Source organism: Oncorhynchus nerka, linkage group LG5 (assembly GCF_034236695.1).
Source record: "Oncorhynchus nerka isolate Pitt River linkage group LG5, Oner_Uvic_2.0, whole genome shotgun sequence".
Taxonomy (NCBI): domain Eukaryota; kingdom Metazoa; phylum Chordata; class Actinopteri; order Salmoniformes; family Salmonidae; genus Oncorhynchus; species Oncorhynchus nerka.
In genome coordinates this window covers 56,970,497-57,076,075 of record NC_088400.1, presented here as the reverse complement: position 1 = coordinate 57,076,075, position 105,579 = coordinate 56,970,497, and the positions used below count along the sequence as shown (strand labels likewise).

The 105,579-nt window shown below is 44.1% G+C and overlaps 6 protein-coding genes and 1 pseudogene across 22 annotated transcripts; 6 read left to right on the top strand and 1 right to left on the bottom strand.

Annotated features, from left to right (window-relative positions):
• The first annotated feature begins 10,795 nt into the window (after nucleotides 1–10,795).
• On the top strand, nucleotides 10,796–21,272 carry LOC115129699 (MAGUK p55 subfamily member 4-like; annotated as a pseudogene).
• Nucleotides 21,273–21,388: 116 nt separating this feature from the next.
• LOC115129698 (transmembrane protein 237A-like) lies at nucleotides 21,389–31,380 on the top strand. Of its 2 annotated transcripts, none has more exons than XM_029660344.2 (14): nucleotides 21,389–21,564; nucleotides 21,780–21,821; nucleotides 23,142–23,173; nucleotides 23,288–23,298; nucleotides 23,410–23,481; nucleotides 23,737–23,871; nucleotides 27,656–27,755; nucleotides 28,261–28,418; nucleotides 28,684–28,807; nucleotides 28,897–29,088; nucleotides 29,394–29,467; nucleotides 29,602–29,689; nucleotides 29,840–29,961; nucleotides 30,480–31,380. In XM_029660344.2, the coding sequence occupies exons 1-14, from the start codon at nucleotides 21,544–21,546 to the stop codon at nucleotides 30,542–30,544; spliced, it is 1,236 nt and encodes a 411-aa protein (XP_029516204.1). In that variant the 5' UTR covers nucleotides 21,389–21,543; the 3' UTR covers nucleotides 30,545–31,380. The 2 variants fall into 2 exon arrangements, with proteins under 2 accessions (XP_029516204.1, XP_029516202.1); XM_029660342.2 differs by having other exon boundaries at nucleotides 23,734–23,871.
• A 13,816-nt stretch (nucleotides 31,381–45,196) lies between these two features.
• Nucleotides 45,197–50,172, top strand: LOC115129695 (cytochrome P450 20A1). The gene is made up of 13 exons (XM_029660337.2): nucleotides 45,197–45,375; nucleotides 45,722–45,771; nucleotides 46,034–46,200; nucleotides 46,642–46,787; nucleotides 47,213–47,380; nucleotides 47,482–47,560; nucleotides 47,705–47,817; nucleotides 47,971–48,025; nucleotides 48,204–48,324; nucleotides 48,600–48,711; nucleotides 48,857–48,921; nucleotides 49,026–49,115; nucleotides 49,334–50,172. Exons 1-13 carry the CDS (start codon nucleotides 45,304–45,306, stop codon nucleotides 49,482–49,484), a joined length of 1,389 nt encoding a protein of 462 aa, XP_029516197.1. The 5' UTR covers nucleotides 45,197–45,303; the 3' UTR covers nucleotides 49,485–50,172.
• A 148-nt stretch (nucleotides 50,173–50,320) lies between these two features.
• Nucleotides 50,321–65,076, top strand: LOC115129694 (abl interactor 2-like). Of its 13 annotated transcripts, none has more exons than XM_065018776.1 (11): nucleotides 50,322–50,525; nucleotides 56,588–56,755; nucleotides 56,949–57,125; nucleotides 57,533–57,550; nucleotides 57,704–57,807; nucleotides 58,864–59,016; nucleotides 60,145–60,275; nucleotides 61,195–61,365; nucleotides 61,973–62,059; nucleotides 62,378–62,563; nucleotides 62,719–65,076. In XM_065018776.1, the coding sequence occupies exons 1-11, from the start codon at nucleotides 50,409–50,411 to the stop codon at nucleotides 62,892–62,894; spliced, it is 1,488 nt and encodes a 495-aa protein (XP_064874848.1). In that variant the 5' UTR covers nucleotides 50,322–50,408; the 3' UTR covers nucleotides 62,895–65,076. The 13 variants fall into 13 exon arrangements, with proteins under 13 accessions (XP_064874852.1, XP_064874851.1, XP_064874848.1 ...); XM_029660330.2 differs by having other exon boundaries at nucleotides 50,323–50,525; nucleotides 61,970–62,059; XM_065018778.1 differs by lacking the exon at nucleotides 50,322–50,525 and adding an exon at nucleotides 50,642–50,922 and having other exon boundaries at nucleotides 61,970–62,059.
• LOC115129697 (integral membrane protein 2B-like) lies at nucleotides 65,058–77,619 on the bottom strand. Of its 2 annotated transcripts, none has more exons than XM_029660340.2 (6): nucleotides 77,527–77,619; nucleotides 68,547–68,675; nucleotides 67,328–67,522; nucleotides 66,176–66,286; nucleotides 65,902–66,052; nucleotides 65,058–65,698 (listed from the first exon to the last, which is right to left on the bottom strand). In XM_029660340.2, the coding sequence occupies exons 1-6, from the start codon at nucleotides 77,527–77,529 to the stop codon at nucleotides 65,610–65,612; spliced, it is 678 nt and encodes a 225-aa protein (XP_029516200.1). In that variant the 5' UTR covers nucleotides 77,530–77,619; the 3' UTR covers nucleotides 65,058–65,609. The 2 variants fall into 2 exon arrangements, with proteins under 2 accessions (XP_029516200.1, XP_029516199.1); XM_029660339.2 differs by lacking the exon at nucleotides 77,527–77,619 and adding an exon at nucleotides 76,781–76,960.
• Nucleotides 77,620–77,924: 305 nt separating this feature from the next.
• Nucleotides 77,925–100,085, top strand: shroom2b (shroom family member 2b). 3 transcript variants are annotated; one of them, XM_029660321.2, is made up of 11 exons: nucleotides 85,410–85,572; nucleotides 89,496–89,606; nucleotides 89,988–90,005; nucleotides 90,098–90,229; nucleotides 90,546–93,144; nucleotides 93,369–93,454; nucleotides 93,973–94,698; nucleotides 95,458–96,048; nucleotides 96,895–97,075; nucleotides 97,817–98,089; nucleotides 98,386–100,085. In XM_029660321.2, the coding sequence occupies exons 2-11, from the start codon at nucleotides 89,500–89,502 to the stop codon at nucleotides 98,656–98,658; spliced, it is 4,986 nt and encodes a 1,661-aa protein (XP_029516181.1). In that variant the 5' UTR covers nucleotides 85,410–85,572; nucleotides 89,496–89,499; the 3' UTR covers nucleotides 98,659–100,085. The 3 variants fall into 3 exon arrangements, with proteins under 3 accessions (XP_029516180.1, XP_029516179.1, XP_029516181.1); XM_029660320.2 differs by lacking the exons at nucleotides 85,410–85,572; nucleotides 89,496–89,606; nucleotides 89,988–90,005 and adding exons at nucleotides 77,925–78,430; nucleotides 79,875–80,023 and having other exon boundaries at nucleotides 93,372–93,454; XM_029660319.2 differs by lacking the exons at nucleotides 85,410–85,572; nucleotides 89,496–89,606; nucleotides 89,988–90,005 and adding exons at nucleotides 77,925–78,430; nucleotides 79,875–80,023.
• Nucleotides 100,086–100,278: 193 nt separating this feature from the next.
• Nucleotides 100,279–103,250, top strand: LOC115129696 (claudin-34-like). The gene is made up of 2 exons (XM_029660338.2): nucleotides 100,279–100,417; nucleotides 101,134–103,250. The coding sequence occupies exon 2, from the start codon at nucleotides 101,442–101,444 to the stop codon at nucleotides 102,219–102,221; it is 780 nt and encodes a 259-aa protein (XP_029516198.1). The 5' UTR covers nucleotides 100,279–100,417; nucleotides 101,134–101,441; the 3' UTR covers nucleotides 102,222–103,250.
• The last annotated feature ends 2,329 nt before the right edge of the window (nucleotides 103,251–105,579 follow it).

Sequence of the window (105,579 nt, the reverse complement as noted above, 5' to 3'; positions counted from 1 at the left end):
TCTGAGATGGCCGCCTCGCTTCGCGTTCCTAGGAAACTATGCAGTTTTTTGTTTTTTTACGTGTTATTTCTTACATTAGTACCCCAGGTCATCTTAGGTTTCATTACATACAGTCGAGAAGAACTACTGAATATAAGATCAGCGCCAACTCACCATCAGTACGACCAAGAATATGTTTTCCGCGACGCGGATCCGGTGTTCTGCCTTACAAACAGGACAACGGAATGGATCGCATGCAGCGACCCAAGGAAACGACTCCGAAAAAGAGGGAAACGAGGCGGTGTTCTGGTCAGACTCCGAAAAAGGGCACATCGCGCACCACTCCCCAGCATTCTTCTTGCCAATGTCCAGTCTCTTGACAACAAGGTTGACGAAATCCGAGCAAGAGTAGCATTCCAGAGGGACATCAGAGACTGCAACGTTCTCTGCTTCACAGAAACATGGCTTACTGGGAAGACGCTATCCGAGGCGGTGCAGCCAACGGGTTTCTCCACGCATCGCGCCGACAGAAACAAACATCTTTCTGGTAAGAAGAGTGGCGGGGGCGTATGCCTCATGACTAACGAGACATGGTGTGATGAAGGAAACATACAGGAACTCAAATCCTTCTGTTCACCTGATTTAGAATTCCTCACAATCAAATGTAGACCGCATTATCTTCCAAGAGAATTCTCCTCGATTATAATCACAGCCGTATATATCCCCCCCAAGCAGACACATCGATGGCCCTGAACGAACTTTATTTAACTCTTTGCAAACTGGAAACCATTTATCCGGAGGCTGCATTCATTGTAGCTGGGGATTTTAACAAAGCTAATCTGAAAACAAGACTCCCTAAATTTTACCAGCATATCGATTGCGCAACCAGGGGTGGTAAAACCTTGGATCATTGTTACTCTAACTTCCGCGACGCATATAAGGCCCTGCCCCGCCCCCTTTCGGAAAAGCTGACCACGACTCCATTTTGCTGATCCCTGCCTACAGGCAGAAACTAAAACAAGAGGCTCCCACGCTGAGGTCTGTCCAACGCTGGTCAGACCAAGCTGACTCCACACTCCAAGACTGCTTCCATCACGTGGACTGGGACATGTTTCGTATTGCGTCAGATGGAAATATTGACGAATACGCTGATTCGGTGTGCGAGTTCATTAGAACGTGAGTCGAAGATGTCGTTCCCATAGCAACGATAAAAACATTCCCAAACCAGAAACCGTGGATTGATGGCAGCATTCGCGTGAAACTGAAAGCGCGAACCACTGCTTTTAATCAGGGCAAGGTGTCTGGTAATATGTCCGAATATAAACAATGCAGCTATTCCCTCCGCAAGGCTATTAAACAAGCTAAGCGTCAGTACAGAGACAAAGTGGAATCTCAATTCAATGGCTCAGACACAAGAGGCATGTGGCAGGGTCTACAGTCAATCACGGACTACAAGAAGAAACCCAGCCCAGTCACGGACCAGGATGTCTTGCTCCCAGGCAGACTAAATCACTTTTTGCCCGCTTTGAGGACAATACAGTGCCACTGACACGGCCTGCAACGAAAACATGCGGTCTCTCCTTCACTGCAGCCGAGGTGAGTAAGACATTTAAACGTGTTAACCCTCGCAAGGCTGCAGGCCCAGACGGCATCCCCAGCCGCGCCCTCAGAGCATGCGCAGACCAGCTGGCCGGTGTGTTTACGGACATATTCAATCAATCCCTATACCAGTCTGCTGTTCCCACATGCTTCAAGAGGGCCACCATTGTTCCTGTTCCCAAGAAAGCTAAGGTAACTGAGCTAAACGACTACCGCCCCGTAGCACTCACTTCCGTCATCATGAAGTGCTTTGAGAGACTAGTCAAGGACCATATCACCTCCACCCTACCTGACACCCTAGACCCACTCCAATTTGCTTACCGCCCAAATAGGTCCACAGACGATGCAATCTCAACCACACTGCACACTGCCCTAACCCACCTGGACAAGAGGAATACCTATGTGAGAATGCTGTTCATCGACTACAGCTCGGCATTCAATACCATAGTACCCTCCAAGCTCGTCATCAAGCTCGAGACCCTGGGTCTCGACCCCGCCCTGTGCAACTGGGTACTGGACTTCCTGACGGGCCGCCCACAGGTGGTGAGGGTAGGCAACAACATCTCCTCCCGCTGATCCTCAACACGGGGGCCCCACAAGGGTGCGTTCTGAGCCCTCTCCTGTACTCCCTGTTCACCCACGACTGCGTGGCCATGCACGCCTCCAACTCAATCATCAAGTTTGCGGACGACACAACAGTGGTAGGCTTGATTACCAACAACGACGAGACGGCCTACAGGGAGGAGGTGAGGGCCCTCGGAGTGTGGTGTCAGGAAAATAACCTCACACTCAACGTCAACAAAACTAAGGAGATGATTGTGGACTTCAGGAAACAGCAGAGGGAACACCCCCTATCCACATCGATGGATCAGTAGTGGAGAGGGTAGCAAGTTTTAAGTTCCTCGGCATACACATCACAGACAAACTGAATTGGTCCACTCACACTGACAGCGTCGTGAAGAAGGCGCAGCAGCGCCTCTTCAACCTCAGGAGGCTGAAGAAATTCGGCTTGTCACCAAAAGCACTCACAAACTTCTACAGATGCACAATCGAGAGCATCCTGGCGGGCTGTATCACCGCCTGGTACGGCAACTGCTCCGCCCTCAACCGTAAGGCTCTCCAGAGGGTAGTGAGGTCTGCACAACGCATCACCGGGGGCAAACTACCTGCCCTCCAGGACACCTACACCACCCGATGTTACAGGAAGGCCATAAAGATCATCAAGGACATCAACCACCCGAACCACTGCCTGTTCACCCCGCTATCATCCAGAAGGCGAGGTCAGTACAGGTGCATCAATGCTGGGACCGAGAGACTGAAAAACAGCTTCTATCTCAAGGCCATCAGACTGTTAAACAGCAATCACTAACATTGAGTGGCTGCTGCCAACACACTGTCATTGACACTGACCCAACTCCAGCCACTTTAATAATGGGAATTGATGGGAAATGATGTAAATATATCACTAGCCACTTTAAACAATGCTACCTTATATAATGTTACTTACCCTACACTATTCATCTCATATGCATATGTATATACTGTACTCTAGATCATCGACTGCATTCTTATGTCACTAGCCACTTTAACTATGCCACTTTGTTTACTTTGTCTACATACTCATCTCATATGTATATACTGTACTCGATACCATCTACTGTATGCTGCTCTGTACCATCACTCATTCATATATCCTTATGTACATATTCCTTATCCCCTTACACTGTGTATAAGACAGTAGTTTTGGAATTGTTAGTTAGATTACTTGTTGGTTATCACTGCATTGTCGGAACTAGAAGCACAAGCATTTCGCTACACTCGCATTAACATCTGCTAACCATGTGTATGTGACAAATAAAATTTGATTTGATTTAATCCTCTGTAGCAGAGGTAACTCTGGGTCTTCCTTCAATGTGGCGGTCCTCGTGAGAGCCGGTTTCATCATAGCGCTTGATGGTTTTTGCGACTGCGCTTGTAGATATTTGAAAGTTATTGACATTTTCTGGATTGATATCCCTTCATGTCTTAAAGTAGTAATGTACTGTTGTTTCTCTTTGCTTATTTGAGCAGTTCTTCCCATGATATGGACTTGGTATTGTACCAAATAGCCCCTATCTTGTGTATACCACCCCTACCTTGTCACAACACAACTGATTGGCTCAAACACATTAAGAAGGAAAGAAATTCCACAAAATAACTTTTAACAAGGCACACCTGTTAATTGAAATTAATTCCAGGTGACTACCAAAATAAGCTGGTTGAGAGAATGCCATGAGTTTTCAAAGCTGTCGTCAAAGCAAAGGGTGGCTACTTTGAAGAATCTCAAATGTAAAATAATTTTTGATTTTTTTAAACAATTTGTTGTAAACTACATGATTACAAATGTGTTATTTCATCCTTTTGATGTCTTCACTATTATTCTACAAAGTAGAAAATAGTAAAAATAAAGAAAAACCCTGGAATGAGTAGGTGTGTCCTAACTTTTGACTGGTACTGTATATATATTATTTCTCATTTTTAAAGGGTTTTATATGGTGTCAAAGTTCAGGGACAGCATTACCACCATAATTCGGGAACGATCGACTAACTATTAGGGAATGGAACCAGAGAGGAAGCTTGTGTAACCTTTCTCACACCACTACAGTATTAATTTCAACAGACCCTGTTGAAATGCCCAGTTGATTATGCTAGTAGTCTTGTAGAACTAGTATTGACGGTCAATTTGAGGTTGACTCATTGATATGCATGCTCAGAGTGAAAGAGCTGTGAACTCACCTGTGGTGACTCATGTCTACCACAGCCTTTCCTAGTGTGTTAGTACGCACCACAGCATTTAAGGCAGCCATTGTTCAAAATGTGTTCATACGTACAGTACAAAGCGACATGCACAGAAGTAGACCAGGAGGTTGATCTCAGAATCTATTAATGACTAGGATCCTTCCACACAGAGTCCAAACCTAAAGTCACTGTGTCCTGATTGTGACAGTGGAGTGCAGTTTGCACCGTAGGAACCAGTGATGGCATCAGTGAAGCTGGAAGAACGCAGTCAAACACTGGAGCTGAATGTCAACATTAAAGATGAAGAAGAGGAGGGGGAGATTGGGAAATCTGTTTAACATGGTAAGAGCAGGTTCTATCTGTATATACGTTATCTTCACAAGTTAGACCTCCATAAGTTATGACCCAGTCTATTGCTAGGTTGAAATCTGTAGTTCTGACATTACATGTCCTTGATGAACTCCAGACTGCACAGCAAAGCTTGTTGTTCATTGCAACTTCCCACTGTGCATGAAAAGTTCCAATATAATTGTTTTATGATGAACTGTTTCAATGACAAGTTAGATGTTATTTCATTCTACTAAGACTAACTTGGTTTGACACTAGTATTGCCAGCATGTTTTATTCACTGGGCTGTCTGGAGTGATCAGAGAGTAGACTAAAGGAATGAAGTAGACAAACCGCCATTGTTTAGTTCTATGAAATGAGACCTATAAGAAATTAGACCTACAACGGCTGTGGGCTACACTAGTTCATTTAGCAGACAAGATTTGCTTAGAATTCCATGACATTATTTTATATTATTTTACAGTATGAGGAATACAATTGGACATAGCTGAATAAAATAGAAAGGATATTTTCTCCAAACAAGTTCAAAGGAAGTGTGCACGTGGCTATTTTGTGTTGAGCGGTTAACAAAGAAACAGGTCCTCCTATATGCTTAATTTAGAGTTAGTTATGCAACTTTAGTCGTGATACAAATGTTGGGCTATATGTTTTGATTTTCAATACATTAGCCAATGCCTGTCATGTGATTGGGTCCTTCTCACAGGAATATCAGCTAAGAGGTAGGCTACGGTAGGCTAAGTGAAGACAGACACATCGGGGACGCAACTGCACCCGTCCCTCTTATCGAATTCCAAGGCCCATATTGGCTTTTCGTCAGCCAACAAGATAAGTAGGCCTAATGAACAGCAAAAGTGCTAGCTTATGTCAATCTACTATCCCCCATAATACAAAAGTTAATACAGTTGAAGTCGGAAGTTTACATACACCTTAGCCAAATATATTTAAACTTCATTTTTTACAATTCCTGACATTTAATCCTTGAACAAATTCCCTGTCTTAAGTCAGTTAGGATCCCCACTTGATTTTAAGAATGTGAAATGTCAGAATAATAGTAGAAAGAATTATTTATTTCAGCTTTTATTTCTTTCATCACATTCCCAGTGGGTCAGAAGTTTACATACACTCAATTAGTATTTGGTAGCATTGCCTTTAATTGTTTAACTTGGATCAAACGTTTTTGTAGCCTTCCACAAGCTTCCCACAATAAGTTGGGTGAATTTTGGCCCATTCCTCCTGACGGAGCTGGTGTAACTGAGTCAGGTTTGTAGGCCTCCTTGCTTACACACGCTTTTTCAGTTCTGCCTACACATTTTCTAGGGGATTGAGGTCAGGGCTTTGTGATGGCCACTCCAATACCTTCACTTTGTTGTCCTTAAGCCTGTTGAGGCGATGGGTTCCACCCAGGGAACCCCACCCCCCCCGTTCAGCTGAAAAGGTGGCACAGGGAATGCAAAAATATTCTTTAGAAATATTTAACCTCCACACATTAACAAGTCCAATACCTCAAATGAAAGATAAACACCTTGTTCATCTACCCAGCATGTCAGATTTTTAAAATGTTTTACGGCGAAAACACAACATATATTTATGTTAGACCACCACCAAACCAAAGAAAAAACATAGTCATTTTTTCCAGCAAAAGATAAAATGACAAAAGCAGGATAAAAAACAAAACAATCACTAACCTCTTGAAAATCTTCATCAGATGACAGTCATATGACATGTTACACAGTACATTTATGTTTTGTTCGATATTATGCATTTTATATCCATAAATCTCGGTTTACATTGACGCCATGTTCAGAAAATCCTCCAAAACATCCGGAGGAATTATAGAAAGCTACACCAGATAACAGAAATACTCATCATAAACTTTGACTAAAGATACATGTTCTACATATAATTAAAGATACAATGGTTCTTAATGCAACCGCTGTGTCACATTTTTTTTTTTACGTTACGGAAAAAGCCTAACATTGCAATAATCTGAGACGGCGCTCAGACATAACAATATTTCTCCGCCATGTTGGAGTCAACAGAAATACAAAATATAAATATTCCCTTACCTTTGATCTTTCATCAGAATGTAGTGCAAGTAGTCCTAGTACAACAATACATCGTTTTGTTCCATAATGCTCAATTCTAGTGTCCAAGTAGCAGCATTTGCTATCACTTTCAACTCACATTCCCAAAAAATGACTTCTGGTCCAGGATAACTTTGCATGAAAACTTCCAAAAGACATATTACAGTTTGAAGAAACTGGTCAAACTAAATGCAGAATCAATCTTCAGGATGTTATAATCATATATATCCAATAACATTCCAACCGGATCCTTTGTTTTCATCTGGGGCTGATTGGAACAGCCGTAGCACTCAAAGAGAGATGCGTCACAACAACATGGCATTCTCTTGTGACACCCACTACTTTCCTTCCCATTAGGTCAAAGTTCACAGCAAATGCTCCATTACACTTTCTACTGAATGAGGACATCTAGTGGAAGACGTAGGAAGTGTTTCCAGATCCATAACTTGTTGGGAAGGGAGGGGGCGATGACGTCAAAGTTGCCCCAACTTTCAGGATTTCAAAACTTGCTTGGAAGATTGCCTGCCCTGTGAGTTCTGTTATACTCACAGACATAATTCAAACGGTTTTAGAAACTAAAGAGTGTTTTCTATCCAATATTAATAATAATATGTATATATTAGAAATTTAGGACAGATTTTGATGCAGTTCACTATGGGCACGCAATTCATCCAAAGTGGAAATACTGCCCCCTATCTGTAAGTGGTTGTTAAGCCAACTTTGGAAGTATGCTTGGGGTCATTGTCCATTTGGAAGACCCATTTACGACCAAGCTGTAACTTTCTGACTGATGTCTTGAGAGGTTGCTTCAATATATCCACATCATTTCTTTCCTCATGATGCCATCTATTTTGTTAAGTGCACCAGTCCCTCCTGCAGCAAAGCACCCCCACAACATGATGTTGCCACCCGCGTGCTTCACGGTTGGGATGGTGTTCTTCGGCTTGCAAGCATCCCCCTTTTTCCTCCAAACATAACGATGGTCATTATGGCCAAACAGAGCTATTTTATTTCATCAGACCAGAGGACATTTCTCCAAAAAGTACAATCTTTGTCCCCATGTGCAGTTGCAAACCGTTGTCTGGCTTTTTTATGGCGGTTTTGGAGCAGTGGCTTCTTCCTTGCTGAGTGGCCTTTCAGGTTATGTCGATATAGGACTTGTTTTACTGTGGATATAGATACTTTTGTACATGTTCCCGCCAGCATCTTCACAAGGTCCTTTGCTGTAGTTCTGGGAATGATTTGCACTTTTCGCACGTTCATCTTTAGGAGACAGAACGCATCTCCTTTCTGAGCCGTATGACGGCCGCGTGGTCCCATGGTGTTTATACTTGCGTACTATTGTTTGTACAGATGAACGTGGTACCTTCAGGCGTTTGGAAATTGTGGAGGTCTACAGTTTATTTTCTGAGGTCTTGGCTGATTTCTTTTGATTTTCCCATGATGTCAAGCAAAGAGCCACCGAGTTTGAAGCTAGGCCTTGAAATACATGCATAGGTACATCTCCAATTGAATCAAATGATGTCAATTAGCCCATCAGAAGCTTCTAAAGCCATGACATAATTTTCTGACATTTTCCATGTTTCATGAGCTGAAATAAAAGATCCCAGAAATTTTCCATTTGCACTAAAAGCATATTTCTCTCAAATGTTGTGCACAAATTTGTTTACATCCCTGGTTTCTCCTTTGCCAAGATAATCCATCCACCTGACAGGTGTGGCATATCAAGAAGCTGATTAAACAGCATGATCATAAAACAGGTGCACTTTGTACTGGAGACAATAAAAGGCCACTCTAAAATGTGCAGTTTTGTCACACAACACAATCCAACAGATATGTTGTGTGACAAGGTGGAAGGTGATGCGGTGGTCTTTTGTGGGCAAATTTTGTCATCAAACTTTGTCATCAAAGTCTGGCATTCTCTGGATTTCTGGTGTTTTCAAGACAACTGGGAACTCTGAAGAAACAATGTTGAATCGTGTGATCTTCAGGTCAGAGCTCTAGAATGAGGCCAGAGTTCCCGACTTGGAATTCAGAGTTGGATGACCATTCAAAACATATTTTCCCAGTCAGAGCAAAAAGAAATTCTGAGTTCCCAGTTGTCTTGAGCTCACTAAAGTCTGAGATTTCCCAGTTTCCAGTTGTTTTGAAAGCGGCAGAAGTCATGCTGGATTGACAGCATGGCCAATGTTGAATGTTTATCCTTAAAAGAGACGGCTTAGTTGGGTTGTGTATCGGAGGACTCATGACTTTCAACCTTCGTCTCTCCCGAGCTCGTACGGGAGTTGTAGCGATGAGACAAGATAGTAGCTACTAAACAATTGGATACCACGAAATTGGGGAGAAAAAGGGGTAAAAATTCAAAAACATCCAAGGGGCTTGAATTTTCGAGCTCTTCCCGTAGATTTTGCGGTGACGTAGTGTCCCCATGAGTGACAGAACACTGAGCCAATCATGGCACAACTAGAGAACATTACCAACTCATACACGCCATATTTTCCTCTGGCTGCCCCACCACCACAGAAAACACTGAGCTAGGCTGAAACACCTGCATTCTGGAACTGCCTTACTCAAGAAGCAAAAAAGAGACCATGTTTGTATGCAGCTTTGTTAACTTAATGTTGTAGTTTTTTTACAAACTGATATGTGACATGTATTAATGCCAAAATAACATGCAAAACAGGCTTTTTTTTATATAATTACAATTTTTTTTAAAGTATATACAGTACCAGTCAAAAGTTTGGACTCAAACACAAACACACCTCCAGGCTGTGTAAAGGCTATTTGACCAAGAAGGAGAGTGATGGAGTGCTGCATCAGATGACCTGTCCACCACAATCACCCAACCTCACCCCAATTGAGATGGTTTGGGATGAGTTGGACTGCAGAGTGAAGGAAAAGCAGCTAACAAGTGCTCAGCATATATGCAAACTCCTTCAAGACAGTTGGAAAAGCATTCCAGGTGAAGCTGGTTGAGAGAATGCCAAGAGTGTACAAAGCTGTCATCAAGGCAAGGGCGGCTATTTGAAGAATCTCAAATATTAAATATATTTTAATTTGTTTAACACTTTTTTTGGTTACTAGATGATTCCATATGTGTTATTTCATATTTTTGATGTCTTCACTATTATTCTACAATGTAGAAAATAGCAAACATAAAGAAAAACCCTGGAATGAGTTGGTGTGTCCAAACTTTTGACTGGTAGTGTGTGTGTGTGTGTGTGTGTGTGTGTATATATATATATATATATATTTATAGTGTGTTATACTGTAGCATTGTATTGATGTATTAATGTTGATTGTTTTCTGCCCAAGGACTACAGATGAAAATTAGCTATCTAGCTAAATCTGGTGCAATGGAATGTTGTACACGATCCCTTACAAATAAACGTGATAATAATAATGCTTTGGTTTTAACAGTCACATTAGAGGTCAAAGATGACTATTTCGTAAATATCTCTAGTGCTGCTGATAATCCTCTAGCTTTGACCTATTTCTCTTCCTAAAAAGCTACCCAGACGGAGGGTAAATTAATGACAATACAAAAATAAGAATTTTAAAGCCAAAGCTTTTTACAGTGCAGCAAGATAATCTTAGGTTAAAGTTCATCTCTAAAATCAATTCTGGATTGTCCTCAACATGAAATCATATTTTTTCCCTGGCAGATTACTTCAAAAATCACCATCGGCCACCAGTTTCTGATCAAATAAGTCTAATAAATCCACAGCAAGGAGACAAGTGTGTGACAGACTTCCATGATCATTTGTATGGTTAGAGAAGCAAAAGTAGTTGTAGGGTACTAAAGTATATAATGACATCATCATGTTCTGTCCCCATTTCCTCCAGCTGTTGGGAGCTCAGTACAGTGATGTGTTTAATTACACGCTGTGGGATATCCCCTCTTTTCAACACAGGATAGCTGTGTGACCATGGATGCGTCCCAAATGCACCCTATTCCCTATATAGGGCACAACTGTTGATGGGCTCTGGTCAAAAGTAGTGCACTGTATAGGGAAAAGGGTGCCATTTAGGACATAAACTTTATCGGGCCACGGTCTGGCGGGTTTTATAAGCAGAAAGAGTTGAAGCTTTGGAAGCAGAGCTGTAGCATAGCCTTGGACAGGCCAGCAGCAGGTTGGACACGCTTCTGTCAATTCCGGAGAGCGAGAGACAACGGCTCGCCCAGGATTAACTGGGATAGAGAGAGGATTACGCTCTTCTCTCCTTTCTTTCCGGCTCGCTACGTAGTAAAAGCACAGACCTGTTACCAGCAGATCCCCTGGGGATTCTCACTCTGCGGCAAAAATCGGTGAACTGTATTATACAGATGACAAATCCTCCTCTGGAGCTAAATATTAAGGGTTGAGGAAGCGGGTCAAAGGGACTGCAAGAAAGGAGACAACAGGGGTAAGTAGTGCGCACGCAGGAATGTGTGTTAAGTCTTTTATAGTTGGCACCGAGCCCAGATACAGTAGACTCTCACTCTGACAGTTTTCAGGATTTTCATTGTTTTCCGATCAAGGGGATCCACTGTTTTTAATCCAAGTATTACTACATATTAGAGTCAATTGACGCACCCATCCCTCAATCTATCCGCACCCATCCATCAAGGAACATGATGAAAAATCCTCATACTTCGGTTTAAGATGTAACACGACATCACCAGTATTGTTTTTTCTTTCTGTTGAATGGGTGACATTGACCCACACAGGGACATGGTGGTAGCACGTAGAATACGGAATTAGAAGAGACAGTGCTTAAGTGTGCCATTGACCTTTGAACCCTGAGTTTATTTCACACTCAGGGCATTTAAATTACCCCTAGGGCTTTGAACGTGTGACAGTGGAGGCTGTTTTTACCTGGGAAGTTATTAACACCCCGTTGACATCCATCATAGCAGAACTGATGACTATGTACTATACATGGAGTCTTTTTATTCAGGATAAATTATATGTTATTGTTATCTAAAATGTGTACGAAGATTAGATGTTATCATTCACATTTTAGATGAACTACTAAACAAGATTATTTAAAAAAATAAAATACAATTATTACATTTTTCTTTGTTCATTTCTCTCTTTCCAATGTCTGGGTTGGGGTGAATTTCCAGCAGTCAGTGCTGGGTGATCACCATGAGGCAGGCTGTGGAAGCCGAGAGGGTGATGTCGTCCCCTAGACCGAGTGACCATGGTCAGTAATAGGAAACAGCCTCTCTCTCAATCTCTAGCTGATGGCAATGCACTTCTCTCCTGTATGTTGTGATAATCCTATGGTTGTTCATCTTTACGATTTACGTTTTTGTTGCTGTTGTCCTCCAGGCCTAAGGCAGATCCTGTCTGACGTGGTAGAGGAGGTGAAACATTCCATCAATAAGGAAATCAACGGGGCAAAGCTCCTAAACAGCCTCCTCAACGCCCCAAGGCTTAAGTCTCTGCTCCAAGTTAGTCTGGGAGTCTAGTTTGTGATATACTCTCATCTGGGGTTTAGGAAAGCTGTATTTCACCATATCTCTACGTTCTCTCAGTCTCTGCTCCACCCAGTGAGTGGAGGGTGTCTCTGACTTGTGTTTGTCCATACTCTTGTCTTGTTCTGGGTGTAGGTTTGAACCTTTTCTCAGTCTCTGCTCCACCCAGTGAGTGGAGGGTGCCCCTGACTTGTGTTTGTCCATACTCTTGTCTTGTTCTGGGTGTAGGTTTAACCTTTTCTCTGTCTCTGCACCACCCAGGTGTATGAGTGTCTGCGGCAACACCAGAGAGAGCCAGCTGCTCCCTTCCTACCCTACACAACACAGCTCATCCAACAGGTAGGACCTTTCCCTCTACTGCTTTGCCTGCCTCCTTCCCTCTTTGGCTTGTCAGTGGTGTCAGTCCTGTCCTGTGTCCACTCTGCTGCTGTCAGTGTTCCAACCCGTCTTTCCGCTTCTCTCCTAGATTCTGGCTGACCTGAGAACAGTTCGGAACACTTCTGCTGAGGCCAGGGAGCTTTACAGTCTCCTCAGGGGACCACATTTCCAGGTGAGAGATCCTGAGGCAACAAGGGCTCCTATGATCCTAACCTTTGTATCTGTTGTTGCAGTAACTAAGGTCTTGTGTGAGTTATTTATGTGTGTTGAGTCCGCCTGAATGAATGAATGTACTTAATAGTTGTGCTCTGTCCTAGGCTCTGACATCAGCCCATGATACGGTGGCCCAGAAGGACTATGACCCTGTGCTGCCTCCTATCCCTGACAACCTCGCTGACGATGAGGAGGCCATGAGGATAGTCTGTCTGGTGAAGAACAAGCAGCAGCTGGTGAGTCGTGGATTGGATACAACTGAATGTTTTTATTGCAAGGTTACAGAACTGTTGTACTTTCTGCACACCGCATGCAAAGCATCAACTCCTGAGGACCTGACGGAAGCTGTAAGAAAGAGCAGATGAGGCTTTCATAACATGTCCTTCGTTTGATTGTTAAATTGTGTGACAGATGACTTCAATCAGAGTAATAGTAGTAGAGATGGTTTTAATACTTCAACATTTCAGGATGGCTTATGATTAGTGGATGGGTCAGTTTTGGACACCAAAATATACAATTTCCAGTCACTCAATTTGAACACAAAATGTTTTCCTATAGTTATTAAGCTGTATATACTTGGAAGCTCCTACCCATCCACATCTGACATTGCGACCTCTTTTGGAACCCATTTGGAACCCATTTGGAACAAATCTAAATCCAATCCTGGTGGCAGACAGTTTTAGCAGTACCCTGTGTACCCAGATCCCTATTTCAGGGCTATAGAGGTATCTGTGGTCTCACACAGGGGTAATCTTGTCTCGCCCTGTCTCTCCCCCTGAAAGAGGAGCTCGGGAGAGGGGATCCGCAGTCGCTGGGATACCCTGAGGAAGATGACCCGCCGAAGGTTGATCCACGGTGGGGCCAGGGCTGTGGAGGGCCCCTGGCACGGTGTGGGGGCTCTGGGGGACGTAGTGCCCGGGGAGCGACCAGTCATGCCCAGCACAAGGAGAGTCAGCTACCCACCAGCTGAATTGCTATCTTCTGCGGGTCCACCACCCCTGGCCAAGCCCCGCGCTCTGCCACATTTTAAGCCAATGAGTAACTGCAGAACGTACCAGACTGATGAACTCTGGAAAGAAGGTCTTAATCGCTCTGCCCCCTCGGTCTGTAGCTCTGTCCTGATTGGTAAGAACTACAGTTGAAAAGACCCTGAAAACAATATGATGCAATACTGTATCTACTGCCATGAGTTGTACAGTGCTGTACACTGCAATACATATCAGTTCAGTACATTGTAATACAACACAATGGAACTTCTACTCTAATTCAGGCTAATAGATGACCTTTTTCCAACCTCTCTCTCCTCCCTGCTTCTGGAGATAATGTGATCGAGGAGCTAGACAGCGACGAAGACAGAGAGTCAGCCAACACCCTGTCCCCTCTCCCACACCACGATCCACCCCTCCAGCCCCGGACTCTCACCCCTCCCTGCATGGCTGCATACCATCTCTCCATGGGTGACTACCACCATTCCCATGGAACTCCTCCGCGGTTCCGGAGCTACAGCGTCAGTCCCCGGGTGTGCACGGCTCCTCCCAGCCCCATGCAGCATCGGCGGGTAGATGAGATGCCTCTCAACCCCCCTGTGGAGCTGGCTAAGCAGAAGAGCCTGGATGAGTTGAGGTCCACGGTGCAGCAGGCTGCCAGCTCTATGGAGCGCAGCACCAATGATGTCCGGCTGCTGGGGCAGAAGATGGCCGCCGCCACAGAGCGCATGTCTGAGAGTGTCCAGGAGAATGCCCAGGCCCTGACGCTGCTGGCCCAGGTTGTGAGCAGACTGCAGACACTCATCGCTGCCAGGAGGGCGGTAGCAGATACACCGGAACCACACAGAGGAACCAGCAGCAGTAGCCTGCCAGTCAACATATCAGCCAGAGTACAAGAACACACAGCCAGCAGCTTGAAGACTCAGACATCCCTTTCACACCAGTCCAGAGTATGCTCCCTGTACACCTCTTCCTCCTCCTCCAGCTCCTTCACTGGCTCTATGGATGGCATATCCACATCCCAGGGGAAGATCTCTCAGCCTCGGTCCCCAGCCTGTAATGGGTCACCCAAAGCAGGGTTGAAGACCAGGGTTCCGCCTATGTCTCCCAAAAAGCATGTTGGTGCTTCCCCCACATCTCAAAAGAAGCATGTGGAACCCCAGCCCCAGCAACCCTACCTCTCCAACAGCCTCTCAACACCTCCACCACCTGCCCCACCCGCCCCCAACCACAACAAGACTGGCTGCTGCTCCAGCTCCAGCCAGGGGAAGAAGAAGAAGAAGAAGAAGAGGAAGTGAACCAGCCAGGAGGACAGTGGTGCTCTGGTATCTTCAGGAGATCTTATATTCCTCTGCTTCAGGGAATGGTCCTCTCCTCAAGATTCCCTCAGAGATCTCGGCTTCAAAAGGCATTTAACCTTTCTTCTGTTATCTTCATCACCATCATGTCGCCCCCATTCATCCCGCAATTGTTATGTGTTGGCTATTTTCATTGTTGCGTTTCCATCCTCAAGCCGTCCGCCTGTGTTTCATGCTACTCTGTTTCCCGAATGTCATCTGTTATTTTCACATTATTTCATTTTGTAATTGTAAATAAAGCATGTCCATTATTCCTTGATGACTCATGATGTTTTCATCTCATATCACATGACACCCTCCATAACCTGTAATTGGCCAAATGTGTCATTGTTGCTGTTCCACCCCAGCGATAATTCTCCGTTTGCAGTGAGCTCCAAAAGTATTTGGACAGTGACACAATGTTTGTTGTTTTGACTTTGTACTCCAGCACTTTGGATTTGAAATGATACAATGAGGTTGAAGTGCAGACTGTCAGCTTTAATTTGAGGTTATTTTCATCCATATCGGGTGATTCGTTTAGAAATTACAGCAGTTTTTGCACATTCACTTTTGTGTATTAAAGTAGTAAAAAGTGAAGTATTTGGTCCCAAATTCATAGCACGCTATGACTACATCAAGCTTGTGAGTCTAAACATTTGTTGGATGCATTTCCTGTTTGTAATGTTTGTGTTTCATATTATTTTGTGCCCAATAGAAGAATGGTAAATAATGTATTGTGTCATTTTGGAGTCACTATTATTGTAAATAAGAATATAATGTTTTTAAACACTTGTACATTAATGTGGATGCTACCATGATTAACGATAATCCTGAATGAATCATGAATAATGATGAGTGAGAAAGTTAGATGCACAACTATGGTATTTGTGCATCTGCAAATTTAAGCTGATAGTCTGCACTTTAACCTCATAATCATTGCATCATTTAAAAACAAAAGTGCTGGAGTACAGAGCCAAAGCAACTAAACATTTGCCAAAGTTCCAATACTTTTGGAGCTCACTCTACGTGTGAGAGCTACAGGAAAAGGTTTTAACCCTGGATTCATGTCCCCTCTCTGTCTCTCTCTTAGGGAGCCACGATAAAGCGAAATGGGATAACAGGGGAGATCTTTAGCACGGATGATCCATGGAGGACTGGCGGACCGTGGCGGTGAGACCACCTCTCTCTCTCTCTCTCTCTCTCTCTCACTCTGCCTTTAATCTGTTTCTTCTTTCTCATTTGTGCCCTCCCCCCTCTCCCTCTAGGTCTGCTGCATGCAGGGGATAGGATCACAGAGGTGAATGGCTACTCTGTAGATGGCCTGGAGCCTGAGCAGGTCATTGAGACACTGGTGAGTAGCAGAACACTGCCTGGCTGCCCAAACATGCACACATTTCACACAGTCAACACAGATAGTGTCTGTAGTACGTCTTTATCCACCAGTGATGTACATCGTGTGTTTATCTTTCTTCGGACCCACAGGCCCGGTCTCAAGGCACTCTCGTGTTCAAAGTGGTTCCCATCACAGATAAACCAGTCAGCAACCAGACGATAGTGAGTAATGGCATGTTTACCGACCTACCCTTCCCTGGTAACAGTATCAGACAAGTCATGTAAGCTGATTGAACCATAATGGCACCAAAACCAAAGTCTTTCTCTTGAGGTTACTATTACCAAGAAAACCTATGGCTCAGTTCCTGTCTTCAGTGTTGTAGTAAAGATATTTTCATTGCATTGTCCTTGTGTCTTGTTATCTGTTGTATTGTGTCCCAGCTGTATGTGCTTGTCATGGCAGACTACAGTCCCCAGCAGGACCCCGCCATCCCCTGCGCCGAGGCAGGTATGGACTTCAGGAAGGGAGACCTGCTGGAGATCGTGGACCAGTCAGACACCCTCTGGTGGCAGGCCAAGAAACTACCCAGCACCTCGGCCTGCGCTGGACTTATCCCCTCCACCAACCTGCTCAGGAGGAAACAGAAAGAGTTCTGGTGGTCTCAGCCCTACCAGCCTGCATCAAACCCTGTGAGTAGAGTTCCCTACTCATCTTTACATCTGGCTTTTCAGCTCTTGTAGACCAAATTATAAGCAGCTGGTAACAATTATTACTGTATATCCATAACAGTAATACACATGCCCAATGATCTTATTCCTCTTGCTTACCTGAATTAAGCACTGTGAATGAAGGTAAGAACTATGATCCTTTTTTATGGTGCCAGTTCTCAATTTGAGGAAGTTATTGTTACACTACATGACCAAAAGTACAGTATGTGTACACCTGCTTGTCGAACATCTCATTCCAAAATCATGGACATTATATGGAGTTGGTCTCCCCTTTGCAGCTATAACATCCTCCACTCTTCTGGGAAGGCTTTCCACTAGATGTTGGAACATTACTGCAGGGACTTGCTTCCATTCAGCCACAAGAGCATTAGTGAGGTCGGGCACTGATGTTGGGCTCGCAGTCGGCGTTCCAATTCATCCCAAAGGTGTTCAATAGGATTGAGGTCATGTCTTTGTGCAGGCCAGTCAAGTTCTTCCACACTGATCTTGAACAACCATTTCTGTATGGACCTGACTTTCTGCAAGGGGGTATTGTCATGGTGAAACAGGAAAGGGCAGTTCTCCAAACTGTTGTCACAAAGTTGGAAGCACAGAACCATCTAGAATGTCATTGTATGCTGTAGCGTTAAGATTTCCCTTCACTGGAACTAAGGGGCATAGCCCGAACAATGAAAAACAGCCCCAGACCAATATTCCTTATCCACCAGTTGACACTATGCATTGGAGCAGGTAGCGTTCTCCTGGCATCTGCCAAACCCAGATTTGTCTGTCAGAGTCCAATAGCGGCGAGCTTTACAGCTGACGCGTTGCATTGCGCATGGTGATCTTAGGCTTGTGTGCAGCTACTCAGCCTTGGAAACGAATTTCCTGAAGCTCCCGACAAACAATTCTTCTGCTGACATTTCTTGCAGAGGCAGTTTGGAACTTGGTAGTGTGTGTTGCAACAGAGGACAGGCGATTTTTATGAGCTACGCTCTTCAGCACTAGGGGATCCCGTTCTATGAGCTTGTGTGGTCTAACACTTTGCGGCACGTTGTTGCACCTAGACGTTTCCACTTCACAGTAACAGCACTTACAGTTGACTGGGGCAGCTCTAGCAGGGCAGACATTTGATGAGCTGACTTGTTGGAAAGGTGGCATCCTATGAAGGTGCCACGTTGAAAGTAACGGAGCTCTTCAGTAAGGCCATTCTACTGCTAATGTTTGTCTATGGAGATTGCATGGCTGTGTGCTCCATTTTATATATCTGTCAGCAACAGGTGTGACTGAAATAGACGAATCCACTAATTTGAAAGGGTGTCCACGTACTTAAGTATATCTAGTGCATTTCATTATTGACTTTGCACTGACCGGTCATACTTGGCTCTTTCAGATAAAGACCTGATGGCCATTGATGAAAAGTGTGATGAAGCTGGTAAGATTTCCCGAATTTCCTCTACAATGGATTTTTTTGTATGTTTTTCTTCTATTTTCTAAGAGATGAGGAAGATTTTGAATCTTTTAGGTAAGTCTTTGTTGAAGTAAGTTATTCATGTAGCCTGTGGTATACAAAATACAGTATCACTCAACTATAACACTGTTTACTTTATCTCAATCATTTCTGAATTACAATTTGGAATGTGAGAGGAGCTAAGAGAAGGTGAACATAACTTGCTCTCCTTTGATCTCAATTAGAATCAACTCCAACACCATGTCTAGTGACATACACATTCATCCCATTATCATGCTCTCCCCCTCCCTTTTCCACCCGCTCCTAGAGGAGGGTGAGTTCAGCACTAACATCGAGGGGATCTATCTAACTGGGTTCAGACGTAGCCTGCGTCTGTGCCGGCGCCAGTCCCTAAGCACAGGTTCCAGTCAGCAGTCCTGCTACACCCGCTGCTCCGGCAGCTGCTACAGTGCTCTCAACAACCCATACGAAGAGGTGGTACGATACCAGTGCAACCCGCAGGACAAGCACCGCCTGGTCACCCTGGTGGGTAATTCACCAGTCTGGCACTAACCAGCTACACAAATAGATTGGCACAAGATTCAAATATGTATTGACTGCCATGAGTACATGCTAACGCGTAAATGGTTCTGTGGACAATAATGCAGTATGATTCATGTTGTGTCACTGTTTTTGTACATGGGCAGTGTGCCTCTACTTGTATTGGCGCAGAATATGTGTGACGACATGACAGAGACCTCACAAGTGTGTTCTTCTCTCTCAGGTCCCTCTGGCATTGGAGTGAGCGAACTTCGCAGGCGGTTAATCGAAATCAATCCAGTGACCTTTCAAGGGGCCGTGCCTCGTAAGTAAACCACCTAACCTCTGTGAACCTGCCAGTCTATTTGACTTTCTTCCATTGTTGACATGGATACAATCAATGTCTTGTTTGATGTTGTCCTATGATGTCTTGATATGATGATATGACGTCTTGTCTTCCTATGATGTCATCTGAAATATTTGTCCTTCCTGTTCCAGACACAACACGAGCCGCTAAGAGCCATGAGGAGTCTGATAAAGAGTATCACTTCATCAACAGAGAACTGTTTGAGAACATGGTTTACAACAACAAGTAGGTACTCACTGAATAACAGCTTATCACTTTCCTCTCACAAACGCATGAATGGGGACAAAGAGGATTAAGTAAGTTAATAACATTAATGTGGACCACCTGATATTAAGCCAGGGGTTTTGTGTTGCATTTGTTTTAAACCATGTTTCTGGAAAATGGGGAGTACAAAGGTCATTTCTACAGCACAAGCTTTGACGCTGTGAAGGATGTGTTGAACAGTGGAAGGATCTGTGTCATCGAAATCGAGCCTCATGTGAGTCCTGCTGGGGTTCTTCCAGCAGAATCAAGCCGCCCACCGCAGAACAAATGAAGGAGACCAGAAAGGACACTCCGATCGCCACAAATGACTACGTCAACATCCCTTTCAAAGTAAGCCCTCTTATGGTTTTATTATCATTTCTCCTTTTTTTTTATTGACCAGGAAGTCGCTCACGGTTTGAACCTCTTTTTTTCCAAAGATACCTGGTAATAATATGCCATCCCCATGGTGATCAAATGTTTGAAATACTGACCATCATGCCGTAGTTAAGATAGTGACCAACTGTCATGTTATTCTGTTCCAAACAGGAGGAAGACTTCCAGGAGATTGAGGAGACAGCCAGAAAGATGGAGTTTCACTCCTGCTAGTTCTTCGAAAATGTGATGGGGAACGACAGGCTGCAAGACTCCTGTGTTCAGTTACTGAGGGCTGTGAGGAGGGCTCAGGACGAGACACAAGTGGGTTCCTGCCAACTAGATACGACCCACAGAGGAGTTTTGATGAGAAATGAGGAGAAGAGAGGAGAGAACATAAAATGATCACAAACAGGGCATCGTAAAAGAGGGAATGGAGAACAACATGGATGTGGAGTGGCTGTAACCTTTGGCTGCTACTTCTGAAGATGCCCTCTGCTCTTCAGTGGAATTTGTTTTAGACTGGATTTCTTGTTTTGTTTTGTTTAGTGTGAGTTTGAGAGACTCATATAGATACTGTCCTTGTGTCTGCTTGAATCTGTTGTTGACTAATTTGCCTATTCAAGGCTATGATGGCGCTGGATTAAACCAAAAATCATGTGTCTGTTTTTCTCTGAAATTGTGTGCATAGTTGGAGATAATGTATTGATGTGCTACATAGGTACGCTATGAGAGGTTGTAGGTTAACTTCTCATCTTTCGTTTACAATCAGAGCAAATAATTGTCCGTGCTGAATTTCTGTACTTTCTTAATGTTTTTATTTGATTTAATAAAATGAATGTTAATGCCAAAGAACGTATATTCAAGTGCTCTAGATTGGTACGATGCTTCAGTAGGAAGGTGAGCAAGTTAGTGGAGTTGTGTGCTCACCATTTAACACAATGTTTTCATAGTACTGAAGGATACTTTCAGCACAGGCTGTAATCCCAGGCTATTATTATACATAATATTTGTTTGTGTAACATAATGGGATATGGAATAATGGTAAAATATGTGATGTATACTGTTACCAATTTTAAAAATACAATTTTATGTGTGAACGCGTGTTATTTAATATATGTTTGTGTGACTTTTTGTGTCAACATGTGTAGAAGACAGGCTTTTATTTTGAAAACCGGAAGTTCCTTTTTGTTTTCTCAGCTAAAAATCACTGTAATGGCAAGGCAACGAGTGTAAACAAAGTGGTCTGGTTAACACCGTGGCTACCAACATGCGGACGTTACAAGCCCAAAACGTTTTAACAGCTAGGTAGCTAACTAGCTATCTCTTCTCGGGGTTGTTTTAATAGGGTATCCCGCAGAAATGGACATAGGAGGATTCCAGGTATGTAGCTTGCTAATCTTGTAAAGGTCGGAACACAAGGTTGCTCTAGCCTAAATGTGCTAGCTAGCTAATTTAGCTGACCAGCTAGTTATAATTTTGCTCTGTCTTTGTTAGCTATTACTATTTATCCATAAATTCGTTATAACTAGTGATTTTTGTCCTATTCCAGTTGCCCAGTGTGTGCAGTTTGTTTTTTAATCCAAATATTTATTTAGGCACAAAGTATGCGACGGAGGGACCTCCCGCCTCTTCCACAGGTACCATTAGCCGCGCATGCGCCACTACACCTACACGACCATCTATATCATAAGAGTATTTCGACTTGTAACTAGCTAGTATGCAGCACATTGGTAGCCTATGAGCACAAACCCAGTCAAAAGACTGCTCTCAGACGGCCAGTTCTCATAGGTCTCTGGTTTCTGCACCCTGCAGAGGGCCAAACAACAACAAATCAGAGAGGGTGTAACAGGGACCTTGCTGCAGAACCATACAGCATTAGGGGTTAAGGTCAACAACACCATGAAGAGGTGTAGCTTATGTCACTTCAAAACTTTGGCCCAATATGAGAGGGAAATTAAATACGGCCTTAATAATCATCAACATTGTTCTTACACCAAATTATTGCATAAATAAAGGTGTTGTAGTTTACTCTAGGCTATTTTTGTTGAGGGTCTTCACTTTCACCTCAAGGGGTCAAATCCCTGAAGTCTGAATAGTCTGATCTGATCTATGCCTGGATTGGTTGGTATTCCAGTACCTTGGCAGATGCATACTGCAGATTTAGCCCAGGATTAGGCAGTGCCACCAAGGCTGTGGCACAGGAATATCCTCAGAGCCCTTTCTGATTCTTGGGTGGAATGGTGAGAAAACAAATCACGGTAAGTTCTCTCTCATACACAGTCCTGGGCCTAGTTTTGGGAAACCGGGCCCTGGTGCTGCTGGATCTTCTCTCTGTACGAGAAGGACTCTGTTTTCTGAGTCCAGGTTGTTGAGTTTTGGAGGATTTTATTGTTGAGATTAGAGGTCGAACGATTAATCGGAATGGTCGATTAATTTTTCATCTGCGTTGAAAAATCATAATCGATCGACCTCTAGTTGAGATCAATTGGAGAAATGTACTGTTTGTGACTGGGAGTGTTATCTACTTTGAAAGCAAGTTTTGGAGAGCGCTTTGTACAACCACTTGCTTGGTTCCATTGTTCCTTGGTTCCCCTCTGATCCTATCTCTTGGCATGTATGGATTGAGGGCCTCCCAAGAGCGCAGCAGTCTAAGGCACTGCATTGCAGTGTTAGAGGCGTCACTACAGACCCTGGTTTGTTCTCAGGCTGTGTCATAACCGGCCGTGATTGGGAGTCCCATAGGGCAGCTCACAATTGGCCCAGCGTTGTCTGGGTTAGGGGAGTGTTCAGCCGGGGGGGTTGGCCGTCAATGTAAATAAGAATTTGTTCTTAAACTGACTTGCCTAGTTAAATAAAGGTTAAATAAGTGAAAGTAATGAAGTATATTAAGGAATCATTAAGGTGTGTTATGTAAGATGTTGGCCAAGCCTCATTCTCTTCTTCCTTGTCCTCTTTAGCGTGGACAGCGTGCCCTGCCCCCCATGTCAAGGTGAGTCTCGCCTCCTTATGCTGTTGCGATACTGTTTCAACTCATTTATCCCAGCAGAACATCTCTCTCTCTCTTTCCCTTTTATATGTATGGCATTTGAACAACTGCATGAAGTCAAGATACAGGTGATGAGTTGCCTTCAGAAGGATGTTGTAATAGATCATTTAACTATTGAATATTGGTTGGCGCTGCTGGCTTGGATATAGTTTTCTTTACCTGATTTGTCTCCTATGTAGACGAGATGCCGGTCCCTAAAAGAAACAGGAAGAAGTCGAAGAGTCAGGTGGATGGTGTTGAAAGCCCAGAGGGTGGGTGGAAAAGGAATATTTCCAAGGAATAGTTCTCGGGAGCTCCTTCTGTTGAACTGCTGGTGAACAGCGTTGTTCCAGATTTTGGAGGCACTTTGCCTTTAAGTTTCAGGCTATGGGTTAACTATAAAGCTTGCATTCCACTGTCAAATAATCATGTATATATAGTTAAAGTACTAGTAATGACTTGAACCACATGGTAAGTACACCTCAAGTATATAATAAGAGAGTTGTGTTGTTTTGTATGTGCAGCAGACTCAGGGATGGAGATGGCCCAGGTGGGGGGTCTGAGCAGTCGCAGGTCATCTGAGGTCATCCAGGCCTTGACCCCCGATTCGCCGGAAGCTGCACCACAGAGAAGGAGGAAGAAGAAAAAGGCAGCGACCGTAGGTAAACAACAAATATCACTATAGCCACACAACATGTCTGGCTATAGGTAAACAGCATGCCTAACTATAGGTAAACAACATGCCTGACTATAGGTAAACAACATGCCTGACTATAGGTAAACAACATGCCTGACTATAGGTAAACAACATGCCTGACTATAGGTAAACAACATGCCTGATTATAGGTAAACAGCATGCCTGACTATAGGTAAACAGCATGCCTGACTATTGGTAAACAACAGACTTGATTATAGGTAAACAACATGCCTAACTATAGGTAAACAACATGCCTAACTATAGGTAAACAACATGCCTGACTATAGGTAAACAACATGCCTGACTATAGGTAAACAACATGCCTGACTATAGGTAAACAACATGCCTGACTATAGGTAAACAACATGCCTGACTATAGGTAAACAACATGCCTGACTATAGGTAAACAACATGCCTGACTATAGGTAAACAACATGCCTGATTATAGGTAAACAGCATGCCTGACTATAGGTAAACAGCATGCCTGACTATTGGTAAACAACAGACTTGATTATAGGTAAACAACATGCCTAACTATAGGTAAACAACATGCCTAACTATAGGTAAACAACATGCCTGACTATAGGTAAACAACATGCCTGACTATAGGTAAACAACATGCCTGACTATAGGTAAACAACATGCCTGACTATAGGTAAACAACATGCCTGACTATAGGTAAACAACATGCCTGACTATAGGTAAACAACATGCCTGACTATAGGTAAACAACATGCCTGATTATAGGTAAACAGCATGCCTGACTATAGGTAAACAGCATGCCTCACTATAGGTAAACAGCATGCCTGACTATTGGTAAACAACAGACTTGATTATAGGTAAACAACATGCCTGACTATAGGTAAACAACATGCCTGACTAGGTAAACAACATGCCTGACTAGGTAAACAGCATGCCTGACTATAGGTAAACAACATGCCTGACTATAGGTAAACAACATGCCTGACTATAGGTAAACAGCATGCCTGACTATAGGTAAACAACATGCCTGACTATAGGTAAACAGCATGCCTGACTATAGGTAAACAGCATGCCTGACTATAGGTAAACAGCATGCCTGACTATAGGTAAACAACAGGCTTGATTATAGGTAAACAGCATGCCTGACTATAGGTAAACAACATGCCTGACTATAGGTAAACAACATGCCTGACTATAGGTAAACAACATGCCTGACTATAGGTAAACAATATGCCTGACTATAGGTAAACAACATGCCTGACTATAGGTAAACAGCATGTCTGACTATAGGTAAACAACATGCCTGACTATAGGTAAACAACATGCCTGACTATAGGTAAACAGCATGCCTGACTATAGGTAAACAACACCCCTGACTATAGGTAAACAGCATGCCTGACTATAGGTAAACAGCATGCCTGACTATAGGTAAACAACACCCCTGACTATAGGTAAACAGCAGGCTTGACTATTGGTAAACAGCATGCCTGACTATTGGTAAACAGCATGCCTGACTATAGGTAAACAACATGCCTGACTATAGGTAAACAACATGCCTGACTATAGGTAAACAACATGCCTGACTATAGGTAACCAAATGGCTGGCTATAGGTAAACAACATGCCTGACTATAGGTAACCAAATGGCTGGCTATAGGTAAACAACATGCCTGACTATAGGTAAACAGCATGCCTGACTATTGGTAAACAAATGGCTGGCTATAGGTAAACAACATGCCTGACTATAGGTAAACAGCATGCCTGACTATAGGTAACCAAATGGCTGGCTATAGGTAAACAACATGCCTGACTATAGGTAAACAGCATGCCTGACTATTGGTAAACAAATGGCTGGCTATAGGTAAACAGCATGCCTGACTATAGGTAAACAACATGCTTGACTATACAGTTGAAGTCGGAAGTTTACATCCACCTTAGCCAAATACATTTAAACTCAGTTTTTCACAATTCCTGACATTTAATCCTAGTAAAAAATTCCCTGTCATAGGTCAGTTAGGATCACCACTTTTTATTTTAGTGTGAAATGTTAGAATAATAGTAGAGAAAATGATTTATTTCAGCTTTTTTTCTTTCATCACATTCCCAGTGGGTCAGAAGTTTACATACACTCAATTAGTATTTGGTAGCATTGCCTTTAAATTGTTTAACTTGGGTCAAATGTTCCGGGTAGCCTTCCACAAGCTTTCCACAATAAGTCCTCCTGACAGAGCTGGTGTAACTGAGTCATGTTTGTAGGCCTCCTTGCTCGCACACGCATTTTCAGTTCTGCCCACACATTTTCTATGGGATTGAGGTCAGTGCTTTGTGATGGCCACTCCAATACCTTGACTTTGTTGTCCTTAAGCCATTTTGCCACAACTTTATAAGTAGGCTTGGGGTCATTGTTCATTTGGAAGCTTGCGACCAAGCTTTAACTTCCTGACTGATGTCTTGAGATGTTGCTTCAATATATCCACGTAATTTTCCTCCTCATGATGTCATCTATTTTGTGGAGTGCACCAGTCACTCCTGCTGCAAAGCACCCCCACAACATGATGCTGCCACCCCCGTGCTTCACAGTTGGGGTGGTGTTCTTCGGCTTGCAAGCATCCCCCTTTTTCCTCCAAACATAACAATGGTCATTATGGCCAAATAGATCTGTTTTGTTTCATCAGACCAGAGGACATTTCTCCAAAAAGTACAATCTTTGTCCCCATGTGCAGTTGCAAACCGTAGTCTGGCTTTTTTATGGCGGTTTTGGAGCAGTGGCTTCTTCCTTGCTGAGTGGCCTTTTAGGTTCTGTCGATATAGGACTCTTTTTACTGTGGATATAGATACTTTTGTACCTGTTTCCTCCAGCATCTTCACATGCTCCTTTGCTGTAGTTCTGGGAATGATTTTCATTTTTCGCACCAAAGTACGTTCATCTCTAGGAGACAGAACGCATCTCCTTCCTGAGCGGTATGACGGCTGCATGGTCCCATGGTGTTTATACTTGCGTACTATTGTTTGTACAGATGAACGTGGTACCTTCAGGCGTTTGGAAATTGCTCCCAAGGATGAACTACACTTGTGGAGGTCTACAGTTTTATTCTCTGATGTCTTGGCTGATTTCTTTAGATTTTCCCATGATGTTAAGCAAAGAGGCACTGAGTTTGAAGGTAGGCCTTGAAATACATGCACAGGCAAGTCTCCAATGGACTCAAATGATGTCAATTAGCCTATCAGAAGCTTCTAAAGCCATTACATTTTCTGAAATTTTCCAAGCTGTTTACAGGCACAGTCAACTTAACGTATGTAAACTTCTGACCCACTGGAATTGTGATACAGTGAATTATAAGTGAAATAATCTGTCTGTAAACAATTGTTGGCAAAATTACTTGTCATTCACAAAGTAGATAGCCTAACTGACTTTCCAAAATTATAGTTTGTTATCAAGAAATTTGTGGAGTGGTTGAAAAATGTGTTTTAATGACTCCAACCTAAGTGTATGTAAACTTCTGACTTGACTATAGGTAAACAACATGCCTCAGGGGAACCATATACCTACTCTTCCTACTTTTAACTCAAACATGATCTTGATTGTGTATTATTTTTTCTATCACTTCTGCATGGTTAAGATTATATTACACTTATATTCAATACATTCCGTTCTGTTTTACCAAAACCATTTATAGGCCATATATATGTCATAGTTTTACTTACTGTATTTGTGAAATGTATTAAGTTACATGTGGAGCGTTGTTCGTTGGCTTGTTTGTGTCTCAGACCTGGAGGATGACCAGGCTGACCTGGTGAACGGGGATGGACTGGTCCAGAACACAGCAGAGGCAGGGGAAGAAGTGACCAAAAAAAACAAGAGAAAGAAGTAAGAGACACTGTAATATGGCCTATCTATTCTACGGTATCTTAGTCACTTAATGTTTACATATCTGGCATTACTCATCTCATGTGTATATACTGTTTTCTATACTATTCTACGGTATCTCGTTCACTTAATGTTTACATATCTTGTATTACTCATTTCATATGTATATACTGTTTTCTATATTATTCTACGGTATCTTAGTCCGTCCCACTCTGACATTGCTCGTCCATATGATGTATATAATTCATTCCAACTTAGATTTGTGTCTATTGGGTATATGTTGTGTAATTTGTTAGATATTACTGCATATTACTGCATTTCGCTACACCCACAATAACATCTACTAATCACATGTATGTGACAAATCAAATTTGATTGATTTATGGTGTAGAGTAAAATGTGTGGTATGTTTTCACTTATATGGTTCTATTATGATGTGCTTTATTAATGAGCTCAGTTTCCCTCTCTTTTGTTCTTTCTTTCTTTTTTCGTGATAACTCCCTAGGAAGTCGAAAGTGTCAGAGACACAGTACGTCAACGAGCTTCATGTAGAGGACGATGACATCATCACAGACTCTCAGCCACCCGTCCCCCGGCATTCCCTGTTCTCTGCTCCCCTGGGACAGAGCCAGCCTGTGGGGAAGGTGTTTGTCGAGAGGAGCAGTGAGTGTCCCCCTTCCTTCTGTTATTTTATGTTAGCTGGACATGGTAGAGTTTAAGAGTATAGGTTGATTTCCAGGACACAGAATAATTAACCTAGTCCTGGACTATGAAGCAATTTCAATGGAAAACCTCCATTGGAAGCTTTACTTGGTCGAGGACTAGTCTTGTTTCTGTGTCTGGAAAAATTGGCCTTGTATGAATTATTTGGACATCCTTGTGTGTCCTGTGTTCTATGTTGGGTAATGATGTGTTGTTTTACTTTCAGAGAGGTTTCAAGCGGCCGATCGGTCAGACAGACCGAAGTCCAGCGATCAGGTGGACAACTTCGTGGACATCCAGCAGATGTGGACCACCAAGGATGTGTCTGTTAGGGTACATGGTGGCTTCAGGTGTGTGTGTGTGCAGGTGTCTGTTTGGAAGACTGTGTGTGTGTGTGTGCTCCCTCTATCTCACGTCTCTTTATCTCTCTAATGTACAGGGGGGTTGGGCTGTTCTGCCACGGCTTCCTAGCAGGCTATGCAGTGTGGAACATCATAGTGATCTATGCCCTGGCAGGAAAACATCTCACTACTCTGCCTAACCTACTGCAGCAGTACCACAGCCTGGCCTACCCTGCACAGTCTCTCTTCTACCTGCTACTGGCAATAAGCACCGTGTCAGCCTTTGACAGGTAAGGAGGGTAGAGCGAGTGGGAGTCTGTGTGTGGCACACTGGGGTCAGGCCCAAAATAAATGTGGCCATTGTTGTGAAAATATGGGAAGCCTGTGGCTAGAGCTAGGAGGTGTTTGTGTGTGTATGTATACAACACACTGCCATTCTATTCCATCAATGGACCCCCCCACAAACACACACACACATACACACATCTACTTTCTCTAGCTACAGGCTTGCACATTTTACAACAAACCCCAATGTGCCCCGTCCCTCCCCAGTGTGTGTGTGTGTGGAGAGAGACTCATTCTCTTTCCATTTCAGGGTGAATCTGGCCAAAGGCGCCATGGCTATGAGAGAGTTTGTCACCCTGGACCCAGTTGCTCTAGCCTCTTTTTGTGAGTGAACACATCTTTACAGTATGTTACTCAATTCATTCAGGACAGACGGAGCCAACCTGTATATGATGCAGCCTATGATGCAAGCACTTTGACTCTCTGGCCTTGAGGTAACTTTCCCTCTCCTCCTGCAGTGTACTTCTCATCTCTGGTCCTCTCTCTCAGCCAGCAGATGACCAGTGACCGCATCAACCTGTACCCCAGTGCTAACGAGACCTTATGGTGTGTTAACTTACTGTTCTTATTGTCTTGATATTAACATGTAGTTCTAAGTTGGTTCTTGTATATTAATTATCTTACTCAGCAATATCACTTTTCCAGCCAAACAAACAAACAAAGCATTGGGACTTTTACAACCCCTCTCCTCCCCAGGCCTCCTGGGTCAGAGCACCAGATCCTGAATCCGTGGATCATAGTGAACCTGGTGGTGGCTGTGCTGGTAGGAATGGCCTGGATCTTCATCTCCACTAGGCCTGAGATGGACTACACCGAAGGTGCGGCTGAAGTAGTTTTTTAAATTTAGGTTTTGTAGATTTAATTGAACAAACAGCAACTTAACATTTCCACAGACATAGTTCCACATGACATTGACCAAGACTTACTGCACAACAGTCACAATAAACAGAGACGACAGAAAAAGGTCTACTGAAAACAACACCACCTACTCAGGCGTAGATAAATTGCGGCAGACATTGTTGACGTGCTCGGTCCTATATGTTACCGCGGTCTCAATACGTATCTATATAAATTGTTTAATATGTTTTGGATACACCATACTGAAATTGTATACACCATAGAAATATAATTACTAGAAGGGACAAAGCACCTCAGACAGACCACAGCAATTTGACTGGATTGTACACACACTCAGCAACCTTCCCGAATGACGCACATGTTAAAGTCCCTTCAGAGATGTGTTTTCATTTTTCATGTGTATAAAAGCTTTGTATGTCAGTTGCCTTTAGAAGTGACATGGGCTGCCAATCTCTCTCTCCACTTACCTCCAAACCAGGATTCCTAATGGCTATGGAGATCGAGTCCTTGAGACCAGAGGAGAAATCAGAAATGTCTACTTGAGGAATAGTATTTCCATGTTTTTCTTGCACATCTTTTTTTGTGCTGTATTTTATCAGCTAACACAAAATGTATACCTTGTTTGAGGTAATAAGCAGTTTATTTTTGTATGACCCAAATGTGTGCTTGTTTTGTCAAATGTATTGATTACCATTGGAAATAATAAAAATGTTATCCCACTGATATGTCATTTTATGGACTTTAAACCAAACATACCATTTGCAGTGTATTGACCTGAAACAGCATGTGTCTTGTTATATACCACACCATTAAATACAGTGCCTTCAGAAAGTATTCATGAGTCAAAACTGTAACTCAGCCACTCAGGAACATTCAGGGTCTTCTTGGTAAGCAACTCCAGTGTAGATTTGGCCTTGTGTTTTAGGTTATTGTCCTGCTGAAAGGTGAATTAATCTCCCAGTGTGGAAGAAAGCAGACTGAAACCAGGTTTTTCTCTAGAATTCTGCCTGTACCCATTCCGTACATTTTTTTACCTGGAAAAACTCCCCAGTCTTTAATGATTACATGCATACCCATAACATGCTGCAGCCACCACTATGTTTGACAATATGGAGAATGGTACTCAGTAATATGTTATTGGATTTGCCCCAAACGTAACACTTTGTATTCAGGACCAAAAGTTAATTGCTTTGCAACATTTTTTGCAGTATTACTTTAGTGCCTTGTTGCAAACAGGATGCATGTTTTGAAATATTTGTATTCTGTACAGGTTTCCTTTTTACTGTCAATTAGGTTAGTATTGTGGAGTGACTACAATGTTGTTGATCCATTCTCAGTTTTCTGTCACAGCCATTAAACTCTTAACTGTTTTAAACTCACTATTGGCCTCATGGTGAAATCCCTGAGAGGTTTTCTTCCTCTCTGGCAACTGAGTTAGTAAGGTCGCATGTATCTTTGTAGAGACTGGGTGTATTGATACACCATCCAAAGTATAATTAATAACTTCACCGTGTGCAAACGGATATTCAATATCTGCTTTTTATTTATACCTCTCATCTACCAATAGGTGTCCTTCTTTGCGAGGCATTGGAAAACCTCCCTGGTCATTGTGATTGAATCTGTGTTTGAAATTCACTGCTCGACTGAGGGACCTTACAATTATCTGTATATGTGGGATACAGAGACAAGGTAGCCGTTCAAAAATCACGTTAAAAACTTATTGCATACTGAGTCCATGCCACTTATGTGACTTAAGCACATTTTTACTCCTGAACTTTAGGCTTGGGGGTTGAACACTTATTGGGGTTGAACACTTATTGACTCAAGACATTTCAGCTTTTCATTTTATATTAATTAGTAAACATTTTTTTTTTTAAAGAATTCCACTTTGACATTATAGGCTATTGTGTGTAGCCCAGGGACACAAAAACATCTACATTTAATCCATTTAAATTCAGACTGTAACACAATTTATTTGGGAAAAAAATCGAGGGGAGTGAATTCATTCGGAAGGCTCTGTATAAAACACCATTAAACCAGATCATTACCACACCACTAAATCGAATCCTATAAAATGTGTTGCACTGGAACTAGGGCTGGAACAATAGTCGTGTAACCAACAATGATGGACAATAACTGATATTTGAAAAAAATTGTCATAATCGTCTTAACATTCATTGTAGGATGGGGGATTCAACTTTATTCACTTGTATTTGTTTTATTTCACCTTTATTTAACCAGGTAGGCCAGTTGAGAACAAGTTCTCATTTACAACTGCGTCCTGGCCAAGATAAAGCAAAGCAGTGCGACAACAACACAGAGTTACACATGGGATAAACAAACGTACAGTCAATAACACAATAGAAACAATTCTGTATATAGTGTGTGCAAATGAAATAAGGAGGTATGGCAATAAATAGGCCAATAGTGGCGAAGTAATTACAATTTAGGAATTTACACTGGAGTGATATATGTGCAGATGAGGATGTGCAAGTAGAAATACTGGTGTGCTCTGACTGAAGCTGGGAGGGCCTGCTGCGCGAGGACTGGGCCGCCTGTGAGTGTTTTGCGACGGGGGTCCAATAACAATAAAAGTCCAATAACACCAGAAGAAGTCGCTAGTCACTTTTTTGAAAATGTGTCGCTAGAGGGGTCTGAATACTCGCTAAATATAGAGACAAAGTCGCTAAATTGGCAACACTGTGTGTCTGGCAGCGAAACAGTTCATTCAGCCACATTTACTGCCTTAAAAAAAACATAGCTGATATAGCTGACTTGCTTTAAACAAATGTGGTTTCTACTGACAATTGAGATGTACAAATTATGGCATAAGGGACAGCAAGCAGATAAGATGCAATCCGTAATTTCGATTAATACATTAATGAGTGAGCCAGGACTGATTTAGACAATATAACTATTTATTAAGCACTTTTGAAATGTACAGCGACAAAATTCAGAACATGGGCCATTCTTACAGTGTTTTCCCTGTACACCAAGTCAGAATCTTAGGATAAATAAAGGGGGCATATTAGCCGACAATGAAAGCGCTTACAATATTCGATTATTACATTTCTCAAAAACAGGTTACAGGCTACATGTGCACCACCGAGTCAGAACAGTAATTTTAGGCGAAATTAAAAGGTGAAAATAGACCAAATTATTAGGGTGAGGCACATGGGCTACTAAAAGCTTACTTCACAACATACCCGTAGTATTACTTTCTTAGCTACAGTATACATATCTTCCTGGCATATTACATCATTTATGCAGCAGCATATAAGACATTTTTGGACTCACCTTGTTGTGATGTGCTCACTTGAACAGGGAGGTGGCGCGACGGTCCTTCGTGGGCAACTTTTGTCATCAAAGGAAGACAAAGAGGCCGGATTTACAATTCCGAGTTGGATTTGGATGAACATTCAAAATGCATTTTCCCAGTCTGAGCTCGTTTATTCTCAACTTTCCAGTTGCAATGCTTGCAGTTAGCCACTGTCACCGATTCCTTCCAAACCACTTATTGTTTAATTTGCGATTTCCAACTTGTTGTGTAATGTTTATGTCCAATGGCCGAAGAGCACCGATACGTTTTGTCTATCATTTCTCTTCATATGACAAGGATTAAAAATAATTTTCCAGTAGATTGTCAACTTCATTCATGATGATTACTGCTAGCTAAGATTTTGAAAGTAAGATGTTGACATGATCAGTCCAATCAAAGCTACTGTACATATAACGTGATTTGACGTCTTTTTATCTGTGGCCAATGACCTTGAGCCTTCTTGGAAGGGCACTACTAATGTAATTCTATGGCAGGAGCCGAAGGGGCTTGAATTCAATGTCTACCGGCAGCAGGTAGCCTAATGTTTAGAGTGTTGGGCCAGTAACCGAAAGGATGTCTATTAAGGCAGCCCCCTGCACCTCTCTGATTCAGAGGGGTTGGGTTAAATGCAGAAGACATGTTTCAGTTGAAGGCAGTCAGTTGTACAACTGACTAGGTATTCCCCTTTCCACTTACTCCTTGGTCGTGATGTAGTGTCCCCATGAGTGACAGAACACTGAGCCAATCACGGTGCAATGCTCCTATTTTCTGATGCCTTGCCCCACCACCACAGAAAGCACTGAGCTAGGCTGAAACACCTGCATTTTGGAGCTGCCTTACTCAAGAAAACAAGAAAGAGATGTTTGTATGTGGCTTTATTAACTCAATAATATGTATATTTTTTTACATTGTGTGCAAACTGATTTGTGATTCATACTAATGGTCAAAATAACATGCAAAACAGATTACAAACAACAACGAGACAGACTACATGGAGGAGGTGAGGGCACTCAGAGTGTGGTGTCAGGAAAACAACCTCTCACTCAACGTCAACAAAACAAAGAAGATGATCGTCAACTTCAGGAACGAGGGAGCATTCCCCTATTCACATCGAACAAAGACGGTGTGGTGAAGAAGGCGCAACAGTGCCTCTTCAACCTCAGGAGGCTGAAGAAATTTGGCTTGTCACCTAAAACCCTGACAAACTTTTAGATGCACAATTGAGAGCATCCTGTCGGGCTGTATCACCACCTGGTACGGCAACTGCACCGCCCTCAACCGCAAGGCAACGCATCACCAGGGTCAAACTACTTGCCCTCCAAGACACCTACAGCACCGTCACAGGAAGGCCAAAAATATCAAGGACAACAACCACCTGAGCCACTGCCTGTTCACCCCGCTACCATCCAGAAGGTGAGGTCAGTACAGGTGCATCATAGCTGGGACCGAGAGACTGAAAAACAGCTGTCAAGGCCATCAGACTGTTAAACAGCAATCACTAACTCGGAGAGGCTGCTGCCTACATAGAGACTCGTATCACTGGCCACTTTAATAAATTGATCACTAGTCACTTTAAACAACATATCTTACATTACTCATCTCATATGTATATACTGTACCTTCTACCATCTATTGCACCTTGCCTATTCCGCTCGGCCATCGCTCATCCATATATGTATATGTACGTATTCTTATTCCATCTCTTTAGATTTGTATGTATTAGGTAGTTCTTGGGGAATTGTTAGATTACTTGTTAGATATTACTGCACTTTCGGAACTAGAAGCACAAGCATTTCACTACACTGGCATTAACATCTGCTAACCATGTGTATGTGACCAATACAATTTGATTTGATTTACAGTTTCAGTAACCACCCAGATTAGCGCTATGGCCAGATGCAGGCGCCTGGAAGTCATGATGACCAGGTAGCAGAGGCCGAATCTCCATAGCCATGAGGGCCAGAGTGAACAGAAAGCTCAGGACACCCATATTACTGACTCTGAACTGGACCAAGTGCCAGCCACCAAACACCAGGGTGTGCCTGATCAGCAGGCAGCGCAGCACAGTGGATGACAGAGCGATAGACACCAACAGGTCACTAACAATCAGATTCTTCAGCAGAGTACAGCCAGGAGAGGCTATCCGAGCTCTTCAGTCCTAACAGCAGGTAGCTGTTCAACTTCACAGAGGGGAAGAGCTATGAACAACAAGACCAGGAGGACCAGTGATGTCTCAGTCTGTACAATCTGCCCAAAGAGACACGTCATGGCGAGATGGAGTTGCCTTGGTGAAATTGATGTGCTCTGGTTGTGAGGAGAAAGGACCATGTGAGAGCAGTATTAAGATTTACAACTGAGCTGTAGAACTGACAGACTCATTTGGACAGAATCAGTCACTTTGACCAGACCCTCTCATAGATAAAGGAGAGTTTACGGGAGGAGTTGAAAGATGAATAATGTAAGTGTAACGTAGACGCAGGAAGCAGGTGAAGTTAGTGAGTTTAATAACAACAACCGCTACAGAACAAGAGGAGTATCTGACATAGAAACAAGACTACCTGATGAATGATAACAAAAGAGTGCTATATAAAGAGTAAGTAATCAAGGGAGTAATGAAGTCCATGTGTGACTGATGATGAGACGCAGGTGTGCAGTAATGATGGTTGGCTGGTCTGCATAAAGATGGGTTGCCCTTGCCAGGACCGGTGATGTCGAGCACCAAAGTGGGGGGGAGCAGGAGTGGACATGCCTTGAGCCACAGGATTTGGGAGACTCCTTAAAACAAATGTATTTTCACCCCGTAGCAGTGTAGTTTAATATTCATAATTACAACCTACCCTATTTGAAACGCCTGCTCAAATTCAAAAGGAATTATGTGGCTCAGAATTCAGGGAATTAAAGGTGGCAAAACCAACACAATCAAGATAGTGATCAGTATTCAGATAGTGGCTGTGCTCTGGACATCCAGACTGTTTTGCAAAGTTAAAGTGGATGGCAATATCTTCAGCACAGGATCCTTTATTTGAGTGAACTACTCCTAACTCTTCATTCTTAATTCCCTAACTACAGCCTGCTGATAGACAGCAACAGGTCATTAACGAGCAGGTTCTTCAGCAGAGTATAGTGAGGCTGCCAGGAGAGGCTATCCGAAGTTCTTCGGTCAGAACAGCAGATCGCTGTTCAGCTTCACTGAGGAGAAGAGCTGTGGTGAAATTGATGTACTCTGGTTGAGAGGAGAAAATAACTGTCACTCTGGGTAAGAGCGTCTACAAAATCGGTGTTCTGTTGGGGGTACTGGAGGACCAGATTTAGCAGAACACATTTTTATTGTAGCGCTGGACAAACACACCTCATTCAACTCATTGAGGGCTTGATGATTAGTTGACAAGTTGAATCCGGTGTGCTTGTCCAGGGCGACACTGAACATTTTGACTTTTGGGGACCAGGGTTGGGAAACACTGTGTTAAATGACCGGGGCGGCAGGGTAGCCTAGTGGTTAGAGCGTTGGTCTAGTAACCGGAAGGTTGCAAGTTCAAACCCCCGAGCTGACAAGGTACAAATCTGTCGTTCTGCCCCTGAACAGGCAGTTAACCCACTGTTCCTAGGCCGTCATTGAAAATAAGAATTTGTTCTTAACTGACTTGCCTGGTTAAATAAAGGTAAAAAAAAAATGTCATGTATCACTTTTGCAACACGGTAAATAGCCTATTAACAAATGATCTGTTGGATTCATGTCTCTATCTCAACAAAAATAAAAGTTAAAGAATAGGATTAATCCAGTGGCTCAGATGGAACTATCCAAGGAGTAGATGCATCTCCTTTAAGTGTTAATATTTGGTTGCGTTTTCTTCCGAACAATTCAATATTACTTTAAAAAAAAAACATTAAATAGCCTATCTTACAAACTAATGTAAGAGTATTTATTCAACCTTAAAATGAGTCACACAGCGATGGCCGCATTGAGGTTACTGTAACATCAAATGTCTTATGTAATCATAGAAAGCATGCAGGTTCAGGGTCACAGGACTGTGTAAATCTTCACAATTGCAATAATCTGCACAGAATATCAAACTGCGTTGATCACTTGCACCATGTACTTTAATGTCATCTCAACGGCAATGCAGGTCATTTTTGTGGTTGTGGTATTGGATGAAGCACAGTAACACACTAAGGGCTCTAATTCAATCAGATGGGCTTTAGCTGACATTCTTAACAGTTGTTTTGGCAATGTCAGAGGTGGAACTGTGTTAGTGCTGTCAAATCCACAAGTGGCTCCTGGCATTATACCTAAAGCGGACTTTGCCATTGGCTGCACAGAGTCTCATTAAGAGAAATCCCATGCAACTTTTTTCACAAGTTCGAACACTTGAATGGGAGGAAACAATGGTGCATTTCAAAAGAATTTGAACAACACCGTTTTTGGGGGGCAATGACAAAAGTGGAAAACAAAAACTTGTAGTGTATTTAAGGTTCAAAAAGGCTTCTGAAGTTTGTCATTTCCACTTTGACATATCAGACAAGCTTTTCCCTTATGAAAAACGTGTCAACCCCTACAAAAATATCCATTATAATCCACATAATTCACATTTCCTGTTGCTGCATGATTATTTTCCTTCTGTAACAAACTGTAAAAATGGGTTTCCATGGCTGAGCAGCTGCACACAAGCCTAAGATCACCATGTGCAATGCCAAACGTCGGCTGGAGTGGTGAAAAGCTCGCCACCATTGGACTCTAGAGCAGTGGAAACGCATTCTCTGGTGTGATGAATCACGTTTCACCATCTGGCAGTCCAACGAATCTGGGTTTGGCGAATGCCAGGAGAATGCCACTTGCCCCAATGAATAGTGCCAACTGAACAGTTTGGTGGAGGAGGGATAATGGTCTGGGGCTGTTTTTCATGGTTTGTGCTTGGCCCCCTTCCAGTGAAGGGAAATATTAACCCTACAGCATACAATGACATTCTAGATGACATTTTTTGCTTCCATTATGTACAGATCCTTGCGACATGGGGCCGTACATTATAATGCTGAAACATGAGGTGATGGCGTAAGATGAACATCAAGACAATGGGCCTCAGGATCTTGTCACATCTCTGTGCATTCAAATTGCCATCGATAAAATGTAATGGTGTTCGTTGTCCATAGTTTATGCATGTCCATACCATAACCCCAAGCGCCACAATGGGGCACACTGTTTACAACGTTGACATCAGCTAACCGCCCCCCAACCTGACACCATACACAAGGTCTGTGGTTGGACATACTGCCAAATTCTCTAAAACATTCAATTCTCTGGCAACAGCTCTGGTGGATATTATTGCAGTCAGCATGCCAATTGCACTCTCCTTCAAGACTTCAAACATCTGTGGCATTGTGTTGTGTGAAAAAACTGCTCATTTTAGAGTGGCCTTTTATTTTTCCCCAGCGCAAGTTTTTTTGTTGTTGTTGTTTTTTTCACCTTTATTTAACCAGGTAGGCTGGTTGAGAACAAGTTCTCATTTACAACTGTGACCTGGCCAGGATTAAGCAAAGCAGTTTGACACATACAACAACACAGAGTTACACATGGAATAAACAAACATACAGTCAATAATACAGTAGAAAAAATGATATATACAGTGTGTGCAAATGAGGTAAGATAAGGGAGGTAAGGCAATAAATAGGCCATGGTGTCGAAGTAATTACAATATACCAATAAAACACTGGAGTGATAGATGTGCAGATGATGAATGTGCAAGTAGAGATACTGGGGTGCAAAGGAGCAAGATAAAGAAATAAATACAGTATGGGGAGGAGGTAGTTGGACGGGCTATTTACAGATGGGCTGTGTACAGGTGCAGTGATCTGTGAGCTGCTCAGACAGCTGGTGCTTAAAGCTAGTGAGGGAGATATGAGTCTCCAGCTTCAGTGATTTTTGCAGTTCGCTACAGCCATTGGCAGCAGAGAACTGGAAGGAAAGGCGGCTAAAGGAGGAATTGGCTTTGGGGGTGACCAGTGAGATATACCTGCTGGAGCGTGTGCTATGGGTGGGTGCTGCTAGGGTGAGCTGAGATAAGGCTTTACCGAGCAAAGGCTTGTAGATGACCTTGAGCCAGTGGGTTTGGCGACGAGTATGAAGCGAGGGCCAGCCAACGAGAGCGTACAGGTCGCAGTGGTGGGTAGTATATGGGGCTTTGGTGACAAAACGGATGGCACTGTGATAGACTGCATCCAATTTGTTGAGTAGAGTGTTGGAGGCTATTTTGTAGATGACTTCGCCGAAGTTGAGGATCGGTAGGATGGTCAGTTTTACGAGGGTATGTTTGGCAGCATGAGTGAAGGATGCTTTGTTGCGAAATAGGAAGCCGATTCTACATTTAATTTTGGATTGGAGATGCTTAATGTGAGTCTGGAAGGAGAGTTTACACTCTAGCCAGACACCTAGGTATTTGTAGTTGTCCACATATTCTAAGTCAGAACCGTCCAGAGTAGTGATGCTGGACGGGCAGGCAGGTGTGGGCAGCGATCGGTTGAAGAGCATGCATTTAGTTTTACTTGCATTTAAGAGCAGTTGGAGGCCACGGAAGGAGAGTTGAAAGGCATTGAAGGTCGTCTGGAGGTTACTTAACACAGTGTCCAAAGAAGGGCCAGAAGTATACAGAATGGTGTCGTCTGCTTAGAAGTGGATCAGAGAATCACCAGCAGCAAGAGCGACATCATTGATGTATACAGAGAAGAGAGTCTGCCCGAGAATTGAACCCTGTGGCACCCCCATAGAGACTGCCAGAGGTCCGGACAACAGGCCCTCCGATTTGACACACTGAACTGTATCAGAAAAGTAGTTGGTGAACCAGGCGAGGCAGTCATTTGAGAAACCAAGGCTGTTGAGTCTGCCGATAAGAATGTGGTGATTGACAGAGTCGAAAGCCTTGGCCAGGTCAATGAATACGGCTGCACAGTAATGTATCTTATCGATGGCGGTTAGGATATCGTTTAGGACCTTGAGCGTGGCTGAGGTGCATGCATGACCAGCTCTGAAACCAGATTGCATAATGGAGAAGGTATGGTGGGATTCGAAATGGTCAGTAATCTGTTTATTAACTTGGCTTTCGAAGACCTTAGAAAGGTAGGGTAGGATAGATATAGGTCTGTAGCAGTTTGGGTCTAGAGTGTCTCCCCCTTTGAAGAGGGGGATGATCGCGGCAGCTTTCCAATCTTTGGTAATTTCAGACGATATGAAAGAGAGGTTGAACAGGCTAGTAATAGGGGTTGCAACAATTATGGCAGATCATTTTAGAAAGAGAGGGTCCAGATTGTCTAGCCCGGGTGATTTGTAGGGGTCCAGATTTTGCGACTCTTTCAGAACATCAGCTATCTGGATTTGGGTGAAGGAGAAATGGGGAGGCTTGGGCGAGTTGCTGTGGGGGGTGCAGGGCAGTTGACCGGGGTAGGGGTAGCCAGGTGGAAAGCATGGCCAGCCATAGAAAAATGCTTATTGAAATTCTCAATTATAGTGGATTTATCGGTGGTGACAGTTTCCTAGCCTCAGAGCAGTGGGCAGCTGGGAGGAGGTGCTCTTATTCTCCAGGGACTTTACAGCGTCCTATAACTTTTTGAAAAAGCTAGTCTTAGCTTTCCTAAATGCCTGTGTATATTGGTTCCTAACTTCCCTGAAAAGTTGCATATCACGGGGGCTATTCGATGCTAATGCAGTACGTCACAGGATGTTTTTGTGCTGGTCAAGGGCAGTCAGGTCTGGAGTGAACCAAGGGCTATATCTGTTCCTGGTTCAATTTGATTTGAATAGGGCATGCTTATTTAAGATGGTGAGGAAGGCACTTTTAAAGAATAACCAGGCATCCTCTACTGACAGGATGAGGTTAATATCCTTTCAGGATACCCTGTCCAGGTCGATTGCACCTGTGTAATGATCATACTGTTTAATCAGTTTCTTGATATGACACACCTGTCAGGTGGATGAATTATCTTGCCAAATGAGAAATGCTCACAAACAGGGATGTAAACAAATTTGTGCACAAAATTAGAGAGAAATAAGCTTTTTTGTGCATATGGTACATTTCTGGGATCTTTTATTTCAGCTCATGAAACATGGGACCAGCACTTTAGTTAGTTAGTATGTGATATGATAGAAATTCATATGATTTATATGTTTAAAGTAATGGTAAGATAATGACAATGATTTATATGTTTACAGTAATGATAAGATAATGACAAAAAATATTCCACCCTGAAACCATATAATTGTATGAAATTTATTACAATCATAAAACTATAATCTGATGATGTGTGTAGTTTTAGTCAGAATTAGAACAAGGACATTTTGTTCCTTTTTAGTATGTAAGCAGGGTGCAAGTGGGGAAACAAATGATAAGAGGAGCTATTGACAGACAAGTTGTAATACTGTGTTCCTTACAGGAAATTCTGTCTCCACCCGTGGAGGGGAGAAACTGTTAGGCTTGCAGAAAATTATGAAACATGTTGCAGATTAAACAATGCATCTGTGTAGAGGAAAAACACCGACTGTCTGAGCAAGGCGTAGCTTAAGATTTGAACTTGTTTGTATGTGTTATAAAGACTGGGTTTGTATGATGGACTTCAGAGTGCTCTCGTGAATAAATGTTTTGACTATTGTAAGCTGGGAAATCTGTCTGTTTCATTTAACCTTACAAACTCTGGGTTGCAGACTGAGTAGATTAATTGACGTTTATGAACATTGATAACGAAATTCTCATAACAATATGTTAGTTAGCCATGTTATGAATACAAAGCATCTGCTGTTGACATCACAATACGATTTAAAAACATTAGTTAGCTCCAAAAATGGTTTGTAACTTTGGCTGCATGCTGACAGTGCATTTAGCCATCCTGTGGCTAGCCACACTACAACCTTCATTTTACCAGGTTCCCGTAAGCAATTGTAATGACAGTCCACCACAACATACCAGAGAGTCTCCTGATTAGCAAGGGATAGTCTGTGTTTAACTTAATTGCATATTAAAATCACAGTTTGAGGTCATTGTGAGGGAATTTTGAGAGTTGTTAGGCGAAATTGGTTTTCCTGGGAAGGTTGCAATATTAACCAAGGAGGGCAGGGATTAGCGAAGGGTCTCCCTCAGTTTTTTATGTGACCACATTTTCCAAAAACTCTTAAATATCTACTCTGAATTAAGATGGAAAGGTGTCTGCAGAAGAATGGGGTGTTAGCCACAGTATGACATGACCCCTTGAGTTTGTAAACATCTCTTTTGGTTATTGAACTACAGTAAATTAAGTGGATTTTCACCCATTAAAATAATAACAGAATGACATTATGCGTCCCTGATCTGAACAACACAGAAATGCATAATTATGTGTGACATGATAGACAACCATATAACGCCACCCCTTGGTATACACAAACTACCTCTGGCTCAGAACTTTTTCTTTCTCAATTTCTTGTTTTCCACCTAATCACTACATCTTAGAGTACACGGAAAAAATATGTCATTGCATTTATTTGCAAGAATGACCTACAACATATGCTTGTGTAGGACAGGGTTTCTCAAATTCAGTAGTGTGGCCCTTCATGGGTGCACGTTTTGTTTTTTTCCCTAACACTACATAGCTGTTTCAAATAACGAACTCATCATCAAGTTTTGATAAATTGCATCAAAAACATGCACCCAGTGGACAGGTTTCTAATGTTTTAGAGCAGGGGTGTCAAACTCATTCCACCGAGGGCTGAGTGTCTGCGGGTTATTTCCTTTCAATTAAGACCTAGAAAACCAGGTGAGGGGAGTTCCTTACTAATTAGTGACCTTAATTCATCAATCAAGTACAAGGGCGCAGCAAAAACCCAGAGACCCTCTGCCCTCCGTGGAATGATTTTGAGATGTGTTTTAGAGGCTACTGAGTCAGAGGAGGCTGGTGGGAGGAGCTTTTGGAAGACGGGTATCAAACATATTACACATATGGAAACCACATTTGACTCCATTCCATCGATTCCATTCCAGCCATCACAATGAGCCCATCCTCCTATAGCTCCTATCACCAGCCTCCTCTGCTACTGATGCCACAATAAACATTCTTACACACACCAAGTACTAAGATCGATCTCAGTCTAAGGAGATGCACTTTCTAGTGTTAGAAATTATTTTTGAGTTTAGGACCTGCATACAAATATGGTCTCTTTTTTTTGTTTTCTTGAGTAAGGCAGTTCCAAAATGCAGGTGTTTCAGCCTAGCTCATTGCCTTCTGTGGTGATGGGGCAAGCCAACAGTAAATATGCAGCGCTGTGCAGTGATTGGCTCAGTGTTCTGTCACTCATGGGGATACTACGTCACCGCCAGGTCTAAGGGTAGAGCTCGAAAATTTAAGCCCCTTGGATGCTGCCATAGAGTTACATTAGAAGTGCCCATCAAAGAAGGTCACTGGCCACAGATTAAATGACGTAAAATCACATTATGTCTACAGTAGCTTTGATTGGACTGATCATGTCAACATCATACTTTCTAAATCTTAGCTAGCAGTCATCATCATGAATGAAGTTGACAATCTACTGGTAAAATCCTTTTTAATCCTTGTCATATGAAGATAGAAAATGTAGAGAAATTATAGATAAAACATATCGGTGCTCACCGGCCATTGGACATAAACATTACACAACCAGTTGGAAACCGGAAATTCAACAATGAGTGGCTAACTGCAAGCGTTGCAAAGCAATCATTAGCCTGCTATTCAGTGCAGTGGCTGTGTGGTCCCAAGTCTAAGATTAAGGGTCTATTTTCCTAGTTTAAAATGGTTAACATTCAACATTGCTGTCAATGAAGCACGATTTGTGCTCAAAACAACTTAACGCTGAACTGCAAAATCTGACTTTAGTGAGTTCAAGACAACTGGGAACTCGGGGAAAAACAAGCTACGACTGGGAAAATACGTTTTGAACTTTCATCCAACTCGGAATTGTAAATCAGCAACTCTGGTCTCTTTCTAGAGCTACGACCTGAAAATCACCGACGATATCATGATTCAACCTTTTTTTTTCAGTTCCCAGTTGTATTGAAAGCACCATAAATCCAGAGAATGAATTGTATGCAAATGCATAAATAATGTAATATGCCAGGGAGATATCTATACTGTAGCTAAGAAAGTAATACTAAGTGTATGTTGTGTAGTAAGCTGTTAGTAGCCTACCCTAATTTGTGGTCTATTTTCACCTCTTAATTTCACTTACTGTTCTGACTTGGTGGTGCACATGTAGCCTATAACCTGTTTTTGAGAAATGTATTGTCTGCTTATATGCCTCCTTTATTTATCCTGCAGTTCTGACTTGAAGTACAGGGAGAACACTGTAAGAACGGCCCATGTTTTGAATTCTGTCGCTGTACATTTCCACAAGTGCTGAACAAATAGTTTTGACTAAAACATTTTTTGCCCCACTGAGATTTACATGCTAAAATCGTTAATGGGCATTTTTTTAGGGGTTGATTATTTTAGTTTTTTATTGTAAGGGAAAATCAAGTCGGAAATTTCAAAGTGGAAAAAGTACAAACTTCAGAAGCCTTTTTAAACCTAGAATACACTACAAGTGTTCTCTTGCAACAGAGTGATGAAATTAAGATACTAAAACTGTATCTGCTCTCCTCTATCTGCTCTCGGATTTATGATCTACTGACAGTTTTGTCATTGCCCAGAATATAAGTGTGTTGTTCGACCTGGCTAGGACCAATCACTAAATTATCTGGATAGGTGAAAATGAATTGATTTTACCAATTGTGCTATGCCAGACCAGTTTGTAACATTTTGTAGTTAGATTGTATCTGCTTCTGTACATTCTGATTTATCCATGCGCTCTGAGATGCATTGCTCTGGCCTCACTGACTGTGTGCAGGCTTTGCAGTAGAACACGGAGTTATGATGCTACCGTAGACGTGGTAGCGATACCGAACGCATTGTATCGCTTTAGCTTCCTGTCTAAACGTTTTTTTTAGTAACACCAGCAAACATGCTGGACTTTGCGATATTTGCAGTGACTTTTGTCATCATTCTGGTCGGCGCAGTCCTCTATTTGTATCCAGTAAGTCAATGCCTTTGTTTATATTAGCCAATATTTGCAACATCGTATATCCACCATGTCATTACTAGCTAACGTTACTTGTAAAGCTGCAAACTTTGTGCAGTTTTACAGTGACATGACAGTTAAAAAAAATTCCTGGACATTTTATGCATCTACCTCTAGCACCCAAATGTTTCAGCAGTTTAAGTGAATTGTGGAGTGGACAAATATTGTTTTCAAAGCTCAAGTTTTTAGAGGTTACTGCCATAGACTTAGAATATGTAAACTGCACAGAATTTATTGTCATGTTTAATTTATGTCTCTCTTGAAACTGAAAGAAACATGCTTGATTCATTTTTTTATCAAGTCATCAAGACGTGCTTCTGGTATACCAGGTCTCAACCCTACCGAAGAGAAGTGAGTAGACTATGACCAAATATGTTTTACAACTTTCTAAGTACTGTTTCTCTTTAGAACTCCACACTTGATCTCAGCCCATATTTATAAGCGTCACTGTAGGAGTACTGATCCAGGATCAGATCCCCCCTGTCTATTCATCTCCATATAAAAGGCTAAACTGATCCTGGATCAGCACTCATACACTGAGAAGTTTTCTGAATACGGGCCCTGGCCTGACCTAGTTTCCTATTGGTTTATTCGTCTCATTCTCTTAATCTAGGGATGGAAATCTGCAAGACATAGTGAACCGAGGCAGTCTGCATGAGTTCCTGGCTAGTCTACATGGACAGTTTGGTCCTGTGGCATCCTTCTGGTTTGGAGGACGCCCTGTGGTCAGCTTGGGTTCAGTGGACCAGCTACGGCAGCACATCAACCCCAACAGGACTAGTGAGTACTGGGGAGGGAGGGAAACTATTGGGAGGAAAGGGAAACAGGTGCTCTGTCCCTACTAACATCAAATCAACGTTTATTTGTCACGTGCGCCGAATACAACAGTGAAATGCTTACTTAAGGCTCTAGCCAATAGTGCAAAAAATGTATTAGGTGAACAATGGGTAAGTAAAGAAATAAAAACAACAGTAAAAATACAGTGAAAAACAGTAGCGAGGCTATATACAGTACCAAGACTATAAAAGTAGCGAGGTTACATACAGACACCGGTTAGTCGGGCCACTTAAAATTCATGCTTAAAAGATTGCACCATTCTAAGTAGAATGTGGGTATAGATAGACATTGTAACAGATTCAGGTGATTTCCGTTATACATGTACAGTGTTGTTTTGAAATAAAGAAACAGTAACACTGTGACATCTTCTATCCTTACTTGTAGCGGACTCATTTGAGACAATGCTGAAGTCGTTGCTAGGTTACCAGTCAGGAACGGGTGGAGGGGCCACAGAGGCTGTAATGAGGAAGAAGTTGTATGAGAGTGCCGTCAACAACACCCTGGAGAAAAACTTTCCAATGCTGCTGAAGGTTTGCCTCTTACACAATGGCTCATTTGGCAGTTTTTAATATTTGGCTGTAGCATTCTGCAATACTTTCTTCTGTTTTTGTGTATTCATTAGTATTTGTTTACTCCAAAAGCTTGTTGTGCTCACTTCCCTGGAATGTTATAGTTCGGTAGCCTAGTGGTTAGTGTTGGGCCAGTAACCGGAAGGTTGCTGGATCGAATCACTGAGCTGATAAGGTAAAAATATGTTGTTCTGACCCTGAGCAAGGCACTTGCCCACTGTTCCCCGGGGGCCGTGGACGTCGATTAAGGCAGCCCCCTTCGACTCTCTGATTCAGAGGGGTTGGGTTAAATGCGGAAGACACATTTCAGTTGGACAACTGACTAAGTATCCCCCTTTCCCATTGACACACGCTCTCTGTCTCCCTCCCCCTTTGTCCTGTTCTAGTTGGTGGAGGAGTTAGTGGGGAAGTGGCAGTCTTTCCCTAAGGACCAGCACACACCCCTCTGTGCCCATTTGCTAGGATTGGCCATGAAGGCTGTCACTCAACTCGCTCTGGGTGACCGTTTCCGGAATGATGCTGAAGTCATCGGCTTCCGAAAGAACCATGAGGCAGTGAGTGAGCAGTCACATTTAAAGTCACCGTTTCTGGTGAAAAGATGCCCATTATGACCGGTGTTTGCAGATTTTCACAGATAATTCCCTTTACTTGTCAGATCTGGTCGGAGATCGGAAAAGGCTATTTGGACGGTTCCATGGAGAAGAGCTCCATCAGAAAGGAGCACTATGAGAGCGGTGAGTGAGAACTAGTTCACTGCTATGGATCATATGTGTTACTTGTACATCTCAGCATACACTTCTTTATAGAATGTATCTGAAATAGAAAAGAGATGTGTATACATTTTCTGTCCTCATGCTAAGTACATTGTTTGTTTACAGCGCTGGCAGAAATGGAAACAGTGCTGATGTCTGTGGCTAAAGACAGGAAAGGACAAAGGAGCCAGACAGCGTTTGTAGACACTCTTCTCCAGTCCAACCTCACAGAGAGACAGGTGATGCACAGATTCTTTGATTATAAGGAGAACAGGCTCATTGAGGCAGAGCATAGAGCCTCCTGTTGCTGTTACTCACGTGTAGAGGAAAATAAAACTTCCTTCCTGCTTTTGTTTTAATGAACGCTTGTTTTCATTGTTTCTCTTTTGTAGGTGATGGAGGACAGCATGGTATTCACACTGGCAGGTTGTGTCATCACAGCTAATTGTGAGTACTAGTAATAAATAGATTATGCCTATCTACGCCAGAACTTGCGGCTTTTATGGTGTAGCCAATCGTCAATTTTTTCTGAGAGAATAAAATCATACATTTGCTTAGTATTCTGTCAGAAAATCTCTCTCACAAAGAGTTGATGTTTCTCTTTGTGGTTGTAATATTTCCCAAGTGTGCATCTGGGCAGTACACTTCCTGTCCACATCAGAGGAAGTTCAGGAGAAGCTGCATCAGGAGCTGGAGGATGTTCTGGGCTCTGAGCCTGTTTCTCTGGATAAGATCCCACAGCTCAGGTGACCTCTGACAGCCAAATAACATAAACAATGTGATGCAGTGTAACAGAGGTGTTTCAGATCCACTCTTGCATGACGTGTACCTTATATGAGACCTGAAGACTGGTGTAGCTTCCTGAGCTAATGCCTAAGCTAACAGGGGCTAATATAACACCTGGGTTCGAACCCTGGTCGGTCACAGCAGAAGGGGCATGTATCCTCATGGTAGCATGTCTTCAAGGTATGTTTATAGATACATTTTATCATGCTTATCAAATGCATCTTCTATACTATAGGTATTTTCAGCAGGTTTTGAACGAGACTGTGCGGACAGCCAAACTGACGCCCATCGCAGCCCGGCTCCAGGAAAATGAAGGGAAAGTCGATCAGCACATTATTCCTAAAGAGGTATCTTATTCTCCTCTAACCAACTTAGTCAATTTATTATCCACATCTCATTATCACAATCAGCAAGTGCTTATAGATTTAAAATGTTTGTTTTGTTGTTTAAAGTGAATAATTAAAACACTTTATTCCTATGTTTTTTTTTTAGACACTGGTGATCTATGCCCTTGGGGTAGTCCTACAGGATGCAGACACCTGGAGCCGTCCCTACAAGTCTGTTCATATGTATTTTCCTTTGAACCTTTTGCCATCTAAAGAGGCATTTTTTGCTGGATTTTTTGGTATCAAGTTTGAATTCCTGCACTTTGTACATCTAGGTTTGACCCAGACCGATTCACAGAAGATTCAGCCAGGAAAAGCTTCTCTCTGCTTGGATTCTCAGGGAACCAGGCCTGTCCTGAGCTGAGGTAACGGGGATGGGAAAGGATAGTGGCGTGCACTTGAGATTAACCAAGGGGCTAGGGCATTTACTAGTTGTAATTGCACAGGAGCAACTTGTTATACAGTTTTACCATATTTCTTCTATAATATCAAATGAAAGGAAATGGAGGGAGTGTCACTACCAGGCAAAGAAGAATGTGGGCTTGTTACTAACTTTTTATACCACCATTTCACCACATTTCAGGTTTGCGTACACAGTGGCCACTGTCGTCCTCAGCACTGTAGTGCGCCAACTGAAGCTGCATCAGGTGAAGGGACAGGTGGTAGAGGCCAGATCTGAGCTTGTGTCCACACCTAAAGATGACACATGGATCACTGTGAGCAGAAGAAGCTAACTAACAGTGGACAAACTCCATCTGTGGGAGAGGAACTGTGTTAATTGGGAAGGTACTTGTCAGTTAGCTTAGATTCTAGACCGAGTGGAACTGTTTAAAAAGCTGTAAACATGAGCTTAGTAGGGCTACTTGTCAGTCAGCTCTTGAACATGGTTTTGATTAGCTAAAGTCATTGCCAATGGTGACTCGGTTATTTGAGCTACCACCTGAAGTAGCTTTTTGTCCCCCCACATTTCAATATGAGGATCAGTAGCTATCTTTTCAAGCTACATGATAATTTATGTATTGTCTTAAACCATGCCTTAAACCAAATGCTGCACAAGCGATGGCTATTTTATCTCCACTCTTGGACTTCTGCACAACATTCCAGCTGAACTGCCTTCCAAAACACGTGGTCCCAACTCCCCCAGATACATGACATTTTAGACAGTTCATTTTTTAATAAAGTTTACACTAATCGTGTGTTGGGATAGGAATATAATATTTTGCACATTTGTTGCAGCCCCTCTGTTGTGAGCATATCCTGCCACTGTCAAGACGTCTAGGCTGTTATTGTCAACAAGTGCTCACTTTGTATCTGCGGTGTCTCTGGTTCAATTCCCAGCCCTGTTTCCATTGTATCGCTACATTAGCTTTAATTGTTTAAAATAAAAAATAATATCCGTAACTTCTGGATTTATTAACAGCCTTTTTCCAGGTGGTATTGTTTCCTTTCAAAACAGACTCTTGGGGTTTGTAATAATTTACACCAGTCACAATGTAAATTGGAAAGGAATGGAAAGAGCAAAGATCTAGGTATCATATCCACTTAAATTTGTCACAGATTGTCATACACTCCGTCATAGTTGGGATGCCCAACGCCACTTCTGCAGGAGCGTTGGAGAGGCTGGGATCTGGCATGCATTGATTGCTAAAGATGTGAAAATGGCGGAGTTACAAATGCTTTTGGAAGAGGAGATTCCAGCTGGACGTAGTGCATTATTAGATAGTTTTACCAATTTAGAAAGAGTTGCCGAGTATTGCGAAAGCAACTATGTTCAGGTAATGATACTTTATAACATTATCAATTATATATTCTACGAATATCATCTTTGACGGTGGGCGAAGTGATGGCTACGAGTTATGCCGATGAGGTGCAGCTACTCCACTGCAAGGGTGCTCCTGTTAGCGCGACCAAGCTAGGCTATAGATAGCTACGTTCTGCATAAAGTAGCCAGCTATGTTTTTCCTAATATGAAAACATTGGTTGCCGTTCTCCAACCGTCATACATATATCGTCATTTATCAAACGTTTATTTAGTTGTTAGTATTTTTACTAACTTGACTTCGTTAGCTAAGTAATAATAATGCTAGCTGAGCTAGCCCGAATTATCTGGGCACAGCTGGTTTCATGATTGACTGTGTCGTGATGGGGTATACAACAAGGTATTCAGCTAAGGTAAGGAATTGGATTTAAAATGTTGGTACACGTTCTGATACCAGAAGAGATTCAAAGGAGCCACAAGTAAACGAATTATGACTATAGCTAACTAATTCCAACTAACGTTAGCCACGGTTTCTAGTTAGCTGCGCTGCCATTACTGTCAAATTCTCCAGTGGTAGGGGTTTGAAATTCCCAATTCGTGTCAACATTAGGAGGCTGTAAACAGTGGTCGTGAAGAAAAAATATATATAATATGTGTGGCACTTTGTAAGCGTTCTTCTCCTGCCAATACTTAGCGTTAGCTAGCTAATGTTATAGCCTTATTATGTGTTATGTGCCAAAACACATAACACAAGCAAATTGGATCGGACATCCTGTATCACCAATGCCTAACTTCTTGTACTACTGACTGTAGAGTGGGAAAAAAATCGGTGTTTCATAGACTACGTTAGTCATGCCATGAAGTACGTATTTTCTAATTTAAAGTGCGGCTCTGACACCGAGTGTGAAACGTTTGTCAATAGTGACACTGCCCTGGAACTAGAGGTCTTCACGGGTCCAAAAAGTTGGGCCTGTTCCGAAATGGATCTGGGACTTTACCACCGTGACTCGATATGCATAAATTCATTTTTTTAAATATAGAAACCCGTTCTGGACGGACCCGAGGACAATACACCCATTCCATTTAGACCGGAAGAATCCAGGGCCGATCTGATCCGAGTGATGGAAGCAGCAGAAAATCGTGTTTTTAAGCGACTTAATTAACTGGAGCTGATAAAGCCAAGAGGGAGAGAGGTGCTGCTATAGCAGGCGGGGGAGGGGCCATACTTTGAGCAAGTGACTTGGGGAGGTAGGAGGGAGAGATGAGACAGCAACCATCCAAGCCGACTCGCCCTATAGTAGACTAATAGCTGCCATAGCTAGGTTATTTATCATCAAATACGATTATGTAGTACCTGTCTAGGACTGCATCAAACCGGGAGAAGCTAGTTAACGTTAGCTAGCTAGGCTAACTGAGGCTGCAAATTAAATGTTATTTGCCACGTGCCCAAATACAACAGGTATAGATGGACCTTACAGTGAAATGCTTACTTACAAGCCCTTAACAAACAATGCCGTTTTAAGAAAATACAAAAAAAGAGTAAGAGAAGAATAACTAACAATTAAAGAGCAGCAGTAAATAACAATAACGGGGCTATGTACAGGGGGTACTGGTACAGAGTCAATGTGTGGGGGGGCACTGGTGTCGTGATAATTGAGGTAATATGTACATGTAGGTAGAGTTATTAAAGTGACTATGCATAGATGGTAACGTTGCCATTTAATTAGATGTTAAGGAGTCTTATGGCTTGGGGGTGGAAGCTGTTTTAGAAGCCTCTTGGACTTAGACTTGGCTCTCCGGTACTGTTTGCCGTCGGTTAGCAGAGAGAACAGTCTATGACTAGGGTGGCTGGAGTCTGACAATTTTTAGGGCCTTCCTCTGACACCGCCTGGTATAGAGGTCCTGGATGGCAGGTAGCTTGGCCCCAGTGATGTACTGGGCTGTACACACTACCCTCTGTAGAGCCTAGCAGTCGGAGGCCGAGCAGTTGCCATACCAGGCAGTGATGCAACATGTCAGGATGGTGCGGCTCTAAAACCTTTTGAGGATCTGAGGACCCATGCCAAATATTTTCAGTCTCCTGTCAATGAGAATGGGGGTGTGCTCGGTCCTCCTTTTCCTATAGTCCACAATCATCTCCTTTGTCTTGATCACATTGAGGAAGAGGTTGTTGTCCTTGCACCACACGGTCAGGTCTCTTACCTCCTCCCTATAGGCTGTCTCATCATTGTTGGTGATCAGGCCTACCCCTGTTGTCATCAGCAAACGTAATGATGGTGTTGGAGTCATGAGTGAACAGGGAGTACAGGACGGGACTGAGCACGCACCCCTGAGGGGCCCCTGTGTTGAGGATTAGCGTGTCGGATGCAGTGCATGCACTTTCTAATCCTACAGTTACAAATAACTCCATTCAGAATATTAAGTAGCAGCCTGCCAGTTGGCTCGTTGTTATTGTAACCTATCCTTCTCCTTGAACTTTTTCCTTCAAATCTAATTTTATTGGTTACGTACACATACACTCCGTTGCCAGTTTATTAGGTATTCCCATCTAGTACTGGGTTGGACCCCGTTTGCATCCAGAACAGCTGGAGTTCTTCGGGGAATGTAAATGTTGCTCGGTTGGTATCAAGGGACCTAACATGTACCAGGAAAACATTCCCTACACCACTGCCACCCGCCTGTACCATTGACACCAGGCAGGATGGGCTCATGCTTCTTATGCCAAATCCTGACTGCCATCAGCATGACGCAACAGGAACTGGGATTCATCAGACAAGGCAATGTTTTTCCACTCTTCAATTGTTCAGTGTTGGTGATCGTGTGCCTGCTGGAACTGCTTCTTCTTGTTTTTAGCTGATCGGAATGGAACCCAGTTTGGTCGTCTGCTGCAATAAACCATCCGTGACAAGGACCGATGAGTTGTGCATTCCGAGATGCCTTTCTGCACACCACTGTTGTACTGCGCCGTTATTTGCTTGATAGTGGACTGCCTGTTCGCTTGCACGATTGTTGCCTCTCAACTCTCATCAACCAGCTGTTTTTGCTCACAGGACCACCGCTGACTATGTTTTTTGTTTGTTGTACCCTTCTCGGTAAACCCTAGACACTGTCGTGCGTGAAAAGCCTAGGAGGACAGACGTTTCTGAGATACTGGAACCGGCGCGCCTGGCACCGACAATCATACCACGCTCAGTTGCTTAGGTCACTTGTTTTGCCCATTCTAAAGTTCAATCGAACAGTAACTGGATGCCTGTGCCTGCATTATATAGCAAGCCATGGCCACGTGACTCACTGTCTGTAGGAGCGAACCATTAGGAGCGAACCATTTTCGTGAACGAGGTGATTTACCTATTAAACTGGCTACTGTGAATTTTGCAGATGTTATCGCAGGGCAGCGAAATGCTTCTAGTTCCAACAGTGCAGTCAGTATACCTAACACAAAATCGTACAAGTAAATCCCAAAAATGTTAATTAGAAATGTCAGAACGAGTAATGTCAGAGTCAGGTGTATATGTCTATAAATAATATGTGTAATGGTGTGTATGGACAGTATAGGAAGGGTATGTACAGCAGTAGTTTTTAGGGATGCACAATATATCGGAATTGGACGATATTAGCTAAAAATGCCAACATTGGTATCGGCCCGATGTGGAAAAACAAATGTCAAAGCTGACGTGCATACATACATAACGTACATGGCGTAATGACGCCAGGTAAAATTTTGCGCTACATGTGCAACACAGCATTCCTAACCTAGCCCTCAATGTCTGCTGTGTGTATTGAGCAGTTAACAAGTCAAGCAGTCATTTGAAAGAGTAAGAACATTTCAGCGAGACAACTCAAAGGTGAAATCCATTAACGCCAAGATATTGCCCTTGACAATCAACCGTTGTCTGTTGTGGGCGATGTTGGGATTTTGCGACTGGTTGAGCACCGGTACACACTAACGTTACCAAGTGCGCTATTGTAAAGACGTCGCCCTACTGGAGTTAAACAGTAATAGCGTCACTGCTATTAGCTTCACGACATACTATGGAACGCCGTTTGGGTCTTTGCGTGTCAAAAAAGATACACGTCAAAACACTTTAATTGGCTTTTTAATTTGACAAGTCAAATAACACCGTTCTATTATAGAATGTTGTGTGTTCTGAATTTGCATGTGCAAGCCACTACTGTCAGCACTGTCAAAGCTGTACAAAAAAGTCTGCAAACAAGCAAAAACCGGTCACGAACAATGTGTTTACAATTCCGCGTTGGTAATAAAGCATTTTGTTTCGACCGCAACTTCTGGGGTAGCTAGCTTTAGCTTGGTACCTAGCTAGTCTGAAAACAATGACCAGTAGAAACTGCAGTCATGTTCATTGTTCTTAGCAATGATTTAGGAATCCTTGTGAGTAAGTATTAGCTAGGTAGCCACTTGTTGTTTTCCTATTGAAATTGAACTTCTGTTCATGAAAGTAAATAGCTAGCCAGCTACTTAACCCTGTTGCCCAAAGCTAACGTTATAAGCAGCCAGCTAGCTTCATCTGACGAGTGATGCTCGACCTGACCGGGTTATGTGTTGTGAAGCTAGCCACAATAAGGATTAGGCACAGTAGTGGAATTTGCGTTTTGCCTTCAAAATAAAAGTACCTATTTGAAACTTATGCAGAAGGTTACAATTGGTGGAGTCATGCCATATTTAGACTAGATAATGTTAAACAATGTTGGCATGTGAAGCAATGAAATGTGGTATCAGTCTACTCGGTGACACCCACAGAACACAACTGTGAAGAGCTTACACAAATAATGTAACACCCCCGGGGCGGCAGGGTAACCTAGTGGTTAGTGCATTGGGCTAGTAACCGAAAGGTTGCAAGTTCGAATCCCCCAGCTGACAAGGTACAAATCTGTCGTTCTGCCCTGAACAAGGCAGTGAACCCATTGTTCCTAGGCCGTCATTGAAAATAAGAATTTGTTCTTAACTGACTTGCCTAGTTAAATAAAGGTCAAATAAATAAAATATTAGAGTTGTAGCTCTTATTGCGGGACTGTGACTGAAATCACCTCCCTTGTTAGTATTGACATTCATTTTGCACTGTACAGCTTTATCTAAGGATTGGGGACCAATGAAATGGGGTAACAGTCTACTCAATATATTTTTTTCCCCAACATCCTCACTTATCAGACTCCAAAACATCCAAGCAGTATTGTTTTTCCTCATGAATATTGTTCAATACATATAGCTTGACAATAAATGTGGCTCAATGCAGTTGTTTCAGAGTCCCGCAATAAGAGCTACGATGCTAATGTTCTCTGGGTGTCACTGGAGTAGACTGGTACTCCATGTCATTGAGCCACAATCCATAGGTAAGGCTGTACTGTGAAATAAGTATGCCCCCAATGCAATTCTAAAGTATAATACATCCAGTGTGATTGCAACAGAATCAGTGAGACAGACCTTCTCGTCAGTGCAGCGGATCTGATTTTGTTTACATAAGACCACACGTCGCGCATTTTTGTTTTTACTTAAGAAATACTGCACCAAACACCGTAACTAGATGTTAAACTGCGTGACTAAAATGTCAATTAATTACTTATTTCTTGTTTGTAGAATCATTGACTATTTTGAAGAAGTAATGCTGGCTTTGTTCCTATGGTGTCTCATGGGGGCAAACATCAGTAACTGCCACATCGAACCACACCACCAAGACTGAAATCTTGTTTTTTTCTTAATGAGCAGCAGAGAAACACATGTCAGAAGCCATGCATTGTCTGTCTTTAACACACCATCCATGGCAGACGGGGGAGGGTTGACCTTTGAGAAAAGTAATGTCATTCAGTACATACTGTCAATAAGGGAAGTCTTGGTCAGAAAAGCAAGGACAGCGTCATCTCCAGGAAATTGTTTCCCTCTGAAAACATATGGCCTTAGCTTGCCTAGTCATCCATCAGCCCCTGCAAGATCCTATTTATATGATGTCGATGCTCTCCTTTTTTATGCTGCTTGGCTTTGTTGTTTTCTTATTGCCTCTCTACTCTCGTTTCTCTGTTACTGATGTCTATATGTTTATCCTCTCTCGCACTCTCACTCCTTAGTCACCAGATAAGCACAGAGCGTTGGAGGAGACTAAGAACTACACCACCCAGTCCCTGGCCAGCGTAGCCTACCTGATCAACACCTTGGCCAACAATGTCCTGCAGATGCTTGACATTCAGGCCTCTCAGCTCCGCCGCATGGAGTCCTCCATCAACCACATCTCACAGGTACGGCTGCCGGGACGTGGAACACACTGTATATATACACACACACACAGATGCACACGTTGCAAAATACACACACATCCATATAGCCTAAGAATATCTGATTCGAAACGATAAGCATAGTTCAAAATTCTGTTTTGTTCAAGTCTGTCAAGAAATAGACTTAACTGTATTTCTCCCCCTTGTGCGGCCCCAGACAGTGGACATCCACAAAGAGAAAGTGGCAAGGCGGGAGATTGGCATCCTGACCACCAATAAGAACACCTCTCGCACGCACAAGATCATTGCTCCGGCCAATCCAGAGAGGCCGGTGCGCTACATCCGCAAGCCAATTGACTACAGCCTGCTGGATGACATGGGCCACGGTGTCAAGGTAGGGAGCAGTGGGGCATTGACGGTTACCAACTGGATTCCTGATGATAGTAGTACGTCTCGTTTTTGTACTGGAGTGAGTTATCAACCTTTTTTGTAGCACTAAGATCATGGACAAACACTGATCTTAGTGCAACAGGCGTTTTGGGGGGAACCCCCCCCCCCCCTGTTTGGTACAAAGACAGTAGTAGGCCCTGGGGATAAGCACGAGGGTGTGGTGGTAACGGTGTGAGTCACTTTGTCTAGGACAGTGTGTGACTTGTTCGCTGCTTCCCTAACAACATCTGTGGACTGTAGGCCTATAACATTGCTACATGTGTTTCTGTGCATTTTCTCACTATTAGTCACTAAATCCTCCTCTTTCTCTCTCTCTTGCATCACTTATTTGCCTTTTTAAAATGAACCTAGTGGTTGCTAAGGTTTAAGGTAAGGATTTCTAACGAAATTTAAAACTCTAAAAACAAAGTTGGTATGCGTGTAAGACCAGAGTGTGTTTTGTCTGATCCCAGGTTATGTTGTTGCTCTGTTGACTAGTACTTCCCTGTTGTTGTTTTTGTAACCTCTCACCGTGTCCTACAGGCCAGTGCTCAGAACATAAAGGCTGGAGCCGCAGGTCTCCCTCGCACCAACCCACCCACACAGAAGCCCCCCAGCCCACCCATGTCAGGGAAGGGAACCATTGGGTATGTAGATGTGGCAGGTACCACAACCCCTGTCCATGCTGCTCATGTCCTCGAGAAAAACATGCTTTCAGTCTCAGCCAACCACGATCAGACATCTAAAACATGTTCATCAATGGACAAGATCTGATCATCCAGGCACCAGGTGTCCCTTTGTACTACAGATTGCTGTAGTGTCCCTCTAGGGCTAGGGACCAGGCTACCCCCTCACCACCCAGCAGTGACCTTCAGTGACATTTAGTTAAGGTCTGGAGCAGACCTCTTTGTGAAAGGTCAAAGCTAGCCTGTGGCACATTATATTCTGTTTGTTGATCTAATTAATGTGCATACCTAATTTCTTCAGATGTGAGGTCATTCCAGTGAATGGGTATCTTCAAATCTGTTACTTGACATTATGGGTTACTGTTATTGTTGCGCTGTCCTGTTATGTGTCCCTGTCCAGTTTGTATCCCCCTCTACAGACCTGTCCATAACAGTGATGTATGTAATGGTTTATGACATTGTGTTTTATGGCTCTTCTAAAGTTTAAGTGCTGTGTGTTTGTGTGTGTAACCTTCAAACATGTCCCCCCCTAAAACGAGACGCATGTCAGTCGTCCATGACACACTGCCCTAGTCCAGTCTCTGGTGTAGAGGAGGCATCTCTGTCTGTGGTGTTTTGGTTGCTTTTGTCCCCCCCGCCCCCATATGTGTGATGTCATGTGACTCCTCCCCTCAACTCTAATTCAGGCTGTTCATGCTCTCTATGGCAACAGCGCTCAACGTTCCATCCCTTAAACAAGCACAGGGGGAGAAAAGACTTGGCTGCTCATCCATACTTTTGAGGCTTTTTATTCCACTGCAGCACATCAATAGACATCACTGTCCTCGGTTGATGTTGGGCTGTGTAAGAACTGAAGCAGCAGCAGCTGTGGACACGACTGATGCATTTAATGCCTTTCCCACCTACACCCCATTTTGAGTTTGCACTGGTTCTTTTATTTATTTTGGTTCCCATGTTTGTCCTCCTCCACCCCTCACTTGTGGATGTTAAACTCCTCTCATACCCCTCCCCTCGCAGGCGCCACTCCCCCTATAGGACACTCGAGCCGGTGCGTCCTCCCGTTGTCCCTAACGACTACGTCTCGAGCCCGACGCGCCATGGCAACATGGCGCCCCCACAGCAGAGCCCTGCACGCACTGCGTCTGTTAATCAGAGGAACCGCACGTACAGGTACCCCGCCCCGCATGCTCCCAGCACACCGCTAGCTAAAAACACGTCTAGAGCACACTTCGAGCGGCCCTGGACTCACTGAACAGACACGCTTAGATTCAACTGCCCTGTAGTAAAGATCTGCTGCAATAGATTACAGACACTGTAGCTACATGCTACTAAACTCCTTTTTTCCCCCCAACCCTACCCACATGACTTGTAAAATAATATCACTAGAAAAACTGGTCTGAAACACTTCGAATAGGCACTACACCAAGCACACAGAACGAACGTACACCTCTGATAGGAATGTATTCAAATATGTTTCTTTATCACCTGCGTAACAGCAGAGGAAATTCAGATGAGATAAACACGAGCAGCTCTGGGTGTCACTGAGGCTCCTACCAGGCAGTGAGAACAAGATCTTTAGGACTACATGACAGAGTATCTGCCACCAGAGAAATGAAGCTTGGGCTTTGTAATTCAGCTGATCCCTTTTCTCCGTCAGTCCCTTCTCTATTTCCTTCTGAGCACATTATTACGTTAAAACTAATAGTAGCAATGGTTGACCTTGGCTTAAATTAAACAGACAGGTTGAGCTGAAAGAACTATCTATCTATGCGTTGGTCCTTTCTTCCATCCATCCAGTTTCTCACTCATTCCCTGTCTCCTCTTTTTATTCTCGCCTTGATTTTCTTCAGATGCCTCCAGCTTTGTGGCGCCTCTGTCTTTGTCACGTCATGTCTCACTAATGGACCACCGCTAAATGTCATGTTGTAATTTGTGACGTTTTATTCATTTCTTTATTGCTGTACATGTCATCTCAAAGCAGAGCTGTTCATTTAAATCCATTCAGTGCTAGGTAGGTGGGGGGCAGGATTTTGGGCCAGGAGAGTCTCTGGTTTGGTAGGTTGTGCTTGCAGGTCCTCTGATACCAATAGGGCTCTAAGGGCCGGTTTCCTCCACCACAGATTAAACCTAGTTCTGGACAAAAAAATTCACACTACTTTTTAGTTCAGTAGTAGGCTTAATCTGTATCTGGGAAACCGGCCCTACAAAGTGTATATATAACCTCTAATCTATACTGTAAATGACTTAATGCCTGCGGGTGTTGATTGGGTTTTGTGATGGGCTGTGTGACATCATTAGCAGTGGCAGCAGTGGAGGTAGCCACCCTAGCAGCAGCAGCCGCAGCAGCAGCAGAGAGAACAGCGGCAGCGGCTCCGTGGGCTTGCCTATCGCCGTGCCAACGCCTGCCCCGCCCCCCACAGCATTCCCAGGTAAGGTCTGGACCCATGCCTTGCCCACTGTCTAAGCTCCGCCTACTAGCTCTCTAAAGAGCAATACGGTCTGTCAGACTGCTTTAAACTCTCTCCTTCCTTCCCCCTTGATAGTGTCTGAGCACCTGTCTTTATCTCCTTCTCCTGTCTTTCCTTTTCCTTTCCTCTTTTTTCTACTGCCTTCCTCCCTTTCCCACCTGCTGATGGTGCAGGTACTGCCCCTGCCCTTCCCAACCCTGCTAAGCCACCTCCCACTACCACCACTACTCCCGTCCCACCTGATGGCCTCCCTGTACTCTCTCTAGCTCCTAACCTCTCCCCCACCCCCCCTCCTGAGGGTCCACCCGTGCCCCCTCCCCCACCCCAGCTCCCCACTGCCGTCACTAGCACCGGCCCTGCTGCTTTCAGCACCCCCGCACAAGGTGAGTGTCCCACCACCCCTGCATCACATCCATCTCTCCCATCATCCCAGGATCACATCCATCTCTCCCATCATCCCAGGACCTGTATCTGTCTGTGTACCAGCAGGCATGTTGTCATGTGGGCCAGTCATTCTCCACCCCTGCATGATCAGAATTCCTCCATCACCCTCCCTCCCTCTCACTGTCTGATCTGTCACTCTGTCTTTTCCTTTTTCCTCTGGGCGTCTCTCATTCCCTCCTTAGGGCAACTCTCTCCCATCGCTCCCAGTCACCACCTGCATGCTATCATCACTTGTGCATGAGTTAAATTGTTCTTGTGTTTTTACAGTAAGTGATGTTGAAAAGGGTCTTTGACGATGTCTGAATACAGCAAAGTGCTTAAATTGATCCCATTAATTAAGTGCATCATGTGACGGGAACCAGAAGTGCTAAGTTAAGCGACATAGCTACACCGTACCAAAATCTCTCTCTTGTTCCCTATGCTGTCTGTACCCCAGGTGCCCCCCAGTTCTTCAGCATGAACCGACCGGTGCAACCACTGAACCCTCCTGCGGTGGGGGGGTCTCTGCCGTACCGCCGGCCCGCGTCATTGACGGGCCAGCCCAACTCCAACATGCCCCTGGCCCTGAACCAGCCCAACGGAGGACCCCACTTCAACCAGGTCCCAGGTAACAGCCCTGACCAGCAACACTATCACTCCTACCAGAACGCAAATTGGCTTTTGTGTTTAGATATTGAGTCTGCATTTTAGAGATTTCTTTCATATATTATTGTCTGGTTTGGATCCTGGAGCGTTTGGGCTCCTGGTCCATCCTGTAACTCATTTGTAGGAACAAAATGTATACCGACCCATATTATTTATGTTACTTGGCTGAGAGTTTGGTTAAAAAACATTAAATACTAGCTGATAAAGTTTTTAGATCTTGTGGAAGCAAACTGTCATTTTGTGAGTTCTCAGAACCTCAGAGTATTAAATTCATACACGAAAATGCCATTTGATTTCAGCAGACAGGTGAACCTATGCGAAGGCACAAAGCGCCTAGGTCCCGGCAGCTCGCTGTCTTTTTTTTTGTGTGAAAGGATTCCTGCTCTTGATTTAGCCCTTTCTAATGCCTAGTCTGCCTACTGATCTAACTGGCTTCTATCAAATTCTAATTTCACCACATCTCTCTTTCTGCCTTCCTTTCTTTCCTAATTACAATCTGCTGCTCTTTTTCTTCCCTCTTTCTTTCTCCTCTCGCTCTCCCCGCTTCTCCTGTGGTGTGTCTGTAGCAGGTCCTCTTGTTGCCCCCCCTCCCCCGTCCATGCAGATCACTCCCCAGCTCCCTCTGATGGGCTTTGTGGCTCGGGTACAGGAGACCAGTAAGTGGCTTTTAGCTCCTCTGCCTTGTTGCCTCGTCTTCACAGTGGCTCCCTCCTGCATGTGTTTATTTTACTCACGACGTGAGTCTATTTTTGTCGATACTTCAAAGCTGAACTATCCATCAACTTCGATAAAAAATAAACTTCTCATCTGTGCACGTTGAAATTATTCTCCTTTTTCCCCAGTTTTTCTTTACACTTTCAGCATGGATACCCAAACAACCACTGCATGGGAAGGCCAGTGTCAGTCAACATGTAACTAACCAACCAGTGGAATGTAGGCATGGTGGTTTCTGACTGTTCTAACCCCCCCCCCAGTCTCAGACGTGCCCCCTCCCCCGCCCCCCATAGAAGAAGCTGTGTTTGAGGAACCAACCCCGCCCCCTCCACCTCCAGAGGACTATGAGGATGATGAGGAGGAGGAAGAGTCGGCCGTTGTGGAGTACAGTGATCCCTACGCAGAGGAGGACCCCCCGTGGGCCCCACGCACCTACATGGAGAAAGGTAGCGAGTGATTCTCTCTGCCACCCTGATCTAACCCCTGCCCTGTCCACTTCTCCTGTTCTTCCCTCTATCTTTCGCCCTCATCTCCCTGTCCTCTACCCATCTCCCCTGACCTCTTCGTTCCTCTAACATCCTCCTCTCTCATTGGTTCACAGTGGTGGCGATCTATGACTACGCGGCGGACAAGGAGGACGAGCTATCCTTCAACGAGGGCGCCATCATCTACGTCATCAAGAAGAACGACGACGGCTGGTACGAAGGAACGATGAGTGGCACCACCGGCCTCTTCCCCGGGAACTACGTCGAGTCCATCATGCACTACGCCGACTGAGGAGAGGTGTAGATAGGAAGGTCAAAGACTTTGTTAGGCAGAGCATGATCACATTGTAGAAGTCGACGAGGAGGAGATGAGCGTTCATGAAGAGTATACAACTATCCTCAACCGGTCTACCAGATGAAGTACATTGTACAACGGCCACTTGTAGATATTCCCTGTGTTTTTGAATGATATGAGACTGTATGGTGGTGGTTTTTGTATGTACTATTAGGGCTTCATTTTGTCTTTACTATTATTATAAGGAAGGCCACAAGGATTATTGTGATTTTAAAAAATATTTTTCTCATTTCCTTTTGCCCGTTTGCGCTTATTTTAAAGTTGTATTTATTTGGACCATGTATTATATAGGGAGGGATGGTACGGTGGGCAGGGCTGCTGATTTAAGGATATAAATATTTGTCAGATGATCCCGATGAAGTTCTCTACTCTCAGCCCAAGAGAAGACACTAGATGAGAATGCTTTCCAATATTTTCTCTCCTGACATTCCCAGAGCCTTTCTAGACTCATATTTTATTTAAAACCAGGAGCTCCTATTGGTTAGTGGGATGAGATGGACTGTTGCACTTGAACTTTATATGATGTCAAGTTTGGCAACACAAAGCTTGACAGTCCATAGACATTAGTGGTGGGTAAGACTGGGGGGAAAAGAACTATGAAACTCTCTTCAGTTTGGATTCAGTAGTTAATTAATTGGTTCTGGCCCCAGGCTAGCTAGTGCAGCTTAAAACACTAGGACTTAGAGCATGCTCAGTCACTACTGCACTTGCCTCACTTCACAGGCCAGTTAGGTAGAGCAGTCGTTTCTCAACCTTTGGTCCCTGAGATGACAACACTGATTTGGTCAGCTCTAATTGAAGACTGCTTCAATGGCACAAAACAAGTTGTCTGGCCCAAAGTAGAAAGGATAACTCAAATTGCAAAATGAGTGTCTTAAGTCACTGCCTCACCTTGTAATCAAGACAGAAGAGATTGATTTTGCCTGTCTTGGTAGAGGGACTGTCAGGAAGCCACCTTTTAGGTAGACAAACATTCTGGCCACTCTTTTGCATCAACGATTTCAATATTTCATTCTTATTGTAGTGGGACCTCAAAGGGTGGCAGACTGCATGTTTTTGGGAAAAAAATATTCATTAGTCTCCTTTTCTGCTATATTATTATTCCTGTCTTAATATTTTAGATATGGTGTGGTTATTGGTTTGGTTTTAAAAATTCACCCATATTACCATCATTGACAGGTGGGGTTTCATGATGCATTTATAGGTGATAAAGGAAGCTTGTGCCATATTGAAGTGTGTGTGTGTGTAAGGTATCACTTCCATTTGCAATAAAAATAGCCAGTGGGATGGGTTTGAAAATGTAGATCTTTGAGTTGTTTGGAATTGAAAGCACATTTGTAGTAAGATAATTGTTACTGAAATTATAAAATTAAGCTGTATTACTGCCTCGGATGAGGACTAATTAAAACGAGCATAAAAGCCAGCCGTTGATTACAAACCGGCACAAAAACCGATGCATTGAGTGTTTGAGGTACAAGTATTATTTCCAATGTGCTTGGCCGTGTCTGAGGGCTCTGTGCTTGTCTGTCAGTCAAATCCTTTATTTTTTATTGAAAGTGCGTCTGTTCTTGCATGCCATTTTTCGTAATACTGTAGTGGTGTCTGAAACCCAGTTGGCCCTTCACAAGGCAGCCCCAGAACTGGACCCTAGGGGCAAGGTCAGCGAAGCACAACCTTTTTGAATATTCAGATATGTTATGTAGAATAAACATGCCTCTGACATGTAGCATAAGGACTCATGTCAGCTCTATTCAGGACATTTATCTGCAATGTTCCACAATGCTGTGCAACGCTAAATGCAACCCCAGGTACTACTAAACCAGCCTCATCCAAAGACTAAAGTGTAAGCTAAATCCATGGCAACTTTTTATCCCAACATCTGAAGATCAATTAAGTTATGGGATTTGACTACTCCAGGAGGAGCCATTCATTTAATGTGTAAATGGAGAATATAAGTGTAAGAACAAGTGTTCTATTCCCTCAGACCAAGATCTCTCTGGATGTCAAGTTAAAACAGTCCATAATGCCATTGTGTTGCACAGTAAAAAAAGTTTAACTTTAGAAATATCATATTTGTTAAACCATGAGAACAAAAACCAATAAAAACGATTAAGATTTATTGTGGTATTAATCTTCCTTTTTACAGACTATATTAACATGTTAGTTACCACGTGCTCTTTTCAGAGATTCCTCTTGTTTCGTCCCACTGTACTTGTGACAGCAGATACAAAAATCATTCATTTTCTATGCTAAAGTAAGCATATTCTCATTGAGTTTATATTTCATCAATCTAGTTATACCTGATAACAGTGTAATTAACTGACTTAAGTGTCCGTTTAAACACTTTCTTTAACAATAATAAACCCCAGAGTAAAGAAAAGCTGAACACATATCTTATTCTTTGAAGAGAAGAGTTGCCCCCAAATGAAAATGGTACTTTACACAAAGTGAAAAATGCATTAGTTTTATACAACAGTATTGACTTGGAATCATCTGGACTTAAATTTGACAACTCTCAAAACTACCAGCAGTACAGAATAGTAAAGAATCTATGAGGGGTGATATGGGAGAGAGAGAAGGGTTAAAAATCTCACTGCAGACAGTGAGTGAAACTATACATGGATTGTCTGAAGCAGCCAGTCCCCTTTCACTTTAAGGATCACAGATGAGTGTCTCGACCACAAACTTGTTCTCAAAGTGACGGATCGTCCTGCAGTTCAGGGCTTCACGCTTCTCCCTGCCTGCAAGGTACAGATGAAGGAATATGTATTAAAAATGGGTGTGTAGACCTATATAAAACATCTGCTATGGCACCTGTTCATTGGCCAGAGTATAATGCGGTGTGTTTTCAGGTCCACCAAGGGGCCGAAGGAATTTCACAAAATGGTCAATACATGACTATTCGGGGTACATATTAAAAAGTGTGTGTGTCAGCAGTACTAACCCAGTATGGTCTCTCTGCGTTCCAGCTTGTAGGTGTCTCTGCCCTTGCAGAGGCTGTAGATGAAGTATCCCAGCTGGTCAACGTTCTCCAGACGCTCAGTCACAATCATCTGCTCATGGACCAGGTAGGACTGGGGAAGGTAGGTACCAGCCTAGGGGGGAGGGGGCAACTCACACACTTAATTAACATGATTTCCTTCAACATTTGATCGATTTTTAAAAAATGATTGAAATACATAAACAGCTCCAGTCGTATGTGTGTGTGTTACAGGTACCTTGATGTTGATGAGCAGCTCCAGCAAGTCTTTGGGAGGCATGACGATGGAGGTGTTGAGGGGGATGACGTAGCACTTGTTCAGGCTCAGGTCCAGGTAGGCTGTCAGCCTCTGAGGAGGAGGAAAGGAATTCGATCCAACGCTACAAAAACACCCGGAGGTACTTTACATTCAAACCTCAGACCTCAACACACACGATTACGTTCAACTTCAATTCAGCACATGTTTTATTAACACAGTATTGAACACTTACCGGTTTCTAGAAATCAGAGTTTGACGGATAATACGCTGGAGGAATGACTTTCCTCTTTGAGCCGTAAATGCATGGTAGCAGCTAGATAGACCGAGCTCTGATGTCACATATGCAGTATTTCTCACACGGTGTGTGTAGGTTTCCATCCAATTAAACAGATTCATGTGAATTTTCTAAAATCCACATAAAATCAACATGCGCATTCCCCCACCAGAGATGCATTTCATCAAATTGACTTGTTGTGGATAAAAGGCTGTGCCTGATGACTTAACACCTTTTGCAGTTAAATTCCCATGAACCAAATAAAAACAACCAAGTTAAATGGGTTTCCATCAGATTTTCAGTGTGCCCACTCTGGTATTGCCAAATGCGCTCAAGCCAACAGCTCAGATACATATGGGAGTATGAGCCTACACGACAAGATTATGGACAAAAGAGCAAGATTTTTGATTTGTCAAAACGGCAGCCAAGTATTTGCTGATCATGTCGCCAGAATAAGACTCTGGATATTTATTGGAAAGGCGCACCGTGGTCATTACCTTCCACGTTCTTCAAAACGGATTTAATCTGTAGCCTAATAAACTGCATGGTTCCCAAACAAGTCACAGTGAGAGGTGCATGTCATCGAGTGACCCAAGTTTACTTCGATGTGATGGGTATTATATCAATATTTGCACATAAAAGCGTTTCCACCGACTTTTCTCACAATTAATTTAACTAACACAAAAGAGCTCACCTTGTCTAGTGTATTTATGGTTGTCGACATTTGGAAAGTTGACCGACGAATGTTCAGTTTCGGCCTGTCGTGACTCTATCCGACATGCACTTCAGTCGCATAAAAAAGGTTGGATGGAAACCTGGTTTGTGTGTGTGTGTGTGTAGCAGTGTTCTCTTCTCACGCTTTTGAAGTCATGGACGATGTCGGCCGGGTCGCTGTCTGAGAACTCGGGCACGGGCACGTTGATTAGCTCCACCTCCTCCAGCACACGGATGCTCTCCTGGATGTGTCTCAGCGCAGAGGGCAAGACCACCTCGTCCTGAACCATGTAGTCCTGCTCAAGGTAATCCACCCCGCACCAATACACCCTGCGCTCCTGAGGAAGTCACGGGAAGACGACAACAGTGAGGACTTGTCTCTCACCCTGACTCGCCCTACCTTACCAACACTGTAGATAGCTAGCACACTGGGTTGGTTTCCCGGAAATATCTCCCGATTAGGGGCTGACTCAAAAGTCCAAGACTAGGCTTAATCTGTGTCTGAGAAACCAGCCCACAGCATATGCAAATGTGTCCTCTAACCAAGGAAAGGCATCTTGAACTACACTGAACAAAAATATAAAAACGCAATATGTTAAGTCTTGGTCCCACATTTAATGAGCTGAAATAAAAGATCCCAGAAATGTTCCATAAACACAAAAAGCTTATTTCTCTCAAATTGTGTGCACAAATTTGTTTACATCCCTGTTAGCATTAATCCTTTGCCAAGATAATCCATCCACCTGACAGGTGTGGCATATTCAGAAGCTGATTAAACAGCATTATCATTACGCATGTGCTGGGGACAATAAAAGGCCACTCTAAAATGTACAGTTTTGTCACAACACAGTGCCACAGATGTCTCAAGTTGAGGGAGAGTACAATTGGCATGTTGACTGCAAGAATGTCCACTACAGCTATTGCCAGAGAATTGAATGTTCATTTCTATACCACAAGCTGCTTCCAACGTCATTTAAGAGAATTTGGCAGTACGTCTAATTGGTATGAAAACCGCAGACCACGCGTAACCACACCTGCCCAGGACCTCCACATCTGGCTTCTTCACCTGCGGGATCGTCTGAGACCAGCCACCCCGACAGTTGATGAAACTGAGGAGTATTTCTGTCCGTAGTAAAGCCCTTGTGGGGGAAAACTCATTCTGATTGGCTGGCCCCACCCATGGCTGCGCCCCTGCCCAATCATGTGAGATCCATAGATTAGGGCCTAATGAATATTTAAATTGACTGATTTCCCGAAATGAACTGTAACTCAGTAAAACCATTGAAATGGTTGCGTTGATATTTTTGTTCGGTATATAGTTGAGCCTATGGCATTATAGGGGTCTAACCAACAGTCCCTCACCAGTATGTAGGTCTTGTAAAGGTAGGCCCCTCCCACCACCACACCTGACAGCATGAGAGCCAGGCCCAGGCACCTGTACCAGCAGCACACCTTGGACTGCCGACGCACTCGCATGCCATCCTCCAGGTCCTGAGAGTAAGAAGACAAATATAGTGCATGCACATTTGATTTGATCACTTAAAATACATTACACCAGGCAACAGATAAAGTACATAGGCCTATATTAAAATCGCAGAGGATACATAAAACAAAAAAGTCAAAAGACTTCTTGCCATTGTGGTCTTCTAACATACAGAGTAGAGCCTACAGACAGCCTCTCGCAATACCCGCATGTCTGCCTGTGTTCCATTACATAGGTTCAACCCATCAACCTTTCTCAATGAACAGTAGGTTATGTCAGCCCAGACGAATCATGGCTAGCATTAAGAAAACTGACCTCTATACATCCTCTTTGTTGTTCAAATAAAAATCGCTCCAACACAACATAGCCAAACGGTGTTTGATTCAAATAGTGTGACTATGCAAGCACAATACAGCTGTGGTGTGTTCTGTGGATATCAGTTGGAGTATGGTAGTAGTGAGAGGGGTGCTTATGTAACGTACCCTTCAAAACACACAGCTAAACCACCCTCCCTTTCTCACCAACCCTCCCTCGCTTCTCTGTGACCTCACACCTCCTTTCCATAATCTACTTCTTCAAGACATTCTTTCTAATCATTACTCATTTACTGCCTTATCTTTTAGGCCTCTCCACCATCTCTGTCGTTTTTGCTCCCTCACTTTAATATTACGGAGCCCAGGGGCACATGTTGTAATTTGGCGGCAGGCCCTTTTCCTGAACTTGCTGAAGTTGTTTATGCAGAGTTGGGGTGGGGTTCGTATTGAAACAAAAGAGTGGATGTCAACAGCTCTAGCTCTCCCTGGAGATCAGATGAGGAAACAGATCTGAGAGATCCCCATGCTTGTACTTTAGTGGAAGAACATATTGTTTTTCCTCCCCATTAGTCCAGTGTCGATACAGAAACGTGCTTGAGGTACACCAAGGTGCATATTTTCATTAATCCAACATTTGCAACAGATACTGGGGCTATTGAATGATGGACATGCTTGTCTCACTCCTCACTTCAGGTTAGCTTATTAACATGGCTACAGGTCAGGAATAAGGAGGTGGCTCGTGGATGGTCTCTGTGGACCATGCTGTCTGGTCATGTCACAGACCTTCACTAGTCTAACACTTTATCCAGGATATTAGCATTTAATCTCACCCGTCTGACTGTCCAAACTGCTCCCCTACAGGTGAAACAGACATGATGGCCAGGTCTTTCTATGCAGGGGCATTTTCTCCCCAGGTCTGTCCCTGGCTGCTGCATTCCTCTGCTATTATTCCTCAACTCACTCAGATTCTCTATCGACTTGTAATCTCATCTGCATTCTATTTCCAATGGAACCATGTATCCACCCAGATACTTTGCATTTGGAAAGTAGTCAGACCACTTCCATTTTTCCACATGTTGTTACTTTACAGCTGTATTCTAAAATGGATTAAATAGTTGTTTTCCCTCATCAATCTACACACAATATCCCACAACGACAAAGCAGTGATTACAGCCTCGAGTCTTCTTGGGTATGATGCTACTAGCTTGGCACACATGTATTTGGGGAGTTTCTCCCATTCTTCTCTACAGATCTTCTCAAGCTCTGTCAGGTTGGAAGGGGAATGGCACTGCACAGCTATTTTTAGGTCTCTCTAGAGATGTTCGATCGGGTTCAAGCCCGGGCTCCGGCTGGGCCACTCAAGGACATTCAGAGACTTGTTCCAAAGCCACTCGAGCATTGTCTTGGCTGTGTGCTTAGGGTCATTGTCCTGTTGGAAGGTCAATCTTCAAATCAAAAGTATTTGTCACATGCGCCGAATACAACAGGTATAGTAGACCTTACAGTGAAATGTTTACTTACAAGTCCTTAATGAACAATGCAGTTTTAAAAAGACCCTAACAAATTGAGATAAGAATAACAAGTAATTAAAGATCAGCAGTAAATAACAATGTGTGGGGGGGGGGGCAACGACAACGCAAATGGTGGGTAGCCATTTAATTTACTGTTCCAGAGTCTTATTGCTTGGGGGTAGAAGCTGTTTAGAAGCTTCTTGGACCTAGACTTGGCGTTCCGGTACCGCATGCTGTGTGGTAGCAGAGAGAACAGTCTATGACTAGTCTGGGCCGTACACACTACCCTCTGTAGTGTCTCGCGGTCGGAGGCCAACCAGTTGCCATACCAGGCAGTGATGCAACCCGTCAGGATGCTCTGTAAAACATTTTGAGGATCTGAGGACCCATGCCAAATCTTTTCAGTCTCCTGAGGGGAATAGGGTTTGTCGTGCCCTGTTCACGACTGTCTGTGTGTGCTTGGACCATGTTACTTTGGTGATGTGGGCATCAAGGAACTTGAAGCTATCAACCTGCTCCACTACAGCCCCATCGATGAGAAGGGGGGCGTGCTCGGTCCTCCTTTTCCTGTAGTCCAATCATCTCCTTTGTCTTGATCACGTTAAGGGAGAAGTTGTTGTCCTTGCACCACAGTGTCAGGTCTCATCGTTGTCGGTGATCAGGCCTACCACGGTTGTGTCATTAGCAAACTTAATGGTGTTGGAGTCATGCCTGGCCGTGCAGTCATGAGTGAACAGGGAGTACAGGAGGGGACTGAGCACTCACCCCTGAGGGGCCCGCGTGTTGAGGATCAGAGTGGAAGATGTGCTATTACTGCTGAACCTTCTCCCCAGTCTGAGGTCCTGAGCACTCTGGAGCAGGTTTTCATCAAGGACAACCATCGTTTCGCTTCCGGGTTGGAGCGAGCCGGTCGCATCCGCGCTTCGGTCTCCTTCGGTCTGCAGGTTGTATAACTTTTTCATTACATTTCATTATAGTACAACGGTCTGATTTGTCTAATCTTAGCAATTTCTTCTTAGCTAGCTACATAGCCGTCGTTGTATCAAAGATAATTGCGTAATTATCGTATTTCGTCGTCCTCCTATCTGCCCAACACGTTCACCGTCTACCGTAGCACTGTAGTAACTATCACACTCAACTGAACGACTTGATTAGTGTAGTATTAGCTAGCTACATAGTTGTCTTTGCTGTCTTCGTATCCAAGATAATTGTGTAGTTTAGAGTGTGTAGTCTTAGAGTGATTATCTTAATTTACCGAGGTTAGCTAGCCAGCTATTTTGTCGTCCTTAACGTAGGAGACACTCCTAGCTAGCCAACAGCCAGCCAACGTCTACTGAATAGAACTTTCGCATTCCGGTCGCATTCCGCTTCGCTCCACAGGTAGTATCACATCTTCATTTCATTTCATTACAGTCCCAACGGTGTGATTTGTTTGATCGTAGCTAGCTACATAGCTAGCTACATAGCAGTCTTTGTTTCAAAGATAATTGTGTAGTCTAGAGTGATTTTCTAGGTTAGCTAGCCAGCTATTGTCGTTCTCCTAACGCAACGTAACGTAACCAACACTGCTAGCTAGCCAGCTAGCCCCCGAATAGCAGCATTGTAGAAACTTCACACTCAACGGAACGACTTGATTAGGGTAGTGTCAACAACGCAGCTAGCCTACCTCAGCAGTACTGTATCATTTGAATCATTTTAGTCAATTAGATTCTTGCTACGTAAGCTTAACTTTCTGAACATTCGAGACGTGTAGTCCACTTGTCATTCCAATCTCCTCTGCATTAGCGTAGCCTCTTCTCTAGCCTGTCAACTATGTGTCTGTCTATCCCTGTTCTCTCCTCTCTGCACAGACCATACAAACGCTCCACACCGCATGGCCGCGGCCACCCTAATCTGGTGGTCCCAGCGCGCACGACCCACGTGGAGTTCCAGGTCTCCGGTAGCCTCTGGAACTGCCGATCTGCGGCCAACAAGGCAGAGTTCATCTCAGCCTATGCCTCCCTCCAGTCCCTCGACTTCTTGGCACTGACGGAAACATGGATCACCACAGACAACACCGCTACTCCTACTGCTCTCTCTTCGTCCGCCCACGTGCTCTCGCACACCCCGAGAGCTTCTGGTCAGCGGGGTGGTGGCACCGGGATCCTCATCTCTCCCAAGTGGTCATTCTCTCTTTCTCCCTTACCCATCTGTCTATCGCCTCCTTTGAATTCCATGCTGTCACAGTTACCAGCCCTTTCAAGCTTAACATCCTTATCATTTATCGCCCTCCAGGTTCCCTCGGAGAGTTCATCAATGAGCTTGATGCCTTGATAAGCTCCTTTCCTGAGGACGGCTCACCTCTCACAGTTCTGGGCGACTTTAACCTCCCCACGTCTACCTTTGACTCATTCCTCTCTGCCTCCTTCTTTCCACTCCTCTCCTCTTTGACCTCACCCTCTCACCTTCCCCCTACTCACAAGGCAGGAAATACGCTCGACCTCATCTTTACTAGATGCTGTTCTTCCACTAACCTCATTGCAACTCCCTCCAAGTCTCCGACCACTACCTTGTATCCTTTTCCCTCTCGCTCTCATCCAACACTTCCCACACTGCCCCTACTCGGATGGTATCGCGCCGTCCCAACCTTCGCTCTCTCTCCCCCGCTACTCTCTCCTCTTCCATCCTATCATCTCTTCCCTCTGCTCAAACCTTCTCCAACCTATCTCCTGATTCTGCCTCCTCAACCCTCCTCTCCTCCCTTTCTGCATCCTTTGACTCTCTATGTCCCCTATCCTCCAGGCCGGCTCGGTCCTCCCCTCCCGCTCCGTGGCTCGACGACTCATTGCGAGCTCACAGAACAGGGCTCCGGGAAGCCGAGCGGAAATGGAGGAAAACTCGCCTCCCTTGCGGACCTGGCATCCTTTCACTCCCTCCTCTCTACATTTTCCTCCTCTGTCTCTGCTGCTAAAGCCACTTTCTACCACTCTAAATTCCAAGCACCTGCCTCTAACCCTAGGAAGCTCTTTGCCACCTTCTCCTCCCTCTTGAATCCTCCTCCCCCCCCCCTCCCTCTCTGCAGATGACTTCGTCAACCATTTTGAAAAGAAGGTCGACGACATCCGATCCTCGTTTGCTAAGTCAAACGACACCGCTGGTTCTGCTCACACTGCCCTACCCTGTGCTCTGACCTCTTTCTCCCCTCTCTCTCCAGATGACATCTCGTGTCTTGTGACGGCCGGCCACCCAACAACCTGCCCGCTTGACCCTATCCCCTCCTCTCTTCTCCAGACCATCTCCGGTGACCTTCTCCCTTACCTCACCTCGCTCATCAACTCATCCCTGACCGCTGGCTACGTCCCTCCCGTCTTCAAGAGAGCGAGAGTTGCACCCCTTCTGAAAAACTACACTCGATCCCTCCGATGTCAACAACTACAGACCAGTATCCCTTCTTTCTTTTCTCTCCAAAACTCTTGAACGTGCCGTCCTTGGCCAGCTCTCCCGCTATCTCTCTCAGAATGACCTTCTTGATCCAAATCAGTCAGGTTTCAAGACTAGTCATTCAACTGAGACTGCTCTTCTCTGTATCACGGAGGCACTCCGCACTGCTAAAGCTAACTCTCTCTCCTCTGCTCTCATCCTTCTAGACCTATCGGCTGCCTTCGATACTGTGAACCATCAGATCCTCCTCTCCACCCTCTCCGAGTTGGGCATCTCCGGCGCGGCCCACGCTTGGATTGCGTCCTACCTGACAGGTCGCTCCTACCAGGTGGCGTGGCGAGAATCTGTCTCCTCACCACGCGCTCTCACCACTGGTGTCCCCCAGGGCTCTGTTCTAGGCCCTCTCCTATTCTCGCTATACACCAAGTCACTTGGCTCTGTCATAACCTCACATGGTCTCTCCTATCATTGCTATGCAGACGACACACAATTAATCTTCTCCTTTCCCCCCTCTGATGACCAGGTGGCGAATCGCATCTCTGCATGTCTGGCAGACATATCAGTGTGGATGACGGATCACCACCTCAAGCTGAACCTCGGCAAGACGGAGCTGCTCTTCCTCCCGGGGAAGGACTGCCCGTTCCATGATCTCGTCATCACGGTTGACTACTCCATCGTGTCCTCCTCCCAGAGCGCTAAGAACCTTGGCGTGATCCTGGACAACACCCTGTCGTTCTCAACTAACATCAAGGCGGTGGCCCGTTCCTGTAGGTTCATGCTCTACAACATCCGCAGAGTACGACCCTGCCTCACACAGGAAGCGGCGCAGGTCCTAATCCAGGCACTTGTCATCTCCGTCTGGATTACTGCAACTCGCTGTTGGCTGGGCTCCCTGCCTGTGCCATTAAACCCCTACAACTCATCCAGAACGCCGCAGCCCGTCTGGTGTTCAACCTTCCCAAGTTCTCTCACGTCACCCCGCTCCTCCGCTCTCTCCACTGGCTTCCAGTTGAAGCTCGCATCCGCTACAAGACCATGGTGCTTGCCTACGGAGCTGTGAGGGGAACGGCACCTCAGTACCTCCAGGCTCTGATCAGGCCCTACACCCAAACAAGGGCACTGCGTTCATCCACCTCTGGCCTGCTCGCCTCCCTACCACTGAGGAAGTACAGTTCCCGCTCAGCCCAGTCAAAACTGTTCGCTGCTCTGGCCCCCCAATGGTGGAACAAACTCCCTCACGACGCCAGGACAGCGGAGTCAATCACCACCTTCCGGAGACACCTGAAACCCCACCTCTTTAAGGAATACCTAGGATAGGATAAAGTAATCCTTCTCACCCCCCCTTAAAAGACCTAGATGCACTATTGTAAAGTGGCTGTTCCACTGGATGTCATAAGGTGAAAGCACCAATTTGTAAGTCGCTCTGGATAAGAGCGTCTGCTAAATGACTTAAATGTAAATGTAAATCTCCACAGAGGAACTCTGGAGTTCTGTCAGTGACCATCAGGTTCTTGATCACCTCCCTGATCAAGACCCTTCTCCCCAGATTGTAACATTGAAGGTTGTACAATGTAACAATAATATTTCGACATAGGGATGCCACCTGTTAGATAAAATATGGAACGGTTCCGTATTTCACTGAAAGAATAAACGTTTTGTTTTCGAAATGATAGTTTCCGGATTCGACCATATTAATGACCAAAGGCGCGTATTTCTGTGTGTTATTATGCTATAATTAAGTCTATGATTTGATAGAGCAGTCTGACTGAGCGATGGTAGGCAGCAGCAGGCTCGTAAGCATTCATTCAAACAGCACTTTCGTGCGTTTTGCCAGCAGCTCTTCACAAGCACAGCGCTGTTTATGACTTCAAGCCTATCAGCCTAATGGCTGGTGTAACCGATGTGAAATGGCTAGCTAGTTAGCGGGGTGAGCGCTAATAGCATTTCAAACATCACTCGCTCTGAGACTTGGAGTAGTTATTCCCCTTGCTCTGCAAGGGCCGCGGCTTTTGTGGAGTGATGGATAACGCTGCTTCGAGTGTGGCTGTTGTTGACGTGTTCCTGGTTCGAGCCCAGGTAGGGGCGAGGAGAGGGACGGATGCTATACTGTTACACTGGCAATACTAAAGTGCCTATAAGAACATCCAATAGTCAAAGGTATATGAAATACCATTGCTAGAGAGAAAAATTGTCCTATAAATACTAACTACAACCGCTTACCTTGGAATATTGAAGTCTCAAGTGAAAAGGAACCACCAGCTTTCATATGTTCTCATGTTCTGAGCAAGTAACTTAAACCTTAGCTTTCTTAAATGGCACATATTGCACTGCACTTTTCCAACACTTTGTTTTTGCATTATTTAAACCAAATTGAACTTGTTTCATTATTTATTTGAGGCTAAATAGATTTTTATTGATGTATTATATTAAGTTAAAATAAGTGTTAATTCAGTACTTGATTTGGTCAATTCAGATCACGACTGTCTATGGCGTCTACATAAATGCATTTACATTTGACTCTTCATAACCAAAATAGGAATAACTGTTCGAATGAATAGGAAAGACGACCTGAATGTTCTTCAGGTATGTCAAGCCTCCAGGCCTCTACTAAATCAACACCGAATCGAAAAGCTAACACGGTCCTGCCCAGGCCAGAACCTGCGAACACTCAGTCAGCCGAAAATGATTTGTGTAGCAGCCATTTTCCGACATCGCCCGTGTCATGGGTTGAATTATCAAGAGTCTAGACATGTTTCTAATCGACGTTACTTTGTTTCAGTTATGGTTATACGTTGTTTGAACGGTTACAGTTGCGTCTTCCACGATTGTTGCAACAAATATTAACCACATTGGTTTAGCTCAACTCACCCTCTCCTCCGGAATAAGCGCTTCGGCATTGCATGCTTTCTTCAAATCCCTTTGTCCAAAGGACGAGTTAAATGTTACTTTCACCATTTTTTAAATCTAAATGTTAGAACAAGCGACGAAATCACCTTCTACAGGAATGTCTTCGTGCAGCCTCTGATTACAATGACGTTGCTAAAAAAAAAAACACAAAACATCCCGAACGGGTCACATGAGTGATTGCAGGCATTTGGCTGCGTTCAAGAACCTATACGATTTTACAAACTTTCTTGAACGGTTTTTTCTCCCCACTGGGGGGCAGTACAATCTCAAATATATTTAATGGTAGATAGGCATTTATCGTATGGAATAAAATGTGTTGATTAAATGTTGCACATGAGAAACTCAAAAGAGATCGAAATCATTAATAATGTTAGTCTGACGATCGAGCGCGCGCCTCTGCTCGCCAGTTTGTGGTCCTAAAACCCGGGAATTAGTTACATCTGCTTCGTTCAGCCATGGGAAAACTGAATGGCGAAATAATACCGTTTTGGGACAAAGGCCAAAAATAAGGTCTGAGGTTAACACAAGTTTAGGAGAGTTTATACGTTTTGTTCTTTGATATAGTATCCGTCAGTTAACATTACTTTAGCGAATTATGAAGCCTTAGTGTTTTTTTTTTTAATGACATAAATTCGTAAAAACTCACAAAGTGACATTAGCTGAGGAAGATGATCTCATAGAATAAAATGTTCGAAGCCCGTATTTACCATAGTTTATTTTCGGAGTTAATCCAAAAACACCATTCATTTTCTCCATAGGCGTTTATCGAACGAACCATGGCGGATTATAGTGCATACAAAAATACGCCATTACTATTTCTGTCTGCGCAGGTGTCTCGTCGCAGGTGCCTGTCCCGTGCAGACCTTCAACACTGGGTTTTCACCGAACTCCGTCTTATTTTCTTGTTCTCCTCGAGTAGGCTTGCCTAAATTATTTGATTTAATATTTTTCTTTCTTTCTGAAACATTAACCATGTTTTTTTTCAGACGTGTCAAAACTTTGGGTTGTTGTTTGCTTAAAGAGAAGCCAGCTGGTTGAAAACGACGCGTGAGGCATCAAATTATGCCTGTTGAATAGGCAAAATTGGAGAGGAGGGTAGGTCTATGTTTTTTCGTCACCGTTGGTTACTATGAGTGACGTGGAAAATATGTCTGTGATGGAAAACATAAGGAAAGAAAGAGGACAGTTTATATCGATTCGCTGTCTTAACCAGGATAAACTACAACTGTACAAGCTGAGCGTTGTTGTTATTCATCAGCTAAACGCATTGTCGAGTATGGCAGGTGTTCACATATGACAGCAAATTATAGTGACTAAGTTAGTTGATCTTTCTCTTGTGAAATAAAACGGGGGCTGGTCGGGAACTTCTGATTGTCAGAAATCCCATCCCTCTTCAACACCATGGACGTCGTCGACTACAGAAGCGAGTTAAGGATGTCAGCCAGAGAAGTCAAAGCCTTCCTAGGCGCGGACATATTCACGGCTGTCGGGGACAGGAATAAGGATGATGTTGAATATAGATTTGTGGATGTCATGCTGTTTGGTGGGGCCCCTTGGGGGTTCACTCTGAGAGGGGGCCTGGAGCACCGAGAACCACTGCTCATAACCAAGGTATATCTATCTATCTTATCTATCTATCTATGATGATGATTAGGATGAAGACAAATACAGAGAACCGTATTGACTTAACTTCAGCCACACTAGTTAACAACGTGCAAATTAACAGCAATGTGCAAATGAACAACAATAACAAGTACCATAGATCAATCATGCAAATAAAAAATATATAAATATATTTATTTCTCCACTGTCACAGATGGGTTTTACCTTTCCTGTTTCCCCTGATATGAAAATAAGGCTGTGTGGAGATTAAACACTGGAACATCACTGTAGTTTCCTGTTTGGTTAACTGTGTGTGTTTCATCAAACACTGACATGTTTTCTCAGTCCATAAATAGTTGGGGCTGTCCCCACACCTTTTATGCCTGTGGTATGTTGCACATTTTCACCTTTAAACTTCTGCCCTGGTCAATGTCTTGAGCACATCTCCTCTAGCCACCACTAGTTTTGTTCTATGTGTGTTTGGGTGGGGGGGCTGCGGCTGTCTTCCATACTCATCACAGCAGTGCCAGGAACCAGTGGGGAATGCAGAAGTGAAGATAAGGTGTGTTTGGCAGACCAGGATTGGCTCAGTCAGTGCTGCTCTCCAACAGAATGAGGAAACAGTTTGTTTATCAGTTTCCATTCTCCTCCCCTCCTGTACTCCTGTATGTGTAAATAATAAGTGATGGAATGTGCAACAAGTCTGCTCCAACCGTTCTCAAGTTGCTTATGGTTAAATTTTTTATCAGAGCTATCAGGTTGCCACAGTATAATTCTTCCAGTGCAGGCTGGACACAATGGACTGAGCACAGATCCATGGTCACTGGCCACCATCTCTTACAGGGATTGGGTTTACTCCATATTGCTTGTGTTCTCCAGCTGTTCGTCACATTCAGAAGCTATAGAAAATAACAATCCATCTTGTTCATTTTAGATTTATAGAATTTACAAAATCATACATCTCACAGTACTTTGTAACTTGCTCCATTTGCTTGTCAGTAGTAGACTAGTCCCCCTCTGAACGTTGACGGGGCTGGATAGAGGGGATTTGGAAGGGTGGATATGATGGGACCATTTTTAATGAAGTTGACTCAATGCCAGCATGGTAGGGTTGAAGAGAAGGTCCTGTCAACAGTCTGTGGATGGAATGTGATATTCTTCTAAACCGATGAACTATGGAAAGTGAACTGTTATTAAAATATACTTCACTAATGAGAAATTAAGTCTAACATGTTATTTTATCCACGTCACTATCAGACAGCATCCCTGGACTGTGCCCCTTTTCCCCTGCCAACACTATCTATGTGCAATTGTTTTCTTATACTCTTCACTTCAGAAATGTTACCAGTCACAAAATCTCAAAATTTGCCCCAGCATGTTATAACTGTTTTATTAAGGATGAATAAACTACTTATAAACACCTTTAATTAAACATTCCCGTTGTGTGATTCAGGTGGAGGAGGGCAGCAAGGCGGCGACAGTCAGCCTGCAGGTGGGAGATGAGATCGTCAACATCAACACAGTTCCCATCAGTGGATCCAGGCAGGAGGCCGTCTGTCTCGTCAAGAGCTCCCACAAGACCCTGGCCCTGGTTGTCCGAAGGTAGGCTATGAGCTGCAACTAAATTGCCCTTACACCTAGGCACAATACATTTCTATTGAATTGAATATGACAGACATTGAATAAGAGTACAATACAAGATGTCTCAATGGGCACTATCATAGAGTGATTGCTGGGTTTGCTGCACCATCTCTCCCATTGTGCTGAGAAGTGCCCTGTGTTTAAAACAGTATATACATCCCACTTACGGATATGCATTAATATATTGTTTTATCTTAAACTGACACACCAATACCAAATTCAGCACACAAGAGTTGGGCATATCAGGAAGAGTGTTTTTTGTACAAATTACTTTCACTCTGGACTCATGTGTCTGCAAAGTGTCAAACAAGCTAACCTTAACCCACAAAGACACTATCTTGGAAACGAGGAGTCCTGTGTACTGAAGTCGGTGCATTCAGAAAGGGCATTTCAGAACCAGCTGGGGGTGTATCATTTCAACACACTTTGACCTGCTGGGATGATACATAAAGCAGTTGTAATTGGTGTTGCGGACAAGATGCAGTCACACATTGACCTTTGTTGGGGTTTGTTAACAATATTTTATGTACAGTACCAGTCAAACGTTTAGACACACCTACTCATTCCAGGATTTTCCTTTATTTTTGCTATTTTCTACATTGTAGAATAATAGTGAAGACACCAACACTATGACATAACACACATGTAGTAACCAAAAAAGTGTTAAACAAATCAAAATAGATTTTATATTTGAGATTCTTCAAAGTAGCCAAGCTTTGCCTTGATGACAGCTTGGCACACTCAACCAGGTTGATGAGGAATGCTTTTCCAACAGTCTTCAAGGAGTTCCTTGTTGGCTGCTTTTCCTTCACTCTGCGGTTCAACTCATCCCAAACCATCTCAATTGGGTTGAGGTTGGGTGATTGTGGAGGCCAGGTCATCTGATACAGCACTCCATCACTATCCTTCTTGGTCAAACAGCCTGGAGGTGTGGTTTTTTGGTCATTGTCCTGTTGAAAAACAAATTATTTTTAGTGAGTCCCACTAAGTCCAAATTAACTTTTGACTGGTACTGTATGTGTGAAGATAATGTGTATGGTCACAGGGACTATATATTGGTGCAACTCTAACCACTGACATGCATATACAGGACTGTCATTATACTAGACACATGTCATTTAAATAATATTGCTTGGTTATAAAGTACACTATACCTTAGTTTGAACTGGAAGAGTGGAATGCTAACTGATCATTACTTAACCACAAAGGGCAAGGCCACAGCTTGTTATGGTAACACTAGGACTAGGTGCTAACTTCTGTCTTTATTTTTTTAAACTCTTTTTTTTTTTTACACTCTTTCATCCATGATATCTACTATGCTTAGTAAAGCAGTGTGAATTTTTTTTTTTTTTTTACAGATATCTACCCAACAGGAAAGGATGCAGTACATGGCTTATATTATGTGAGCAAACTAACCCATTCACACAACAGTGAGAGAAAGCCAGTGTAGAGAACACTGAAGACTGCCCAATAGGGAAAGTGCTGTTTAAAAGTTTCTTTAACCAGTAATGACGTCATTCATTAGCAAATTCATTAGCAAGAGTGGGGCGCAGGGATGCCAATTTAGCAATTTTGTTGCTAGATTTAGCAACCTTTCAAACTACCCTGGCAACGTTTTTGTCAAACAGCACCTAGCAACAAATTTAGCTACTTTTAAAATGGTATTTTTAACTTTTAGCAACTTTTGAAAAGTGACTCAAACGCCAAAATGCACGCATTTCCCCCTCTAAATGACACAAAAACTATTTTCTCTGTCACACACTCAGTCACAACACACGTGCCTGGCTGCAAAAGTGCGTTGTGAGTGACGTCAGCAGCAGGCGCTTAGCCCGTGCACAGGCAGCAACAATTTCAGTAAATTGCAAATCATTGTTGGCTGACTGCAGCAGCAGTAGTACGGATTCTACGAGCAAAACCCAATGAATGTAGTTGGTCACGAATGTTTGATCTTGAACAGAACTTGCAACATCAATCAACATGTCTCAATCAAAATTGTACAGCCAGAAGTACAGAAAAGAGTGGGAGTCTGTACCTGAACAAATGTCAAATCATATTTTTTGACGAGATGGCCAGTATTGTGTATTCTACGTAATGACGCAATTTCACGTTATCACGCAATGACATCACAACGTCATTAACAACAAATCAACCTGCCACTACCCTGAAAATGTGTTGGCAACACTGGTGGGGTGGCCGTCAGAGCTATATTCTCTCACACACAGTCAATAAGCTGAGGCAGAATAGATCGTTTTTGGAATAGATATTGATTTAAGCGAATGAGTTAAGTTTTGGTGGCAATCTGCTTTGAAATAAGCATATTTTTCATTATGGTTTCTCAAACAAAGTACCAGAGAGTAGTGAATTGACGTTAGCTTCAGCTGTAAGCTAGAAAGGGAAGTTAGCCTACAAAGCTGGAAGCTACTGGTATCTTCCTGCATAGTAAAGTGTTGTAGCCTGTATGGAGATTGTTTTGTGAACAGTTTCAACATTTTTACATTCAGTGTCACATTATTCAAGTGTGTTAACTTCTATGCAGCATGAGTGGGGAGCTAACAGCCCAGGACTCCCAGTGCAGGTTGTGGAGCAGACACGGTGTGCTCGCGCTATAAAGGCGTCAAGCATGCGGAAACATTCGGTATTCGTGCTTATATTATGACGACATTTTGTGTCGTTTTGGATTTAGGCAAGTCATTTTTTTAGGCTGTTCAGGCACACCACATTTTTTCTGGAGGCAAGCCGAAGTTCAGAGCTGAAGTCTACGCCCATTCGTTGGCGTTTGGTCAACTGTAGGGATTCTTCAATAGTCTTTGTTGTTATTCAATGAGAGATGAGTCGTTTTCATGCACATTTTTTCACATAAAAATACTCAGTTAGATGTCAAATTGCGCGACTAAGCTCTTTTTGGGGGGAAAAACATCAAATTAAAGACAGATTTCTTGAGTTAGATTAATTGAATGTATTACTGGCTACGCCGTCTAAAAATGGACAAACAGTACTTAAGGGAGTATGCGAGCACACACACTCGTTCGTTTTGGCAGCGCGGATAGACAGACTTGATCCGTGACACATTTGACAGAAGTACAGAAAATAAAAAATTCTAGTACCAAACCGTTTTTCATGCTCTAATGTCGAAAAAGTACAGAACTTTTGGTATACAGTGCAACACTAATATCTAGTGCCTTGGAGTGTATATTTACACTAGAAAAGCCAGACTTAGTGTTGTGGTTTTTCTCATGCTCCTCTGGCTGGCTGCCTAGGTTTGTGTCCCAAATGGCAGCCTATTCTATAGTGCAATACTTTTCACGAGGGCCTATAAAGGCTTTGGTCAAAAGTAGGGCACTGTATATGGAATAGGGTGCCATTTGGAATCCAACTAGGTTGAATACAGCAGAAATATACTGCCCATGTCATGACTTAGGCAGGGGGGCTGCATGTCCTGTAGAGACTGACTGGGCCTCTCTGCTCATTGGCTGAGGGAGACAATGGACCCATTGTCCAGACTTCTCTCTGTGTGTCACAGCTGTTATTTCAGGTTAGATAATAACTCTTAAATGGCACAGAGGAGTATCTGGGGAGTAGGGGCAGAGAGCGAGATATGCCAAGTTTCGAAACATGGAGGACCTTTAGCCCACTTTACCTCTGCTCTCTGTCATCATCAGACATCACTCTGTCCAGAGACACCCATCGGCTCTGTTTCCCTTATGCTTCTTACACTTTTAAATCCCATTGACAGACCCTTAATCATTCTGACTTTCAGCGCTGACTGCCCCACTACAGGTCAAACACTTCCTCATTATGACTCATTCATTACTCAGGAATGTTACCCTTTCAATGCCAAATGACAAGGTTTTCTGAGATGACTTGGCAATTCAATTTAAGCACAATAATTATGTTACTTGCGCACATCTCAAGCGCTATAGCGCCATTTGAGACTCCTCTAGTTTATCAGTCGGCCACAGACGTGTGATACACTAGCTAGCCCAACACACCATTAGAGAAGGGACCACGGAACAAAAGGGGAACCATTTTCCATGTGAGTGCACCCTGTCAATCACACAAAGAGGGCCAGTTAGGGTCATTGTTTGGGGAGCCAGGACAAACCAGCGCTCTCCCAGGGGCTTTGTCTGAATTCCAGGGTCCTGGGTGGTTGGTCTAGCTGCCTGGCTGTGTCGTTGGCTGTCCCTGACGTAGATAGACCCAGAGACAGCTGGTGGTGGTGGTGGTAGGGGACCGTCACCACTCAAACGGCAGGGCCCCTGTGTGTGTGAAAGGAATTGTGTGTGTGAATAGACCATGGCCAAACTGCCAACCCGTTGTGTTTTGGCACCACCAGTAACTAGCTAATGACCGTATGCTGGTCTGAAAGGCATGAGGAGTATTCTTAGGTGAATTCTTTGTGAACCCCCCTGTGGATTTTAGACTTTAACTCTCTCTCACACACAGTGAATTGAATGGGGGGCCAATGATGGATCAACCCTGATTTGATTTAGGCATCCAGTATTGATTATCCTCAATCAGACGTTCACACCTCTGTGTTGTATTCTGCTGTTAATGTCATTTAATCTCTCCGGACTCTGGTCTTCCACACTCCCTGCTGCTAACCAGAACAAACAACTGCAGAAAACATGGGATAAGTAGAAGAGTCACAACAACATGCCATCTAGTGGATGAAGTTGCTTTTTTATATATATTTATATGATTTTTAATACGTTTTATATGTACAATAAGCCTAGTGAATTCATGTAACTCAAAGTGCTCTAGGAAAATCAGAATGGTTTTTATATGTAGTTGAATTTCTCTTTGGGGTTTTTGTGTTCTTATAAACATGTTTTTTTTTCTCTGTTCAAGTGTGTTATAGTATAGTAGGCCACTCTTGAGGCACGTACTTGCATAAAACAGATTTTTTTTAAAATGTTTTGAATGTGAATCCAATGAAATATGTTAGTAGTTTAGTGTAAACTCATGCCTCATGACATCGTACAAGGTCCCTGCTGACTGGCTCCAGCGTCTTAATGCCTGAATCCTATTACAACCTGTAAAGCCACAGGCATGAACTCACTCCGCTTAGAGAGAGGGCAAAGTAGTAAACACTGTTAAAAAAATGTTTTTGAAAAGGTGGGAATTGACTGATTGTACCAGGTAAAATCTTATGCAAATCCTCTTTGAACCAGTGTAAAATAAGATGCTTTATTTCTGGTGTAGACTCCATAGTTTGTGGAGTATCTGGATAGATGGTCTTTTACTGTATTAACTCTTTTAATGTGTTGTAGATTTAGCCTCCCCCCGCTTGGTGTGGAAAGTGGAACGTTCCATGTTGCCTAGGTGAGTTGACATTGCTAGTTGGGATAGGTTGTCTCACTAGAGCTCATTGTTTTCATCATCTCTGCTTTGGGAAGGCAGTGTAGTCAAATGAGGACAGTCAGGCTCTGGGGGTGGTTGCTGTTTTATCTCCCTTGATATGCCTGGATTGCGAGGGTAGGAATAGGACGTCACTGAAGACATCATTTCAGGTATGCTTTTCTCTGTTATTCACTTTAATGGTAAGAGTTATCTAGAAGTAAGACTCACAGGACAAGGAGGACACTGAAACTATCTGCTATAAAGCTCATCTTTTAGGAGTCTTAGTGTTTCAAAAATCGTCATTTTTGTACAATGACAATTGTCTATATTGCTTTATTATAGCTATGTCACACACTAGCTTTGTCCTCCATCCATGATCAGATTTGAAAACCGGGTTGCTGACAGCCAAAATAAAACAAGCACATCTTTCCAACTTTTCCTCCAACTTTTAATTGAATTGGGCTATGTGGTTAAATTGTCCTTTAGGAGGTATTGTATAGTCAACTTAAACATGTGAGGAGGGAGAAGAAGATCCTATAGTGTTTACTCTGTCAGGCAGGGAGTCGCCCATCCTCAGGCAAAGCCCTGGATTAACACTGAACCATTAACATGACAGTGAGGGCCTCCCTACTCTCCCCTCTACCTCCACTCCCACACAAAGACAAACTGTTCTACTCTAGAGTAAGCATTTGCTCTGAGACAGACGCTTTACATTTTTGGGGTGACTTTATCAGATCTGTGTTAGGACTTATTAGGCCATCATTTTATTGTTCTGATGTCTTTGTAGAATGAGGGTAAAGAGGACTGACCGTCGTTCCTCTGCCACATACTATACCCACTTATTTTACAGACTGGTATCTGAACCCTGTAGGAACAGAACGGCATGTAACGTGGGTGTGGAGCCTGATGCTGAGGTCTCCTCTCTGTAACCAGATGATAAGCCCAGCTGTGATTACGCTTGCACTTTCTATTGTGTTGCTTGTTTCATTCAGCCCCCATTTTATAAACCAGGCAGCGGGGCTCAGCGGGCCGAGCCATAGCAGGGCACACTGCCTGATTCTGTTTGGGTTGGTTCTTCTGTCCAGCGAGGTGGTGATTCAACAGTTCTACGTCCTTATTAGAGTCACTGGCTTTTCGCTGGTTATCTGAGCCAGTCGAAAAATAGCTCTTTCTCTTAGAAATGTTTACTGTTATTTTAAACTGGGATTGATTGTGTCTAGGGACTTGCAGTGTTTGGTTTACATACATCAACCGCCAACCCCCTCGCCATTCTGGAATGTAATGGTGGAATATCTGTCAATGACGCTTGTTCTTCGACTGCAGGACTAAATAATCTCCACGGGTGCCTTTTTCTTTTCCCTCTGTATCGAGTTGCTGTGTTTTCCACCATGACTGATATCATTCAGATAGTGAAGTCAAGTAGTTAGTTATCTTGGCCTTGTCTTTCTGCCGTCAAGGTCATTACGGTGTTCACTTACGAGAGAGCGTACTATTAGTTGTTTTTCTGTATTCTTCTCTCCATTGTCAGCTGACCTATGACTCCGTTAATTAAGTGGAGATCTCGGTCTCGTTGCTACGATACAGCATACTTCCCAACTCCAACTGTGTGGTGTGCATTGGTTGGTTGCCAATTGTCTGTTTTGTAATGCTGTCATCAAATCAGCTTGACAGATTCCTCTGGAATGGGAGCTGTTTAAAACAAATCTTTATGTCCAAGCTAACTGCAATTAATGTCCAAGCTAACTGCCACGTGCCAGGATTCACTGTGTGACTATCGAGTGTGTGTGTGTGTGTGCTGACTGACGATGCAAGCAAGCTTACTTTTTAAACTCCATGCGAGTTGTTAATGGGCTGTGAGCCAATGAGAGAGCCCCATAGACTGATCTAAAGCAAGGACCCTGGGCATGACAATAACCCTGACCCCTCCCCTCCCGAGGTAAATCCCCACAATCCCCTAGGAAATCTCCTATTATATACAACACTGGGAGCAAACACACTTGTTGGAGCCACACCAAGATGAAGTGTCAGTCAGTTTGTGTGTGTAAAGAGTATGGCAGAAGAGCTCTCTGTCTCTGTGTTTGAGATCTCTGTGATTGGACTGATGCAGCAAAAGTTATGGATGTGGAGGATTCCTTTGCACAGATAGCTCCTTTGCCAAAGAAACTGTAAAATCTGACCAGGGTCTGTAGAAGTGCCTTGTCAATCATTGAAGTGTCTCAAAGGAATGCACTGCGTAGAAAGGCTCTGAGGAGAGGAGCAGTCATTTTCAGCCTGCTTTATCAGTGCTCTCTGAAAAGAGAACTTGACAACAAAAGAGTGCATCTGAAATGCCACAGCGTGATTGATAATTCTTTGGTAAGTTTTCTTTGATTTCTTCTTAAGCTCATTGGACTTCCCTCTCTTTCATCCGTCTCCCTACCTAATGCTCTGTCAACTCCACGCAGAGCGACTTAAAATTTAGTTTCAATAAATCTCTTCTTTCAGTTTGAAATGCTAATTCCCTCCATGTGTATTTACGAAGCTTTCCTCTAGATTTATTCTGTTTTTATCTAAGCCTACAGTCTAGGCTACGCGTTTCACACTTGCTGCCCGCATAGCCTAGATATTCACACCCAATTGGGTCAGTTTCGCTACTGTTGGTTTTTGAATGTCATTTTCACTGAAACCGGAGGAGGATTTTCAAAAACTAGCCCCAACGTCTCCTCCTCCTCCCCTCTGAGTAGCTGTGGCAGTTCAGCTGTAACCCTGACAATAAGGACTCCTGACTAGAATACTATTTGCATTTCTATTGAGAGCTCTGTTAGGGTTCTGTTAGGGCAGCGTACCACTCTCAGGACCACTGACTGACTGGAGGGAAGGAGGTAGTGAGTGCGTGTCTACGTGGTCTGTCTTTGACGCTCTCTTTCTTTATGTTTCTTATTGAGGAGAGCTTCTCAGGTTGCCCTCTGCCTCCCTCCCATAAATTAGCTTGACTCCATGAACCAAGTGCGTGAGCTTTTGGAAGATTGCCAATGTTGATGTCCCACTTTAGAGTGCGCTCCTTTGGGGCTGACTGCAAAGCAAAATACATCTTCACATTCCTTTGGCCCCCATGATGGAATGTAGGAGTCTTGTATCGTAGATCATAGAGGTTAAGGATTTGAGTGGGTGGGTCTTGGCCTTACGCTTATACAGTATCTGTAGTCCACAATATGTTGCTCTTGTCTAGTCCATTCTGGTCGTTCCAACTGGGTATGGGTCACAGGGTGAATTAAAACTGAAAATGCCCTGTTGGACCATACATGGGTTGAAATACTATTTGATATCATTTCACATTCTTTATCTGTGCTTGACTGAACTTTCCTGATGCAATGGAACTAATATAATAGTTGTAAAAGTGCAAATGCCACCCATCTGGCACTCCAGGCAGGCTAAAGCAAAAACCAAATGTATTTGAAATATTTCAAATAGTATTTGAACCCAGGTTTGTGTTGAACAGACGCCAGCTTGCACATAGTGTGAAACCACTGATCTCATCTTTCTAATTGATTCAAAGGCTAAGCCCCCGCCTACACCATGCTGTTTACACTCAAGGGATCTCTCTCTGTCTGTCGCCGTACAGCCATATGGCAATGGGTTGACCACCAGACAGACCATGTTAAAGGTCATTTCTATTCTGTCTCAGTGTTGTTTTTCTAAATAACAGAAATTTCTCACAGATTTCTACTGCAATGGTGGTTTCCTCTTGCGTTTTGAGGACTGATTCATCAAACGTCTTAAGAGTTGACCAAATGAACTACTAATTATTAAGGTCTGTCACCCATGTTACATACCATTCAATGTACATGAATATATAAAGCATAAATCTCTTATTGGCCAGAAGGGGGTGCACAGTTCTCATTGGTCAGTCACTGACATTATACTGAGGATCTTCAGTACTTTGTAGCTCAGTTGGAAAACCAGTATGGAAGAAAAAAAAAGTGTACTCACTATTGTAAGTCGCTCTAGATAAGAGCCTCTGCTAAATGACTAAAATGTTAAATGATATTGACTAGGGATTTGTTTTAGGATTTTGACAATATTGTATGTTGTTCCTCCTCTGCTGCATGCCCAGGAAAATGAAAATGGTGGATATTGCCTCACAGACCACCATGCCATCAGAATCAGAAACTGACAAACATGTGGCCAGGAACTTTCTCACCAAGATATTACGAAGTTCTATGAGGTATTGTGGAATAGCAACCTCCTCCAGTACACTGGCAAACCCAAACCGATCCTTCAGTGGTCCCTTGTGACCTTCAATGTTTGAACCCAATCCCATTCTGTTGTTGATGTCACCCATTGCATCCCAGCTTCCTACATTACTTGGCGTAGAGTACTGTAGTTGTCTGTGGTGCTTGTCTATGTGTCAGGTTTGTTCGGTGAAAGCTTCACATTGTATCTCATCTGTGCAGGTCTATATTTCATTGTTTTGGTTCATATCTTCTACACAATGAATGTAAAACAACTTTTCAACATCAGATTTTTTTTTTTTGTAGTAGTAGTTGCTTCATTTTTTTCTACTGAATGACATATTTTTGTTACCTCTCTCCGACATGCATTTCAGGAAGAACCGCTTCAAGGGGTGAGACTGAAATGAGAAAGAATTGTTTGTCTGTTACCTTCTGTTTTTAATTGCATTTCAATAACATGCTTTCCTTATCCTTCTCTCTGTAGGAGGAATGAACCAGTCTCCCGGCCCCATTCATGGCACTCCTCCAAGTTTACAGAAGACCACCCCGAACCCACAGAGAGTCACGAGCCTCCACCTGCACCCCCACCTGTGTGGCAGGTCAAACATGAAGTCAGGTGAGCTGCTGGAAGAATCTATGACCTCCTTCTAGTGTCATTGTTACTCAGACACTGCCCGTTAGGGTCATCACAGTTCATAGAGAATTTGTCTGAGTTACATTGAGAGTTTATGGTTACTCCATCTCGTCAGAGTTAGGGGCAGCCATTATTCTCATGGGATTCTCATCTCCGGTCATTATATACAAATATTTAAAAGTAGGTCAGTTATCAAAGAACAAGAAAACACAGAATAAATGGCTAATAATACCTAATAGAAATCTAATTTAGCTACTGCTAACCAGATTATTAACACAATGTCTTGTTTTATTTCTAGTGCATCCACAAAAGACCTTTCCAGCTGCGGGGACCACGACTCGAATCTACGCCAGTTATCCAGCCAGTTCAGCTCCGTGGGGAATATGGAGAGAGTAGAGCGCCCCTCACACCCCTTCCAACCAGGATGCCTCTCCCCCAGCAGGTACCACCGCAGCGCTGAGCCTCTCTCTGGGGGTGGAGGATCTGGTGGGAAGAGAGAATCGGCCTTCAGTTGCCTCTCCTCCACCAGCCCTCCCCCGGAGCCTGCTCTGGCCCTCGCCAACACTGACACTGCTGCAACTGAGAGCAGCATGTTCCATAAGGGTGTCCAGACTCAGACCAGTGAGGATGGAAGGCCGGGTGAGCAGCGCCACAGCCGGTACCTCCAGCGGCCCCAGGGGGACAGAGGCTCGGAGAGCCCCAGGACAGTCCCAGAGGAGCAGCCTGGCTCCCGCTACTCCAGTTCAGGCTCTGGCAGATCGCACATAGGCCCTGTGTGGAATGTCCCAGAGAGGAGGAGGGTAGCAGCGCCCCCCTCTCCTCCTGCTCCTCCCCTGCGCAGTGACAGCTTTGCTGTCACCAAGGTGTACCCTGCCTACACAGAGGGGCCTGGAGCTCCACCACACGGGCAGATGAAGGCCCAGGAACGAGGGGTGGACAGGCTGGCTGAGGCCCCAGAGAACAGCAGCTACAGAGGCCGGGGCAACCATATCCCTCACGATGAGAACGGTGTAGACCCTAGGTGCAGTTACAACCCTCCACCTTGCAAGAAAGACTTCCTCCACCCAAACATAGCAGCAGGAGCACCTGACTACAACCACAACCAGCTCAGCAACCCAAACAAACTGTCCTCTGTGTCTAGCCAGGACGTGAGACAGAGTCAGTCTCCCTTCACTTGCCTGCCCAACCACCAGCGGCAGTACAGCGACGAAAGCACTTTCTACCTGCAGACCAGATCTGCCCCACATCCACCGAAGCCGCAGAGCGTCGGTAGCTACTACCACAGCCTCCAGGAGCTCCCTACCAACTGCAGTAACAGCAGGAACCACGTGAGGTCCTCCACCACGTCCCTGTCCACCTCGACTATCGACCAGAACTATGACTGCGGAGGACACATCCGGTACTACTGCATCACAACCAAGCAGCCAGCCCAGCCAGAGACTCGTGTTAGACAGAGCAAATCAGAGGTCTGGAGATCTGACATGGAGCTAGCTAAGGGCTCCAATGACAGGGGCTCCACAAGTTCCTCCCACAAGACCAACAAGGTCAAGTATCCTCCTAATCCTCAGCCTGCTTACACCAACAGCAAGGAGCGGAACGGAAATTTCCAACCGGCCAATGTTCTGCTTTACGGCCACACAGCCTCTAATTCCTCATCCTCATCTGGTAAACCTACCACTGAGGAGAATGAGAGGAGTGAGGGCCAGAGGCCTACAGAGGCCCAGCTTAGAAGTTCTTACTCTCCCAGTCCGCCCAAGGACCACAAGGTGGCACCACTGAGAGAAGACCCATGGGTCTCTCAGGAGAACCATAAGATCTCTTCTCAAAAGACACCCATGCTCCACAGTCTGGCTCAGGAGAGTAGAAGCCCCATGCTTCATTCTCTAGCCCAGGAGAGTGTTCTCCACCAGGCTCTTAATCACCCTGCTACGGCACCACCACCACCATCCAACGGCGGGGGAGAAGCCAACCACGCCCTACAGGAGGCTTTAAAGGACAACACGGCAACGGGCAAATTGGCGAGACGCAGCGACCGATACGCCACCACCCTCCGCAACGAGATCCAGCTAAAGAGGGCCCAGCTGCAGAAAAGCCGGAGTGCTGCCACCCTGACCTGCCCCAGCGAGACGGAGGAGCGAGAGGAAGAGGAGACAGACCCGGGGGGGTGGAAGTCCACCTCCTCTGATGGCTCCTTTTCCACGTCCTACAAGGACCACCTCAAAGAGGCGCAGGCGAGGGTCCTCCAGGCCACATCCTTTAGGAGGAGAGACCTAGAACCTCCCGGGTCAGGGTCGGAGGCTCCGTTAACCAAACCCAACTCGCACATAGTCTCCCGCATTGGCGGCCGCAAGCGTTTCCCTCTGAACAAGAGGGTCCACTCGTTCTCCGAGCCAGACAAGATCAACAAGCTTGGAGTGGAGGGTGAGGGAGAACATCCTGTTGGAACAGCACGGTCATTTATAGACCGGCGGAAGTTCTTTGAAATGGCTGCTAAACCTTCCTTCTGCAAACCCATCTCAACCATCCACAAGTCAGGCCAGCAGAGCTCCAGCACCACCTCTGGCACTTTGGAGCGCGGAGAGGGCAAGGCCAGAGGGAGAGCCCACTCTGGCGAAACTGAGGAGGCCTGGAGGCCGGGCCTTGCCAGTGAGACCTCCAGTGACCACCACCCAGACCCCCTCAGCCCCGCAGGCAGACAGGCCCTACTGGAGCAGCAGAGGCTGGGGACCTTTGCTGAGTACCAGGTCACCTGGAACATGCAGAGGAAGGCTTCAGACACAAAGCCCCAGGGGAGGTACCACTCTGCTGACAACATCCTGGACCAGGGTACAGAGGAGACTCCTGTCTGTGTCCACGAGAGGTCCAGATCGTCTCCCTCACAAGACTTCCACACACAGGTGAGCGTTTCCATCAAATGGTTTCTTAGTGTAGCGGTAGGGAAGTGATCTGCGTGATTTCCTTTGACATTAGCACAGACATGCATGAGTTTGTTTCATAGATATCAAAGTCCATGTTGTATTGTCTAAACATTAAACCAGCTGGCCAGAGTGCTGTTTTAAAAGAAGGTTATATTGGGCCAGCTATATTAAGGCAATTCAGTGTGTTCTGCATTTTCTTTCAGAAGATCCCTATGCCATGGAGAGAGACTGTTGAAAACCCGTATCTGGATCACAGACGGGACCAGCAAGGAGGCAGTTACACCGCCAGGTGAGCATTCCACATTATTCTCTTCTCGACTAAGGTTTCTGTGCTCAGATCGGTTATAACCTATCCACCTGTTGTTGGAACACATTTCAGGGTGATAGTTACCTGTTGGCGGTGCAGTAACGCACACCTGCATGTACATGAGTGTGTACTACAGTTTAATAACAATAGCAGTTTGAGTTAGGGCAGGTGGGGAGCATGCCAGTTCTGCCCAGGTGTAGTTATTAGGGTTTGGGAGGTCAAGCTACAGCTAAAAGTGTTAGCCTGAAACAGGATTGGTTATCACAGTCAACTCAGGTCTCCGGTTATAAACACACTCGCTGCAATCCTGGGTGTTATTACAGAGATTTGTTTTTAATTTAAAAAAAAAAATGTAAATATTTTTTTTCACAGTATATGCTGAATTTGTGAAAATAAAAATGAATAAATCAATTCAGAAAGGACTCTGCTCCTCATTTCAGTTGAATATGTATTTAGTGTGAGTATGTTGATGTCTTATAGTTTCCTCTTCTGTTTGGCAGAGGGCAGAGCGAGAGCAGAGAGCAGCCAACCCAGCTCCACCACTTCCCACAGCCTCCACAACCGTCTATTCCAAGACTGACCGACACAGAGCCACACAGCAGCAGAGACGTGGCCACCCCCACCCCCCTCCCTCTCCCCTCCGAACACAGATACAAACGTGACTTTGCGAACCCCGCCCACAACCTCCCGGCTCTCCCCCCGTACCCCTCCAATCACACCCACAGCTCTGTGTCTGAGCAACCACTACCACCTCCAATGCCCGCTCCCAAGCCCCAGAATACAGGCCTCATCATCATGCCACATTGGCCTCTCCTAGGCCTGGAAACCTCCTCAACCACATCCTCCTCCTACGGACTGTCCCCCCAGGAATTCCTGCCTGGCCCTTGCACCCATCAGGCTGAACCATCATCCAGCAGCAGCTGCTCCTCCCATGGCACAGAGCTGGATCCTGCCTCAAACCAAGCCTGCTCCTTGGGCTCCACCCAGCTCCCCTCTCCCTCCCCTGGGAGAACCGCTGGACAGGGCACGGAGGAGGGAGCAGCTGATTCAACACTAGAGCCGCCACCCTCCCCCTCTTCCCACTCTCCTTTTTTCTCCTACCAGCCTGCCAGTCTGACGGTTCCCTCCTCAGGTGGGACTAGTTCTCCCTCTCCTCAGTTTGCTCCACAGAGGCTGACGGACCAGCCCCCTGTCTCTGTGTCTGTGCAGGATGAAGCCCAGAGCAGGTAAGCGCTAAGCAGCTTAACTGGCGTTCTTATGCCCGTCTCCTCAGCTCCCCCTCAAACTACTGTACAGCCTTACGTAACTAACTGGGGATTGTTGTCCTGTGTTGTGTTGCTTTACTTACAGTAAGCCTTGTCCGAGCCAGAACGGCCCCTAGTTGCAGGAACCTCTCTCCTGATTCTGTAGCGTGAGGCAGCTCCATTTGAAGTCTCGTTTCTTTATCGTAGTAGCAGCACATTGATAGAGGAGGCCATGGAAGATTGTTTGGAATTACATGGTGTGATGTGCCACAGACCAGAATGCAATGGTTTAGTTTTCCTATGATCCATTTCCCAATGATTTGGTTTCAGCTGCTCAGCATTGGGGCTCATACAGTATTTTTGCCACAGTAGCCAGGACATTAACATTAAGCCTGGAGACAGAAGGCTGTAATTTTATTTGGTCATATGATTGACTGACTGCGTGACCTTTCAGTCGACGGCGCCGTTCCATCCCTCTAATTATCATTGACTCAACCTGTCCACTGTCAGTCAGTAACATGGACTGTAAGCTTGTATATGGTAGATGTGGTAAATGTGACTCACTCCTGGCATAAAATCCTATTTCAGTGTCAGTAAACTGAGCTGGAAAGTAGACTAAAGGTTAAAGAATGTGTTCATAACATTATTTGTGTCGTTTTTAAGTGACAACATTCCACACATTTTTCTCACAACACATTGGTTAACTGTAAGTTATGACTAGCTACTGTTTTCTCTATACAGGCCAGAGAACAGGACCAACACTGTGATGGAGATGAGCAGTGTAGGGAAGAAGGTCCCTGTTAAGATCGTCCATGCTGAGAGCACCACAGAGAGGGAGAGCCGCCAGTACCTGCTACACAGCGAGAAAAATAGGGCCCCTGGAGTTTCAGAGGGGCCCGACCTTCCCCCGCCCCTACCGACCTGCCTGCCCTCCCCTGAGCCGCAGCCCTACTCCCTGTTCCGTGCCTACACCCCCTACACACGCCATGGGGCCCAGAGTCCCCCCAGGGACCCAACCCTCACTGTAGCCCCAGAAGAGACCCTGTCCCCTGGTCAGTCTCAGACCAACGGCCCATCAGGTACCTCCACCATGGGTCCCCAGCAGCCTCAGAAGAGTAACTCGGAGGAGGATGTGAAGAGAGAGGAGCTGGCCAGAGACATCATGGACAAGGATAAGTCCCTGGTGGACATCTTGGACCAGAGTAAGATGAAGACCACCATGGATCTGATGGAGGGGATCTTCCCCCAGGGGGAGCAGATCTTGGATGGGGGGCACCAGAGGAGGAAAGTCTCCCCCAAACAGGGATTGCCGCCCAGGGGAATGGGTGACCGGTGAGCTGACTGGGAATGGGATCTGCCAGTCCAGCATTATAACATTTATGAACAAATGAACTGGGCATTTACTGGTAGTCATAACATAATAGAGATAATCACACATCGTTTTTTGTGTTTTTTACGTTTTTATCAGACTGACTTCCTCTCCCACTTAAGAGGTATTTGTTCAGATGAGTTAAAAAACACATTATGGGGTGTTAATGTTTCTTCCCATTGAGAGGATGAGTAGAGGGAAATGTATTCATGACAAAAACACATTAGTCCAATTATAAACACTGATCAACACAGACTGTGGCTGTCTTAACATGGATGCCCCCTGTTGGCAATATATTGAATCACAGACTACAACTGAATACAATGGAGGGGCATTAACCTTCCATTTTACCTGCCATTTGAACCGACCTCTCTGCGATCTTAGAAGTGTAGGAGTTGCTCTGGCCCATCGATACTGAGCGATCACGTCCTGCATTTCACGTGACATCCTATTGCCTGCTTTCTTCTCAATAGTATTGCACTACATAGGGAATATACAGTACTAATAACCAGAATTAAAAACCAGGTAGTTTGGGTCCTGGATGCTGACGGGCTAAAACAGCATTCCAGACGTGTGTATATCAGATAATAATGACGCAAAACGACTTATATTTATGTTGGTAACCAGTTTATAATAGCAATAAGGCATCTCTGGAGTATATGGCCAATATACCACGGCTAAGGGCTGTATCCAGGCACTCCGCTTCGTGCTTTGCTTAAGAACAGCCCTTGGTATATTGGCCATATACCACACATCCTTGGGCCTTATTGGTTAAAGAACCCTCTGCTTTCTGTCTCTATCCCTTCCAGGAGAGAGGAGGAGGACATGTCTTCTGCCACCGGGTCCCTGGTGACCAGCTCCTCTTACTACAGCACATCTGCCCCCAAGGCTGAGCTGCTCAACAAGATGAAGGACATGCAGGAGGACGAGCTGGAGGAGCTGGAGCAAGACTCGGAGGACGAACTGGACATCAACCTGGCCAGCAAGAAGGTACAGAGACACAGCGTAGTATACTTGACCCTTTAAAACCACTTTCTCCAACCCTGTTCCTGGAGAACTAGCCTCCTGTAGGTTTTTGCTCCAACCCTGTTCCTGGAGAACTAGCCTCCTGTAGGTTTTCTGCTCCAACCCTGTTCCTGGAGAACTAGCCTCCTGTAGGTTTTTGCTCCAACCCTGTTCCTGGAGAGCTACCCTCCTGTAGGTTAATGCTCCAACCCTGTTCCTGGAGAGCTACCCTCCTGTAGATTTTTGCTCCAACCCTGTTCCTGGAGAACTAGCCTCCTGTAGGTTTTTGCTCCAACCCTGTTCCTGGAGAGCTACCCTCCTGTAGGTTTTTGCGGCAACCCCCGTTGTAACTAACCTGATTCAGCTCATCAACAAGCTAATTATGGAATCGGGTCTGCTAGATTAGGGTTGGAGTAGGAACCTACAGGATGGTGTCTCCAGGAACAAGGTTGAAGAGCCCTACTCTAAAACAACACATTTCACTACACCCATCTGGTGTATGTGATAATGAAACATTATTATTATTTATTATTACTATTATTATTACGATTCCACTGATCTTCAACACTTTGATTAGCTGAATGTGGTTCACTGCTGAGCCAAGACAAAAACCTGCCATTCTGCAGCTCTCCGGGATTAAGGAATAGTTCCTCAAGTACGATTCAGTTTGTGAAATGGCTCTCTCCAATGTCACCCCCTTGTCTGTCCCTGTCTTTCTCCCCACAGCAAGAGCTGATTGACAGCCTGGGTAAGAAGCTGCAGGTGCTACGCGAGGCCAGGGAGAGCCTTCAAGAGGATGTCCACGACAACAACTCTCTGGGGGACGAGGTGGAGGCCGTGGTGCAGAGGGTCTGCAAGCCCAACGAGCTGGACAAGTTCAGGATGTTCGTGGGAGATCTGGACAAGGTGGTCAGTTTGCTGCTGTCCCTGTCTGGCCGACTGGCCAGGGTGGAGAACGCTCTCAACAGTCTGGAGGAAGACACTACACCAGAAGAGAAGGTAGTGGCTAGGGTGGAAGTTAAGGCAGGACATGGCTCACTCCCCACGCTGCTTGTGAGGCAGGATTAGATGGTTAACACTCGTCCTCATTAGCTCACAGCTATAGTGGTATTACACACCAGACTAAAGGGATGTTTGCATTTACCAACTTACAATATTCATGTTCAACATTAATTGATGTGTGTACTGTAAATTAATCAGGAAGGTTTTCGACTGCTTCCATCATAACTGCTTCCCTGCATTTGTTAGTATCCCTCTTACTGATCTGCACCCTCTGTTTGGCCTCTCTCTCTCAGCGTACCCTGTCAGAGAAGAGGAAGTTGTTGATCAGACAACACGAAGACGCCAAAGAGCTCAAGGAGAACCTTGACCGGCGGGAGCGCCTGGTTTACAGCATCATGGCTGCTCACCTCAGCCACGAGAGCCTGGCAGACTACCAGCACTTTGTCAAGATGAAGTCAGCCCTCATCATCGAGCAGCGCAAGCTGGAAGACAAGATCAAACTGGGAGAGGAGCAGCTGAAATGTCTGCTGGATAGTTTATTGTTGGAGCAAAGGCTGCTGTTCTGACGATGCTTAGTGCAATCCGAGATGCTTGGGACGTCCCTAACCTCAACCCTTACCCTGACCTTAACCCTCACCTAATCTTTACCTTTCAACTTCAATAGGGTGACTTCAGAGTTGGGACGTTCCAAGGATCTCGTTTAGACTTTTCCTTCTGACAATGGCCACACAAGAGGTGATGTGGTGTACTGACACAGACTGGCCACTAGAGAGCCTCAGAGAGGCGCTGTTGGATTTGGATATGATGGATTTTCCGTGTGCTTTCTGTTGTAGTTGACTGACTTCTTGAAGCCTGTTACATTTCAGGTCCACAGTACAGACAGGAGCTGTTTTTCTGTGCTGAAGAAACACCCTGTTTCTGGATTTAAAGTAGCTCCTTAGAAGAAATTCATTAAGATGGATGAAACTTGCTTTGCTAAATGTGTTTGGTTCAGGGATGTTGGTGAGGCCTCATGGTGAGGGCTATGCTCTCAAATGATTCTCAAGACGAGGCGGAGCGCCTCCGTTTAATATAATGCGTGATGGAACATGTTTTTTTTAGTAATTTATTGTAGCCTTTTAAATATTTTCAGGTGACTTGACATTTCAGGTAAACTCACCCATAAACCTACGTTGTAGTTAATTACTATACAAATGATACATATTCTCATTGTGAAGTATAGGTTTTATATTTAGATCATTAACAGGGTTTTTCCTCAATGGGACAGTGCTGGTTTGGCTCAGAAGTCTAAAGTTATTTTCATATTTGCCCAACAGTACATATACTACACACACCACTAATAGCTACAACACAGTTGTGTATGTTTTCAACCAATGTTGTTTTTAGCCCCCACTACTCATACATTAGTATGGTATTTCTTGACAATGTTTATTTTATACTCATGTCCTGGGTCTTTTTAAAATTTATTCCAAAAGTATAAAAAGGTAATTAAACATTTGAAATCCGTTGTGAGCAGCAGGTACAGAGGCGAGCCGGGAACCGGAGGATTGCCCATTCGAGTCCCGGGTCCGACAAGAAAAAAATCTGTCAGGAAGTGAGCTGGCAACCGGAGGGTTCCTGGTATCAAATCCTAGATGCCATTGTGCCCTTGAGCAAGGCACCCCCCCCCCCCCCACAACAACAGGTGCCCAGTGTGTCAGACCCCTGTGCCTCTCCAAAACATGTATGTGTATTTTGAATGGCAGTTTCTTTCTTTTGGAAGAGTTGGGTTAAAAGCGGAAGGTGCGATTTGACCAACAAAGGGATCTTAAAATCAAAGATTGAATTAGCACTTTATCGTCTCAGAATTCCCCTGTTTAGGGACCCATCTCAACCTGACGTTGTGCCTGGGCGTCTGCCACTGTGAACACTAAAGGATTTGTATGTCCATGCTTTGTATAACCATACATACATGCATTGTACTCTCACAATAAACATAAACATTATGACTCTTGACGGTCTTGGTATTTGTGACCTTATTACCCAACTGGCCAGTGGCCGTAACGACAATGACTAAGCTAAGAAATGGCAGGTTTTTTTTTAAAGTGTGGCCTGATTGTAGGATCGGTTAATTAGCCCCGCCTTCCCTTTCCTCTTTCTGGTGAATAGCAATAGAGGAGTCAATCATTCACAGAGATGTTATGACTGTGACTTTATATGTTGTACAAGATGAGGAAGCGTCGGTCTTGTTTACATCGGTACGAACACAGGACGATTGATGGCCGGTCCGGCACACTGACTGCTGATCTGTAGCTCTCACCACTACTAACCTGTCAGAACTAAGAGGTAATGTGTTGTTTTGTCTGATATCAGTTTGTATTTTGATTTTTTTATCACCACATCCTGTGTATTTGATTATCAATCTAGCGTGCTCTGTCGTGTCTTACGTCATACAGTTGATTTATAAAGGCCATTTTCTGACAAGGCAAACTAAATTGCTAGATTTCCATAGTGATAATTAGGTGCTTGATGTCGCCATTGGGGATTGTGTTGTTTTAATGACATTTGTCAAGGCTCCCTAGAAGTATGCTATATGCTTTAACCCACTGTCTTATATCCAATCAACGTGTTCTCATGCTATTCTTGGTTACTGCATGTGTCTTTGAACTCATTTGTTCAGTTTAACAACAACCTCAGCTATGACATATGACAAGTTCACTTTTTTAATTCTCCCACGATCGGCATACTCTTACACATGTTGATTGTGTTGCGTTGTGGCATGCGATAAACCATACCACGGCCTTTTGAGGTAGTTAAAATGGGGACATAAAGCCTGTTGAAAACATCTAGTTCATGTGTCCCGATCCACTGCATTTAACCCCCATTGTAATTTCCCTGTTTGTAGACTTTGTCATGGCACCAGTTGCCATAGCCGTTCAGTCATTCATCTCTCTGTTTTGTCTTTCCTCCTCAAATATGTATTGTGTCGAGGCTCCTCACATTCACAGGTGTGGTGTTAGCTGCCTGCTCTCACCACATTGCATGTTTATTTTTCCTCTCAGTGGGCAGCAGTTGCTTTGTCTTCCAACCTAGAGACAGCAGGACCGGATCTGGGGGAAAACGACCACGTATCCAAGCCTCTTCCTTAATATGAGGTGCGAGACTGGAGCCTGAGGGTGAAAAACAGGATCAGTAAGAAGATCGATCGCTGTTCATTCAGCATGGCAGCTCTCTGAGATGAGCTGTCTGAGATGACGGGGCTTCAGTTCATCGGATCGGAAGATGTTGTTTGTTTGTAGGCAGACTAAGCGAACTGTCGGTGGATTATCTTGGCTGTCCGTTTAAGGTGAGGCTCTCTGTGTGTTATGATATGGCATACCTGGTTCACACGGCTCACCCTCAGTTCGTCAGCCTGTGGTTGAGCACCGTGGGTTGGGTCCTTACCGCGGTGACCCTTGGACTCATCCAGTGGAGGGTCTGGCAGGTGGCCGACTTGACCTTCATCACCTCAGGAGTGGCCTGGGTCGGAATCTGGAGGGTGTGTTTCTATAGCCATACCCTCGTGACCTCGGGGTTCAGGGTCATGTATTGTCAGAATATGGCGCTGTCGGACGCCTTCACGCCCCCGGAGGTCGCCACGGCCCAGGTGCTCACTCTAATAGGGTTGGTCGTGGGGTTCTGTGGGAACGCTGCCGCCGTCTACGCCCTCAGGAACGTCTATTTTGGCCTGGAGAAGCAGACGCCTATCCGCTGTGCGTTCGCAGTGGCTGGTACTCTGTGCTTGTTGTCCGCTGTGTGTTTTCTCATACCTCTCCTGTGGAACCTGAACTCGGTGGTGACCAATCAAACGATTGCGTTCCCGTCAAACTTCCACATGCCCCCTGCACCTGTGACCCAGAACGCGGGGGCAGGGATCGGGGTCGGGATCGTAGGGTCGTTCATGATGATCGTCAGTGGAGTTATCTTCATCTTCTACAGGTTCCCTGTCAAGGTAGGACCCAGAGTGGAGCCGCCTTGTCCAGAGGCGAGACACTTTGATGGGTCAAGTGTTGGGACATTATCCCTACCGTGTCCCACAGACCCAGGAGACAGTTTGAATAACTCTCAGGCCAAGGACAATCCTGCCTTCCGTTCTGATGAACACTTGTGATTTTAGTTTGTTTCTGAAATCAGACATGATTTGACCATATTCAATGTTGTATTTGATGTGACACAAAGGAATAGCCGTTTGATTTAACTATATGGTTCGTATGAGAACCACCGACCTCCGAACAAGTGACATCAATAAGGTATCATAGCTTTCACCTTTGATTCACCTAGTCTGTCATGGAAAGAGCAGGAGTTCTTAGTGTTTTGTATACTCAGTGTACACCTATTTTGATTCTTGAAGAATATAGATATAGAAATGCGTCATGAGTTCGACTGTTATACCCATCAGAACCCCAAATATAAGCTAGTTTAACTCCGCTTGTTTAACTAATTGTAAACAAACACTGTATAGCGTCAATGTGTTTAAAACTACCCTGGATGGTCAGTCCTCGTATCCATACTTCTGTCTATGGATTTGAGAATGGTTAAGTTTCTCCAGCCCGTCCCTCAGCTGTTTACCAAAACGGTGGTGGGGTATCCACTTTGCTATTGTTTGAACTGCAGATTGCCCCTTTAAAATATGTCAGACTATATGATCCTACATTGATTCGTAACATTCTTATACCGAATGATTGTGCTGTAGTTGATATCAGAAAAGCACCTTCATTTAATAGTCAAGAGTATTTCACAGTGTGTTTGTGTTGTATTGAGTTAATACTGCTACTGTAGAGAAGCAGTAAAGACAAAAGACACACACTTTCTCTTTTGAGGACATGCTTGCAACACACCTCTCTAGTCATTGCCTTGCAATAACTCCAAAGGGAGTTTAAAAAACTGATTACATTAAATGTTTTACATTTCATACTTGTATTGCTGATGCCATTTGAATGTACTTCTTTGTAAATTATGCAGAATTTGTACCGTTTCTGTTTTATTTGATCATATTCCAAATGTGTTCTTCAACTTTTAAGGGCTCTTGACATCCAGGAACAATATTGTACACATGCACAATTCAATCAGAAATAGTTGTGATAAATCATGTGATTTAAAAGAGACCATGTTTGAATCAATACAATCTTATCACACACTGTATTTGTTTTGATGTGGATTGTTCCTCGGTCTGGTTTTAGACAGCCCGGCAAGGACCTCAGTTATCCTCTATCCCTGACTGCCTTGCAGTCTGCACTCTGTAGAGCTCCCCCACTGACTGGTGAACGCTGGGTAGTTACTGGCTTTGTCCCAAATGGCACCCTATTCCCTATATAGTGCACTACTTTTGACCAGAGACCAAATGTAGTGCACTATAAAAGGAAAAGGGTGCAATTAGGAACACACACACTGTCTGCCCCTATTAGACCACATTGTTTCCTGGTAACGAGGCTTCCGTTAAGGGCCGTAAGGTGTTACCGTGTTCAAGTCAAATATTGGCTCTGGCAGAAAGGTGTTTTGACAGTCTCGGTCCCACAAAATCATATCATCCATTTGATTGTGCTTCAGAAGAGGAAGGGATTCGATTTTATTTCTCCAAATGTGTTCATTCATTGCTCTTTTTTGAGGATTTTAATGTTTTTTATTATTTTTTTAACTTGCTTTGATAAATGTAAGTAATGTCCTTGTTAACTATGGTCCCAAAATGAAGACACCAGTGGCCAAGAAGAAGTGATGTGTATTGTGGAGGCTCTCATTCTCATTTGGGCCCGGTTCATGTGAACAGTGCAGGGGAGGAGGCTGAGACTGGCTGTGGCAGGGCATATGAGTCCTTGACCAGACCTCTCAAAGCCGGAGTAAGGACAATCACAGTGGGGATTGTTACTCTGGCTGAAAGTCCGAACAGTCAGATCCTGTGGACAGCACACTGTGTTGGGATGGAACAAAATAGATTTTTCCATCAGGGGTCCAACACTTTTTTTTTTGGTTTGCAGAGGATTGGTTGTGGTCTGGCTAATGGATGCAGAGGACTTTATAGTGGGCAGGACACACTCTCATCATGGGCAGAATGAGCATATTAAAGGACCTGGCTGTGGGTTTAGTCTCTAGTCCAGGGCTCTCCAACCCTGTTTCTGGAGAGCTACTCTCCTGTAGGTTTTTGCTCCAACCCCAGCTGTTATTAACCTGGTTCAGCTTAACAACCGGCTAATTATTAGAATCAGGTGCGCTAGATTAGGGTTGGAGTGAAAACCTACGAGACAGTAGCTGTCCAGGGACAGGGTTAACTTGGAGAGCCCTGGTCTAGTCTATAGTTAGCATAGCGTTACTACAGCATAACTACGTGGCATAGTGCTGTTGGCTGACGTAAATCTCAGACATTAAGGTAGAAGGTTGAAAGGTGATGACATGTTTATTGTTTTGTAGATGTTGTGTAACATGTTCTGGATTCCCCACCATTGTGTAACCACTTGCCCTGGCATTGAAGTTCTTAGTTATTGTCCCCAGGGCATCGACTTCATTGCGTTACCACCTCCTTATTGCCTTCAGCATAATGTTTCAGGGGGGGAAATATTGCATTTTTTACATTTTTATTTTATTTGAACTTATTTAACCAGGTAGGCCAGTTGAGAACGAGTTCTCGTTTACAACTGCGACCTAGCCAAGATAAAGCAAAGCAGTGCGACACAGACAACGGGGCGGCAGGTAGCCTAGTGGTTAGAGTTACACATGGAATAAACAAATGTATAGTCAATGACGCAATAGAAAAGTCTATATACAGTGTGTGCAAATGAAGTGAGATTAGGGAGGTAAGGCAATAAATAGGCCATAGTGGTGAAATAATTGCAATTTACACTGGAGTGATAGATGTGCAGAAGATGAATGTGCAAGTAGAGATACTGGGGTGCAAAGGAGCAAAAATAATATGAGGTAGTTGGATGGGCTATTTACAGATGGGCTATATACAGGTGCAGTGATCTGTAAGCTGCTCTGACAGCTGGTGCTTAAAGTTGGTGAGGGAGATATGAGTCTCCAGCTTCAGTGATTTTTGCAGTTTGTTCCAGTCATTGGCAGCAGAGAACTGGAAGGAAAGGTGGCCAAAGGAGGAATTGGCTTTTGGGGTGACCAGTGAAATATACCTGCTGGAGCGTGTGCTATGGGTGGGTGTTGCTATGGTGACCAGTGAGCTGAGATAAGGCGGAGCTTTACCTAGCAAAGACTTATAAATAACCTGAAGCCAGTGGGTTTGGTGACGAATATGAAGCGAGGGCCAGCCAACGAGAGCATACAGGTCGCAGTGGTGGGTAGTATATGGGGCTTTGGTGATAAAACGGATGACACTGTGATAGACTGCATCCAATTTGCTGAGTAGAGTGTTGGAGGCTATTTTGTAAATGACTTCGCCGAAGTCAAGGATCGGTAGGATAGTCAGTTTACGAGGGTATGTTTGGCAGCATGAGTGAAGGATTTTTTGTTGCGAAATAGGATGTAAG

What these genes read in the sequence shown, in the direction of transcription:
- LOC115129695 (XM_029660337.2), top strand. Translation starts at nt 45,304, where the DNA reads ATGCTGGACTTTGCGATATTTGCAGTGACTTTTGTCATCATTCTGGTC. An exon ending in CAGTCCTCTATTTGTATCCA is followed by an intron (nt 45,376 to 45,721) that starts GTAAGTCAATGC and finishes TTTTTTATCAAG; the next exon opens with TCATCAAGACGTGCTTCTGG. An exon ending in GATAAGATCCCACAGCTCAG is followed by an intron (nt 48,325 to 48,599) that starts GTGACCTCTGAC and finishes TCTATACTATAG; the next exon opens with GTATTTTCAGCAGGTTTTGA.
- LOC115129697 (XM_029660339.2), bottom strand. Translation starts at nt 76,867, where the DNA reads ATGGTGAAAGTAACATTTAACTCGTCCTTTGGACAAAGGGATTTGAAG. An exon ending in CGCTTATTCCGGAGGAGAGG is followed by an intron (nt 68,676 to 76,780) that starts GTGAGTTGAGCT and finishes TCTTACTCTCAG; the next exon opens with GACCTGGAGGATGGCATGCG. An exon ending in TCGTCCATGACTTCAAAAGC is followed by an intron (nt 66,287 to 67,327) that starts GTGAGAAGAGAA and finishes CCTCCTCCTCAG; the next exon opens with AGGCTGACAGCCTACCTGGA.
- LOC115129696 (XM_029660338.2), top strand. Translation starts at nt 101,442, where the DNA reads ATGGCATACCTGGTTCACACGGCTCACCCTCAGTTCGTCAGCCTGTGG.
- LOC115129694 (XM_029660330.2), top strand. Translation starts at nt 50,409, where the DNA reads ATGGCGGAGTTACAAATGCTTTTGGAAGAGGAGATTCCAGCTGGACGT. An exon ending in CAGAGGAACCGCACGTACAG is followed by an intron (nt 59,017 to 60,144) that starts GTACCCCGCCCC and finishes TGACATCATTAG; the next exon opens with CAGTGGCAGCAGTGGAGGTA. An exon ending in ACGCACCTACATGGAGAAAG is followed by an intron (nt 62,564 to 62,718) that starts GTAGCGAGTGAT and finishes ATTGGTTCACAG; the next exon opens with TGGTGGCGATCTATGACTAC.
- LOC115129698 (XM_029660342.2), top strand. Translation starts at nt 21,544, where the DNA reads ATGGACATAGGAGGATTCCAG. An exon ending in GAAAAAGGCAGCGACCGTAG is followed by an intron (nt 23,872 to 27,655) that starts GTAAACAACAAA and finishes TTTGTGTCTCAG; the next exon opens with ACCTGGAGGATGACCAGGCT. An exon ending in AAAAAAAACAAGAGAAAGAA is followed by an intron (nt 27,756 to 28,260) that starts GTAAGAGACACT and finishes ATAACTCCCTAG; the next exon opens with GAAGTCGAAAGTGTCAGAGA.
- shroom2b (XM_029660319.2), top strand. Translation starts at nt 78,221, where the DNA reads ATGGACGTCGTCGACTACAGAAGCGAGTTAAGGATGTCAGCCAGAGAA. An exon ending in CAGGTCAAACATGAAGTCAG is followed by an intron (nt 90,230 to 90,545) that starts GTGAGCTGCTGG and finishes TTTTATTTCTAG; the next exon opens with TGCATCCACAAAAGACCTTT. An exon ending in GGAGGCAGTTACACCGCCAG is followed by an intron (nt 93,455 to 93,972) that starts GTGAGCATTCCA and finishes TCTGTTTGGCAG; the next exon opens with AGGGCAGAGCGAGAGCAGAG.